This window comes from Trichosurus vulpecula, chromosome 9, assembly GCF_011100635.1.
Source record: "Trichosurus vulpecula isolate mTriVul1 chromosome 9, mTriVul1.pri, whole genome shotgun sequence".
NCBI classification, from domain to species: Eukaryota; Metazoa; Chordata; class Mammalia; order Diprotodontia; family Phalangeridae; genus Trichosurus; species Trichosurus vulpecula.
The window spans coordinates 96,274,752-96,396,647 of record NC_050581.1 but is presented as its reverse complement, the minus strand read 5'-3'; the positions used below and the strand labels follow the sequence as shown (position 1 = coordinate 96,396,647).

Genomic DNA, 121,896 nt, shown 5'->3' with positions numbered 1-121,896 from the left:
ATCAAGGATCCGAGTAGGAGGAGATGAAAAACAATCTCGATTGATCTTATTTATTTTTTCTATTTCCAGAAAAATATTAGTTTGTTAATAATCACTTTGGAGTGAGTCATAGCCATCTTAAAACAGAATGGAAATCTGGAGAAGTGTGCATGTGAGAGGTATATTCGTCTTTGGTCTCTATGAATGGAGTTCTTTTTTAAACACCTCTAATCATGAAACCCAAGACAAATACCATAAATAGGAAAGAAGCACAAAGAATTAATTGATTTATGTACGAGACAGGGAAGTGTGCGGTGAAATGAATACCAGACTTCTGGTCAGAAGACCTGAGACAAATCTCTGACCTGCTTTCATTTTCTCTTTCTGTAAATGGCAGGGTAGGGGAGATATAAGCACTTGTACTATATAATTTAGAGGGGTTTTGTGAGTCTCCACTCATGGAAAGTCAGAAATCAATGAGTCTCTATTTGCTGCCAGAAAGTAGATTTTTTTGAGGCAGGAAAGCAATATAATATTCTTTAGGAAAAAAAAAACAATCAACTTGTACCTGTCTCTCCTAAGTCTTATAATCTACCCTTTGTTTATTTTCTTTTATCCTTTTTTTAAAAACAAACTAAGCTACAGAACTTCAGTTGCATTTTTTCATATATTTAGAATTGAAAGGAACTACATATATCATCTAATTCAGATGAGGAGACTGGAACCTAGAGGGGCTAAGTTAGGCTCAAGGTCACAAGGCAACCATTGTGTCGACTGTGTTGGGATCTTATTGTGAAAGTCAAAGTCTTTCAAACAAGATATAGTCTTTGACCATGGTTACAGTTGAAGGAGGGAACTGGTAAATAAGTTCAGATTGTAACCAAACTCAGATCCAATCCATACATGAATCAAATACTTACTGACTTCCTCCTATGTGTGTTGTCTTCCACCACTTGTATGTTAGCTACTTGAGGGTAGGGGCTGTCTTTCTTTCTTCTATTTATTTCCAGTCTGGCACATTGGTTCAGCTGTCAGTAGTTTCTGACTCTTTGTGACCCCACTTGAGGTTTTCTTGGCAAAGATACTGGAGTAGTATAACAACAGTGTGGCTAACAGCTGTTGTTGGGGTGTAAGACCCAATAAGACCAGCAACAAGAGCTGCCAGCACAGGTTCTTTGATCTGCTTTACTAAGGAAAGCAACTCTAAGGGGTTAACAATCTCATTTTAATTAAACATACATATACCATTCACTTAGTTCGGGGAAAAGCCAGCACTCTGAACTTCAGAGCAAATACAAATAGAAATTACAAACAGAAAATGTCAATAGATCAAATAACACAGGCTTTGTCTGATCAAGACATCACATACATAGTTCCCAAAAAGAGAAGTGACAACATACTTCAAAGCTGGGGACCTCCAGTGGCTACCCAGAGTCTCCACACCAACACTCTTCCAGTGAGTGAGAGCCCCAGTGCAAAATGCTAACCTCTGAGTTTATATACCCTTCTTAGGGCCTGAAGGCTACACACCTAATCAGCAAAAGGGTGTGGGCCTGGGGCTTAGCACCTAGCAAGACTTAATCAAAGGCACTTGATTACTTTAGCATTCTGAAAGAGAAAACATTTAAAAAAAGGTCCCACCTTAATTACTATTCCAAGTGGTTTGCATTTCCTTCTCCAGCTCATTTTACAGATGAGGAAACTGAGACAAACAGGGTTAAGTGACTTGCCTACGGTCACATAGTTTGGAAGCAAGTGCTTAATAAATGCTTCCTTCCTGCCCACCCCTACTCCACTCCAGTCAAGAGTGGCAATGATAAGCATGGCACTCAGGAGATTCAATCCACAGAGTTTTTAATCTAGTTAGACAATCAATTATAGTCATAACTTGGCAGCTATTAACTAAGGTTGCAAGTCCAAATGGATGGTAGCAAAAGTAAGCATAGTAAGAACTTAGGGAAGGGAGAAATTATTCTGGCTAGGTTGGCAGGTAATACTTCAAGGAGAAGATGAAATTTGAGCTAGGCTCTGAGGAATAGGAAAGATTTGGATAAATGGAATGGAGGTGGGGGCAGAGCACATATTTAGAGAAGGGAGCAATTCAAAGTGAGGCCAGAATGTAAAAGGCAACATTGAATAAACCAACCAACTGAAATGGAGGATTTATATTAAGAAGCCAGGGGTAGGAAAAGGGTCAAGGGGTAGACTGAGGTTCAAATTGTTTCATATCATTTATTATAATTGTTATTTTCATCTACTACTTGAGTCTCTAAGGCTCAGCATTAGCTCAAATGTGTCCAGCCTTCCAAAGTGGGGTGGACTCCCTACAATGGATTCTATGGATGCCTATGGCTTAGCTTAATGAGGATGCCAACTTGTACCAGATGAGAAGTGAGACATTTTTCAAACTTTAAAAGATCTTTGATTTATTGAATGTGAATCCCCACCCCCGTGTCGGTACAAATAATAACTTCATTGTTACCTTAGTAGATAATTTCTGTGAGTTCTTGTGGCCAAGCTAATTATTGACCTTCAGGTAATGAGACTCAGGTTTTGGCAAACATGGACCTTAGTAAACAGACATGTAGTTCTTCCTGAGGTGGAAGATGTAGAGATAAATTTAGATTTCATGTTAGGGGAAAAAGGTCCTAAAAACGAAACTATGCAAACATAGAAGGGGCTATTTAAGGAGGTAGTTGGTTCCTTCTCATTGGAGGTCTTCAAGTTAAGGTCCATGGCCATTTGTGCAGTCTATCAGCGAAGGGATTCTTTTGGGGATGTGGCTTGGACAAAAAAGCTGCTGAGATACATTGTAACTCTTGACATTCTGTGATTCAAAGCCTTTCCAGATGGGTCTGTCCTGATAGAACTTTCACTTTCCTGGCTTAGCCATTCATAACCTACAGTTACCACAATGAGGCATCCAAAGAGGTTCTAAATGAAGCAACTAGAAACCCAAGCCTCCTAAATCTTAGTGCCTTCTCTTTGAGATGGTATCCGATTTATCTTGTATATGCTTGTCTGTACACAGATATTTGCATATTGTCTCCCCATTAGATTCTGAACTACTTTAGAGCAGGGACTCCCCCCGACCCCCCTTTTCTTTACATCTTGAGTGTCTGGTACATAGAAGGTGCTTAATAAATGCTTATCGACTGATTGAGAAACAAGAAAACCTGGGTGGAATAAGCTCTGAATTGGGAAAGGTTAGCTTGCTTTTCTTGACTCTTAGTATATGGAAGAAGTGGGGTGGAAGAGGTAGAGGCTGTGTGATATTGTGGAACCGGCACAGGATCTGCATTCAGAGTTCGAATTCTGTCTCTACTCTTTCCTGTTCTGTGCGTCCCAGGGCAGATCACCTCGTGTCTCTGTAGGTGAGTGTTCTTTTCCGTAAAATTAGTGAGGTGGACTAGGTCATCCCAGCGTTCCCTTGCAGGTATAAATCCTACGATGCTCCAAGTCTTTCACTCTAAAGATTCCCTGGGTGACCTAGAGAATCACGACATTAGGAGCAAAAAAAGGAATCAATGGAGGAAGTGCTAGGGGATAGGAAACAGAAGAGGATGATGCTGTTTGGAGATGGTCTAGTTCACCCCAATCAGTTTACAGATGGAGAGACTGAGACACACATAGGGAAAGTGACCTTGACGCCTAAAGTGGAAGAGAAAGTGATTCTCTCTCCAGATCCAATACTGTGATGACCATCCAAAGGTTACCTGAAAATCCCTCGAGCCGAGTACCATGCTCTGCACACAGTAGGCGCTTAATAAATGTTTATTGGATTGAATTACCCAAAGCGAAAGTTACTTTTAGGGAATGTAAATAGGGTGGGTATTGATTGTTGAATGTGAAGTTGGTGGCATGGCGGGGGGAGGAGGGTGGTAGGGTGGGAAGGGTGGGGTGCGGGGTCGATGGGACTGGGGGCGCCTTTCCCTCTTTAATCGCGTTTCTTCTCATCTCAGGACTCTTGGCCCTTGGCGGACTCCGTCCCAGGCTCCGGGCTCGGAGCTCCCACGGTTACGGCGGCGGCGGCGGCGGCTGAGGCTCGGCCGTCCTGCAGCCCTCGCCCTGCGGCCGTGGCGGCCCTGTCACCTGCCGGCCCGGGGCAAGGCCTCGCGGAAGCGGAAGAGGGGTGTGGACGCGGCCAGGGCGGCGGCGGCTGCGGCTGCAGAAGGAGGAGGACGACTGCGGAGAGCAGTTGCTGGCCGCGGTAGCTACGGAAAAGGCGGCCGAGCCGAGGCGGCCCAGGCCGAAGGGAGCGCGGCCCCGGGCGCCCCGGGTGAGTGCGAGCGGGCCGGGCGGGGCGGGGAGGGGCGGAGACGGGGCGGGGGTGGGGGGCTGCCCCCGCGCCTTCCAGGCCTCCTCCTGGACGCCGGTCCTCTGTGCCCCCCATTAACCTACCCCGTCCTCTGTGCCCCCCGTAATTCCCCCCTCTCCTCTGGCCCCTATGCCTCCTGGACCCCTACTGTCTTCTCTACCTGCTGTACCCCCTCTGTTCTCTTTGCTCCCCACTTCCTGGGTGCCCTCTTTGCCTCCTCTGAACCCTATCCCTCGTGGGCCCCACTGTTTTCTGTGCCCCCCATTTCCCTAGGCCGTTGCTGTCCTCTCTGCCTCCTGTGCCCCCTTTGCTTCCCCCCCCCCCCACCCCCATGTTAGTCATTCTTTGCTTCCTCCAGTGCTTCCCCTTAGTAGACACTTAATAAACGTTTATTCCCGGGCTGGCTGAATCCGTCCTCTATTCCTCCTTTGCCTCCTTTTTCTTACCTCTGTCCCCAATCCTCCTTCTTCTGTTTGCTTTCCATCTTCCCCCTCCTTTCTCCTCTTACTCCTTCCTTATTTCTTTCCTGATCTTTCTGTTCCCCTTTTTATTTCTTCTCTTCTCTTCATCCACCGGTTCCTGTTCTCTTATTCAACTGTTCCCTCTCTCATTCTTAGCAGCGTTCCTTTCCCCACTGTTCTTCCTTTAAATGTACTTGCTTCTGCCCTGATTCCTCCTCTCTTCTAATTTCTTCTGTTCTTGACCACTACAATGATCTTCTCTTCTTCCTCTCTCTTTTCTTCCTTCTTCTTTTCCATCTTTTCCGTCTTTTTGCCTCTTCTGTCTGTCCCACCCTCTCACATTCCTACACCTTTTTGTTCTCCTGTAGCCTCAAACCTGGTAGTAGAGCCCTCTTGCTACATCCAATTCTCACTCCCACTTTACCCTCTACTCCTTATTTCCTTTTTTTTCTTTTGTGCTTTGTCTTTTTATTTCTCCTGCTGTTGTGTGGCACCTACCTTCCAGGGTACACTTCTGTGCCCATGTTCTACCTTTTTAAACTCTTATCTTCAAACTGCTCCTGTTCCCTCCGGCTCTTAGTTCTTGGTGTCCTTGGACACCTTGTTGACGAAGAGTGTAAAGTTTTCCAAAGCCTTCCTTTTTCCATTTCTTTGTAGATATTTTCTGTAGTCTTAATTAAAATTTCAAAGGTTGATTGTCACCTGCTTGCTCTACCTCCCTCACTCTCAGGGTGCTATGGTCTAGGATCAATCTAGCAGTGGACTTGGAGATAGCAATTGCTTATTAGTAGTGTGACAGCCACTCTGTGCCTCAGTTTCCTCATCTGTAAAGTGAATATAGATATACTTGCCCATCACTGGGTCATGAGGACAGTGTTTTGTAAAGTGCAAAGCAATATAAAACTGTGAGGTATTATTATTGTCAGTGACGTAAAACTCCTCAAAGAAAAATGTTTTTATAGATATCATTTGGAAAGAAGATTTCCTAAAACTACTAAAGATAAGATCTGATAGAACAGACTAGGTGTTAGGAGGCCTGGGTTTAGTTTGAATTTAGCCACTGAGTGGAAGTGTGACCTTGGACAAGTCACTTAGTCCTTGGGGCTTTAGTTTCTTCATTTGTAAACTGAGAAGGTGGAGATGATCTATGAGCTCTTACATTTTTGATTTTATGGTTTAGCTTCTTATTCTACCTCTTTGCTAGACCAGAAAATTAAGCAGTAATATAGACTTTTGAGGTGTGTGTTATTTTTTCCATGGGTTTCAAAAAGGTTTGTCAAAAGTAGTGCAGGTAATCAGTAGTAAAGCTGAACAATTCATAGTCCTTGGGCTCCATCGCTCCCCTTGCCACTGCGTCACGTCGGCCTCTCTCTCATGCCCTTTATAGCCCTTCAGTTAGCTTGGACTTAATCGTACTCTTTAACATAAATCACAGACAGAAGTTTTGCTCATTAGACCTTGTTTTGAAGTTTCAATTACTTGTTAATTTTCATCTCTGCTTTAATACACACACACATTTTCTTTTATGGGGATGGTAGTCTTGAGTTTTAGCTATACTTCTTGGGTAAAGGAAATGTTTCTCACAGATAATAGTTTGCAAGTTATAATAATAAAGATGATTTTGAATAAGTGTATAGAACTTTAGACTTACTATGTGAAACATGCAGCATATGCCTTAAAAGTTCAGAATTGTTATTTTTCATCAGGCTCATAGATGTGGAATTGAAAGGATGATTCACCTAAAGTCCCACATGTAATAGGTGTCTGAGGTAAAATCTGAATCTAGTCCTTTGGTGTCCAGAGTCAGTGGTCTTTTCACTGCACTGAGCTGTTTGGTAGACAGGGAGAAAAAGGAACCTAGGGCCAGTCAACCAGCAAGCATCAATTAAATGCTTACTAGGTGCCAAGCACTGTGATAAACCCTGGGAATACAAAAAAAAAAAAAGGCAAAACAGCCCCTGCCCTCAAAGAACTTACATTCTAACTGAAGCAGTAGTATCTAATTAACTAGGTATATGGAAAATATATCCAGTACATAGGGGAAAATCTTAAGGGGGAAAGCATTGTTGGGGGGGAGAAGGGGGAAGGAGATGGGTAAGATGGGGAAAAGCCTCTTGTAGAAGGTGGTATTTGATCTGAGACTTGAAGGGACAGGGTAATCAGGAGGCAGAGAAGAGAGAGAATTGCATACATGAAGTATAGTCAGGACAAAGGCTAGAGAGCAGGCCCCCATTCTAATCCTCCTGTACCACTCCATGGGCTGTCCCTTGCTCTCTCCCAAGGTAACAGGAGATGCCTGAGGTCCCGTCTGATCAGTGGTATAATTAGGAATAGAACCCATTTGGTGTCTCTGGGTAAATTTGAAACGGTTTGTTACCCTGACTTATAGGTTATGTTCATGAGTAATTGTGAACCCTTTATGGCATTAAATGGACATGGATTTATTTAAAATATCCATTTAAAGAATCATTATTAGGTTTTTGTTTTAAAATCACAATTTTTAGATTATAGTTTTATAATTCTATCACCTTTTAACATTTAGCCTATTCAAATGGATAGAAATTTGAAGCTTTTATAGGAAATAGGGACTAGGACATATTTAAAAATAGCACATAATAATAACTACTGACATTATGTAAACTTTTAAAAGTTGAAAAGCACTTCACATGCATCATGTTGTGTGATATGTGACATGTTGACTTCTTCTGTAAAATAATAAGCTTCTTGGTAGCAAGACCTTTCCTTTTTGCCTCTGTATCTCCAGCTGTGTCTGATCACTGTAGGTGACAGTAGGTGCTTAATATGTTTGTCATTGATCATCTGTCATCTCATCTTATGCTCACAGCAGAGCTATGAAGCAGGGATAACTGGCAGAATCAGGATTCAAACCCAGGCCCCTAACTCCAAATCCATCACTTTTTCTTTTGTGTCACTCTCCCTTCCAATGACAAATCAGAGTAAACCTGCCCGTGGTGCCTGTTGTTGAGATCTTTTTAATTTACCAAAAAGTAGTTGAAACATTTTGAAGACATGGTTTAAAATTGGTTTTGCTAAGAGTCTGAACAATTATTTGTCTGCAAAATTTTTCATCCTCCTCACATTCTTAATGCCCTGATAAAAATGTGTTTCTTAGTGCACTGCTGCTGTGAAATGACAGAATCTCAGAGCTGGAAGGTAGCATTGGAAGGTACAACCCTGTTCCAATGCTATGATTAATAATACTTATTTTTACTTCTTACTAGCCATGTGACTTTGGACAAGTCACTCTCGCAGAACCTCAGCTCCTTCATCTATAAAATGGGAGTAAGGATACTTTCATTACCTGTTTTACAGAATATTCATGAGTTTTGTAAACTATAAAGTATGAACTATTTTCATTATTATTTTTTATTTTCAGACTGATTTCTTTAAACTGTGCCCTAAACTCTGCCAAGTAATGATAATCCTAATGGCAACCATTCAGATCTAGCTTTAGGTTTTACAAAGCTTTTTGCATGCATTATCTTATTTGTTCCTTACAACATCTCTGACAGATAGTATTATGGATTCTGTTATCCCCTTGTTCACAGATGAAGATTCTGAAGCTGAAGAAGATAAGTGACTTTGTCAGGGTCACACAGCTAGTGAGTGCGTGAGTGGGGTTCAAACACATATTGTGCTGACCTTAGTCCAGGACTTGATCCACGACACCAATCTGCCTCAGGTAAAGATTCACAGAACTCTTTGAAATGACCCAATATTCAAAATGTCATGGATTGAAAGGAAGAAGAAACTGATTCAACTTTGGTAGTATGTTATGGAGCTTTCTTCTAGAGTTCATTTAGGAGGTAGGTCAGTATAAACTTTCTTACTCCAAACACAAATCTTTGTAATAGACAATTTTAGTTTCTAGTTGGGCATAACAGGTAATGAACCAAAATACCTCTTAATAATGCATTGGTAGGCTGGCTCTGAAAATGAGGGAAATTACCTTTTTAAAAAAATCATATTCAAGGTGCTAATAAATGTGATTTTTGGACTGTCTATAGGCATTTACTTAGCTATTGACACTTGAAATGAGAGATCCTTTTCTAGCAATCAGTGAGTAGACCTATTGCAGGAGGAATTGAATCATATCAACCTTGAACCAGATAAAAAAGTTACAGGTAAATGGACAACAGGTTCTCCTTGGTCAGATAAGCAAAGGAGTTAGCAGAGTTGTTTTTATTTTGAGCTTTCAGGCAGCAAGAAACATCATTTTAGGGGACATTTGATCATCTTACGTTACAGCGTTCATAATATTAGGAATTTGCAAAAAGACCAGCGTAGATCCATTAATCCATTAAAAAGCAATTATCAAGGCACTGCTATGTGCCAAATGCTGTCCTAGGCACTGATGGTACAAATATGAGAGTAGAGAGCCCCCCCCCCCCAGGGGACACATGTGTGTGCACACACACATAAACACACACATATGCACATATAGCATGTTCACAGAGAAGTACATGCAAGATATATATGAAATGAATGTGCAGTAATTTGGGAGTTGGTATGAGGGGACTTGGGGAACTGGTGGGGGATCAGGAAAGGCCTCTAAAGTAGTTGACACTTGGAGCTGAGCTTTTAATGCAGAGTAATTGGAGCTTAGCTTTTAGTGCAAAGTAATTGGAGCTTGTCAGCATATATTGAAGAGAATGAGCAAATTATATCAATGTAAAGGTTGCCTTAGGAGAGGACAGTGAAAATTATGATTCATGTATTAGAAATGAGAGCATCAAAAGCTTTTAGACTATAGGAAACCCTCATGCCTATAAGACATGACTCTCTTTAGAAGAGAATTGTGGATATGGCAAATGCCAACAAAGCAATGAAATTAACTTTATCTTAACAGGCAGTGAATAATCTGACTACTGATGTTGAAGTTGTTTTTCCAAATCAGTTTTATGTGAATGGTCAAATTATTGACTTGTTAAAGAAAAGATCAAAATCAGTATTAAATTAGAAGAAAAAAAGAGACGATACAGCTTACAATTGAGGTAATCAGTTAAATTTAACAAAAATTAGGGGCTAGGGGTACAAAGTCCAAACTTTCTTGCCCTCCCAGAGCTTACTTTCTACAGTGAGTATACAGCTTATGCACAAAAAGGTAAATAGAAAGTATGTACAGGTTTCCTCATCTATTAAGTAGCAGTTTAAGCTTGGAAACCTCTAAGGCCCTTCTGGATCTCAGTCTATGATCCTATAATTTCAAGAGCGAAAGAGTATTTTTGTGTGAGGGGATCAAGAATGGCCTTGTGTTTGAAGTAGCACTTGAACGCGCTTTAAAGGAGGCTAGGAATTCTGTGAGACAGGAACAACAACAAAAACCCACTTGCCTGAGAACTTAAATTCTACTGGCAGATACAATGTGTGATCAAGCTTGTATGATCAAGGGAAGGCTTCATGGTTGAGCCTTGGAGAAGGCAACAAGGATTCAGAGAGGCACACATAAGAAAGGGGTGTGCTCTAGGCATGGGGGATAGCCTGTGCATAGGCATGGAGGGGAGAGATAGAGTGCTGATTGTAGTGTATTACAAGTAGGCTAGTCAGGCTATAGTGAAGAGCTTGTGAAAGGTGGTTTGGGGCTATGTTGTAAATGCTAGACTGAGGAGTTCATATTTATTCTAGGGGCAGTAGAGTCTCATTAAAGATTTTGAGTCATGGTGTAAGCAGGGAGACCAATTACAGGGGACCAAACCTATGATTTCATTGTTTTTTGAGAAGTTCCTGAAGAGGAAATTTCCTCTACCAATGCATGTTGGCACCTTTTCTGCAATTTATAGTCTTAGTTATCTAAAGCACTAAGAGATTAAGTGACTTGCTTAGGGTCACACAGCCAACCTTTGTCAGAGGCAGGTCTTAAATTAACTAAGTATGACTTCAAGGCCAGCTCTCTAGCCACTCTACTATGGCTGCCTCCGAATCAGGAGGCTTTTCTAATATTCCAGAGGAAGCTAAAAGCTTGAACTAGGGCAGTGGCTATAAGCAGAAAGAAGTAAAATCAAGAGGTGTTGTGGTAGTAGAATTGAGACGATATGGAGATTATTTGGATGTGGGAGAAGAGGGAGAGGGGAGAGTCCAAGATTATTCCCAGGTCACCATCCTGGCCCACTGCCTTGGTGGTAGTGACTTTAAGAGAAGGAGGGTCAGGAAAGACAATGACTTCCACTTTGCCTCTAGTGAGTTTGATGTTCAGCTGTCTAGCAGTCACTCAGTAATGTGGGCCTGGAGTGGGAGAGATTAGGGCTAGATATATAGATGTGGGATTCATCTGTATAGAAATGATAATGCATTCCATGGGAGCTGTTAAGCTTGCAGAGAAAGTGCCAGGAGAGAAGAGAGCCCAAGACAAAGATTTGGGGGACTCCTATAGTTAGGGGACAAAAAATAGATGGTAATCCTGCAAAGAAACCTTAGAAGAATTGTCCACAGAAATAGGGAAAGAATCCAGAGAAGGTAATGTTAAATGAAACGTTAATGTTAAATGAAAACTTGGGTGGGAGAATACAGTATTCAGGAAGGGAGTGGGTGGTCATCCACTGTGGAAAGCGGCAAAGATACCAAGACGGAAGAGGACTGAGGAAAGACTTAGTAATTGAAAAATTGATTACCTGTGAGAGAGCAGTTTAGCTTAAGAAGTGGTTTCAGAAGCCAGATTGTGAAGGAGAGAGATGAGAGTGAGAAGTGTGGTAGTGAAGACAATGAACATAGTTATTTGTTTTTCTACAAGTATAACTGAAAGGGAGAGTTTTAGGGTAAGACCTTAAAGGAATAGCAGTTTTTTTCAGAGTAGGAGAAGGGAGATGACTGAGGAGGACATATATTACATGGACATGTAATATATACATACATACATACATATATATATATATATATATATATATATATATATATATAACAGTTGTATAATTGGGAGGAACATGGAGGAAAAGCTCATCAGCATATAATTTCCTAAATAATGGCAATCAAGAATTTCAGGGGAGATAAGGAACCTTTTTCGGTAAAACTGCACAATTGAGTTCTCTTCTTGTTCATCCTGAAGTTAAAATCTGTACACCTGGTATCTTCATAGAACTTTTAACTAATACTTCATTCTTGTGAGACATGATTTTTTTTTATTAAAACATTAATAGGCTTTCATGGAGAACTGTTATTGAAGATGGATCCATTTGGTCAGATGTAGTAGTAAAGAATGAAGAAAGAAACAATTCCTAATTAGTGAGGCAAAAATTACAAATAATTTCCACCTCAGCAAATTTGCTATTGGTAAGTTTTTGCAGGTCAGATATTTATATTTTTCAGTTGATTATTTTTGTACTTTTTCTTGATCAGAGTTGTCTTTGATTAGTATTTGTTAAGATGAAGACTGAAAAAACAAGTGAGTGGAAAGACATGTAAACCAATGCAATGGAAATAAGCAGGAAACTGGGAAAACAATATAGGGTATCTTAAAAGCCTTAGTGCATTTATAAACTTTAATAAGAAATTTGTTACAAACTTACAAAAATATCATTTGAAAACTTAATTATTTTAATTTATTTAATTTGAATAATACATTTTAAATTTAAATTTTAACAAGACCAGGTTCCCCGTTACTGTTGCACTGTGTATGAGATAGTTTCTGTATGACACTTTCTTAGACTGGTAGAGGAAGTCCTCTTGTTTGGCCATCTAAGTGAACTGATCTGTCTCCTTTAGACTTTTTCTCATTCAGTCATGTCACATTTGTAGTTTATATATGAAAACTTCTTTCTGTGGATGTTCTGAAGGCTAGGACACGGCTAGGTAGCACAGTAGATAGAACACTGGGCTTGGAATCAGGAAGATTCATCTTTATGAGTTTAAATACAACCTCAGACACTTACTAGCTGTGTTACCCTGGGCAAATCATTTAACCCTGTTTGTCTCAGCTACTTCATCTTTAAATGAGCTGAAGAAGGAAATAGCAAACCACTCCAGTATCTTTCCCAAGAAAACCCTAAATGCGGTCATGAAGAGTCAGACATGACTGAAATGATTGAACAACAAAGCTAGAATTACAAATGCAGTCCTCTCAGTCATTGAGCAGTAGCTGGTTAAAGTTTTTACCAAGTTTTTCAAAAATCCACTAATGTATAGCATAAGAGAGTGGTTATGTTGAATTTTAATAAGAAACATCAGTATTTTAAATAATTAACATTTGCAATATTATTTTGAGAAATTTGTAGCATTTATACTTCTAGGATTATTAAAGCTTAAAATGGCACTAAGAATTTTGGGATACCCTATATTGTTTCCCCAGTTCCTTCCTTACTTTATATTGCACCAGTTTCTGTCTTTCCATTCACCTCCTTGTTCTCTGTTTATCTAAAGTACCATTTTGATTCTCTCACTTAACACATAAGAAATGAGGTGCTATGGTCCAAATGTGGTGGTTATTCTGTCATGGATTATAAAAATAAATGATTATAGAAATGTTTGACCATTTTGTTCCATTTTTGATGGATATTTGTTGACCTTGTGCTAGTTTTATCTAAGAATCCACTTGGAATGATGTGAGTTTTGGGGGTCTCTTAACAAGCCTTCTCAACACTCATTTTCACCTATGTATGTTCCAGAATAGCTGCCCTCAGGTGCCATGTCTCTCTCCTTGGCAAGTATTTGCAGGCTCAGTTAATTTCTGAGTTCTTCTGGCCTCCTTGTTACAGTGATTGCTTTGCATTCATTAATTTTTTTCAGTAAAGATGATCATCATTGATCAATATCTTTACCTTTTTTTCCATTTCCCATTGTTTAGCATTTGACTAGGTTATGTTAAAAATGTTGGAATTGTACTTATTGTTTTCTCATAATTATCCTTTCTTCTAATTAGATGTCTATTTTTTGACCTGAGGAGAATCTGTTGTGAAATGTGGTCCTCTGAAAAATCAAAAGGAAAAGATCTAGTCATTAAGATGAAGTTAAATAAGTTATAAATATTTACTCTAGTTTGTAAGTGTTGAACTGTAATTTTTTGTGTTGTAGTAATTTACATGTTTATGAAGTGAATCGTCCTATTGAAGTACAGTAACTGATAGCAATCATAAGAAATGTTGAAATGCCAGTTGTGAGTCTACTAGTTAAATAAAAGTTTGAGCTATGAGCTCACCATTTAATTTACAAATTAGTATGTTGGAATCATAAGAGCTAATGAAAGTATTTTACGAATGCTGCTTCTGCTTCACTTGCTTAAGATGAGCTTACAGCATTGCATTAAGTTCTAGTTGCTGCCTAGAATGTGTAATAGTTTCTGTTTAGGCACTGGCCACGCCTAATGGATGTTAGCTGAGTGGCGAGACCTTCCAAATTTGCCTGTTATATGTTTGCTCTTTTAATCTAATTTAGATCTGGTGGAGGACAACTGTTTCTTCTCATACACACAAATTAGAAGGATTATGCTGTGCTATCTTCAGCTAACCAGGTAATTTTTCTGCGTGCCATTTTTTTCCCTTCTTTTTCTTTCTTATCAGGTTTTGGTCAGACGTAACTTTAAAAACTTTTTTTTTGTTTCCATGCTATGTGGGGCAAATAAAAACTGATATAGGTATGCTAGTTTTGTGGGGCTTCTCACCTTAGTGATAAGAAACATTTGCTCTTCTGGGGAAATTGAGTTCAATCCATTTCAACAAAGAAAAGAGAATCAGAATGGATTAATTCCATTGAGAAGCTTAAGTTTTTTATTATTTTGCTTTCTTGTAATTTTGCTGATTTGAATGTATTCATGTTTCTGATGATAGTGAATTTAAGAATAGGAAATTAAATTAATGTCCTATTTAGTTGTTAGGAGTGTGCTTCGATGTTTAAATGTAGAGAGAAATCAAACACACACAAAAAAGCATATGAAAGTAGTTGAAACTACTGAAAGAACATTCTGCAGCCTGATTTTAACGTAAGATGATTAAGAATATTAAAAAGTTAATATGCTTAAAAATTGTTCTTACTACTCTTTGGGATTGATGTTATCTATAGCTTCTCTAGATTTAATGATGATGCAGAGAAATTTGGAGCATGCTTCATCCTCTGAAGCCGCCCTGATTTTAATCAGATCAGCATATATTTTAGCCTTTCTGATATAAGAATAGTGAAATTCATGCTTGTTTCATGAAGGACTGAGTACTATTGTTATTTTTAGAATGAATATAAATGTGATGCTCCTCTTTGTCTCCAGTATTCTACTAAGAGTTTTTGAAATTTGATCAGTTGGAAAGACTTTCATTCTGATCATTTGTATTTTTTTGGATTCATCATTATTTATGTGTTTATAGGGGAGAACATTTTTACAAGAGAAATATTTGCTGTAACCCTTCATCTAGAATAGTCGCTAGCTTTGAAATTCATTGAAATGGGCCTGCAAACATATTATATAGCTCTTTTGATAATATATTCAAGTGTGTCAGCAAGAAATGTAACAGAAATTGTAGAATTCCACCAAACCCCCTCCCCATTAATATTGTATTCCCATTAAAACTTTTGAGCTTATTTATTTATTTGCCAGGAATTTAATTTTACAAGTTATATCTGTGCAGTGTTTTAAAATACTTAATTTGGTACCATGCTTCTAGTAGAAGCATCTAATTGCCAGGTCAACCAAATGGTCCTTTGGTGGCATAGTAATAAAGTTAAATGAAAAAATAATCCAGAAATATTTAATAGGAACATTCCAGTACTGATTTTTTTTAACCTAACTCCTTTGACATTTTGAGAGTTTTATTTCAGTAATAGATTATTTTTGGTTTTTACTTCCAAGAATCTAAATATATCTAGTTATAATTTCTCTTAACTTGAAAGATAAAGTTTAATCACCTTTCTTAAAGTATTTTAATGATTAAAGATTTAAAGTAAATAATTTTGTGCTTATCAAATGAATCAGCATGGTGTAAAAGGCAGAGAATTGACCTCAGAGTCAGGGAGATGTGAGTTATACTGAGTGACCTTGGACAAATAATTTCTTTCCATTCCTCAGACTAACACTATAAATGCAGAACAGTTGCTGATTTGCATTGATAGTGGGAAATTCTTCATTCCCTATGCTAGTGAAATCATGACCCTTGCTCCTACTCACCCTAACTCCTTAAGAAATGCTTATCAAATAAAAAGCAGTTTCATATCTCCTTCCTACTTAGTGGCAAAGTTTGGGTATGTTGACTCTATTTGTATTTCATTTTTAAAGGAAAGATTAAGTAATAAATACAGAAAGCTCTTGATGAATATTATTTCCAGTTGAGCAGAAATACTATTCTACTTTTTCACATATAATGTTTTTTTTTCTCCTTTAGGATCATCTTTCCTTGTTGACTAGTAGTGATAAAATTATACAATGGGTCTACGGATTCACTTTGTTGTTGACCCGCATGGTTGGTGCTGCATGGGTTTGATTGTCTTTGTCTGGTTATACAATATTGTCATAATTCCCAAAATTGTCCTCTTTCCTCACTATGAAGAAGGACATATTCCAGGCATATTAATAATATGTAAGTCTACATGTCTTTGTTTTTTTAATATAACAACTTTTTTTTCCATGTAAATGTTTTTGGATAATAATGCCCCTGTGATTGCCCTACTCATAGTATCAGAATCAGTTTAGTAAAGAGCATTGAGAAAACATTCAGAAAAAATGGGCTCCTTAGATTTGTAGCATGGTGTAGTAGATAGAGGCCTGGACCCAAAGTCAGGAAAAACTGACTTCAAATGCCGCCTTAGACACTTATTGGCTGAGTGATTCTGGGCACGTCATTTAATCTCTCCAGGTGTCATTTTCCCCATTTGTAAAACAAGGGGGAGTACGCTCAGAGACCCCTTAGTTCCTTACCATCTCTCAATCTATGATCCTATGAAAATACCTTAGTAAATTTTTTAAAAAATCTTGCTTTAAATTAAGATGTCAGCATGAGGTAGGAGTTTTAGAAGTGAGATGGGGAAACATCACCAGGAAAAAGAACTGATTGATCTATCATTTTCCATGTTGATATTAAGCATAAAGTCATTTCTTTGAATAGGCTTCACTTTTTTCCTCATTAAAAATGAGAGGATTGAATTAGATCTCTAAGATCCCTTTCAACTCTATCACTGTAATAACACTGAGGCCAGATTGGACTTTGGAATAGCTTGTGCAAGTTTGGGAGTCCACTATAGAAGCTTTGTTCTTGACAAACGAGTAAACAGAATTCTTTCTTTGAATTATGGACTATTTTAAAAGAAATGCTGTTTTTATTGTTTGTAATCATATACGGAGTAAAAATTATAAACAGCACATTTATATAGTACCTAGATTGGCTAAGTGTTGAGATAGGGATTCAAGACAAGTCTTTTCCCTTTGATACCACTTTGCTAGTATGTAAAATACATATAAAAATTTTTAGGCTGAACTTAACTCAGGTGAGATTAGGAGTATATTTGTTTTTGATTTTTTTTCACACTGGCTTCTATCTCTTGGAGAAGCAATGCTATGTGAGTGAAACCTAGATAGATAGAAAGAAAGATAGATAATTCCTACAAATTCTTCCAGTCAGCAAATAATGCTACAGTCTCCCACTGTTCATTGGAGGTTTGTGGTTTGTGTTCTTTGGTTTTTTTTAATATTTGAATTCTGGGATTGTCATTTTCTTATTTTCCTTTAACTTTTTTTCATTTGGAGACAGGTTGATGACAAAGTGAATAGATCACTAGACTTGGATCAGGAAGACCTGAGTTTGAATCCTGCCATAGACATTACTAGCAATGTGACCCTGGGGAAGTCACTTAAGCTCTCTGGGCCTCAGCTCCATCATATAAAAAGTGAGGGAGCTGAACTCATTTGGCCTCTAAAGTCCCATCCAGCTCAAAATCTATGAGCTTTTTTCTTTTTGCTTACTTGCATCATGTTGTGCTATATTGTCTTGTAGCTTCAAAAGAAACTCTTTAGTCCTATGTGACTGACTGGCTTACTGATTCACCTACTTATATTATTATTTGTAGATATGGGAAATGTATAGAAATTGCCGGATTTGGAATTTTAATTCTTCTTGGATAAAGAATAGATTTGCAGAAGCTATAAAGAATAATTGACAACAGAAAGATCAATCTACCCCATGAAAAATGGAGTAATACTAAATCTGACCTATATCTACAGCACATTTCTATCACCAGAGAAAAAGCTGGTGAAAATATTTCTAACCTTTTACATTTTTTAGCAGCTAATCTAGTTGGCACTGATATTGTTGGAAAGATTTTCTTATACATCTGTCTGTCAATTGCCACTGTTTTAATAATGATTTCTGTTGAGATATTTGGTTATTTGGTTTTGTGAAACTTTATTCTTATGTGATGATAGATTTTCTGAAACTGTAGTTTTACATTTCATTGTCAATTACAGCCTTCTAGGTATGTCTTGATTGGAGAATCTATATATTCTGAACTTCTCTACTTTTATGTAGAATCATATAGAATATTGTTGTTTGAGGGATTTGTAGGGATCATTTAGTACAGCCCCCTTCATTTTACAGGACAGGAAACTCAGGCCAAGGGAGATGAAGATACTTGCTAAGTTTACCCATCTCACAATTTCTGTGTCATGACAAGGTACTGAGCTCTGTGTCAGATGAGCAGGGAAGACTTTGGTCCATATCCATAGTATATATTTTTTTAAGTGTGTGTTATAATGTGTTTGTACTACGAGCACTAGTATCCAAATTCTTGTTTCTCCCCCCAGACACTTGTTAATAAGATTATAAATCTCAATGAACTGTATCTCAGCTGTGGATTTGATTCATGGTATACATGGTAGTAGGCAAGGAAGATCTGAGGAGGGAGAACTTAACCTGGGATTGGATGATCAAAAAAGGGTTCATGGAGAAGGCATTACTGGAGAATAGTTCTTGTAGGATAAGTGGGGAAAAGAAAGCATTGCAGGCTGGTAGAAGTGTGTGAGTAAGTAGGCCAGTTTGTCTGGAGCAGGTAGGTTATATTGATGTCAGATTGCAGAGGACCTCTAAAATCAGTATGAGGATAATGGGTGTTGCACACTAGATAATGGGAAACCATTGAAAAACTTTGAGCAAGGACTTGAAGTGATCAGAGTTGTATATGCTGGAGTGGATTTATGAGAAGATCCTAGAGATAGGAATATTCACATTAGGCTATATGGTTATAGTTCAGGTATGAGATGATAAGAAAACTATTTAAGACTGGACAACTTAGATTAACTCTGTAATACATACTGTTAGTATGAATTGGTCACCAAATAAAACTTATTTTATTGATACGTCTTCTTGGAAATATTTTGTTTATTTTTATAATGTATACTAAAGTACATATTTTACAATGTAAATGTAGTTAATGATAAAGTATCTTTAAGGGTAAGTGGTTGTCTCTCTTTTTTTCAGTCTTCTATGGTATTGCCATGTTTTGTTTGGTGGCCTTAGTGAGATCCTCAATAACTGATCCAGGAAGACTCCCTGAAAATCCAAAGATTCCACATGGAGGTATTCTATTCTTCAGAAATATTGTACTTAATTCCTAGCTGATTAGTTTTTTATGATATCCTTAGTTTTATTTAACATATTGTGTTGATACCATTTATGCCTTTATGGCATAGTCCTTTCAACCTCCCTTTCTCCTCCCCCAGGCTTAAATCTTCCTCTGACGAAGAAAAACAGTTAAGGAAAAACTTTGATCTGAGCCAGTGACTACATCTGACAATGTATACAATATTATATAATATTTTAACCTGGTAGTTCTCTTTTTAACCATGGAGGGAATGTTCATTTTGTTATCTCTTCTCTACCACCATGATTGGTTTTCTGGTTACTCAGTTATTCCACTTATCTTTCTGTCATCTTTTCACTTACTTTGTTGTCAGTGTTGATACTGTCCTTAGCTTGGCTTATCTAACTCTGCATCAGTGCACAATATCTTGCTTTTTTTCTCTGAATTACTCATATTTATAATTTTTTGCTCTATATTTATATATGCCCTAATTTTTTCAGCTCTCCTCCAGTAGATGGACACCAAATTTATTTCTGGTTCTTTGCTACCACAAGAATATTTTGGTGTATATCAGACCTTTGTTTCTATCTTTCCCTTCCTTATAATCTTTTCCCAGTTGTGGAATTGATGAGTCAAAGAGTATGAATAGTTTGATGACATTTTTTACATAATTTCAAATTTACATTCAGAATGGTTTAGATAACTTCATAATTCCACCCATGTCTCCATCTTCCCATCTTGCAGTATTGCCTGTTGCCATCTTTGCCAATTTGTGTGATATGAGATGAATTCTCTTAAGTTGTTTTAGTTTATGTTTCTTTTACTAATACACTCCTTTATAAAAACTATTAATTTACTTTGATCACTTGTCTACTAGAATGACTCTTGGTGTTACATATTTTTTGTCAGCTCCCTGTATATCTTGTGTATCAATAATATTTGCTGAAAATATTTCCTCCCACTTTACCATTTCTTTTCTAATTCTATCTTCATTGATTTTATTTGTGCAAAAGCTTTCAAATTTTGTAGTCAATTTTATGTATTTTATCTTTTATGATCTTCTTTGTCACTTGTTTCTTTAAGAATTCATTCCTCATCTGTAGTTGTTAAAGTAACCTAATCTTATTCTCTTCTGATTTGCCTTATGGTATGACCTTTTGTATTAGGGTTATATTTGTATTTTGAACTTATTGTGGTCTATGGTGTAAGGTGTTGGTCTAATTTCTAACAAACTGATTTCCAGTTTTCCCAGCAGTTTTTGTCAAAAAGAGAATTCTTCCCCCAGTAATTTATGTTTTGGGGGTTATGAAACAGTGGATTACCTTTTTCAATTACTTCTGCTTCTTTACTTAGGTTATTAGATTTTTTAAATCAATTTATCAGTGAACAAGTATTAAGCAGTTATCATGTACCAGGTAACTTTTTGGGCACTAGGAATGCAAAAACAAAAATGAAATGGTCCCTGCCCTCAAGGATTTTACATTCTTTAGGGAGAGATAATATATACATAAGCATATGCAACAGAAATCCACAAATGCAAGATATTTTGAGATGGAGGAAGAAAGCACTATCATCTTGGGATCAAGAAAGGCCTTATATAAAGGTTGTTGCTTGAGCTGAGCTCTGATGGAGACTAGGGATTCTTAGAGGTAGATAGGAAGAGGGAGTGTATAGTAGGGTTGAGGAACAACCTTTACAAACCTTCACCAAAAAACATGACAATTTTACTTAACTGATCTATTCATTAATGTCATCCCAATTACTAAAAACTTATTTTACTGAGTAAAAAAATAATAATAAGTTCATTTGGAAAAACAAAAGGTCAGGAAAACTTTAAAGAAACCAGAGAAAAAAGATATAAAGGAAGTAGATTCAGCAGTATCAGATCTTAAACTATATTAAAAGATGAGAGCATTGTTGAAGTGTAAAAAGGATAATTTCTATTATTTCAAATTAAAATTTTCTTGTATAAATAATGCCTATGTAGCCAGTAATAGAAGGAATGCAGAAAATTGGGGGAAAAACCTCTCACAGATGATCTCTGAGATAGGATGTGATTGGGTTGGAATATAGGTGTGATGTAGGAAATGATGAACTAGTTGATTCAGAAAAATATGGGAAGACTTGGTCTTAAGAAGGAAGATGCTATCCACCATTGGAGATACAGATTTGATAGGAGGAAATAAACATGTTAGTGGTCTTCCATATGTGCGTATGAGTGTATATGTGTCTATGTTTGTAGATACCTATGTATGTGTATATATATTCATGCTTAATTGTAGCCTTCTTTGGGTGGTGGGGGATAAAGGGGGAAAATAAAGTAAAAAGTGCACAGCAGAGAACAAGGAAAACCAAGAAGGAAGCAAAGAAAAGCTGTGTAGCTTTGTAAATAATGTGTAGAATTTATTATATTTTTAAATACTTTCTTATGGTCTGCTGGGTACATGACAATGTTTTTTTTTCTTTTCTCATTTTGTATTTAAGTTTAAAACAAAAAAAATTTACAAAGCAAAGACTACCCTTTCCAGTACTGGGTGCACTCTTACTCATATCTCCTAACTCACTGGTTGTAGTGGGTAAATTGGAATACTCCTTGCTCCCCATTGCCACTTCCAGGCTTTTCCCTTTGCCACCATCAGTCAGTAACCTTTCCTCTTTGAACTTTTATCTACAGATCTATCTTCAACTTCTGCTGTCCTGTCAGGAGATTTCAACGTATATATTCATAGTCCCTCAAGCTCCCCAACCTCTCAATTCCTCAATTTACTCATGTTTCATGATCTACCTTGCCATTGCACTATAGCTACATAGAGAGATTAGCGTATCTTCCATCTTGCCATCACCCACAATTATTCCACATCCATGTTTATGCACTCTGAAATTCCTTTACCTGATGCCAATCTGTTGTCATTTTACTTCTTCCTCTGCCTTTTAACTCCAAAGCCTATTCTTTGTCCTCAGTGTAACCTCTAATCACTCCACCCCTGCGTTCTTTCCCAGGCTATCACCCTTAGCTCTGATTGTACTCTCTTCCCTTCTCCGTCTTGACACCTTGATGAACCAGTTTATTTTTATACTGTCCACTTCTCTAAATCCCTTGCTTCTTTATCCTGTCTTGCATTGCCAAACCATATCCTTGAATGACTCCCACCATATCTTCACTCCTACTCATGTGCTGCTGAAGGAAATTACAAAATTATGCTGACAGGATCCCATAACAAGTTTATGGTACATGATTTCAACTGGGTCCCCATTGCAGTAAGACAGTTCTTTTACTCCTCCCTCATCGATTCACTGTCCTCACCGTAGTGGGTTTCCAAACCTTTTCATCCCTTCTCAAGCATACTCTGACCCTGTCAGCTGCCAGCCTTGCCACATATTTCACTGAAAAAAATTCAGCCCATTTGCAGAAAATGCTTTCTTTTCCCTTGTTCTTCATGAACATAATTGAGGAATTCCTTTTTATTAACTAAAAACACAGAGTTAGATGCGGTGGTGCATCCCTGTAACTCTTGCTTCTCAGGTGGAGACAGCTGAGCCTTATTTCATTTAGTGTCTATAAGGTGCTATGTAAATGTTAGCCTTTAATATGCTATGAGTTTAGTTTTCTTATTTATCATATAGTTGAACTAGCTAACATCTTTTGGGTACAATTGCTGATATTTCTTCCATCTTTATGTTGATATTAAAGGCATGGTGAAAGATTGAGGTATTTTATTCTAGCCTGTTAGCTGCCATTTTACTGACTAATTAGTGATAGAAAACACTCAACTAGTGGTGGTTGAAAACATTTGAAATTTAATTGTCTTGTTTAAAAGTATTCAGTTTGAATTTTAGAAGTGATCAACTGTCAGGATCTCAGTTTATCCAGGAATTTTTGCTATAGAACCTTTAGCAGCACTTTTTCTACAGAAAAATATTGTGTGTGCATGTTCTTTCGTGTGGTGCCATAGAGGTCCTTGATAACGATTTATCCTTGGAAAAGCAGCAAAACTTATGGGACAATAGAAGAGATTCTTGATTTTGTGTTTGCCTTCATTATTGTACATCATCTTGTGTACACATGTGTTATTCAGAAAAGCTTAAAGTGATCGACTGATAGTTAGACTAGATGCCTACTAGGGATCCTTTCAAGTCCCAAATTCTTTTATTAATGACAGACTCGAGAAGACTAATGACGAAACATGGAACTCTGCTTTTGGCATAGAGTGATGAAATATGGTTGCAAAATGAGATATATGTTGTCAAACTTGGCCAGCGTGTGCTTGGCTGAGTTGTTTTGTTTTGCTTAACTATACATTCTTGGTTACGAGGGAGTATTATGTTGTTGGGAAGAAGGAGAAATCATTGGGAGCTAATGTTCCTGTAAGAAAAAGCACCAATAAAACTTTTTTTGCAAGAAAAAATAAGAAGAAAGGATATTTAAATATGTAATATAGTTTGAAATAGAAATGATATTCATGGCTTTCCGATGTCCTGGTTTTCCATCCCAACCTCTGTGCTCCCAACCCACCCTTTTCTACGTAAAGGTCTAGGTCTGAGAGCTGGTAGATGGAATTTTGTCCTGGTAGCTATTTATAAAAAATGTATTTATAAGTTAGAGGACCTCAGTGAAAATAATTGTTTACCTTCTGCAACAATAGTTTTTTTCAAACAGTTTAATGTTCTTTATAATATCTTGAATAACTAGTGGAAGTAATTACTTTTAGTTCAAGCAAAAGGAACATGCCCTCTGGTTAGGTATTTATGATGCAGAACACAAAATTTTAAGCTTTTTTTGAATATACCAAAGTAGGTAAAGTGTTGCACTTGGAGTCAGGAAGGCCTCAGTTCAAATTCTGCCTCAGGCAGCTAATAATTTTGTGCCCGAGGACAAGTCAATTAACCTCAGCCTCAGTTTCCTCATCTGTAAAGTGGAGATAATAGTATCACATACGTGACAAGATTGTTGTGAAGATCTAATGAGATTGCCAACCTTAAATGCTATACACAAATGTTGCTTATTATAATCATTAATAGTAGTAATTGTAGCATTAATGATAAAGTTAAACATTTAGACATTTTAGAGAATTAGCTAAAGTTTAAAAAAATGATGTATGTGTGACTCCAATTTTATGTTGATATATTGTGAATGAGTTTCAATCTGATGTTGTTAGTTTTAATTCTTTCATATTGAGCTTTTGTATTGTTTCTGTGCCATGTGATGTAACTTTTTATCAACACAAGAGCTGATAGGAACTGCAAATTTAAATATTAGTTAAAATAAACATTTTAAATTTCATAGAAAAGTAGAGAGTTGTTCAGTCCTGGTATTGATAAAATAAGCTGACTCAAATGAGTATACATTTTATCCACATTGTTGGTTCCTTCTTCAGATACATGTGTTGCCGAATATGTAGTATTCATTGCTTGTTGTTTATTAACAGTTTGGAAGCTAAAACAAATTATTTTTAAGGTAGTCAGTTATTATTAAGTCAGTTTCTTCCTGAACTAAAGGTCCATCTTTATTTTTTAATTAATAGTATTTTATATTTTTCAATTACATTTAAAGATATATTTTCAACATTCATTTTTGGGAAAGATTTTGAGTTCCAAATTTTTCTCTCTTCCCTCCCCTCTCCCCAAGACTAAGGCCCATCCTTTTAATAGTGTTCTTTAGGTGATGCACCGTGGCTATGAATCATGGAATACCATAGTCTCCAAAGAATAAAATTGAGGATCACCCTAATGGAAAAGGGGGGCTCATGGTGGGCACTAGTAGTTTGTAGCAATATACACACGAGGAGAACTGTTATAGAAGATATCATCAGAGAAATGTTTAATATGACTAGGAAAAAAAGTGGTTTGATCACATGGCTGACATCCATGATTTCCATCTAGATTGATTCTTCCAAATGCTAGTTCCTTCCCCTTCAAAATGAACTAGTTTTTATTTTTCCTGTATTTCGTATATACTTTTATAGATCTATATTGTCTCTTCTGATATAATTTAAGCTTCTTGAGGGCAGGGGCTGTCTCACTTTTGTTTTTTTATCTTTAACATCCAGCACAGGGCCTTGCACATGGCAGGTGTTTAATGAACACTTGCTGATTGATTGCTAGAGGGATAAATGTTAACTTTATATTCCGTTGGTATCCACACAATACAAAGAGTACACAGAGAAGACCCCTATCATATTTCTGGATCCTTTCTGTCACATTATTAGGAAGATGTGAATGAAAGAAGTCTCACAGCATAGGAAGATGGTTTACCATCTTCATTTTTCAAGGGAATTACAAACATCACTGAGATCACAGATTTACTGGATTATGGGAGTATCAAATCTGCTCATGTTGTTAAAAGATTGGCTTCCTTTTACTTTGATTCTTTGTGAAGAACCTTGTATTGTTCCTTATTAAGAGAGTAGTAGTTTTAAGCACAATAATAATTAATTTATTGGGGGTTTTGGTGAGTAGAAAGAAGTTGTTCGTTTTTATTAGTGTTGGTATCTTTTTAGCTGTACTGGTGTCTTTTTAACCTTTTATGGCTAATGCAACTACATAAACTTTAGTTGGCTTTGTTCTTTGACTCTTTTTCTGTCCCTTGAGTTAAAAAAGAGTCAGGACTAAAGAACAGAGATGTGATGGACAAAAATTTCAAAACACAGTATCCATTAGAATAAACGATGCTTTTATTTCACATTTTTATGATGATCCTTTTTTACCTACCATCTTTTATTTGAGATTGATATGTGGAGTGATTTACTTCACATTTATTAATATTGTTTGGTTTGTACTGTTATTGCATCAATGAGGAAACACTGGTGAGGCTTTTTAAAAAATCAAATGATGAAATAAGTTTATTCTATGTTCTATTTAGTTCAATAGCTCTATTTAGTTCTAATATTCTATTAGTTCATTTCTCTGCCATAATAAAGAAGTATCCTAACTGGATGGATGAATGGAAGAGTATTTATTACATGTTTACTCTGTTCAAGGCCCTGTACCAAGTGCTGAGCATACAGGTGCAAAATTGGGAGTCTCTGCTTTCAAAAAGCTTATATCCTAATACAGCACACATAAGGGAATGGTGACCAAGAAAGGGTATTTTTGTCTGAGAAGTCACTGGATTGATGAGTAGTATAATAGGGTATTTGACTGATGTGGTCTTTATGGAAATAACAGTAGAGTTGAATTGACTACTGTTCCAGAACAAGAAATAGAAAGGGAGGTAAGGATGCATAGTAATACCAGAGGATACCCTGGATGAGGCATGGTAGGTCTGGGGCTAGACAGATTTATCAAATGAGGTAACATTTATAAAAACTGTTTGGCTCAGTACCTGGCATCTAGAAATGCTTATTATATAAAATATAATAATTATACAAATGCTTATTATTATAAAGGTGTTATATAAATGCTTGTTCCATTCTCTTCCCCTAGATACAGTAGGCTCTCCCCAATCAGGGTGAGATCCAGGGAAGGAATTCAGTAAGTAGTTCAGTTCTCCTAGGGCATGATGTTTTGGAGGTCCTTATAATAAATAGCCTTGCAATTGAACTCCATGCCTATTGTTTCTGACTTTACCAATCCAACCTTCACACAGTTAGCTAAATTTTGCAAACACGTTATTATTGGCTTAACCCTATTACTTCATTGCTTGAAAAACCTTGAATGGCTTCCCCATTGCCATAGGATAAAATATACATTTTTAATCAAGCAATTAAAATCATAAGATCATAAGATCAATCTACCTTTCTAACCGTTTTTCCTTCTGCTGTTCTTCATGCACTCATGTTTCAGACAGACTAAACAACTATTCCTTTCCCTATCTCATCCTGCAGTCTCGTGGTTTCATGTAGGCCATTCACCATGATTGGAAAACTCTTTGTCTTTATTTCTCTGACCATTAAAATTCTCTTCCTTCAAGGCCCAGCTCAGGTGCCACCTCCTTTATGAAGTTTTCCTGCTCACCCTGATGAAAGTGATCTCTCTCCTAAATTTCTTACAGAATTTTATCTAAACAACTTTCTCTTATAAGGGCTAACTTGTATCATGTTTATGACTATCTTCCCTATTAGACCATAAGATTTTTGAGGCCAGAGGCTGTCATTTAGCATCCCTAGTAGCGACTGTGGTGCCTTTCAGATCATAATTGATTAATGAATATTTGTAGAATTTGAATTAATTAATTTTAGATAAACACTCAAATAACAAAGCTGTTTCCCTTAACTTGGAAGATGACCCTTAATAAGTTTATTGCTAACTGGTTACATTAAATTGTATGTATAATAATAACACTGTACCTGCTTTTTCTTATCTGTGTCCATGTAAGTGTCAGGGGACTTGAGAAGGTGAGCAGTTTTTATTGTGGGTTAGGAAGAGGAGCTGAGCTATAGCTAAACTCTGTAATTTATAGTTCTTTATAGGCATCATTTCAGTTACCACAACAAACATTTCTACCCTCTAAACAAAATTCATTGACGTTCTCAAGTTTCCGTTAAAACAAAACAACAGAAACATATTTGATATAGGATAGAGTTGATGTATATGTGTTCTCTTACCTCTTCACTAATGAATCCAAAGCATTTTAAATTATTTGCTCATAACAGAGAGGGAATCAGCTGTTTCATTTTGCAATTTTGTAGATTGGGAATATAATTTTTATGAACATACTCATTTTAACAAAATCTCATTATAGTGAAAAAAAGCCTTGAATGTCACATAGTATTTACCTATAGCAGAGTTACCTCTATTATAGTCCCAAGCAATTGAGACAAAGCAGCATTTGTATTCGTATTTACTCTGACCATCATTTGCCTCTAAGTGTTTTTTTATATAACATTTAGAAGTCCAAGTAATCTGAAACAAAATAGATATGCCAGGGAGTTGTTCAGACATTCCTTCACGTCTGACTCTTTGTGACACTGTGGGCCATAGCACACCAGGCCCTTCTGTCCTCCACTATCTCCCGAAGTCTATCCAAGCTCATATTGCTTCCATGATGATATCCATCTCATCCTCTACCATCTCCTCCTTTTTGCCTTCATCACAGAGAATATGGGTTAAAAATTACACTTACTACTTTTGGGGGTAACCTGTACATTTATATATTAAAATCAATCTCTTATAAAGACCTCTTAGAATTTGCCTTCCTATGAACTCTTGATAATAATTGAAATTTAAAGTAATGTCATTAAATTTAATTTTTTTTTAGAAAGGGAATTTTGGGAATTATGTAATAAATGTAATTTGATGAGACCAAAGCGTTCCCATCACTGCAGCCGATGTGGTCACTGTGTTAGGAGAATGGATCATCATTGTCCATGGTAAGACAAAATTAATTCATTTTTAATCACACTAGATTCTGTTATATGTCGATTCCTCACTGATTTGTTAAATTTTACTCATCACATCTAGTCTGTAAAATAGGAAGGGTTCTGTGTTGATAGCAAACATGCTATCTGGACAGTGGGATGACCAATTCTCCCTCCTTTTCTAGACACCCTCGAAATACCCTTTTCTGCCCCATGAGATTTATTTTTCTCATATTAAACTTTTATCAATATAAATATCTAGTTTGAATATGACCGTATGTACATCATGTACAGTTAAAAATTCTATCCTCATTTAGTGAGAATTGGAGGTGGGGGCAGGGATTGAGAGTATAGAACAATGTTGACCTTGTTGGTCAATAGGGGGCTCTCTTGTAACAGCTAAGCACTTTAAAGAAAATATGCTTTTGAGTTACATTTTTTTTAAAACTTGAAATTTTGCAGGATTTCTACATTGTATCACTGTGACAAAATTTGCAAAATCTATGAAAAACAAGGAATTTTATGTAATTCTGTTTTCTTTTTATTGCTTTGCATAAACATTTATACTTGGGTAGAAATAGTCTAGGTAGATGTAACTTTGAATTTATATTAGTGTGTATACATACACTCTCACAGATTTATATGAATGCAGTTAAGTGTAGGAAAAAAAAGACAAGGACCACAAAATGTATGTGGTATTAGTAGTCATTCAGAAATTGAACCAAAGCTGATCTTGCCTCTTTACTTAACAATTGAAATCAAAATAAATTTATTTTGATAATTTGCCTAAAAATTGACTGGAAAATGTCTGTAAAGATAAGACTTCTTTAAAGTTGTAAATTTACTGAAATTAGGAAAAATAATTAAAAGCTCTGGTAAAAATGTATTATTATAGTACAAAATCAAAAGTTTGCCTAATTTTTTTGATCTGTGACAGATGTCAATGGTACTTTTTTCCCAATGTAATAAATTGGGTTGAGACAAAACAGTCATCATTATCCTCTGAGAAATCTAATTTTAAGTGCAGTTTCAAATCATATGCATGAAAAGTTAACACTAATTGCTTCACACATTCGAGTTCTAGTTCCTGTTCAAAGAAATGTTTCTGATTATTGAATATGAAAATGTAGAAAATGTGCCAGCTTTAAATTAATCCTTTCTTTAAAAACAAAACAAAATTTAAATCTTATGGAGAATAAAAAGCACAACAATGTCACCCATTTATAAACTTTCTGAACACTAGAAAACAATGTTATTTTTTAAAACAATGAAAAAAATAACTAATATTGTCTGACAAAATACGTTCATTTACTGGTTTTGGAGGTGTAGAACTTACTCTATATTTGTAATCTACTTCTTGGAATGTGGGAGAGTGGGGGAAAGCCAATAGATTAAGGATATTTCATTTAGCCTTTTTTTTTTGTTGAAAGCTATTAAGGCCTTCAATATATAAGGCTGTAAGGCTAAGTTTATTGACTGACATAATTGGGGACATGGGAGAAGAAAAGATGATAGGGAAGATGAAGTGAAGTAGATAAGAGTACTATTTGGGGAAATCTCCCCTGGGCTCTTTCATTTCATTTAGAAACCTTAGGATTAAAATTTAGACCAAAACTCAGGTGGCTCTTTATTTTACTATCTTCAATCCATGTAAGTATCCTAGGTTTTCATTGTCTGTGTCAGATGTTTAATAAGATCCTTTCTTTATAATCAGCCAGGCTGATTATAATGCTTACTATATGCTAGTCTCTGTGCTAAGTGCTGTGGTTACAAAGAAAGGCAAAAAATAGTCTATGTTCTCAAGAAACTCATAGATATTGGGGGAAACCACGTGTCAACAACTATATATAAAGAAAATATTTTATTTATACACACCTGTTACATACACATGAATATATGTATGTGTATATAGGCGCCCAGCATGTTATCTACAATTTATCGTGTGCGCATATGCTCACACAATGCATACTTGTATGTATGTGTACATATTTATATACATACATGATTAATTGCACATAATTAACAGAGGGAAGGCACTAGCATTAAGGCAATTGGAAAGACTTTTTGTAAAGTGTGAGATTTTAGTTGTGACTTAAAGAAAGCTAGGGGGGGGGGTCAGCTAGGTGGCACAATGAGTAGAGCACTGGCCCTGGAGTCAGGAGGACCTGAGTTCAAATGTGGCCTCAGACACTTGACACACTAGCTGTGTGACCTTGGACAAGTCACTTAACCCCAATTGCCCTGTCTTCCCCCCTCCAAAAACAAACAAACAAACAGAAAAAGCCAGGTAAGTCAGGAGGTAGAGATGGGGAAGGAGAGAATTTATAGCTTTATAACTAGATTCCCTAATCTACAGAAATCTAAAAATAAGTGCTCCAAACATTGCCACATGGACTGTTTGGAAGGGGAAGTAGAGATGAAAATAGAACTATTTAAAACACCAGGATTTTAAAGTGTTTTGTAGGGTTAAAGATTGTATAAATACACACTCTTATGTAATCTAGCACTTTAAATTATTCGATTTAATTTAAATTTATTTTAAAGGTAAATTGTAATTTAAATTTTATTATTTTGATAATTAGCACAAATACCCCTATTTCTACTAGATTATTCTATGTTTAGATTAGAACGTGAAATTGTAGAAAACTCTTCTCAGAAAGAACAATCAAAAACGATTAATTCATCAGGACTGTGATTCTTCAATATTAGCTGCTCTTGTATCATTTTTTCCCCAGAGAGTAACAAAGTAATGTTATTTTGATATGATGAAATAAGTTAGAATTCTTTATCATATTGGCCTCAAGGTCTTTGTTGAACAACTATAATAAATTGAGCAATTCTGCAGTTAAACTACTACTTAGTAGTGAAGAAATTAGCTAGATTTATAAAAAAAAAATGAAAATTGTTTAGGATAAAAAGTATTTAATTTTGTTTAAACATAAAAATCTTTTAAATTGCATTTTGGAAATATTTGGGATTAGCTTATTCATATTAGCAGGTATTCTTTAGAAATATTTCTAACTAAGATCAGGAAAGATCTAGTGAAGATATGATATAATTTTTCCTATTTTTTTTACAACAAAGGGTGTATTATTTTTGTAAGGAAAATGAGTCAGAGTGAATCTCTTCTGTTAGTCTGATGAGTTATCAGGCTTATAATTTCAGGGGAAGTTATAGTGTATATTATGTGTCTAATTGGCCTTGAGCTTTTATCGTAGTTAATATGTATAATTGGACTTGAGCTTTATAATAGTCAATATGTTTGATGCCAAGTCTTTGAAAAATTTTCCAGGATTGTATTTACACATGCAATAATGAAATAGGCAGTTAAAAAAACTTTTTAGATATACTATTCAGTAAGCAAATACATCCTCTTCTTCTCCCTCTCTCTCTCCCTCTCCCTCTCCTTCTCCTTCTCCTCTCCAAAGGAAGGTAAATTTTGATGGCAGGAAGCTGCCTAGTTAACTTGAGCTTTACTGGCTATATTCCTTCCTTCCTTCCTTCCCTCCTTCCTTCCTTCCTTCTTTCCTTCCTCCCTCCCCCCCTTTCCCCTCCCTCTCTTCCTCTCTCCCTCCCTCCTTCCCTCCCATTTCACTCTGAGCTCATAGATTGGACCACAGTAGGTCCCTGCCCAGACACCACTTAATGGCTATATTTTGGGCTCTCCTGCCTCTGAGTGAGTGTCAGTAGTAACTGTTTCTCTTTTGACCAGTAACCCTGAGCATCTTCCCCTCCCAGTTTGATTTTTTTTTTGATTAAAGGGGCCATCCCTTGGCTCACTTCTTTAAGAAGCCTATTCACTGAATGGGCATTACCTCAATCAAAGTGAGAACCCAAAAAAGCCTTAGCCTAAAAGGGCCAGGGTCTCCCACTGCATCCTGGGCCATCTTCAATCATTCCGATGAATATCTGGCCACTGGACCTAAATGGCACTGGAGGAGAAAGTGAGGCTGGTGACCTTGTACTGCCCTCTCTCACTCAAATCAAAGTCAATTGCAAGTCATGTCATCATTTCCCTGATGTCATGGTCCTTTTTGAAAATGAAGGACAAATACAACATTTTAAAATAAAATTCCAAAGTGATACTATTCATTAAAAAGTTAATGTGATATGGTGAAATCTCTACTATCTCTCATTCCCTGTCACCACACGAAGTAAACTATAGACAAAAAATTTTGTTGGTAAGATAATACTCTTTTTCCAAAAATAAGTAAATAGAATGGGGAAAAAAAGGCTTACGGAAGTAAGAAAAGCCATGTCCAGATTTGACAATGTACTTTCTAATTTATAGCACTTTGATTCCCAGGAAATAATACTGTCAAACAACAGCTCTGGAAAAGTTCCTTTCTTCTGGACTAGAATTGCCCTTTTTTTTTTTTTTACTAGGATGTAGAAATGTGTATTACAGAGAAACCAATGAAGTAGGAGTCAAAGAAACTAGATCATAATCTTCCTAGTGTTGCTAACTCATCTCACTGTGTGACCTCACTTTCAGTTTCCTTGTCTGCAGAATGGGAATGAGTCTTGCCCTGTTGACTTAACTGTGTCCTTGTGAAATAATGTATGTGAAAACATTTCACATACACCATTATTCTTTGAGTATAAAGTATATAAAGTATAAAATGCTCTACAATTGTATTGTTATTTTGTATTGTAGTTTCTTACATTTTCTACTTACTGTTTGTATTGAGTGGTTCTAGCAATCATGTCTAGTTGAAATAAAAGTATAATTATAGCTTTTTCTTCAGATCCTAGTTCTGAACATTTCAAAATTGACCTACTTCCTATTTTAAAATTTAGTCTTTTCATTTGTTTTTGGTTTTTTTTTCTCTGCAGGATTAATAATTGTGTTGGTGAAGATAATCATTGGCTTTTTCTGCAACTATGTTTCTACACAGAGCTTCTTACTTGCTACGCATTGATGTTTTCTTTCTGCCACTATTACTACTTTCTACCATTAAAAAAGCGCAACTTGGTAAGAAATTTTGTATCAGATATCATGAGGGCAACTGTATCCTACAGCTGTTAAAATGTGGTTTTTAGACATCTAGAGGATTTTAAAAAAAATCTTGAAACAGTATTTGAGTTGGAATGGCAAAGGATATTACCCATAAGTAACTTAAATAGTGTGGAGACTATCTGCACTCTATGTGATGGAGTCAAACAATTTTATTGCACTATTATGGAAACATTAAATTTGGTAGAAAATGCAGCTGCCTTTTACAATAAGGAAAACTAGGAGGAACAGTTAGATTCTTGCTTGCTTTTTATAATGCATGATTTTTTATGTAATGAAAAGATGACATGGCATAGTGGACTGAGAACTGGTATATCTCAGAGTACCTGAATTCAGGTTCCATCTCTGACATATACTGACTGTGTGATCCTTGACAAGGCAATTAACCTCTCCATGCTGTAGTCAACTCTTTAAGATTTTAAGTTGCAGAGACTCTCACTTTAATCCTCCCACCACTCCCATTTTATTCCCTCCCCTCTGTTGCCTTCTCTCTTCTCTAGCTGGCTTTCTTTTTTTCTGAGAAGGTATAGGAATCAACATCCTGATGCTATTCACCCATGGATTTCATAAGAATATGTCACCTATTCTTCTCTGACATAATACCCTGATTCCCTACTAATGTACCTACTACTCTGAATTTTTGTCCCAAAAAATACATTGATTTACCTGTAGGAGATTTGGGGGGTTTAGTTTGTGGTGTTTCATTTCTGTTCCTTCACCTTCACTTCTCCTATTTAACTTCTGTTTACCTTTTTACCTCCTTGTGTATGTATAAAAAAACTCTTGGTCCTTTTTTTACTCTATACATTTTATCTTTCTCCTTTTTTCTAAGGTAACCTTCAGACATTGGGGTAATTTATTCCATATTCTTTCATTAGACATTTTAGTCTTCCAAATATTTACTTCTCCAGCTTCTTTGCAGAAAGTCTCCAGTTGTTTATTTCAATTTTTAAAGTTTCAATTTTTTTCTAATCTGCTAATTGAGTTTCACTTTTGCATTGAAAGCTATAAATTTTGACATATATTCGTTCCTTATGTCTCTTATTTATTTGGTTTCTCTTTTGAACGATTTTGGAGCTTTAAAAATATTCTGTGATTTCTTGGGATTTCACAGGATTCTGTGTTTTATTAGTCATTGATTATTTTTCTTTTGTCTCGTATTATTTGTTGAGAGCCTTGTGATTTCTTTGCAGATCTCGTTTTCTTCCTCTTGATATCCATCTTTTTTGAGCATTTCCCCATATTTTACCTTGTTTTTTACTTTCTGTTTCTGCCACCTTTGTTGGTGGATACACACCCCAAAGGGTGAAGCATAAAATACTTCAGCCTCTTTCTTTTTAGGTTATTTAGTGTTCACCACTAGGTCTTTGCCCTGAGTAGTCTGTGATGAGTGTGTTTCAGTCTTCTTTTCAAGTTCACTGTTTCTCTGTGACATTCCCTATTTTGGGTCTCTTCTTTTCCTTTTGGGCTGATCTTAATGAGTGTCTTCTACTTTTTGAAAGAAGGGTGTATTCCAGGCATAGCCTTTGCAGTATTAGGATCCCCAACCTTGGGGCAGCCCCCAGCAGAAAGCAGCACATTTTCCTGTTGTCCTTTTTCCTTTGGTGATGGCTAATGGGTGTCCCGTGATTGTTGCTGGCTGGTAGGTGAGGTTAGGTAGTTGGGGGTAAGGTATGGCATCAAAGTCTCTGCAAAGAGGGGTCCTAGAATAGACTCCATGCACCAGTTCATGGGTCAGTTTGTGGTCCCTGCTAGGAGTGTAAAGGCCAGTAGGTTAAGAGTTCTGAGTGAATGCTTTAAGGATTAGTGCTCTCTAGTATTAGTTCATAAGGATTTTACCTGGTTGTGATTCTCTCTTTTTTGTCCTGTGGATTCAGCTGCGATTGTTACATACCTGGGGAAGATTTAGTGTTTTGAGGAGGTTTAAAAGTTGATATGGTCTAGGAAAGTGTTTAGTCTGCCATCTTGTTGGTCCTAAGACCTTTGTATATATTTATTTATCTACATGATAACTCACGTAATGTAATGTAAACTACTCGAGAGCAGTGACTTTAATTTTTTTATCTTTGAATCCTCAGTATATTTAGAAGAATGCCAGGCAAATAGTAAATAATAAATGCTTATTGCTTAATTGATAACAATAATAGAGTTGATTATGTATTTGGAGAAGTCTAAACAGAATGGTATAAGATATTAGGAGAGATTATTTCTAGGTGGATGGGAATAGCAGGAAGGCTTTACAAAAAAAGACGGATCTGCACTGAGCCTCGAAGGATAGGGAGGATTTTAACAATTATATTGGGTGAAAACTATTCCGGGTATAGGTGTAGAGGAAATAGAGTCACTAAAGTAGGAAAATTCAGCAAGAGGACATAGGTGAATGATGCACAGTCTAGTTTAGATAGAATATAAAGTGTGTAAAGGCAGGTGAGAGCACTAGAATGGTAGATCTGGATGAGATTATTGAATGCCTTAAAAGCTAGATTAAGTAGTTGGTTTTTTTTTTTTAGTTTGGTAAGTAATAGGGGACCGTAGGAGGTTTTGGAACAGAGGATGATGTTCTCCTGACTCCAGAGCCAGTGCTCTACTCAGTGCGCCACCTAGCTGCCCTGATGTTCTCCCTCTACTTTAAGAAGATTATTCTGAACCTTGTGTAAAATCTCTGTAGGGAAGATGCAAGTAGACACACAGGAAGAAAATTACTTAAGCTTGAGGGAGAGGTAGAGGTGATGAGGGCCTGGATAAGGATGGCTGCAATGGGAAAGGAGAGGAGAAGAGAGGATGGTATTGCAGAGTAAGACTCAATGTCACTTGTTAAATGATTAGTTTGGAGGATAATAGGGAAGAGGCAAAGATGATACCTAGATTCAGCTTGGGGGAAGTTTTGGACAGGAAAATATTTTTTGGGAAAAAGATGATAATGCATGCTTCTTATGAGTAAGGATTGTTTCATTCATTGTATTTGTATCTGTAACACCTCTGCACAGTGCCTGGCACATAGTAGGCACTTAATAAATATTTGCAAGTTCATTAAGTTCAGTTTGGGTATATGTAATTTAATATGATTGATTACAAGATATCCCAGTGGAGAAAGGTTACATTTTGTTGTTGGAAATAGGTCAAGATTGGAGATACAGGTTTAACAGTCAGTTGCATACTTCCCTATTGGATAATGTCTTTTCCCTTGGTTTCCATGATACTGTATTCTCACGAATTTCCTTCTACGATTGCACCTTTTTTCTTTTTCATTATCCTATCATCTAAATGTGGACATTCCACCAGGCTTTATCCTTAACTGTTTTGTAGCTATACTCTCTTTTCCTTAGTTCATGCAAATCATTCAGTAACCATTTATTAAGTACTTACTGTGTGCTAGGCACTGTGCTAAGTGTTTTACAAATACTATTTTATTTTATCCTGAAGTAGGTGCTAGTATTATCTCCATTTTATTGTTAAGAAAACTGAGGCAAAGAGAGCTTAAATGACTAGCTTAGATGATATTTAATAAGCATCTGAGGTCCTGACTCTAAGCCCACAACTCTTTCCACTATGCCATGTAGCTGCCTGCAAGACAATGTCTTGAAGGGGATTGGAGGGAGTGGAATCAAAAACACATTATTATCCAATTCATTTTATATTTATTGAGTATACATGAAAGTACGCTAGAACTTTGTTCAATCTAAAGTAAATTCTTTTTGCAATTAGTTTATCTAAGAAATACATTTAAAGGGGTTTCTTTATTGGAGTGGTAGAGACCCTATTATAAGACAGTGGCATCTCTGTTACCCATTGAATGAAATATCCAGAAACAACCTTATAACAAACATATTTTCCTTCCATTATCCAATTATATTATTACAGTTATTTGGAGGGTTCTTTAAAGTAACTCTTCATTCTGAACACTAAGTTTTCCTTCATCTCACTTTGAGCAGACGTGCAGGTAAATACACATAAATTGAAACTTGCATAGGGTATCTTAGCTTGCAGACATATATATATATATACATATATATATATATACATATATATATATGTATATATATCAGAATGGTCTTAGAATATATTATTATTCTTACTTAGTATAGCTCATAGAAAATAGTACTAAACACTTTATTTTTATGTTTTAAATTTATTCTTACAAATTTGTTTTCGGTCATTTTTAAAGCACTGGCACTATTCTCTCCAAAACCTAAAAGATGTTGTCTAACACCATTTCAGTTCATTCATAGACCATCTAGTCTTCAAATTAGGAAAAGTGGGTTTCTCAATGACTTGTTGAATGACCTTGGACAAGTCAAAACATCTCTGTGCTTCAGATTCAATATGAGTATAATTATACTAACCTCCTTCTTTTCCTCAAGTGGATGTTGTGAGAATTAATAAGATAATTGGGTAGTTCCTGTTTGACAAGCAAATGATTCTTTGGGTGCAACTTGGATACTTCTGAGTATGCATGATACCTTTAATTCACTAGAATTATCTATAAATTTACTACTTCTAAGTACCTAAATTATAACTAACCTAAGTGGTAAATCATTTTTATTTTCTTTGGTATTTTTATATATTACATGAGCAGTAAAAAGATCTGTGATTTTTGCCGTAGAACTTAGTTAATGCTAATTTTCTCTGAAGGTCATATTGTGATTAAAGACCAGTCACATTAAATGTGGTGACCTAAAAAAACCTGTTTGTATTGCTCTGTTGTCTGCTTAACAAATAGAATTGGTGGCTGCTGAAAAGAGTTAAATTCCTTATTTGACAAAGAAAACCCATTTTTCTAGTTAGTTGTTCTTAATGTCTTATATTTAAATGACTGAGCTAATTGATCATAGGATCATAGATTTAGAGCTGTAAGGAACCTTGGGTGCCATTATTATAGAGAAATTTTGCTTTTTGCCTTAGTATATATTAGAAAATTTAGATGGACATTTTGATGACATAGGTTTTATGAAAAATGTGTAAAATATTTTAGAGTATCAGACATTTCTTTGGAAATATGGTTTGCGATTTTTGTTTTATGGTTTATGAAATTTTTAGGCATGCCTACGTATTTGCACTCTAGCTTGAGGAAAACTTTCAGCAGCCCCCCTAAAGTACATTTTCTTTAAAGAAAAAATAAGTTATGTGGGAGTGGGATGGGAAGGAACAAGGCAGTCAGTAGATTAAAACAGTTTAGAAATAATTTTCAGCATTCACGTGATTTGCTTGTTCACATTAAATTTTTTAAAAGCAGCTATTCTCTTTTTAAAAGTTACCAGTAGTTTTTCTAATACAGATCTACTCATGTGGTTGTTAAGTGTGCCTTTAAGATCACATATTGAAAAAAGGTTTCAAAATGTGTTCCTCCTGGTAACTTTGTACTGTAGAATATTTATTTTTTTCCTCTATAGGGCTAAATGAGGAAAATTTTATCAGTTGTATTGATTTCTAATAAGTATGTAAGTGTATATGCCTGTCTAATTTACAAATTTGTTTTGAGGATTAAAAGTGATACTAAATGTAAAAATGCTTTGTAAAAGAAAGAATTATGTAAAGAGTAAAGAATTGTTTTTATCATTAATATGAATGGTAGAATAGGTACAATGGTTTCCTTTTCACAATAATTTTTAGGATATTTAATTTTAAATTGGTCGTTTCTGATTGATATATTTTGGTATATAGGGCAGCTTCCAGGCTTTTAGAATTTAGGTTTTTAGAGTAGAGGACACGGTGCTGATATTCAGGAAAAGGAAAATAAACATTGTTTGGGATCTCAGCCGGCTCTTCGGCTAGGAAGATACTGATGTTATTGTCCTCATTGGCTGATTCTAATAGCGTTGCCAGGGACTGGGTGTCAAATATAACTGGCTTACAAAGAAGAGAAGCAGAAAGAAGATTTGGTTATAATTAGCTTGGAATTGAGGCAGATCTACCAAATTCATTTTACTCTTTTCATACAAATTATTCTTAAAGTACGTTCCAGAGACCCCATCTTGCTTACCTTTTATATTTATTTCTTTTTGTTCAGGCCAGTTTTAGCTTTAATCAGTAGATTTTGTTTACTTAATATCAATAAGGGCTTATATTTATTATCATTTGGAAAAATGGATGAAATTGCTAAAATAAGTGTTTGACCATCTGGAATTTTTTTTTTTTTTGACCATCTGGAATTTTAACATCATGTTGGCATGTTAAGAATAGTTGTGAAATTATGACTGCATGCCATTAGATTTTTTTTTTTGTATTCTTTAGGGTATATGGTAGGGGAAGAGGAGATAAGGATAGAACATTATTTCTAATCTTGTTTTTTTTCAAAAAAAATTGATTTTTTATTTGTATATACCAAAATATGAACATTTCAGGCCTTAACATTTCTTTTTCATTTCATTTTATATTTTAGCTTAAAGGGGTCAAATTATAAGTCTGAAGTATACAGTTAAAATCATTTACTCGTACATAAACTTTGTTATAAAATGTATGTGTATTTGTGTGTGGGGCCGGGCAATCGGTGTTAAGTGACTTTTGTCTGAGATCACACAGCTAGTAACTATCCGAGGCCTCATTTGAACTTGAGTCCTCCTGACTCCAGGGCCTGTGCTTTATCCACCGTGCCACCTAGCTGCCCCTATGGTATCCAGAGGGGTGGACAGTATAGGTAATTGTCCACAGAAAAACCTATATTATATCTATCTTTGTATACCCAGTGCTTAGTGTGGCATAGTCACATAATGACTATTTCAGTTAATCAAAAGTGGCTGATTGATCCTGAGTTTCCAGCAGATGTGGTGTGGCTGTGGCAATGGGTGCCTGAGTCTTATGAGCTTGTGGGGTAGGACAGAGAGGGGCAATGAGCTCCTCTTCTCAGTGCCTAGGTTGTCTGACTCGTTTTCTTGTCTCTGCTGGACCAAGCTGCCCCAAGAGGTCAGTGTATCAGCTTATCTTCCAGCCATTGCTGTGGCTCTGAGGCTGGGCATCTCTCTACTGGACTAGTGAGAGGGCTATCAAGTACCTGTTCCTGGGTCTGCTTCCAGCTGCCTGTCTGTATCTGAGTGTTATGGATAGTAATCATTGGCTGTAGTCCTCTCTCTCATAGTCGCCAGGGCTTGGATAGGTTATTACCGACTTCATCAGACATATGTTGGGGAAAGCAGGCAATTCAGGTCTCTTGGTGCTCTCACCCTTGAATTCCACATTACTCTATTATTTCAGCTATCATGATGTTGGCATCTGCAAAGTTATTGTCATGCTGTACTAGCATGCTGTAACATGCTAGTGTCATGCTCTGTCCTCCCTATTATCTGCTAGGGAAAAGAAACTCATTGCTTCTGCTCTATCACCTTATTAACTAATGATGAGAGGAAAGTAGCAACGAAGTTCACTGTTGAGATCTCCTCTTTTCTCCTGTCAGGTACATAATTATTTCAACATTTTGTATCTGTAAAGAATATAATCCAAGAAGGACTTGATTATGGAGATTGTGAGATCAATAGCATGTGTCCAAAGTATTGATAAGTCATTAAATTGTCTCTCAGGATTTCATGAGTGGATAGAGTGCTGGGCCTGGAGTCAGGACGACCTGGGTTCAAATTTGGCCTCAGACACTTACTAGCCGTGTGACCCTGGGCAAATCACTTAACTCCATTTGCCTTAGTTTCCTCAAATCTGTAAAATGAACTAGAGAAAGAAATCTTTGCCAAAAAAACCAAAACCTCAAATAGGGTCACAGAGAGTTGGATGGGACTGAAATGACTTTTTACATAGCTTGTTTAACTCAAGTAAGCTACCACATTTTATTTTACTGATATCATAAGAATTCAGCTATGTGGCTCTTATTATTGTCGTCGGAATTATTCAGCAGCCTGTCTCTCTTATAATACTTAGTGTTTTGGTGATACTGGTAAAAGGAAAGGACTTTTCTTAATTCATGTAATAAAAAATTTCAGGAAATGGAAAAAATAAAATTTAATAGTATTTTATTTTCTATTTAACAGGGCAAGAGTAATTAGTACCTGGACCTGATATGGATTATGTAGGACATTTCACTCAGTGAATAGCCTGATTTTATTTTAGATGTAGAGATCTAAAGTGCTTTGTTTTTATTTCTTTTTTTAAAAAGAGAAAAATGAAAGCATTTCCAGGTAGTATTAAAGAGCACGCAGAAACATCTCACTTGTCCTCTTGCCTCAGTATGATCACCAAAACATTAAAAAACACAGAAAAACTGCTCTGAATGGACTGGGTTCTAACAAACCTGTGAATTTAGGCTGTCAGTTAAGTTTGTAAATAATTTTTGTAAAATAATCTTTTCATATTGATTGTTCATAGGACAATGGGATTTAGAGTTGGAAGGAGCCTTAGGGATCCCCTTTTTCAGCTCATTTTTGTTTTCAAATGATAAAATAAGTGAAATGTGTTAAGCAACTTGCCCCAAGGTCACACAAGGTTAAGTAGTAATACTCTGTATTCCAAATCCTATAAAAACATCATATCGTGGTTTACAAAATACCCATGGGACAAAAGTCTGTTTGATTTTCAAAATAGTTGGAACAGAAATATTATAGATTTAGAGTTGGAAGGAATCTTTGATGTTAGTCTAACTCCTTTAGTTTCAGTTGAGGTAAAAAAGACCCAAACAGGTTAAAGGACTTTCCCAAAGTCACATCTATAAGTGTCATAGCCTGCATTTGATACGGTTCCTTTGATACTGAATCCAGCACTCTTCCCATTTGATGACAATGCTGTGAATAAAATCACTTACTTAATGGAAACTCCAATAACAACCAAAATGTGACCACCTTATTTATGCCTGTACTTGTGAAATGCAGCACAGATGGAAAGTATTTAGTGCCATTGTCTAAAAGAGCACAAAAACGGGGTGATGAGTAAAGGTAGAGGAGAAAAGATGGTTATTCCAGGGAAGTCTAGTGCAGACTATGACTTTATTATTTTTGTTGTCTCTTTCTTATTGTTGTGTGGGTGGGTCTGGGTGGGGTGGGCATGTGGATCATGCTGTGAATTTCCTTTTTCTTTGTCCATCTGCCCTCTCTTTGTTTTTCTGTTACTTCATCCATGTGTCTCATTTTTCTTTTCTTTCTACTCTTTTTGCCATGCCTCTAGTTCATCCCCTTCCTTTTATATGTCCCACTTATTTTTTAAAAATGTCATTTAGTATATTCCTTACATAGTTTTGTTCCTTACTCCTAAATTTAAAAACAAGTTGATGGAGTATTATATATTTTTCTCAAAAATAAAAAAAAACTCAACCCTGAAAAAATACATTTTTACCATTTGACCCTCATTGATTCACACAAACTTACTCCCCTTCCTTGTCTGACACCTTAATATAAGAAGGATTCCCCATCCCACCAGCCAGGTGCCATACTGGATGGAATGCTGGACCTAGAATCAGGAAGACCTGAGTTCAAAATCTGCCTCTCATATTTTTACTATCTTCGTGATCCTGGGCAAATCATTTAACCTCTCCCATCCTTATGGGAATAGCACTTAAGAACCACAGTTGTGAGGATCAAATGATGTAGTATTTGAAAATCTCTTTACAAATCTTAAAGCGGTATATAAATACTAGTTATTATCTATTGTAAAAGAAATTTGTAGACATTACTGATGTTAATTGCATATATTGTCAAGATTGCAAATCGTCAGGTTTTCCAAACGTTTGGAGGTTCAGTATTACTGTTGTTAACAGCCTGATTGGGATGAAATCATGGAAAGAAAATTTTCTTTTCTTCAAAATAGGAAAGAAGTTTTGGGGGAAGGATAGAAAGTGAATAAATGTGGTAAAAATAAAACCATTTGCTCATTGTAATAAGACAGCAAATATTATCATAAAGTTAAAATTGGTACTCCTCTACATTATTTTAAGTTGGTCATAGTAGTAAAAATGTTCTTAACTCTTAGGTGCCTGGCAAAAAGTAGGGACTAAAATGACTTGTTGGTTGATTGGAAATCAGTGTTGGAATGAGGGTCTAGCAGTGGCTGTGAGGGGTTTGGCCCTCTAGGGGGCGCAATTTCATCAAAAGTCCATTTTTGTTGCTAAGCAGCTAATGTAGAGTCTGGCAAGAATGCCTTCCTCTGCTTCTGGTAATGTGGGAACAGAGAAGAAAAGGTGGGTGATTACAGGCCTAGAAGTGACTTATCTTTACCACTGTAGTTGTTATCCTTTAAAAATCAATTCAGTATCAGCATGAATTTCCTCCTGTTTGCCTATAGTAGGCAAAAAGGGTAGGCTGATTATCTTAAATGCTATTTTTTTTTCTAAACATCAGACTAAAATTTTCTCTTGCCCTGACACAGTACAATTTCTTTTTACTGTAATTAACACAGTAGGGTTTTTGAGTCCTTTGTTTTATGAGGAAGATGGTTATGTTTGATTTCATCATATTTTTAAAAATACCTTTTTAATCATCATGTACAAATAGTTTTCTTCCGTTCAAAATTTAAATATTGGCCTTTATTTTAGCCAGATTATATAAACAAGTTTAAATAAATTTTCATGAAATTAAAGTTATATGTAAAGTATAAATATTTGTTTTTAGTTCAGAATTTTATATTAATCTTTAGAATTGACAGAAAGAACTAGAAGCAGGAAATAAAAAGTATTGATATCTTTATATGTGCAATAATGAAAGACATCTTCAAAGTATTAGAATTGGGATGCATGAAACAGCATTATATAAAAATCACTCATTTTTATGTTCTCAATTAAGTTCCATGCTATTGGCTACATAGGTGTGGTTGGCATTTGTTGGAGGAAATTAAATGGATTTTACTATCTCTATTGTAGAAAGAATTATGGTTTTTAATATATCATACTTCCTAATCTTATGAGGAAAGAAAGCATAGGGTGAAACGCTTCATGTTTTTTCTATATTAATTGAAATTTCTTTTATCATGGAATTTCTAAAAATTCAAGGTTTTATTTACTATAGATTCAGCCATAAAATTAGAAACAGTTTTTCCACAGCTACATCCATAGAGATCTGATTAATATCATTGTAATTTCCACAGCTATTAATGAGCTATTTTGAGGATTAGGTTTTACCCAATAGTAGTAAAGTAAAAAGTGTTCACAAGAAGAAAAATAACTTGTGAAGGTCATAGAAAGCAGAGGTTTAAATAATCTACACATACATAAAATTAATTTTAAAAAATCTTGGAGCCCTAGTATTCTAATATTTTTAAAATAAAGGAGTTAGCCATAGAAGATTTAGAAGGCCTCTAAGGGTCTCTTGCCATGCTAACTCAATGATCCTATGATCTATGAACCTTTGCCTGCTGCCTTCTAGTATGGAGAGTGTAACAGAAATGATGGAGTAGAGAAATGAACATCTATGAACTGGCTTCAAAATTTACCATGCTGTTGCTATTAATTAGGCTGACTACTAGGTATACCATAGCCAGAATTTAAGTGTTATTCTCTTAGTTGATTGTTCTTAGCGATGTTGACACAGGGTCATTGAAGTAATGACCCTAGCTCTTGGCCACTAAAGTACCATTAGGTTCATTAAAAATCTTTTGTGTTGTACTGGAGTTCCTAAAACTAGTCAGTCAACAAGCATTTATTAAGCACTTACTGTGTATCAGGTGCTGTGCTAAGTACTAGGAATAAAAGGAAAGGCAAAAACACTGCCTTTGCCTTAAGGGAGCTCACATTTTAATGGGTGAGATGTAGTTATTTATTACATACATAAAAATGTATACAGAATAGATGGAAGGTGATAGTGGGCAGGGAGGGAATAATGATGGAGCAGTGAAATTAAACTGAGTCTTGAAGGAAACCAAGGAAGAAAAGAGGCAGGAGGACTGGGGGACAGAATTAATTCAGGCATGGGGCCCAGCCCATACAAAGGCATAGAAATGGGAGATGGATGGTGATGTGTGAGGAGTAGCTGCACCTAGGCCAGTGTAGCTGGATTCTAGAGTATTTAGAAAGGGGTAAAATGTAAGAAGATTGGAAAGGTAGGAATAGGCTGGGCTATTAAGCACTTTAAATGCCAAATAAACAAGTTTACATTTGATCGTGAAATTAATAGGGAAGCTTTAGAATTTATTGGGTAGGGGTAGGGGGTAGACCTTGGTCAAATGCTCAGTCAAACCTACACTTAGGAAGATTGCTTTGAAACCTAAATGGAGGAGGTGTGGGGTGAGAGCTTTCTTGAGGCAGGGAGACCAGCTGGAATTGGAATAGTCAAGGCATGAGGTGATGAGTGTCTGCACCATAGTGATGCTAGTGTAAAAAGAGAGGAGGGAACATATACAAGAGACTTTGAAAAGGGAGAATTGGCAGTACTTGGGAACAGATTGGATATAGTAAGGGTGAGGGGAAAGTTTAAAAGTGAGGAGTCAAGGAAATATCTTTTGAGCCTGGTTGACAAGGAGGATGGTGGTGCCTTCAACAGTGATAGGGAGGTTAGAAAGAGGGGAAGGTTTGGTGGAAGAGGGAGGAGATAATGACTTCAGTTTTGGATATGGTGATTTTTAGATGTCTACAGAACATCCAATTTGAGGTGTTCAAATAGGTAGAGTTATGAGATTGCCAGAAAAGAGGTTAGGTCTGGATAAATAGATCTGAGAATCATCTGTATAGTGATGATAATTGAATCCATGGTAGCTGATGAGATCACCCACCATACAGAATATTATAGAGGGAGAAGAGAAGGGGAGCCAGGTCTGAGCTTCAGGGGATATCACCATTAATGGATGTGACCTGTATGAAAATCCAGAAAAAGACAGAGAAACAACAGTCAGACAGGAGGATAATTAGGAGAGAGCAGTGTCATGAAAACTTAGAGAGAAAAGAATATCAAGGAGAAAAGGGTGATGGATGGTGTCAGAGACTACAAACAGTTCAAGAGTGATGAGGACTGAGGAAAAGGTTATTACGTTTGCCAAAGTAGATTTGGCAGGAGAGAAACAAACAAACAAAAATACTAATTATAGGATTTAGAGCTGGAAGACCAGAGAGCTTAAGGAGAAGCAGTTTTGTGTAGTGGAAAGAACATTGAACTTGGAAAAAGATCATGTTCAAATCCCACCTCCCACACTACTACTTATGTGTCCTTTTCAAAACTTCCATGGCTTTTCAGCTTCTTCATTTTTAAAGCGTAAATAATTTTACGTATGCTACCACTCTCACAGGACTGTGGGGATAAAACATGATACCGTATATAAATATAAAATGCATCGAAAAGCTTAAAGCACTAAATATCAGCACTTATTATATAGTTTGTACCGCCCCCCCCAACTCTTCATTTTGTGTATATGGAAACTATGACCCATAGAGATTAAATGACTTGTTTTTAGTTACACAGGTAGTAAGTCAGAGTCAGAATTTAAACCCATGTATTCTGACTCCTAATCTACTAGTTTGCATGCAGTTGTTGATTCCTATGTTTACATGAATTCATTTTTTTTCAGGTACCATCCTAGAAAGTTCAGCTAGAATTAGAAACCCTCTTATAGTATAATGGGCTATTTATTACCTTCTAAACTAGGACTTAAGTGATCATCTGGGAGTGCGGGTCACATCTTTACTGCTATTTGCCATTGTAGAAAATAAATGTTAACTGCAGGAAATATTCCAAAGTCTAGAAACTTTAAGCCTAGGACTAAAGTTGAAATTAAATCATTGTTAGCAGTATAGTAACATTTGAAGACTACTCACATGTGCTAATTTTCTTTTCTCATCACTTCTAATATAATTATCTTAACAAGTATGTTATACCACCACTGTGGTGTATCAGCATATAATTTCAAGATGAAATAGACATGGCCAATGTGATATACTTTTTATGTATATTTCAGAATATAAAATAGTGTCAGTTGGCATATGTTTACATCATCAGTGTTTTTTGGGGGGGCAGGGCAGTTGGGGTTAAGTGACTTGTCCAAGGTCACACAGCTAGTACATGTGTCAAGTGTCTGAGGCTGGATTTGAACTCAGGTCCTCCTGACTCCAGGGTGCTCTTACTCCCTGCACCACCTAGCTGCCCCTACATTATCAATGTCTACTATGTAGATATCTAAAAATTAGCATCAAGCTATTTTCTATGAAGGTTTAGAAAGCTACAATCTAGTCTTAGGTTATTATATCAAACATTATTGTTTTAATAATTATGTGGGCACTGATAATTGTAAATGATAATTCCATATTGCTAAGTCGTTATTGGGTGGATCAGGTTACTTATCTCTCAGTCTGACCTACAACTCTTAACACAAGCCTTCTTGGTCCATGCAGGCATAGCTAGTATCACATATATCTCGCGGTGTTGCTGCTAGGTGACTCCAAGTCTGAGCTACAGTGGTGTCCAGTGAAAATACATGGATGACCTACCTCCATCCATGTGCTTCTTTTTTGATAAAAAGGGAAGTCTTATTTCAGTCTTTCATTATCATCCATCTGACTTCTTGTAGTGGGGGTGAATGAAATACTACTTCTTTTTTACTGTCCTTAAACCATGTTTCTTTAACTCACTTATTACTCTCTTATCCAGGAGCAAGGGTTAGTGGGCCTGAGTCCTGTCTTCATGACTAGTAAAATTCTAGAATGTATTATTAATAATAGCTAACTTTTATATTTCCTGTGTGCTAGGCACTATGCTAAGTGCTTTATAAATATATTTCATTTGATTCTAACAACAACCCTTGAAGATAGGTGATTTTATTATCCCCATTTTGCAAATGAAGAAACTGAGGTAAACAGAGTTTCAGGGACTTGCCCAGGGTGATACAGCCAGTGTCTGAGATCAAATTTCAACTCAGGTTTTCCTGATTTCAGGTCTAGTGTTCAATTCACTGTACCACCTAGCTACCCCTAAAGGAAGGTTAATGAACATCTAAAGAAGGAAGAGATACCACAAAGCCAACAGAGCTTCATTAAAAATGGTTCATGCCAGACCAGATTTATTTTTTTTAAATAAGCTTATTAGATTGATAAGTGAATGGCGTGCTCTAGACATAGTTTATCTATGGGGAGGGATATAGGCTAGATGATATTATAGTTATATTTAGGAATAGTTAGATAACTGGACTCTAAAATAGCCATTAATGCTGTAACATCAGCTTGGAAGAGGAAGTCTTCCATGTCCTGTCCCATGGATTTGTGCTTTGCGTTGTACCATTTAACATTTTTATGTCTTGGATGGTATGTTTTTATTTGCAGAGGAAATGATAGGTAACAAACTGGGTGACAGAATCAGAGTCTAAAAGGATCTTTACAGGACTAAGGCCAAATCTAGTAAAGTAAAATTTAATTGGAATAGCTATAAAGTCTTGGGTTAAAAATATTTAAAACTTCACAAATACAGGATAGGGGAAATACATGGCTGGACAGCAGTTCACTAGAAGAATTGCAAATTCAATATGAGCCAGCAGTGATATGGCAGCCACAAAACCTGATGCAAGGCTTCCTTAAGTAGAGAATAGTGTTCAGTAATAGTTCTCCTGTTCCCTGCCTTGTATAGTCTCTGGCTAGAGTGTTATATTTGGTCTTGAGGGCTACATTTTGAGAAGGATATTGATAAGCAAGTGAGCATCCAGTGAGGAGGGCAGCCAGAATGGTGAAGGTCCTTGAGATCATGATGTATAAGGACCAGTTGAAGAAGCTGTATTAGCCTGGAGAAAGAAGACCTAGGGTGGAGAGGTAGAATGAGAAGATAGCTGTTTGGTATTTAGGTGATTGTCATGTGAGAGAGAAATAAGACTTGCTCTTCTTGGCACCAGAAGCAGTACTGGGCACATATGGTAGAAGTTGCAAAGAGGCAAATTTAGGATTGATATAAGGAAAAATTTCCTAACAACTAGAATTATTGGAAAGTGGAATGGTATAGTTCAGTAGATAATGAGTTCTGTTCATTAGAGGTCTTCAAACAAAGATTTTAACACATATATAATAGAGAGGATTCTTGTTCAAATACAGTTTGGCCTTTGAGGGCCCTTCCTACTCTGAGATTCTGTAATTATGATTCTATGACCATGTTTTTATATTTCTTTCCTGATTTGGAGTGAGTCTTACAACTCACTGGGTTTCAAGTTACTTGAACTTAAATAAGGTGAGTTATTATATTTGTAGATTCAGTTTATTAAAATCTTTACAACAGAATATTTTGTGGCATTTCCTTGTGTGGATTAAATATTCTTCCAGTAATGACTAGAATTTTAAAGGGATATGACATTAGAGCATAAAATCTGTCTGGAAGGTTCTACGACCCAGCCTAGTCAAGTGTGGAGAGCCTTATCAACAGAATGTTGGCCTCCAGGTGATAATGATGATGATTATTTTTTGGCTACAGTGATTCATAAAAAGATTCTCTAAGCTATAGCTAAATTACAGCCTACTTCCTTGAAGGGAGTGCCTGGACAAGTGACATCACAAATCTTTTTAGGTATTAAGAATTAAAGAATGCACTTAGTAACCTTTGTTGCTAATAGGTTCAGCATGAATCTCTATCTAAAATAAATGAGAATGAGGTATAGGATTATGCACTTAGAGCTAGAAGGAAACTGACCTGTCATCTAGTCTAACCCCCTTGTTCTATAAATAAGAAACCAAGGCTCAGGAACATCAATTTGTCCAAAGTCATGTGTGGGTAAGTGGCCAAGAGGGGATTCTGCAGCCATGTTAGCTTATTATAGAGCCAGTGATCATTCCACCACACTCTACTGGATAAGTCTCAGCTTTTGGTTTTGGATTGGGATTTTTGGCACAATAACATTGGAAAATCACAGTTTTTGTCTGCCACATAGTATAATTTGAGAAGATTTTCAAACCAATCTCAATTTTTTATATGCTAACATAGTTGAGCCTAATGCATAAAATAAAGTATTGCTTTAAAATAGTCTGCAAAAGTGTTATGATTCAGCTATTGAAAATTAGTGCTACTTTCTGTGATTCCTTAGATTACTGTTTTAAAGTGTTTTTTCCTCTTCCGTTCTTTTCAGGATCTCTTTTTAATTAGACATGAATTGGCCATAATGAGACTAGCTGCTTTCATGGGAATAACTATGTTAGTTGGAATAACTGGACTCTTTTATACACAACTAATTGGCATCATCACTGTAAGTATGACAAAGGTTTTTTTTTTTTTGACAAATGTTTTTCCAAGTAACTTTGTGAACGTTAATGAGTGAAAAGCTTTATGTAACTTATATTTTAAAAAATAGACTAAGCTTTCTTTATTAAATATAGGTTTAATAGATTATATTTCTAACTATAGAGTTACTTGAAATAACAAATTGGTGATAAAACATCTTAGGAAATAACTAAATATTGTTGATTCAGTTGGTTTGATAACCTATTTGATTATTTGTTTTCATTGGTTATTTCACTTCAACTTAAATAATTTAAAGTGTAGTGGTGGACAGTTGTATTCAGAGTTGTTAGGTAGCATGTTATTTCAGTTTGCTTTTTTCTGTATAGCATGTTTTCCAAAATGCTGTCTCCTTTCATTTATTATCCAGTAATTTTAAAGCCCTTCTGTATGAAAACAAAATGCTGGATACTGCAGGTGATTAGAGATGATTAAAATGCTATCTTGGCCCTCATGGAGCTCACAGTAGGGAAGATAAGACACACAAACAAATATATAATGCCATACAATAACTGTATCGCAGATTAGAAAATAGTAAGAGGGTGAAACAGAAACAAAATCTCTCAGCTGGACTTTAGTCCTGGATCACAATTGCCTATTATTTTCCAGAGACATCTCAAACTTAAGATCTTTTCCCTCTAGACCCTCTCAAGATTTCCCTGTTTCTGTCAAAGGCATCACCACCCTTCAGTCTCCCAGGTTACTGACCTTGGCATTACCCTCCTCTCTTTCATTTACTCCACACATCCACTCAGCTGCCATATATTGCCATTTCTATTTCTACATCATTTCTTGCTTCCATTCTGTTCTTTCTACTCACACAGCTGCCACCTTAGTTATCACCTTCTTATCGCCTCACCTAGATTATTGAAACATTTTCTTAATTGAACTCCCTGTCTCGAGTCTCGTAGCATTCCAGTCCATCTTACAGACTTCTTTGCAGATCTGACCACGCGACTCCTGCCTTAAGGAGCTACCTGTTGCTTCTAATATAAAATATAAACTCCTTTGTTTAGTTTTTAATTCCCTTCACAATCTGACCCCATCCTGTCTTTCTGTCTATGTTCTGTGATGCTGCCAAAATGGTCTTCCTTTAGTTTCTCACACATGATAGCCTTGTCTACATGCCTTTGCAGTGGCCATCCCACATTCCTGGAATACGCTCCCTTCTTTCCTTCTCCTCATAGATTCTTTCTCTGAATTTAAGAAGCAGCACTGGCACCATATTCTTCATGAAGCCCTCTCCCAGTTGCTAGCGCCTGAAAAGTAGAAGTAAGTGGACATGATGGAGCTGGACCAGGACTGAGAAGTCTCTAGGTCTTATGGCACTAGCCTTTGAGTAGCACTATATAAGTATTAGATGTAATTAGTGGATAGGAGAAGCTGAGATGTGTTGTAGATAGAATTAATTGAACCCTGAGATTTGGTTTAGCAAGTCAAATGATATTCCAGCAGACTGATTTGAATAAAAATGCTAAATTCTGGAGGAGGGAGATGAAAAAGGTTTGAAGAGAAATCCAAATAAATGTTGGAAATAAGTTGAATGAACTATAACAGTGATCATTTTGTGTCTGAGCCTCTAGATGTTTTACATGGAAAGATTAGTCCTAAAAGATTAGTAATTTTCGTTCATAGAACAAGAGTTTAAAATTGAAATTCCTTCATGATTTATAGTATTTTTACTTTTAAATAATAGAGCCAGTTTGGAAAAGTAGATAGAATTTGAAGCTAGGAGCCAGGGACACCCATCTTCAGATCCCACTTCTTTAAGTTACTATGTGACCTCGGACAAGGCATTTAACTAGTCTGTGTCTCAGACGATTTCCTAGGACTTTTCTCCTAAATCTTCATGAATGGAATTCCCACACTAGGAGTTCCCTGACAAAAATAAAAAATCCTTCAGGTACTCTTGTACTTTTAAGTAGCTTTACTAAACTACCTCAAATGTTTTAGTGCCAAACATTAATAAAAAGAGTGTTCACTTGAGAATTAAGATATGTGGTTTCTAGTTCCACTTTACTAGCTGTGTCACTATGTGCAAGTTATTTAATCAAAGTCTCAATTCACTAAACATTAAAATGTGAATAATGACACTTGCGTTACCCATCTTCACAGGTTCTTGTGGCTCATATGGTGGCACATCACTTACCAAATAAATAAAGGAGTGAAGGAATGAATAAATAAAAGCCACTCTTTAAAGGCAATTTCTTACTTTCTGTGAATTTTCATTATAAATAACCACTTAGTACAAATTAGAGATTTCTCTCTTGGTATAAAAGCAGGAAAATACTATCTCCCTATGGCTAGTGGAAGGTAACAGGGTAATCATTTTGGCAGTGATCCTTTGATGTCATTATATGACCCAGCAAAAACAGATTATCTGTGACCCAGACAAAATAATTAAAAATTACTCAAACTTTAAAATAACAGATTTACTAATCTCCTTTTCAAAGTTAAAAAAGATCTGTCTCCACATAATGCTGCCAGATGTTTCATTTTATCTGCATAGACTAATCTGAACCCCAGTTTTAAAGGATTACCTCTGATTATTTTAATGTTTAAATACTAAACAAGGTTCAGGTTTCATACATTCATATTAAAGCTTAGTAATGATTTTTTTACACATTTTCAAGGTAGTCTGAAAATCACAGCATTATGTCCTACAAACATATATTCCTAGTATTGTTTAGTGGCAATTATTTCTACTTTGCTATTCTACTTAATTTTGAATTTGTCTAGACTTAGGATCATAGCTCTGTAGTTATCCCAATTTCCTTACTGTGTTTAGATGTTATTTACTAGTTCTGATGTTTGATGGCTGTTTAACACCATAAGTGGAACCTGACAGTGGTGTTCGCAGAGTGATTAACATTGTCAAGCTTTTTTTAAATTAAATTTCAGTCTGCATAGTGTACAGTAATAATAATATCAGTCCTGAAAAATGTAAAATGAATTTAGTGGTTGTTTTCTCAGTTACTGAGGTAGGGAAGGAACAGTGTAATGTCTTGGGAGCATTGGGAGTCAGCAGTAGAGCAGCCTGATGATGATCTGACACTGAAGTCTTGTGTAGCAGGATTCTGCTTCTGAAGCTGTCTAACTTTTTTGTAGGAGCATTTAGTTTTCAGTGCAAAGTGAAGTATATGTTGGAATGTGCTATTGACTCTGTCTTTTTGCTACTTAGTCCTTTTTGCAATGATTAAAAAACATAGAAAAGTGAATAGAGCCCTGGCCCTGGAGTCAGGAGGACCTGAGTTCAAATCCATCCTCAGACACTTAACACACTTACTAGCTGTGTAACTTGGGCAAGTCACTTAACCCCAATTGCCCTGCCTTCCCCCCTCCAAAAAAAAAACATAGAAAAGGTGTTTAGTGGCCACTTTGTCAAAACCTAAAATTTCAAAGATAGATAAATTTTGGGCATTTTTATTTCATCTTACTTGGGCAGGCTCTCTTTTGAATTATTAAAAATAGTCTTATTTCTTCTTAACTCAGTTCAATTGAGAATTGTTAATTTCTCTTCAGTGACATCGTAGTTGGTACCTAAAGAGCTCAGTAAATATTTTCTTAAGAAGATATTAAAGATATCATCCTTACACAAATGATTTAACATTGGTCTGAACTTTTCATAGGTAGGCTACCTGGCTTCTCTCTCTCTCTCTCTCTCTCTCTCTCTCTCTCTCTCTCTCTCTCTGTCTCTCTCTCTCTCTCTCTCTCTCTCACACACACACACACACACACACACATGTATGTACACAAGTATGTAATGTAAACATTTTTAATCTTCATAATTAAAGTTACCCACCTATCCCACAGAATTAGGGTGGTAAATTAGCAACATTCATTTGATATAATTTCTATAAGTTGTGTTGGGCATGTTGAATCCCATATTAGTTTTGCAAATATGAAAAGCATGTTTAATTATGTTGAATACAGTTTACCTGTACTATCGTGAAGCACATTCTATACATTTCTTTCATCTAAAACCTTAAAAATATTTTAATAATTATCTAGAGATTTTCTGTGAATTATATTATTGTTTTACAAAAATAAAAGAAATTTTATGTCCCCAGAAAACCTAGGAAAACAGATGAAGTGGTGATTTTCAATATTTTTCTGATATAGCAAAGAACAGAATTTTCTGTGTCTTGCTCTTACTCTGTTTAAATTCAAAATGCCATATAAAGTAAAATATACAATAATTCAGGGATTTTCACTTAAATTTTATGTTACTTTGCTAGTGAAAAATGTAACTGTAAATACCTTCATTTTGAAATATTTCTATTATATACATGTATTTATAGATGTATGAAACTTTATCATATTCTTATGCTTTCACCAAAAATCATTAAAGGTTGAAATGTTTTTAATCTGTATTCAAATATTTCTATATAAAACTATATTTAAAATGCCTTTATTTGCTCAATATGATAAGATGTTTCTGATGAAATGATAGCTAGCATATAGCAATTTGCAATTTGCAAAATACTTTACAGGATATCTCATTTGATTCTTATGACAACCTTGTGAAGCAGGTGCTGTTATCTCCATTTTACAGATGAACAAACTGAGGCTTCTTGTGGTAGATGGATTTTAGTTGAGACTTAAGGGAAGCCTGGCAAGTCAGTAACCAGAGTTGAGGAGGTAGAGCATTTCAAGGATGGAGGATAGCCAGAGAAAATACCTAGAGCTAAGAAGTAGAGTGTTTTCTTTGTGGAACAGCCAGGAAGTCAGTATCTTGGATCAAAGAATACATGGAAAGGTATAAGAGGGTAGGAGGGGGGCTAATTGATAAAGGTCTTTGAGTACCAAACAACATTTTGTGTTTGATCAGACACAGTAAGTGTCTGAGGTGAAATTTGAACTCAGGTCTTCCTCACTTTAAGCCCAGTGCTCTATTCACTGAACCATTTAGCCACCTGATTAGAAAACAGTAGGAGAATAATCAGATTTATTGGTTTCATTTTATTTTTTAAGAATACTTGATTATCACATGGCTTAATTGGATAGAAACTTTTCTGTAAGAAAGCAGAAAAAAAGTTTTCCTTTTTTCTTGTAATTTTTTCAAATACTATTTTTTAATGTCATGACTCAAATACATATATACACTATCTCTCTCTCTCTCTGTGTGTGTGTGTATATATATATATATATATATATACACACATACATATATATACTTAATCAGAAGATTGAAGAGTGGAATGAGTTTTATTCTTGTCTGTAATTATACACCCATTTTTAGAAAGGTTCACATATTTTCATTCTGTGATACAGAGGCAGAAGTGCTAGATTTGGAGTCTCAGTACTCAAGTTTGAATCCCAACTCTCCTTCTTAGTACTAATCTTTGTGATTCTGGGCAAATAACAAAGTCTTTGTGCCTCAGTTCTTCTTCTGCAAAATGAGGGGGTTGGAATAGATGGTATGAAGGCTCTTCCAGTTTTCTTATTCTATGTTATTATGGCCCTCATCAATTAATAAGCATTTATTTACTAAGCACCTACCTTGAGTCAGACAGATGTATTAGCTGTATAACTTTAAGGAGGAACTATCAATTCTGTGCCATAAAAGCATATTAAACCTTCTTACTATAAAATCCTGTTCACCTTGAGAACATTTAGAATCAAAGGTAGAGGTGGGTTGTAGTTTTTTCCTTATTTTTTTTAAGTCTGAAAATAATATAATGTTAAATTTCCATTCTAAACATAATTTGCAGTCACTTTTATTATTTGAAGTTCATACTCTTGTGTTGGTAAGCAAAATGGGCTCTTAGCACTTAGTTGGCTTTTGTTTCCTTTGAGTAATTCAGTGTATTTCATTGAGCCTTACTAGGTGCTAAGCCCCAGGCCCAAATCCCTATTAGGTGTAAAACCTATATGGGTGTGACTTGGTAACCAAGGTGGGGCCCCAGGTGGGTCTAACTAAGGGAGGGCCTAGCTTACACATGAGTTTGAGTGATAGGTTTGGGACATCAGAGGCTCTTAGACCACATGGGTTTAAGTCACCTCTTTGTGATGATTTTAGGTCATGTGGGTGAGTCGCATGTGTGACTCACCCCTGACCCTGAAAAAGACATAAAACCAGGGGTTGGTTTCCTCTTCTTTGGAGCTCTTACCCACAGCAGTGGTGGCACGCGTGACTCTGGGCCAGCCCTTGTTCTGAGCTCCCGGACTGAACCTAGATGTTGGTAACTATGAATCTGTATTTGGTCTGTCTGTTGATGTTTATAATTTGTTTGTAATTTGCTCTGAAGTTCAGTGTGCTGGTCTTTTCCCCTGAACTAAGTGAATGATGTTTGTATGCTGAATTAAAGTAAGCTTGTCAACCCCTTAACGTAGCTTTCCTTAGTTAAGCAGATCAAAAGAACCTGTGCTTTTGCAGCATGCTAGTAGTGTTCTTGTTGGGCTTGAGTTTGTCTTATACCCCCACAACAGCTGCTAGCTGCATTGTTGAAACAACTCTTCAGGTCCCATTTTTTAAAAAGACAATATTCCAGATCAGAAGAAAAATACAAAAGAAAAAAAATATGTAATTGCTGTTTTCATGCTTAATTTCTGCAGAAAAAAAATCAATATTAAATAAATAAAATATTTCTGATTTATGCAGATTTTTTTATAAAGTAAGCTCTATAAGAGACTACTTTTTTTTACATGTACCTGAGTTCAAGTTCCTGCTCTGACATTAACCATGTGACCTTGTGCAAGTTGTCTTACCTTTGTGAGCTTCCATTTTCTCTTCTGTAAAATAGAGATAATATTGCTAGCACTATTTAACCTCATAAGATTGTGGGGAGGAAAGTATTTGAATTTTGTCTCCCCTTCACTGTCCCCCAAATAAAAATAAACACAAAACACTTGCAACAAATATGTATAGTCAAGCAAAATAAATTTCCACACTATGTCCAAAAATGGGTCTCGTTTTGCATACTGAGACTGTTGTTTCTCTGTTATAAATTGTAAATAAATTCATTTCAGTTTTAAAAGTGTAACCTTCTTATGGGCATTGCTGTGTTTTTGTCTTTCTTTGTATTTCCCAGGGCTTTGCACAGTGTCTGGCACTTAGTAAGTGATGTTTATTGAATTTATTAAGTACCTACAATATTCCAGATGCTATTTTAGGCACTGAGAATACAAAGAAAAAAATGAAACAGTATCTACCCTCAAAGAATTTTTAAATGATGACGAGGGGGAGTAGAATCAGGAAAACCTTAACTGAGCCTAGGATTTTGTAGGGTAATGGGGAGTAGAGGAAGCGTTCCAGAAATGGGGGACAGCCTATGTATGCAAAGGCATGGAAATTGACTAGTGAATATTGTATATAGGGACCAGCATGAGGGCCAGCCTGGCCAAAGCATAGAGAGTGTGAGAGATAACAAAAAAATGCAAACTATTATTACAGCATGATAAATATCTCATAGAAGAAGAAAGGCAATACATGACACCACAAATATGATACTATTGTCTTTTCTTTGTACTGTGAGCAAACAGCTTGTGCTCTAAATTTATAGGTTGTATTTTCTTATTTCCTTTCAAAAATCATGCTTCCTCCCCATTCTCGGTCAGTCAGTGAACATTTATTAAGTGCTTGCTATGTGACAGGCACTGTGCTAACAAGTGCTAGGGGTACAAAAAGAGGCAAAAGACAGCCCCTGCCCTCAAGGAACTCATGGTCCAATGGGGGAGACAACAAGCAGATTGATATGTACAGACAAGCTATATACAAGATAAATAGCAAATAAAAAAGAGGGAAGGAATTAGTATTAAGAGGAATTGGGGAAGGCTTCTTGTGGTAGATGGATTTTAGTTGAGACTTAAGGGAAGCCTGGCAAGTCAGTAACCAGAGTTGAGGAGGTAGAGCATTTCAAGGATGGAGGATAGCCAGAGAAAATACCTAGAGCTAAGAAGTAGAGTGTTTTCTTTGTGGAACAGCCAGGAAGTCAGTATCTTGGATCAAAGAATACATGGAAAGGTATAAGAGGGTAGGAGGGGGGCTAATTGATAAAGGTCTTTGAGTACCAAACAACATTTTGTGTTTGATCCTACATGCGACAGGGAAGCAATGAAGTTTATTTGGTGAGGGGGGAAGGCAAGAGCACTGAGTGACATGAGCTTTAGGAAAATCGCTTTGGTGGCTGAATGGAGAATGGATTGGAGTAGGCAGGCCTACCAGCAGTAGTACAGTAATAGTAACAGGAAAGGTGGGTCAAGGGGAAGAATTTAGAGGGAAAGATAATGAGTTCAATTTTTGGATGTTTGAGTTTAAGATATCTGTTTGACATCCAGTTTGAGATGTTTGGAAGGCAGTTGGAGGTCAGCAGAGAGATTAAGAAAACATAGAGACATACATTTGAGAATCATCAGCATAGAGATGTATGCTAACTGGTAACTGATGATAACACCAGTGAAGTAATTTATAGGAAAAATTCATTGATTCTTTGAGGATTTGGAATTAATAAGTATGGTACCGTTTGCATTCAGTTTTTCATAGACATAAGTAAGCTTTTTACATTAGAGTTAGCCTTCAGGGAAAAAGACAACTTTCAGTGAAAATGCATTACATTTCTACAATTACAAGATTACATACAAAATTAAATATAAATATATTGTAAATAATGTAATATAAAAATTATATAACATTATTAGAAATATTATCATATAAAAATGTTCTTTCTTCATTAGTCTTAGTTCCTGATATTGTTCAGTTTCCTATCTGCCATATGTATTACTTATTTAGTAAAATTAAAAATATATCACAGATTTTTTTTAAATCAGAGACTAAGAATCTAAGAGATCTAAAAATCTAAACCAAAGGTCATATGGTCCAACCCATAGTTGACTATGAATTACTTCTGCAGAATCCCTGAAAATAATTGTCTGTCTTCTGCTTAAAGACTTCTAGTGACTAGGAACCCAACTACTTGTCAAGGAAACCCATTCTACTTTTGTCCAGTTTTAATTGTTGTTCTTAAGGTATTCATCAGCTCCCAAATTAATATCTGTAAAGCACATATCTGACCATAACTGGCCACCCTTGCTCAGTGGCTTCCTATCACCTATAGGGTAAAATACAAACTATTCTGGCAGTTAAAGCTCTTAACATTCTAATTCCAGTTTTCCCAGATTGATTTTACATTTCTTCTCCTAAAGCACTGTTGTATTTCAGCCAATCTGTCCTCTTGCAGTCCCCATACCCAGAATGCTCTTTTTCTTCACTTGCTGCCTCAAATCCTTAGCCTCTTTCAACGCTGAGTTCGAGGATCTCCTCTTATATAAAACCTCTGTTCATCATCCTCAAAATTACGTTGTGTTTTTTTAGTATTTACACATTGATACACTTCCTGTGCCCACCTCCAGTAGAATATAAGTTCCTTGAGGTCAGGGACAGTTTTATTTTTGTCTTGGTATCCTTTGTCCCTGGAATAGTGCCTGGCATAAGTGCTTATCAATACCTTAGGCTGAATTGAAATTCAAATCTCTGCAACTTCTCCTTTTCCCTAGTTTTGCAATAAGTGGCCAAGAAGACCAAGTTTAATCCCCCTTTCCATGATACAATGTTATATATCTATATCACATGACTAATATGTTTTAGTACTGTTCCTCTTTGACTTAAAGGCCATATATACTTCTGTTCAGGAGTAATGATAATGGATTTAAGCCTAGGCAGAATCATAGCATATTTATACTGTCTCCCTGACAAAATGCCACATTTTGTCAATTGTTGACATTATTATGTTGGTGATGTGTTTTAAATAGAAGCGTTTTTGATGTGGATATTAAATTTTATAATGTTTCCACAGTGCTTAGATTTGTTTTATATATGTTCAGTATGTTACTAAGCCATGAATGCTCAACTAGAGGCTTTGTGATGATAAAGATAGATAATAATGTGATAACAAATTTAACATTTATGCTATGTTATGACACTTTTGACTGGCTTGTCACTAAATCAATAATGAATTGTTTTTCATAGCCCAGGAACTTTAAGGCATGCCCTTTTTTGATTCCTCAGCCAGTAATTATTTTCCTTTAAGTGTTTATAGATTTTTTTGAGTGAAACAAGGTGTGAATGCTTTGTATTAAATATGTAAATATGTAATTGTCCCATATTTGGAGGGGTCACTGATATTCTCATCTTTTGGTAAGAAATATGGGATGTGCCTTCTGTTGAGAGAGATGGGATCTGGCTTGTTGTAGAGAGGAACCTGGTAAAGTGCATTGCTATTAGTGTGCCATTGTGAAGATTTTGAGCCAATTAGTTTAGATCTTATCTGGCCCTGCCATTTTTCAGTTTTTTGGAGAGGCTAAAGTTTGTCACTTTCCTGAATATAACTTTTCTGTTGCTTAGTATGTTAACATTGTACATACTTTCTGTTTCTCCTTTGATCCAACTTGCATTTTCTTTGTATTGGATTTCTTGTGACTTTACAAAGAACCAGAAATTTCTACATTCTCCCTCAGGGCTGATTTCTCACCTCTGATTTCTTTACTTCTCAAGTCTCTGTAACATTCTTTTGATTGATGGAGAATTGTTTGTTTAGTTCTTTGTGTTCCTTTGACTGCTGTGTTGCCATAACCCTGTAATCACTTGCTTTCAATTACTGATTAAAATAGTGTAGAATTTATGATATGCTTTTCTTTTCCAACTTCCTTTCCATGTCTTCCTCTTTTTTTGTCTTAAATTGAGCATTGTAGTGTTTTTGTTTTCTACTACGTGTACAACTAGAAATTTATATAATCTGATAGCTTTCCGCTTACGTTCATTAGTGCTCAAATCTCTTCTGTTCTGGTCGAGTTTGATGTCCATCCTTGGGAGCATTCCCAGGACACCCTACTGAATTTCTTCCTGTAATTCTTCCAGTTGCAACAAGTGCCACATATACAAGTCCTGAGATTATCTTCCACCTCCTTTTTTGTCAGATACTGAGAGAGAATGCATTTGTGATGGGTATAGCAAATAATCAGATTTTTAGAATTATTCTGTTTCGGTATTATAGGTCTGCTTGTTGAATTCCTTCTGTTGAACTCAGAAAAGGCTTTTCACAATTCTAGTCTAAGTATGCTCATCTCTTTTCCAAAACTATTTGAGATATTAGTGCTATTTTCATTATCCATTGCCTTATTAAGTATAATTTGTACATATATATGCTTATACATGCATATGTACATAGTATAATTTCTACATAAAGTGAAAATTTATACATCTCTTGTTTTATACAATCTTCCTATCTTGTCTTGGAATGAAGTTTTTTTATGATTTCCCTGTATTTCAGGAAAGACCCTGATTGACTAACTGTCTGGACTTCACCTCCTCACCAGATGCCGTATTCCCTTATGGGGTACCTAAGATTCCTTTCCTTAACCCCACCCCCGATTTACAGTTTTACTTTATGTGCTGTTTTCCTGTGTTTGAATATGAGCTCCTGAGGGTAGAAACTATCTTGATTACTTGTATTGGTATACTCAGAATTTAGCCCAGTTCCTGGCTAAGTAAGTGCTTAAGAAATACATTGTTGTATGACTTGGAGCCAAGGGTACTTACTGACAAAAAGAAAACAGCATAAATCTCTGATGTAACTGGTGAAATATATTTCCTCCCCCCTTATCTTCATACCATTTCATGTACATTTGTGATTTGCCTGCTTTATTAGCAGCATCTGCACTAAAGCATTTCTAACAGGTATTTCTGATTGATTCCAGTGTATCTAGCCTTGCCGTGTTACTGGAACGTAAAGGAACACTACTTGCTCCATTGTCCTCTTTGCCAAGTTGCTTATCACAGTGATTTTGAGTAAGGTCAGCCTGCAACCCTGTGCTGACCCATTTATTTATTTATTAGATTAATAGAATCAGTTATGTCATACCAGCCAAGGTACTAATCCAGTTGGTTGCATTACCAGAGCTTAATTGGCCAACATTTGAGGATTCTTGCTACACAGAATCTCAGTTGTACATCATCCTGATTGTCATCCCCTTACTTTTACCATTGCCTCCCTCCTAACTCATGGCACGGGTTAGGCTTTGAAGGGGTTGTTGCTGTGATTGTTGTCATCCAAGTGGTGAAACCTCTGATGAGCCAAAGGTTGAGGCAGGTTAAAGAAAAGCCACTCTACTTAGTGATCCATAGGTTGAAATTAATAGTTTTGTAATAATCAGGAATTTATATAAAATAATCTACATAACAAGTCTCTCAATTTCCAGAAGAGTAAACTGAGGCCCAGATTTTGAAGCCCAGAAGCAGGAGACATCATTGATTATTTATACTGCTACACACAGGCAGCTGTAAACCTTTGTTTTGCACACATGATCCATTGCATTCCATAAGCCAAGCATGGTTCTGAGAGCTCTCATACACCTTCCTGATGCTTTAGGAATAGCAGCATTACTCTTGTAATCATCAGTCTTTCCGTCTATACCAGTTCATTCTCCTTAACCTACCTGAATCTCTGCATCCTGCAGTTCAATTTAAAATGTATTTAATGTATTAAATGCTTACTTAGTAAATAATAGTACCAGACAGTGTCTTAGGCCCTGCCAAAACACAGCCAAAAGTAAAACAACCCTTGCCTTCAAAGAACTTTACCCTAGTAGGGAGGGGAGTAAATATGACATAGATACAAAATAATTTGGGAGGAGAGGAAGAAGTAAAGGAGAGCCACAAATAATGAAATTAGTAAAGGCCTCTTATAGGAAATAGCTGAGAGCTGCCCTTTGAAATGACAGCTCTGAAGCTCTAGGGCTTCCAAGAAACTCAGGTGAAGAGAACAAGCATTATGAGCATGCAGACAAACAACTAGCATGCTCTACATATGGAGGAGTAAGTAGGACAGTTTGGCTAGATTGTAGAATATGTGAAAAAGATACTTCCCTTGGCCCCAGTACCTCCTCAAGATGCTATCATATCCATCTCATTTCAACACCAAAGTAAGAGTCTGCCCTGAATGGCTTAACTTGCTAACTTTGTTCTCCCTTCTCAGTCCTTTTAAGTGGAGGGAGTGGAAATCCAGATGTAACTGCTTTTCCAGAGGTCACCCTGTCATTTGAAACAGCCCATACATAGAGTATTATAGAGTAATATAGAGTATAATGGGAGGAATTTAGAAGATCTGGGTTTGAGTAGTTGTTTGGCAAAATTCATCTTTCTTCATCTGAATTTCCTACACTGTAAAAAGCCAAAAGCTTTATTAAAAAAAAATTAAAACTTCCTCTCAGTTTCTTAATCTGTAAAATAAAGGGATTAGACAAGGTAATTTTCTAAGGTCTTTTACAGCTCTTAACAATCTTTGCTTCAATTTTGACTCTTCAAATTAAGTCGTGTGGCAACTGGTTTATTATATTGTACATGACAATCTATCTTTCATCATTGTAACTGCATAGACCATTCCTCCATGCCTTTCTCACCTACGTGTCTTGGAACCATTAATTACCTTTAGTGCCCAGCTCAAGTGCCACATCTTACCAAGTGCCATTGGTAGCCACCCCAGATTACATTGTATATATTTTGTATTCACTTATCTAAGTGTTATACTGCCCTCCTCCCGCAATAGAATGTAAGCTCCAGAAGGACAGTCTGTTTCAGTTTTACTTTGTATACCAAGTATCTGGTTTAGTATTTGGTACATAGCAAACATTTTCTACATATTTGTTGAGTTGAATTGAACCTTTCTAAACATTAGTTTATCTGTAAAATGGAGATAAGAAACTTGCACTACCTACCTCACAGGCTGTTTTGAGCAACGAGCTTTTGCAAAGTCAAGTGCTATAAAACTTCATTTGTTAATGATCTCCAAATTGCCAAATCTGATTCTTTCTTACTTCTCATCCTCCTTGACAGTTGTTCATTATTTGACCTTTCTAACCATTGTCTTTTTTATATCTCATCCTTCTTTCACTTCCCAAGCATGATACTCTTCCGAGTGTTCTCCACCTTCTTTGACCATTTCTCCTTTATCTCCCTCATTGACTCTCCTTATTCTTTAATTTTAGACATTCCCCAAAAGCTTTGTTCTTGTCCCTCATTTTTTCTCCAGCTAAATTCTCTACTCTAAATACTTCATCCACTCCCAGAGTGGATATCAACTGGTTGGCTAACTCTCAAGACTGTACTCTTAACCTTACCCCTTAATCTATAAACATACATTTGGAACTCCCTGCTGTATATCACCAAACTTAGCCTATCTCCAAAGAATTGATCATCTTTTCCTCCAAAGTAACTTCTCCTCCTGACTTTCCTGTTTAGAAGAATGAGTCACATCCTTCTAGTTACTTCATGGTCATTGTCAATTTCTTCCCCATCTTTCTCCCTCCCCCACATCAATTCAATCATTAAGTCCTACCCAACATGTCACTTAAATGTCTCTTATCCGTTCCCTGCCTTTCCTTGTTTATAATTGAATGGGAAATGATGCTAAACTCTCTTAGTTGACTATGCCTATGGGAACTTCAGCTACTTCTATTACCAGGCTACAACCATGATGTTCGCCTATTGGCATAATTGTATACAAACACAATAAAATCTTGGTTATCTGGAACTTTCAAGGAGTGTTATTCCATATAGCCCAATTTCCCAGATAACTAATGGTATCCCATTAAGCATTAGATCTTGTGTTTTTATTTTTTGGGGTGAAAACCTTTATTAAAATCATACATTTATCTGCCTTTTAAAATAGAGTATATTAAACATAACAATATTTTCATAAATACTCAAGGTAATCGTTATGAATATTTTACATTATTATATTAGATTGTGAGTTCCTTGAGAGCAGAGATTGTTTTTTGCCTCTTTTTGTATCCCCAACACTTAGTACAGTGCCTGGGACATAGTAGGCACTTAGTAAATATTTATTGACTGACTGACTGACGTTGTTTATTGATTGACTGACTGTGTTATAGTACTCAAATACCTTTCCAGCCTATTTAGGTAGGTAGAGGAACTATTTTCTTCATCCTTTATTCAGCCACCAAACTGATTTTCCTAAAGTACAAGTCCGCTATGCAATAAACCCTAGTGACTTCCCCTGTTGTCTCTAGGATAAAATCCAAAATCCTTTTTTTGGTGTTCAAACCTAATCATATTCCCTTCTCTCCCCTGTCTGCCCTTTCCAGTCTTCTTATACCTTATGTAATGGTAATTAAGGTAGGATTTTTTTTTTTTTACTGTTTTCTCTTTTGGAGTACTGAGATAATCAAGTGCCTTTGATAAGTCTGACCTTTGTTTCTTTGATTAAATCAGGAGTCTTTGATGACCTGCTTAAAAAACAAGAAAGCCTGGTTCACATAGGTTTGAGTTACATGGTTGTGACACCCTTTGACCCCGAACAGGGTATATAAACTCAGAGGTTAGCATTTTGTTTGGGACTCTCACTCATTGGAAGAGTGTTGTGTGATTTGACCAGACTAGACTGTGGGTAGCCGCTGGAGCCCTCCCCATCCCTCCAGCTTTGAAAACCTAGATGTTGGTGTCTCCCTCTCTGGTAACTGTAATCTTTTGGTCAGACATCTAGAGACCTGTCTGTTGAAAACTGTTTGTATTTGCTCTGAAGTTCAGGGGTGCTGGCTTTTCCCCCTGAACTAAGTGAATGATATGTGTATATTTAATTAAAGTGAGATTGCAAACCCTTTAAAGTTGTTTTCCTTAGAAAAGCAGATCAAAGAACTTGTGCTAGCAGCCCTTCTGTGTGCTGGTGTTGTTGATCTTTCACCCCCACAACAGCTGCTAGCAACATTGTTGTTATACCTTACTCCCTGCACGTGTTCAATCCAGAGACACTGGCCCCCTGGCTATTATACAAACAAGATATTCCCACCTCTCAGCTCTGGGCATTTTCTCTGGCTGTCCCCCATACCTGCAGTACTCTCTCCCTCTTTATCTCTGACTCCTGGCTTCCTTTCAGTCTGAACTAAAATCCCATCTTCTATAGGAAACTTTTCCCAGTCTCTCCGTTCTAGTGACTTGTCTCTTTTAATTATTTCCTGTTTATCTGATAGGTAGTTTGCTTCTACATATTTCTTTTATGTTTGTTTCTCCAATTAGAATGTGAGCTCCTTGAGGGCAGGGACTTTTTGCTATTTTTTTTTTGTATCTCCAGCACTTAGCACAGAGCCTTGCATGTAGTAGGTGCTTAATAATGTTTAATGATTTCACTTATTGAGTGTGCTGCACTCATCATCCTCGTACTGCTGCACTTTTTTATTTTTATTTTTGTCTGCCTTAGAGGTTTTTCATTCTTCTTCCATGGTCTCAGCTACTATCAGTTTGTTTCTATTATCATACCTGCCTACGTCAGCCTCATTTCCCACTTGTAATTTTTTTTTTCTTAATCTCTTGTACATTTGGAAACCTGTCAGCCAAGTTTATTAGAATTGTACATAAAGCATGAGTAAAATTCTTGCTGATGTCTAAATATTCTATGAATAGGACACATGGACTGTGTGTTGCATGTGAGCTCAAGGTCATTGCACTTGTTACTTTCTTTTTACTTACTGATTTTGTCAGTGTTAACATAGTTTAGGTTGTCAGGTTCCATATAGGTGAGAAGGTACTAGTTACTATACTTAGGAAGAAATTAGCATCAACTTGAGTTATGGCCTTTAAAGAGTTCCATCCTATAATGTGGTAACAGATATCACAGTACTCTAAAACTCAGCTCGTTACTCAGATCGATAGTGATCATCAGGGTTATGTTAATCACCTAGGGACTTATCCCAGGATGCGGTTGACTACATAGCAGGTACATATTTCAACTAGACTAGCTATTTTCAACCTTTTTTGGTCTCAGGATTTCATGATACTTTAAAAAAATTACTGAGAACACCAAAGACTTTTTATATCTTTTGGTATTCACTGTATTAGAAATTAAAATTGATAAACTTTAAAATTATTCATTTAAAACAGTAAATCCATTATGTTAACATTTTTATGAAAAATAACTTTTCCAGAATAAAACAAATTTAGCGAGATTGGCTTTGTTTTACAAATTTTTGCAAATCTCTTTAAATGTTTGCCTTAATAGAAGTCAACTAGATTTTTATCTGCTTCTGAATCCAATTTGTTGCATTATGTTATTTTAGTTGAAGTAAGTAAAGAAATCCAGCCTCACACAGATAAGTAGTTGGATAAGGGATGAGTAGTTTAATATTCAAATAATATATTAGTATTATTATGAAAATAGTTTTGACCTCACTTTGAGAACCATTGAAGTAGACCTTTTTTTGCTCATATAAAAACCCTATTTTATATTGGGGAGTCATTAAAATTTATTCTTTTTACAACATAAACAGCTAATTGAATGACCCAAATTGCTAGTCAGGTTTCTACCTTCCCCAAATTTCCCATTACAATAATTGTTTTCCATATTGCGATTTTGTCACTCTTCTGTAACATGGAATGACATAGAATTAGAAAACAACAACATTATTCCAAGCTACAGGCTTTAAAATTCATCTTCATTTCCTAAATGTATTGTTTGACCTCATAACACTTTATGCCTTGACTCCAGAATTTGACATCTAACCCAACACCCCCATTTTATAGATAAGGAAACTTTAGACTATAAACTCTTTGAGAGCAGAGGTGCCTTTCTTTGTATCCCTATGCTTAGAACAGTGCCTAACACATAGTTATGCACTTAATAAATGCTGATTTACTGACAGAGGCTTAGAGAAGTCAATGATTTTATCCCTGTTCACAGTGATTGTGGCAAAGCTAGAATTAGAACCTTGGTCTCCTATTCCTAGTATGAAGCTATTTCTTTAACGATACACTGATTGAATGCTGGAGGGGATGAAGAAAATTTGGGACATTAATGCATTGTTGTTGGAGTTGTGACCTAGTCCAACCATTCTGGAGAGCAATTTGGAACTATACCCTATGGACAATAAAACTGCATATCCTTTGATCCCAGAAATACCATTACCGGGTCTGTATCCTAAAGAGATCAAAGAAAAGAGAAAAGAGAAAAGGACCTATTTGTACAAAAATATTTATAACAGCTCTTTTTCTGGTGGCAAAGAATTAGAAAGCAGGGATGCCCATCAATTGGGGAACCTCTGAACAAGCTGTGGTATATGATTGTGATGAAATATACTACTATTCTATAAGAAATGACAAGCAGGATGCTTTCAGAACAACTTGGTGAAGTGAGCAGAACCAGGAAAACACTGTACAAAATAATAGCAATATTGTAAGGATGTTCAACTGTGAAAGACTTAGCAACTCTGATCAAGACAGTGATCCAAGGCAATTCCAAAGGACCCATGACAAAAAATGCTATCCACTTCCAGAGAAAGAAGTGATAAATTCTGAATGCAGATTGAAGCATACTTTTAAAATGTTCTTTTTTGTTATTTTATTTTTTTGTCTTTTCTTTTGCAATATGACTAATATGGAAATATGTTTTGCATGACTTCACGTGAATCATAGATATCAAATTGTTTGTCTTCTCGGGGGATGTGGTAGGCAAGAGGGAGAGAATTTGTGATTAAAAATTTTTAAAAACGATTATTAAAATGTTCAACATGTAATTGGGAAATATTTAACAAAATAATTTTAAAAAATATACTGATTCTTCCTTGGTGTGTGCTGATATGTTTGGCTGTATGTGTTAACTATTTATAAGAAGTTAAGTATCTTAGGACTTTTTTTTTACAGTTAATTCCATTTTATTCATTAGTAGACTTACCTATTATAATATAAAGAACTTCTGAAAGTTAAAGGTCATTTTATGAGTTCTATTGGAAAGAAATAGAGGGGGGAATGATCTTTACAACTACATAGGAGAACTTGAGTTTTGTATTGTGACCTCATGTATTGTTGCTAAATTGTATTATTCTGCAACTCTTGGTTGGAGAGTCCATATTATACCTGTTTCTAAACACTATGGTTGTAGAAGCATTCCCACTGTAAGTGAAGGAGAATTAGAGAAAATAGATCTGGATTTTAAATACATTATTTTATTATTCTAAAAGAATATCATTGCTAGAATATTTAAATGTAATTATTATAGAAGATATAGTAACAAAGAGTGGAGGAAAGGAAATTTACCTTGGTAAAAGACAAAGAAGATTGTGGTAACAGTTAATGAAATAAATAAAATTACTCTGTAAGCCATAAAAATTACTATAAAGGATAATTACATTTTATTTAAATATTTTTAAATTACCTGTTATCATAGTTCATCGGGCTAATTATAGACCCACTGCCAATACAGATTAATTTGCATACCCAAAACGTAAGTCTATTTATGCCTAGAAGGAACTTTTTTTTTTCAAATATTTGTTAGAACTTCCTTGATAGCACAGAAGAAAATGTATTATAACCTTATGATAATAAATTTTAGATAGAAAGAGTAAGCTATGTTCTATATAAAATTGACTTTCATATTATTAGTGTTATTTAACTGTAAGATTGACTGATGATTGAATAGATGTTTGAGGTATTTTTTATTTCATTTTATTAAGATTTTTACTGCTAACTATCTCTTCATAATTTTATTTACAATAGTTTCTCTTTTAAAATGCAGTTACAGTATTTCTCAGATTATACCTACTTATTATTTTCTATAGAAAGCACATTTTATTCCTATAATTTTAAAACAATATTCAGAGAGGAAATTTAATAAGAGATTATACCTTAATAATGTAAGACTTTTAAAATATCTTTTTGTGTGAATATTTTATTGTAATAATATCATATTGGTTCTGTTCTTATAATAAATTCAATAGGTAGCATTTAAAAAAAAATTGTACCTACATTTAATTGATTTAAGTCTGAAATTTTTTAAAGGTATCAAAAACATGATATGAATAGAGAATAAAAAAGACTTGAAAACTTTTTCATATGTGAGTACTTTGTAATTTTACTTTTCAAAATTTCTTATAGGATACAACATCTATTGAAAAGATGTCAAATTGTTGTGAAGAAATGTGAGTATAAAAGTTTCCATCTTTAAAAATTTAAAAGACTAGCAGTTTGAAAGTGTGCACGCGGAGATAGAAATGACAGCTTTTTCTTGCTGCCCTGCCTGAGGTCTGAGCTAGAGAAGCATATCTCTAGCCCTCCAGTTGTGAGATTTTTAATACAGAGTAAATACTGATGATTTGTGTTCTTTATCTAACCAAAGTAAGCTAAATTATTTTGTCCCTAAAGTACATCAAAAGACAGTTGCTACTGTGTTGTTGACATGCATTCTGTTAATCGTGAGATTCTCCTCTGCTTCAAAAGTTGCCCTCAGTTGATTGACGACCCAGATACAATATCTGGTATCCAGAGTTAAGTCTCAGCTGCATGCCATAATGAAAGAAAAGCTGTATTTGTGATGCTGGGACACAATTCATCAGAGTCCAGTAATGGATCCCCAGCCAACCTGCATTGTTTTAGCTGACTGAAGTGCACCATGGGAGTGCTGTCTTTCACTAATAATGCTGTCTTCTGTAGATCGAGGCCCCGAAAGCCATGGCAGCAGACCTTCTCAGAAGTTTTTGGCACTCGTTGGAAGATCCTGTGGTTCATTCCTTTCAGGCAGAGGCAACCACTGAGAGTTCCCTACCACTTTGCCAATCACGTCTAAACAGATGGATGGTGGGCACAGATGGGTCCTCCATGCTGGAAATGCGTTACAGGTTTTATGATAATAGAACTATGACAGTCTTCAAGTCAATTAAAATCCACCCACCAATCTTAGGCATCATAATGTGCCCCAGGCTTTATTTTAATAGTGATCTTGATCCTGTTGTGGGACTGATACAAGATCTATATTTAAGTTTTAAAGTGTGTTTACTGTCAAATTAGCTTTCCGCAGGGATTTCTTTAAACTCATTTGTTGTTAAACTCAAAAGGTAATGATTGAGATGAACTAATTGTACACAGTTTCTTTTAGTATAAACTATTAGTAACTTTATTTTGTGCAAAATTACAGATGTTTACTTAAATTCTTCATTTTCAAATGGTATGACCAGATCTGAACTTCTTCAGGGTTATTTTCTTTTTAAACAGACCTTCTATGCAGATTTTCTTTTCTAATGTAATTGTAAATTTTTAATGCCTCCTTTTTCTTTATACTGCATGATATTAACCATACAGCATAGCCCTGAAAGCAGGCAGTGTATTTTATAAGAAGCAAATTTCTTCCTAATGATTTCCTCCATGTTTTTCCTACTTCCTTCCCAAAAAAAGTGTTTTGAAGGAAAGACTTAAAATTCTCATCTTTTAAGCATAACATTTCAAGAAAAGAAAAAAATAACCTGCACATTTTTACTACTGAGGAAAAGATGTTTAGGGCAAAGACTCAAAGGAAATATGTGATTAATAGGCATATTTTCCTGTTTTTCACTGAGATTTATTTTGTTTATTTGTTTCTAGCAATTTACAATCATTTCATTTCTACTTTTTCTCAATTAGGATTCATACATTCAAAAATGTCCATTTAATTTTAGTATATAATATATAGTATATAGAGGAATATATATGTGCAAAAATAGATTCTAACTTTTATCTTCTAATAGAACTAGAATTGCTTTTTGAGTGTTTATATTTAAGAATATTGACCAGTGAAATATTTTTAAGGTATTCTTTTATATACTTACTGTTGTTACAGATAAGTAACCAGTTTCTGGCTGTCACTAAACAAAATTGAAATTCTGGTTAATTGGCCAATTGAATTAGGGCTTAAATATTATTTTGTGGTTATTGGGGTCTCTTTTTATTGGAAATGGCTACTGTTATGAGATGGCCTTAAGATTGTTAGGGAAATTTAATTGTTTGCAACTTATATAGCCTTTTTGATTTTTACCAAAATAAAATATGATCATAATGATAGTATATTTGAAAGACAGAGAATACGTGGGTAAATAGGCAGTATGTTTTGAGGAGCACATCTGTTTTATTATAGCATTCAGAATTTTAAAAAATCACAAACTGGAGGGTACTGGCATTTTTCACCTGTTTACCTTCTAATATGTCAGTTTTTTGGTTTCTCTTATCTTGCTGTTCAGGCAGTCACATCCGGGAAATGATGAAACAGAAACTTGGCATAGCCTGGAAATTTTATTATAGACATCGTTTTGGGATATTGTATATAGCCTTTAAAATATTCTGTAGTAATAGAGTAAGAACCCAAGAAATATTGATACCGTGTTTTCATGGTCTGAATATAGTGCTTTAAAAAAACTTAAATATTTAATAGCAGCGAGTGAAGGTATTTATTGGTGCTGACAGGGTACATAGTTTAATATAAAAAATAACCTTGTTGCTCCTCGCCAAGTATAAAAATATCAACTAAAAGACCTGTTTCCAGAGTCCATGGGAAACCAGACAAATAATCGGGATTCTCTACATCCTATATACTAAACAAATTTTACCTGATTGATAATTGGTCGCTTGGAGATATGAAGCCAGTTCTAGCCAATGCTAAAATGTCAGTAGAACAGGCCTTCGTAAGCTAGGACCATAAGGAAGCAATAGGTCCTCGTGGAGAGCTCACAAATACAGGAAGTAGGTTATGTTTATACTTTGTACACTGTAGGGAGCCACCCAGGAGGATGGCTAGGAGAGAGCTACTGCTTCTGTTTCTAAATTAAAGTGAAGAAGCCAAAGCATCACAGCCTTCTCAAAGGACAAGGGCTTGGGCTGGTTGGGTTTGGGACCTGGGGTAGAGGAGGTAAGCATTGCTTACATTATATTCTAGAATAGAATTGAAAACGCAAAATGGGAGACCTCTCACTCTTTCTTCCTTCTTTCCTGTTCTTCTGTCTATATAACTGCATTACCCTGGCCTTAACACTATCTCTGCCGGACCCATGGAACATAAGCCCAAGGACCAGGCAAGGGATTATATTATTTATTTCAGTGGCAGATATATTACATATCAGTATATATGTATATGCATACATATATATATGTATACATAAAGAATACGTGAAAATACTATAGTTTTCAACATTCCCACATTATCCAATCAGCACACATTTGTTCTATGATTCTTGATATTCATCTCATAGAGAAAATAATTTGAAGTCTCCAAGGTAGAGCACAAACTCTGATGTTCCCTATGCGCCCTCTTTTGGCTAACTGATGAAATTAAACTTATTGACGAGAGATTTGTTCTTTTGCTTTGGTTGTGACAGCTAAGGAACCAAACCTTTTCAGTGACGGAAAACTAAATTTTAACAAAAGTATATAAGGAAAACGGAAAGTCTTTAAAAAATGAATGTGTGTATGTATGTATATGTCAGTTACAGTTCGTAACTTATTGTGTCTCACTTAAATATATTTTATATTATTTAGTAATTTTTCATTATAAATTTTCAGTTAGTATTACATGGGCACAATCATGATTTTTCTTTTTGAGCTATATACGTTATTGAGAATTTCTTAATTCTCAAGAACTAGAAGCATCTTACTTTACTGAAAAATCACTAATACATGGATAATCTATTCATTTTTTAATAAATCTGAGGTAGTTAAAGATGAATACTGACACTGCAGTTAAATCAACAAGCATAGGCATTCATTGCTTTAAAAACATGTAAAAGATGATTTATATCTCTTTTTAAAAGTCTGTATATCTAATAAGAAGTTTATTCTGTTTTTCATTTTTGTCTTTTCATTGAGCATCTTAATCATTTTAATACCTTTCTCTTTAATATTCAATGAATTTATTGTAAGCTTTATATAAATATTGAAACAATAAATATGTTGAGAATTGGAAAAGAATTACTGGCAGTGGAAAAGATATGATGCCACTAATATTATGGCTGATAGACTCTTCATGTTGTATAAAAGTAATTCTTTAGAGATACCTCATTATTTTATTAAATAGAATGTGTCAAAGGAGGAATTACCCCAGAAAAGTCATTGGGGTTGTGGAAAATAAAGTCTTTACCTTTTTCCAGTGTTCTGAAAATTGGAAACTACGCCTCCTGAGTAACAAAACTTATCTTTGTTTTTACTTGCAAACAGATTTACTTATGTAAGATATAGTGCTTAGCTTAGTGTTTACATATGTATATGGCACTTCACTGAAGTACTCATAGTAAGTTGTGTCCCAAATTTAGTTTAAAAATACTAACCAGCATTCTGTTATGAGAAATCTATTATTCTGCTTAAGAATTATGTGGAAAAAATATTGTGGTAGACATAAAGAATTTTAGACTTCAGTTAAATCTTTAATCTTTATTTTTCTGCAGAAATTATGGTTTACTTTTAAAAGTAACAAATATTGACTATGAACAGGATTTCGATATTCTTAGCTCTTTTCTGGCAGAATTAAATTTAATGCCTTTAAAATGCCATGCCAATGGTGAGTTTATTGATGGCATGTTAATTAGAACTTATATTTACCAAACTTTTCCAAGTCACTTTTACACAAATTACTAGTTTTCAAAAGCTATGTATTTGTTGACTCCATTATTTCTGAATATGGATCATAAGCTTTTGTCTGACTACCCTCCCAGGCAGGAAGAATGAACTACTTTAAATAATGGCAGTATAAACAGATTTTAGGTTATTCCATTGCTTTTGCATGTATAGGTGTTCAAATTTTACTCTGTATCAATGATTAAAAATATATGCTGTTACAGAGGATAATATGACACTTATTTATACTGCATTAATATTAATTAGCAAAATTACTGATCTCTCTGGGATTTTTTTCTTCTTTTTCTTTGCTTTCTCTGTGTTTCTATGTGAAAAAGTTACCAGGCTCACTTTAAGTCATCGCTTGTGTAGGTTTTAAACATTTGTTTGAGAATGGATATATAGTTAGAGTTTACTTAGAATTTTAATACTTAGGAACATCACATAAAACACTGACAGACATACCATCATTTGTTTACAATTAGATTTTTACCTAGCTTTCTGTGAGCTTTCTATTATTTGCGTATAAAATATTGGCACTTTGAAAAATGATACCTTAAGTATTAGCAGGTGTGTACAGATGTTATATTTTTTACTTTTTGGTATCCTTTAGCCATTTAGCTACATAATAATGTGCATACTTTTTAAAGGTTTATGTTCATTCTGTTGAATTCCAGAGTCCATCTCCAACTTGCTAAATTGTATTCTCTCTTCTGATTAACCATCTTCAGAACACCACCAAGATGTTCTACAGGAATAGGAGCAGAATTAACTTCACATTGTGAACCATTGTGATCTTTAATTGATTGCACTACATACCTCACTCAGTATTGATATCTCTGCTTCCAGTGAAGTGGTCGGCTGTTTAGCATAGTTCTGCCTGGAAGGGGCCTGTTTCCTCAGACTTCTGCCTTTATCTTCCTCTAGAACACAAATGCATGATGACATTTAAGGCACAAATTGATTACTTTTATCTGGTCTTCAGATGTTGTAATATAGTGAGCTAACAGTTATCTGTGTTAATTTGGATCAGGAATAACACTGACATAAGTGTACAGAATACTTCAGTCTTTTTAGCAGCCAGTCTTAACTGCCTATTCCATTAGGTGTTTTACCATTGCTGTGAACAAGTGACAACATTTCATAACTTGTTTCTGTACCTCCCCACCACAAAGAGAGGAAGAACTAATGAGTAATGAATATTCTCCCATATTCTCCCCCAAAAGAGGGGTAGCAGGGTTGGAGGAATAAACAATAAGGAAGATGAAAAGTTTATGTCATTAATAATCAGCTTCTCCGTAATAGGCTTGTCTGTACTGTTTTCTGTCTCACCAGAGAATTTAGTAATTTTATTCACTATGGAATCCCTTTCAGTTATCCTTATGCAACATACTAAAATTAGGAATTACCAATCCAATCCAATTTTTTTTTTTACCACTGTATGGTACTTCAGTAATGTATTCAAAGAAAAGGCCTTCCACTAGGGCTTTTTCGTCACTGAGCTGGATTGACTTGCTGCTGATAGCTGCTTGACTGTCAGAGTTCTTATTGCATGTGAGCTCTTTCATTTTGGTTAAGATATTTAATATGAAGAATTTCTGTTGTTGTTTCTCTCCAGCTGGATCAGGTATCTTTTAGAAATTGTTTTATGCTAGACTGTATGTTGTGGTGATGTGTTTCTTAACATGATTGTGAGGAATAAAATAATGTGAATTTTCAAGCTATTTTAACAGAAAAATTTAACAGCTTTCACAAAGTTAGATTGGGAACAGTGAGACTGTTTCCCAGATGCCAGGGGTCCAGCTTATATCCTTGTTTAGATACTTTTTCTAATCATTCTAATGAACTCAACAAAAAGCCCTTGTCTCTTGTTCTGGCAGAGGTAGTCACTGGTTTAGAAACATAGTGATTATTGCTTACATTTTTTCCCTTGACACTCAATACCTCAAAGTCCCTATTCCCTTTGGTATGTTGTAGTTACATTGTAAGAAGTCAGGGCTGTGGTTATGAGAATTACTGGACATTCTGGGAGAGGCTTGATTTATTGGTAATTTTATACAAATTAGCATATGGGAAAACAACGTGTTTTTCTGTCTTGGTTTACTCTGAACAAATGCAGGGTTTTGTTTGTAGACTTGTAAAGTGAAATCAAAGCATACTTATGAATCCCAAGCATTATATATTTGCCAATATGCTTCATGTATTATTTTAACCTGATGACACTCAAAGTCATTGTGTCCCAACCTCAACCACTAAGAGAGATCCTGGTGCTACTTGCTTAGTATTGTGCATCTGATATTTCTAGCTCCTGCACCAAAGACTTGAAATGTTTTGTTGTTATAGACTGAAAGATTTTTTCCCCTGTGTGAAGTGAGTAAAAATATGTGTTTAATTTTATAAAAATTGAATTTAACGTCAGATTAGTTTCTATTAACAGATCCTAATTTATACTCATTGTTGCATTGGCATAATGAATTTTAAATAGCTCTTCTTTGGATATTTTTCCCCAATCAGGCATGATAGTGATATATGTTTTCAAATTTAATTTGATTATTCTAATGTAAATTTACTACCTTACAAAGTAATTTAACAAACTGCTTTTAAAATAGAAGCTTTTCATAAGAGTTGTATTTTGTTTTTGTGTATATGAAGAGCTTCATTTTTATTAAAAGAACCATATATCCCAATAGACCTCTATTAAATTATGCTGGAACAGTGTTGTGTCATCCAGAATTTTTGCTACCCGTAGTTGAAGGTCACTTTGAAGTTGTACCATTTGCCTTGCTATTAAGGACAAAAATTAACTTATACTCTTAAAAAAAAGGCTCGTTTACCGTAGAGGTACCCAGGATGTGTGCCTTGAGCTAAAACAAATATGGAATGTGCAAATTCATTTTTACACAGGACATAAATTTGGGAATGGCTGTACAGATGGATTTACAGTGGAGTTCTTAGTGCACATTCGCTTAGTTCAGTGCTTTCCAACCTGTGTTCTCCCTGGCCTTGCTATGTGAAAAAGGAATTCTGTGGAGAAAAAAAAAATAGGGTCACTGAAGCTGCAGCAAACTGACCACCATGTTCCTGAAAGAGGGGCAGAGCCATGGGTAAAGATGGAGGGATTAGCTAGGAGCTCACAGTAGTCTGAGTGAGCCTTAACTGGCTTGAAGGGGAATGGGGTCACGTGTGAGCCACAGTCCAGAGATCCCCGGTATTCCATCCCACTGCAGCGTACTTCAGGTATCAAAGTGGCAATCTGCGCTCCATAACAATGTTCCCAGTATGACTTAATCCTGTTTCCCCTGACTTCCTCACCCACCCCCACTCCCAAGACTGTAGTGCCCCGCATTTATTGTTTCTGTATGAAAGATTTCTGGGGCCAAGTTATTTTAGAAAAGGAAACCTTCATGTACTGAAATATATGATTTGTTTTTTAAAAATTAGATGATACATAAACTTCTGGAACACATTTATAGCATAAAAAGAGATATATTATAAATTAAATGAAGATGGCATTCTTTACTCTTCATCCAGGTTAAGTCATTTCTTGAACTGGGTGAGTGCCCATTTTTTGTAACATTATTCCCCTTATTTTCTTTTTCCCCCATTTTCTTCATGCAACTAATTAGTCTCTTAAAAATTTCAGCTGAAATGCTAAATCGTTCAGAGGAATTTATCAGTGTTTATGTTAATCAACTAGACAATCAAATTTAAAATAATGTTTTACATTGTTCTTGGTTAAAATTAATCTTTGCTAAATATAGGTATAGTATGTGATAGTACCATGATTTTCCCAGATACCCACATGGAAAAAAATCTAGTCTTGAACTGGAAATAAAACAGAACCTGTGAATTAGAATCATTTTAACAGAATCTTGACATCAAGATACATGCAGCAAAATTCTAGGACAAAGTAAGGGCAGGCAGCCTCTCCAGGTTGCAACATTATGTAGAATGTGTTGCCACTATGTTAATTCCAAGCCAGGTGATTTATTTCTGAATTGTTTGATCTGCCCAGGGTGAGTGTGGCGATTTGGGCTAACATTGAGCAGTGCAGCAGAAATTGCCCCATAATAAGACAGAGGAAAATGGACATTCCCAGACTCTAGCAAGGATAGGTTAAATCAGCAGAGGGACACAGTAGGACCAAATCAAAGTACCATAACAGAGGTACTGTGACTCATGTGCAGAGTTAATCTAAGGTATGAGAAGAAGGGTCTCTGTCATGGGGCAGAATAGATTGGCCAGTTTATTTGACCATGCCTTATGCCTGTAGAATTTGTCATTTCTTTCCAAATCCTTAATGCCCTATGCCAATCAAATGTGACTGGCAGTTTTTAGTGATAAGGCCAAATCTGTGCTGCTGTGAGATACATAAAATGTACATCCACTCGTTGTGTGTGAACATTTGGCATGTATTCCTGAGACCATGTTTTAACGTTTTCTATCTCTAAGTGTCATGCATAAAGTTCTGTTCCTAAAATCCCTAAAAAATCATTTACCGGTCTTGTATAAAACATTTTGTAATACATTTGATTGTAAATTTGTGTATTGTTTTGCTGCTTTGTTGTCACTACTATAACATGACTGTTATCATAGGGCATTGCATAACAAAAGTCTGTGCTGGCAATTACTTGTAATGCTGAAAGACCTGGTCAGAGTAGGGAGAGGTGGAAGAAGGAAAATATATCAATCTACCTGGAACTTACTTGTTTAAATAAGCAATCTGCACTGGTTCTTTAAATGAAAAAGCAAAATATGTATCTACCTTATGAAAAATGATTTTTGTATTTTGTTTTTGTTTTATTCGTGTAATATTTCTATTTTTCTTTACAGATTATTTTAATTTAAATTGTGGAATTTTTACTTCTATTGAAATGTATTATGTATCGTATTTTTAGAAATATTATTTTTAAATAAATATTTTTAAAAACAGAAGTTGCAGGGTTTTTTTCTTCCCACGCTGCCATTTATTTAAATCAGCCTATATTCTACATAGTAGTGCTGCATGTCTGATGTTTGCCATTTGCTTCTTACACCCGTGGCACTGCCTTCTGAGGGTAATTATCATTAACCAGGAGGCTTAGAATGCTGTTGGACCTATGAGCCATTAATACCATTAGCTCTGTGGGGAAATATTTCTGAAAAAAATGCTTAGCCAACCCCAAGTTGGGAACTGTGCTAGGTGATGGAAAAAGAAAGTACCAATAAAAACACATTTTTTAAAAAGCCAATCCAAACAATGAGAAACTAAGCCTTTATACGTAGACTTGAAATCAATGAAAATTATGCCTGAGCTTGTGCTTACTCTCAAGAGTGTCCCCTGTAAGGCCAATTGCTTCAGTGCCTTCATCTCAAAGGCAAAGCTGAAAAGCAGTGTGGAAAAGTTCAAAACGTAACCAGTCCTGAAAATCCAACTGACTGCTTGTCCTGAAAGTAAATCTTAAGCATCTTTTTGTGCAAAAGACAGGGCCACATTTTAATTTAAATTTCCCCAAGACTTCATGAAGTCTAACAAAAGATTAACTACTTTAGTTAGTTACTACTTAACTACTTTAAAATTTTATTTCCCATTCTTTATTATGAGTACTCATATAATAAAGATAAATGTTCTCCCTTTTTTTTCCAAATCCATTCTCCACATAGCTGCCAAATATAATCATTGTACGGAACAAGTCTGACCTTGTCAGCCTTCCCCAAAAACCTTAAGGGCTTCTCCCCATTGACTGTAAAATAAAATGCAATTTTTCTCAGCCTTTAAGATTAATTTCCACAATCCGGTCCCATCTCACCTTTCCACTTTTATCCACCACTCTTCATGCACACTTATGTTCCCATCAAAGAAGCAGTTCGGTGATGCGGTGGTTAGAGCGCTCAGCCTGGAGTCAGGAGGTTCAAATTAAGCCTCAGACATTTATCATATTTCACCTCATAATCGTCCCACCTTTGTTTTACCCCATCCAAAATTGGTTTACAACCTTTCATTGCTTAAATGTTGCATGGTATAATTCTGTTGTCAGACCTCTTAAAAGGTAAACAGAGCAGCAGTGTGTTCACCAGTGGAATATTGATACACATTTATCTCTTGCACATTTTGAGCCATGAGCCTAGAATTCTCGGTGCATGTGCATTGTCAGTATTCAATGTTAATGTACATTCACAAGTGTTCCATGCATCCTAATCTTGCACCAAAGACAGTTTAGTGATAAATGATTTTTAAATAATACTAGTGCAATTTTTAAAAGCGTCACATAAGGGTCATACCCCACCTTTTGGCAGAAATTTGTCATAAAATCTGTGACAAATTTGTGGTGAAATATGGTGCTATATGACCTTAACTTCTTTGCCTCAGTTGTCTCTATTCTAAAATGGGGATAATTACAGCACTTATCTCCCAGGATTGGTGTATCAAATGCAATCCTATTTTTAAAGTGTTTAATACTGTGCTCAGCATGTAGCAGTTACTATGTCCCTTCTCATCAAACTGGACCACTAGTTCACTGAACAAGGTATTCCATTTTCTGCCATCATCCCCGTGCCTCCTCATCTCTAGAGCCTTTTTGTAATCCTAACTGCCACTTCCTCCATGAAGCTTTCCTTCATCCCCCTTATCATCATTGTTCTCTCAGTCCAATTAACTCGCATAACACTCATATGTCTACAATCATAGCTTCCCAAACTGGGCGATACCTCCCCTTGGAAGATGCTGGAAGGATCCAGGGGGGCAGTAGTAGCCTTGGATGCAATTGGGGGTCATCGAAAAAAATAAGAGTTAACCTGGCCCCAGGGGGGCACTGAGTAATTTTTTTTGAAAAGGGGGCAGGAGGCCAAATAAGTTTGGGAACCTCTGGTACGTTTTATATGCCATACCTCCAGTACAGTAAAAATTTCTTGAAGGGAGGACCTCTGTTATTTCTATCTTGATGCTAGAGCTCATCATCTAGAATAAGGTAGGTACTTAATAAATATTGAATTTCTTCAGTACAGATAAGTTTGATGATTTTTTTATAGCCAGCTTATGGAATACTACCCAAATTGTCATTAGAATGTAAGCTCCTTAAGACTTACTTAGAAAACAATCCTCAAGAAATTGTTTTATTCCTTTGTCATTGTATCTTCAGCACCTAGCCAGGGTTGAGTATGTAGTAGGTGCTTAATGCTTGTTGACTGATCATCATTTTTTATTTGAAAGTGGTATCCCACCTACTAAGTTCTGATTTACTTTGGTTACTCAAGGTAATATTTTTTAAAAGCATCTAAACTCTGTATCTCTTTTAAAATTTCCTTTACTTTCCTAACTGCATTGACTTGTAATTATGGTTTTTTTGGCTGGAAGGGGCCATTAAGATTGTACTTGTATATGTCTGTGTGTGTATGTGTGTGTGTATATATATGGGTGTATATGTGTGTATATATAAATATATATGTATATGCATATATGTAATACATTTCCTATATATAATTTATATATATATATATTTTATCTATGTGTGGGTGTAAAAGTGTGTATGTGTATGAGTGTGTGCATATATATGATATATATATAATATTTCATATATATGAGCAACATAAGCACAGTACATGTATATGTGGGGGGTTTTAGTATATATGCAATGCATACATGTATGTATATAGTATCTACACATGGGTGTATATGTATATTTGTGTGTATGTATGTGTACATAGTACATACATGGATGTATAAGTGTATAGGTATAGAGGTCTATATCACATATGTATATATAATGTATGTTTATAAAACATATCTTACACTATGTAGTAGTATATGTGCTACATGACTAGTAGTAAAGGTATAGAGTTATAGATCTAGATTTTTATATCTCTGTCTTTATACATATATGTATACATACACACACACATATATACACCTCCCACATACAGACATTACATATACAGAGAGATCTGTATACGTATACACTCACATATTTTTGTTCAGTTCAGTCATGTCCAACTCTTTGTGACCCCATAGACTATAGTGTGCCAGGCCCTTCTGTCCTCCACTATTTCCTGAAGTCTGTCCAAGCTTATGTTTGTTGCTTCCATGACACTATCTCTCCATTTCATCCTCTGCCATCCTCTTCTCCTTTTGCCTTCAATCGTTCCCAATATCAAGGCCTTTTCCATTGGGTCCCATCTTGTCCTTTTGTGCCCAAAATAATTAAGCTTCCTTTCAGTATTTGACCTTCCAATGAAGTCTGATTTAATTTCTTTAAGTATTGAACACCCTTGTATAGATACATGTAAATATTGCATATATACATGACATCGACATACACACACAAATACGTATCGCCAGCATCACAGAAGTAGAATTTCAGGCTTACTTGTGATGGAAGTATTGAAAAGATCATGTGGATGGCTAGGGGACAAAGGATAAATAGGATGAGAAGAAGCAAAGCATAGTGAGAAGAACACCTAGGATTTAATTCTAATTCAGCTACTTATTGTCTGGGTCCCTTCTAGCTTGAAATCTGATAGCCCTGTGTCCTCGGGGGGGGGGAAACACCAAAATGTTGTAAAAGTTACATTGATTTCTTATATAAATGTGTTAAGTCAACTTGTGAAATTACTTTGAGTACTATTTTTTTTTATTCTCAAGGAAATACATTTTTATCTAGAATTGTATCAAATCTGTTTAGTTTGGCTCAATTATATGGAGTAAGGAAGGAGTTGAATAGAGGCGTATGTGCATTTGAAATAATGTGTATGTTACTGTATTTTAAAATGCTTTTTTTTTAAAAAAAGAGCTCCTTTCAAGATTTATTAGGTTGTTTAGCTTTTATGTGAGGAGACAAAAACTGAAAAATCCATGCTAGTGCTATGAGCCTACAAATTCATTTGAGAAGCTGCCAGATACTGCAGATGAGCAAATGCATACAAACGCTGCTGTAGGCTGACCAATTACCCATATGAGCAGCAATTATATTAGTGTGTGAGGGCAATTGGAGGGAAAATTGGACCCTGTGGACATCCAGCTGAGTAAACAGGGCTAAGGAAGGATGGAGGATGTGTGTTAGTTTGAATAAAATACATTTAAGCTAATTAAAAAAAAACAGACCAGAACTTGTATCAGTCACAGCACATTCTTTGTGTGTCCTCTAGTCTCACAATATTTTTCTCATTAGGCTTCTCAGAACAAAAAAAATCCTTTTGCTTAAAGATCAGGCACATAAACTGCCATGTACATTGTATTGCAAAAAGTCTCAAACAGGGTAGGAAATACTAAACTATGCTGAATGGACAAATTGAAATAGACAGGTGCAAGTAAAGTAATAAAATGAGCTTTCCAACTTCCAGTGTCTGCTTGGTATGATGCTTAAATATATAACCAAGTCTGGATGACACTCATTTTTTAATACCAACAAAACTAATTCCAGTCTTCAAATAAGGAAAGCTATTATTCTTTAAAATATAATTGTTCTTTAGTACTAACCTCTGCTGATTCTTGGCAAAAGTAACGAGTGACTCCATTGAGAATCTGAGATAATATTAGGTTTCATAGTTCCACTCCGACACCATGGATGGGTAATCTTTGATGAATTAGTGATGACCATTTCTAGCTAATGAGACATGTTCTTCTATGAAATGTATAAGCTATGTGCCAAGTGCACTCGCAGTTCTTTTAGCAGGTTCATATTTTACTGACTGATCAAATGATCAATCCTGAAACTTCTTTGTTTCTTTGTTGCTCTTAGGACTAGAGGCCTGATTTTTAAGAGATCTCTTGGGTGCTCTAAAAATATTTGAAATATACCCACAATGTAAAAAATGAAGCAAAAAGTAAAAAAGTATCTTAATAACTCCATCCAAAGTGTAGTGGTCCACCTGGCCTGCCAATTATGGCATAGCCTATAGGTGGGCATTATGAAAACATGCCTTTTAAATCTCATCTGGAAGCAAATAATTAAGTGAAGATACTAACATTTTAAAAATGACAAGCAGATTTAGTATTGTCTTTTAAGCTCCAAAGTCTAATTATATTCTTAATAGAAAAATGTATACTTATTAAACAATAAGCATCTATTAAGTGCTTGCTATGTGCCAGGCACTGTGGGTGAATGAAACAATGTTTAAATAAGTAAAAGAAAGCAGAAATTGTTTTCCGGACATGACACAGGAAAACCAACTTTTTAAAAAATTGACTCTGTGGTTTCATTGGTGTAAGGAGCTGTTGGTGATGATCTGACTTTACCACTATGGATCTGTACCATTTCAACAAGTTTTATCTTAGAGAGTTGCCTGGGGGCAATAAAAGGTTAAGTAATTTTCCCAAGATCAAACAGCCAGTATCTGAAAGAGAGGAGATTTGAACGCCAAGACCAGTGGTCTACTTCACCTAAGCTAACATTTAATATACGTTAACATAATAAGAACAGTTCTATACTTTTTGCTCTTGCGAGACAGGGATAAAAAGAACTAGTTAAAAATACAAATAATCTAAAAAGCACACAGCTAATAATTTCAGTGTCACCAAACTTTTTAATACTGGGCAAAATTGACCAATACAGAGTTTGTGTCCTGTGTCCCTGCCCCTCGCCCCCATCCAGTGTTCTGGTGGAAGTGCCAATGATATAATGTAAGATAGGTGAGTTTTAGGAAATGTGGTGGGAGGAAGAGGAGTGAAGTCCTGGATAGTCCTGGAATGAAATAATTACTCCCTGAAAAATTGAATTAATCGTATTCAATGGAGTAATGGGCTGCAAAATAAATGCCCTGACCTTAGAAACCACTTAAGCCTTTCAATTAATTAATACTGGAACAGAAATTGATCTTTTATTCTTTTGTTCATCTGCTTTAATTTTCTCAGTCTTTCTAATGATTTAAACTTTTGTCAAACTACGGTACACGAATGTAGTGGAATATTACTGTGCTGTAAGAAATGACTAATATTATGAATAGAAACACTGGAAGACACATGAATCGATACAAGGTAAAATAGCAGAAACAGGAAAATGATACAGAAGGACTATAACACTATAAGCGTAAAGAGCAACAATATAATAATCAAAATTGAATGCTTCAAAGTTCTAAAGGCAAGTTGGTCCTGAAAGAGGAGTTTTGAAAAGCCCCTTCTCCCATTCCCTCTGCCTTTTTGCAGAAGTACAACACAACACTCTGGGTGTGGAGCATTGCATAGAATGTCAGACTTTCCTTATGTTCATTGGTGTTGCTGAATTTTTTTTCCTTCCTTTTTATTCTTTAAAGAGTGTCTTTCTGAAAGCGGAGGGAGAAGAGATACACTGGGAAATATAGGGGATAGGAAAATAAAAGATAATTTGTAACAAAACTCAGTTGTGACAATCTAAAATCAAAAAAGATGACAATCACTTTCACAAATACTTTCAATTAGATTATAAGGCCTTATCAAACTATAGATATACACACATTTGTGTGTGTGTAGGCAACATATATAGACTATATTGTCCACTCTAGTCATGGTTGGCCTGCTTCTATGGCTGCCCCGTCTCTATCTCCTTTGCCCATCCTTCACCTGCCCCTCACCTATAGATGGCTTCCAAGATTTTGACTTTGACTCTTCTTTCCTTATAACTCTTTTTTGGTTACTTTCATGACTTCAGTTTTCACTTTGACGCGGATTATTACTCCTAAATCTAGATCTCTACTCCTAAATTTTGTATCATTTATTTTCTACAGCCTAAGGGATATCTCCACAAGCATATACGTACCTTAACCTGAATATGCCCTAAACTGATCATCTCACCAAAACCTCTTCCCAGAGCCTCACCATTCTGCCAGCCACTCTAGCATATAACCTGGGAATCTTCTTTGACTTTGCTCCTTATACCACCCAATGAATTGCAAAGTCTTTTGAATTCTAACAGCAATCTAGCTGTCATTCGTCTCATTTTCACTCCCAATGTAATCACCATAGTCCAATACCTCATTTTTTCCCTTAACTAAATTATTATAATATCTTCTTTCTGGGGGCCTCTCCTAACTGTTCTGTTTTCTCCAATATGCCCTTTCTATTAATACGCAAATAATCTGAATACACCACTATGATCATTTCAGTCCTCTACCTAAAGGTCTTAGTGACTCTTCATTTTTTAATAAAGTATTTGCTATCCTGGATATTAAAGGCCAACTATAATCTACCTTAAAGTATTTGCTATCATGAATATTCAAGGCCGACTATAATCTCCCTCCATCCTTCCTTTCTAGCCATGTATTATCATACTATTACCCCTTATTAATTAGTTCCAACAATGCTAGAATCTACCCCAATTCTCTTATTTCCATCTCCCTCTCTCCCATATACATGCTTTTCCTCAGTCTATTCTCCATGCCTGCAATGGACTCATTCCCATTACCCTGCCCCTAACTCAATGTATAGAATCCTCATTTTCCTTCCATGACCCTGGGACAGCTAGGTGGTGCAGTGAGTAGGGCACCGGCCCTGGAGTCAGGAGGACCTTCTGTGACCAACTCAGGTGCTCTCTTTACCTTGATGTCTTCTCTAGCCCTTTCTTCCCTTAGCCAAAAGTGATCTGACCCTCTTCAACTTTCTCACTGCTTTTTGTCAGGATTTCTTGCAGTTATCACGCTTTCCTTGAGAAAAGAATTTGTATCATATTGATCTTCTCTCCCCATTTCTCAGTATAATACTCCACAGATCATAATAAGTGAGTATTGAATTGATTAGGATAAGAAAGAGGTTAGATTCCCTGTTGGGGAAGGTGGTATAATATTAGATGTCAGAAATAAAACAGGACAACTCTACTCTGGTTTTGTTCCCATTTAAAGACAATAATCTTCACATCAAAAATAATTACCAAACTGAAGATGAATATAAGAGCATGGTACAGTTCTTTAAAAATAGTGTCAGAAATACTAAAGTTGAGACTGACAAGAAAAGCTTAGGACAATAGAAAGGTTTGGGTTTTTTAAGCTATTTTGGGAGGAAAAGGAGGATCAAAGAAGGAACAGGATCCTTGCTTGGGGCAGATGGGACAATAATAACGGAGCAGAGAGAAGGCAGGGAAGCTCAAGTATTTTGTTCTTGTGTTCCCTTCAAAGGAGAAAGATCTTTCCAGTGGAAATGGCAGAATCAAAAGGACAAAAAGGAAGTTGATGACCAAAATGGTGAATTGATGGATTAAAGTCACCTGGCCCAAATGAGCATCATCCTCAGGTTCTGAGCCACTGTGAGTGATACAAGAGAGAAACAATAGGACAAAAGAAAAGTAAATGTCTTATTTTTTTTAAGGAACGGAATAGAGTCTATAAACTATAGGACACTTAGCTTGACTTTCCATTCCTGATAAAATTCTAAATCAGATCATTAAAGAGATGTTTGATGAACATCTAGAAAGAGAAGGTGGTGAAAACAAAAAGCCAACATGGCTTCATCAAGATTATGCCAATAACCTCCTTTTCTACCTTTTTAGACAGTATTACTGACCTAGTAACTTAATAGAATGATATCAATAAGGTTTACCTTCATTTTAGCAAAGCTTTAAATAATTTAAATAAAAAATTTCATATAATTCTTGAGGCAGAGGTGGATAAATGTGCATTTGATGGAAATATAATCAGAAAGATACAGATTTAGTTAGATGGCCCAACTCAAAGAGTAGTTGTTAATGGTACCATGTTCATGTAGCAGGTGGTCTCCAGCATAGTGGCCCAGGTCTGTGTTTGGTACTGGCTGTTTAAACTTTAAGTCAATGACTTGGTATAACTATTTTTGTATGTGTGGGTCCTTTTCCCATTTGTATGATCTCTTTTGGATATAGACCTAGAAGTGGTATTGCTGGGTCAATTTTATAGCCCATTGGGCATAGTTCCAAATTGCTCTCCAGAATGGTTAGATTAATTCACAACTCCACCAACAATGCATTAGTGTTTCAGTTTTCCCACATTTTTTCCAGCAGTTATCATTTTCCTGTTTTGTCATGTTAGCCAGTCTGATAGGTGTGATGTGGTACCCCATAGTTATTTTGATTTTTATTTCTCTAATCAATAGTGATTTAGAGCTGACTATAGATATCTTTAATTTCTTCCTCTGAAAACTGCCTGTTGATGTCCTTTGACCATTTATCAGTTGGGGAATGACTTGTGTTCTCATAAATTTGACTCACTTTCTCTACATATAATGACTTGGACAAAGACATAACTGGTGTATTCACCAAATTTGCAGGTGACACAAAGTTGATAGGTATAGCTAACCTAGAAGATGGGCAGTATCAGGATCCAAAAGGATCTGGACAGTCTAGAGCATAGGGCTAAATCTAATAAGATGAAATTTAGAGATAAAGTCTGCAAAATGTAATTGTTTATTGGAAAGTCTCATGCTTGGCTTCCAAAAAATCCTTCTGGGAGTGGTGATGGTAGTGGTGATGGTGGTATTTAGATAGTACTTCTGCAAAAATATGTTGTTAAAGGTATTCATTTTGTTTATGGGTTGGACTAAATGATCCCTGAGGTACCTTGCAATTTTCGAGTTCTATGATTCTGATCTTAGAATTTTTGTAATAGATGGAATAGATAAGACTTTAGAGATCATCTTACTCCACCTCTTTCATTTTACAGAAAATAAAATGCAGAGAAGATAGAAGCTTACATTAATATAGCTTTAACCTATATCATCTTACTCTGTCCTCCTGGCAGTCCTGTAAAGTAGGCAGGAGAGTTATCATTGTTCTCATTTACCAATGTAGAGACTGAGACCCAGATGGATAAAGTGGTGTGGCCCATCTCTTGGATTTAGTAAATGATGAGTCATTATTGGTACAGTATTCTAAAAAATAAAAACAAAAAGTGCCCGAAGCCTGGATGTGGAAAAATGTCCTGATTTTAAAGTCAAGGGTGGGGAGAGAGGGAAGACGGAAAACTGAAAACTAGAAGCTTGAATTTAGTTCCTAGGAAAATTTTAGAGTGGCAACATACTGCAGTAGAAAGAGCGTTAGATTTGGATTGTCTCCCCCAACAGATTGTAAGCTCCTCCAGGGCAGGAAGTGTCTTTTGCCTCATTATTTTTTTTATATCACCAGTGCTTAGCACAGTGCCTGGCACATGGTAGATACATAACAAAATTGATTACTTGATTGATTGAGTTAGAACCTAGATTCGAATTCTGGCTCTCCCACTTTCTAGCTGCTTAACCTTGGTCAAGTTACTTGACTTCTCTAAGGCTCAGTTTCCTCAACTGTAAAACAAAGGGCTTGTACTTGACAACAACCTCTAAGGGCCTTGGATCCTATCAAGCAGATGTTTTGTGATGACCCAGAAAAGAAATGATCAGAAAGATCTAGAAAGGGTTCATTAAGAACAAGTCATGTTCAATTCAATTTAACATTTATTAAACGAACCTAATTTCTTTTCAGCAGAGTTATTACCCTAGATGATCTAGAAAAGAATGATGATCTAGAAAAGAAATGATCAGAAAGATCTAGAAAGGGTTCGTTAAGAACAAATTGTGTTCAATTCAATTTAACATTTTTTAAATGAATCTATTTTCTTTTTGGTGGTGTTATTACCCTAGTTCACCAGGGTAAAATACTGCAGACATGGTGTCTGACTTCAGCAAGGTATTTGATAAAGGCTCTCCAGCTGTCTTCTTGGATAAGATTGAGAAATGTGAGGTAGGTAAATGGATTTGTAGCTAACTAAAAAATATAGAAAGAATATTTTTAAATTAGTTCATATCTACCTTGTGGGCCATTGCTATTGGATTCTGCCCTTCCTTCTATTCTCCTCTGCATTTTTCCTAATGACCTGGTTGATGATGTAAAACGCTCACAAATCAAATTTGCGTTGACATAGCCCTGAGAGGGATAGGTAATGTAGAGGATTACAAGTTCAAGATTCAGAATGATTTTCGATTGATTGGAATCTGCAAGATGACACAAACTCTAATACTTTGATGGGCCTGTGATTTCATTAGCATGTACTCCCCTCAAGATTTCAACCCTTTCTACGTCTTCCCATCCTAGACGATGCTTACCCTTTTATTTCCACACATTTTCCATAGTGTATCTACTCGACATGCTATAAACCTTTAATCAGGTTCTTTGAATTCTTGAGGAATAGCGTAACATTGGGTTGTCCATCTGTTGTCCATGTTTTTGGCAGCCAAGTGGCTCAATGAATAGAGTGTGGGACCTGGAGTCAAGGAGACTTGAGTTCCAATTCTGCCTCAGACACTTAATAGCTGTGATCCTGGGCAAAAGACTTAACCTCTATCTGCCTTATTTCCTCATCTGTAAAATGACATGATGATAACACCTATCTCCCAGGATTATTTAGAGGATAAAATGAGATAGTGTTTGTAAAGTGCTTTGCAAACTTTAATAAATGCTGTTTATTGTTATTATTATTGTTTTCTTTCATGGGGTCATATTGGTGTCTTTTATAACATTGTGTGTTTAAGTTTAAAAAAAAATTAATTGTTCAGTTGCAGGGAAGGGTAGACCTAGCTTAACAGAAGTTTTCAGAAAAAGGATTTGAGAATTTTAATTGACCACAAGTTCATTTTGAGCCAAAAGTGTGTGATGACTGAGAGCTAATGTAATTTTTGGCCACATCCATAGAAGTCATGTCCAAATCAAGGGAGCCCCGCTACACTATGCACTGTTCAGACCACATTTTAGTTATTATCTTCAGTTGTGGGTACCACATTTTTAAGAAGGACGCTGTGTTTCATTTTTCAGAGATGACCAATGACATCATGGGGTGTTGTACTGAAAAGGGCTCAGCAACCCTCACACCAGAGGGGCTGGTCCTCCCTTGACACCCCATACACCTGTGGTCAGGATGATGTGTAGTATAAAAATAAGTTATATGCAGACCAACTGAAGGAGCTAGGGAAGTTTAGTCTAGAGACAGAAAGTCTAAGAAGCAGAGGATGAGACACGATCGCCATCTTCAAATATTTAGGGCACTGTCATATGGAAGTGGGAGCAGAGCCAAAAGCAACGGCCAATTGTTAAAGGGAGACAGGTTTCAGTTTCACATAAGGAAGTGCTTCCCAACAACTACACGTGGCCAGCAATAGGAGAGCCACGAGAAGCAATATTTAACAAATGTGCTTGGTAGTAGGGCACTGGGGATACAGACAGAAATGAAACCATCTCTACCCTCAGGTGCTTTCTTCAGGAATGGAGCAGCCTCCACAAAGCAGTGTGAGCTTCCAGCTTTGAAAGTTTAATAAGAGTGTTGGATTTAAAGCTGGAAAGGACCATCTAGAGACCATCCGGTCCAGCCTTCTCATTTTATAGATGGGGAAACTGAGTCTTGGAAACATGAACTAACCTGTCCGAGGTCGCATAGTAACCCTTAAAGGTCTGAGAGGGGGTGAGCATTGTTATTCCCAACATGAAAAGAGGTGAAATTATTTTCTTCAAACCAGGGACCAGAACAAGTATTTCTTAGACCTTGGTTCTTTTTTTCCCTTATCCTCTATACCTCATACTGCCATGAGCCCTATAAACACAAAGCAGAGTGCAGCATGTAATTATAATGATGATAATAATAATAGCATTTATATAGGGCCTACAGCATGTCAGGCACTGTGCTGTTAAGCACTGTACAAATATTATCTCATTGGAGTCTCATTACAGCCCTGGGAGGTAAGTGCTATCATAATCCCTATTTTACAGATGAGAAAACCAAGGCAAACAAATGAGAAGTTAAGTGACTTGCCAAAGGTCATACAGCTAGTAGGTATCTGAGGTTGTATTTGAACTCAGGTCTTTCGGACTCAAAGCCTGGTATTCCATCTGCTGGGATACCTAGCTGCCTCTCTCTGAATGGCTTTATCCATTTTTTTTCTCTCCAGAGAAAGCATGAGGCTCCTAAAGACACTCATTTGCATGTATGCGTGTGTGCATGAGTGGGTGTTCATATGTGTATGTGTGTGTCTATCTGTCTGTATTATAGTTCTAAGTTCTACTTGAAAATAAGGAACAGCAGACAATTTATCACAGTTGTGCTAATTCGCCAGCCTTGAAATGTTTAACAAATGCCTCTGTGAAGCACAGCATTTCCCAAAAGTCATCCAGCCTATGTGGCTGGCTACCCGCTATTCTTTATGGACAATCCAGGGCACCTTAAGGGGAATCCTACACTCTGCCTCACCCTAAACTCTTCTTTAATGAAGGAAACAGGGAACAAGGATACTGTCTTTACTTATTGTGTTTGGAAAGGGTCAGCAGTAGCAACCCTATGAAGAAAGAGAAAGGGTCGGGGAATGGGAGAAGGTTCTGCTACATCCCTGGGCAGCATTCTGCCCCGACTCACTCTAGGGGAGGACTTTTAAATTTAGAGACAAGGTCAAACAGTGGTCAGCTATTGAGAGATTCCATTTTCCTGGAGGAGTTTCCCCTTCCTCACAAACAAGAGAAGGGGAGGCCTGTCGGGGAGGTGTATACAGCCAGAGGAATAACACTGCCCCAACAGTGGTCTGTCTTTGCGAGGCCATTTGTGAGGGGCTTCTGCTTTTGGTGGTGGTTCTCCTGACTTCACTCGCTCCCAGGAGACAAACAAAGCTTTGCTTCTCCCTCCTCTGGCTTCTCACGGAAGGATTTACCAACGGTTTCATTCTGTTGCATTACTTCAACTGCTTGGAAATATTGGAGAGTAGGGTAAACTAAGGTTATTGTTTGTATAGTCTACCATTAGAGGGCAGGTGGAGAGCAGGGTAAACTGGGAATTGATAGTATAGTCTACCGAGGAATTCATAGCCTTTAAAGATATGAGCTTGAAAAATGGTCATAAGTCCAAGCCAAGTCGTGAAATAAAACACTCTCCATTGTGTTTGTGGTGGCCTGATTCCAATTAAATGTTAGACTTGCTAAAAATTAGAGACATTCTCTACCAGGAAGGGTTAGCTTCCCTCCTGAAATGTTGCTTCACTGGAGTAGATATATAAAGAAAGGATACAAATGAAATTAGTATGAAAACAGACATTATTGAGGGGCAACTTATAAAGAATAAAATTGAGCAGCATAGTCGACAGAGACAAGGAAGATCTTGTGACCCACAAAAGCATACGATAATCCTGACAGTATAAAATGAAGTACTTAGGAGAAGAGAAAAAGGGAGTTGCTGGATGAGCAAATCCTCTTGTAAGATGGGGCTGATCGCAGGAAGAGGTAGCTAACCCCTTCCTTTGTTGTCCAGTAGTGACCGACTCTTTGTGACCCCATTTGGGCTTTTCTTGGGAAAGGGACTGGAGTAATTTACCATTTCCTTCGCCAGCTTGTTTTTACAAATGTGGAACTGGGGTAAAAAGGGTTAAATGGCCTGCCCAGGGTTACAGGGTAAGTGTCCAAGGGTGTATTTAAACTCATGAAGATGAATCTTTTTGACTCCAGGCCTGGCACTCCACCCACTGCACCACCTAGCTACCTAAGTACTTCCTACAACTTTTTATATTCAATCAACGAAACAAGAACTAAAAACTTTTCATTGACTAATTCAAGTACAATAAACAATGATTAAGTACCTACTGTGTACAGATAGCTAAGATAACAGCCTCTGCCCTTATGCACCTTAAAAAAAGCTAAGTAAGGCTAGAATCCTGTTTAAGTTTGTATGACATATCTGACAAAATTCAAGATGAAATGGACTCTGCAAATTTTTATTCTTGATCATTATTCTCCAGTTACTGAATTTTCTGCCTGTTTTACAGCTATCTAATCTAATCCACAATTATTTATTAAGAACCTGCGGTATGCAAAATATTTGCTCTTTTTTTTTCCCTTCTTTTTTGGTTTTGTTTCTTCTTTCTCATGATTCATTCCATTGGTTCTAATTCTTCTTTACAACTTGACTATTGTGTAGATAAGTTTAATGGGAAGGTATATGTAGAACCTATATTGGATTACATGCTGTCCTGGGGGGGAGGAGAGGGAGGGAGAGAAAATTTGCAACTCAAAAACCTGTGGAACTGAGTGTTGTAAACTAAAAATAAAAAATAAAATAAAAAAATGATGGGGAAAAAAAAGAACCTGCAGTATACATGAAGTTGTGTTAAGGGCTAGAGATACAAACACAAATCCAAAACTAATAATCTCTGACCTTAAGGAATTTATATTCTACTGGGGGCAGGAGGAAGGACACACAACATGTAAACAGATCAATGTGACTGGAAACAGAATTAGCAAAAGGAAGCTGAAGATCTTCTCAAGGCCTCCCTTGAATGAACAAATAAATAAATAGAAAAAAAGTATTTAATAAGTATTCACTATGTGCCAAACACAGATTTAAATGCTAAAGCAAGACAGACCTTGCCTTCGAGGAGCTTACCATCTAATAAGTGGAGATGCACCTGGAGATCCTGGAACAGTCAAGATCAGTGTGGGATCAGTGCAAGAACTGTTTGGCCAATATCATGCCCCAGAGGCATCACACTCCTGACCTCTGAATTGCGGGTTGCCTGTGGTATTCCCAACTGCAGCCTGACAGAGATTAAAATGTAATTCGGAAATGTTTAACAAGACAAATAAAAATACAATCGAATTTAGATAATGTTAATTTTTGGTTTTCTAAGTTAATACACTGCTGCCAACTGGGATCTGTTCTTATTTGAGTTTGACACCACTGTCAGAGAGGATACTTAGCAAAAGTCAGAATGGAAGAAGGATTCTCTGTGGATCAAGGGTTCTTAAACTTTTTTTGTGTGTGTTGTGGACCCCTCTGGCAGTCTGGTGAAACCCCTTAGTGCTTTGGAGAGAGCTGGGTTGGAGGGTTAATGGAAAGAAAAGGGAGGAAGGAAGCAAGTATTTATTAAGCATTTAGTGCCTGCTAAGTACCTCCCAAATATCTCATTTGATTATCAGAACAACGCTATTATTATCCCCATTTTACAGAAGAGGAAACTGGAGCCAACTGAGATGAAATGATTGACCTATGACCTCTGAAGCTGGATTTGAACTAAGCTTTTCCTGACTTGCTGTGTAGAGCTCTATCCACTGAGCCACCTCCCTGCCTCTTGACAAGGACAAGAATGAGAGTTGATGGAAAGATGTGTATGGGAGATCAAGGATATATGAGAGTTTTGTGCAGTACAATGTAACAATACCACACAAGTTAACACAATATCCTCTTTGTCTTAAACACAGATGTCAGAGAAAAGACGAAAGTATGGTGATTTTTCAAGTTGGGGTGTTCTAGCCCAGGTGTTATTTCCTTTTTAAATTCTAATTTCCTTAGAACTATACCTTACTCTTCTGTGTTTACTGCTCCAAGGTCTTGGCTCCCAGTTCCTTCGTATATGCCTTGTCACTTAGGTAATGTTTGGAAAGTGCTTTGAAGGGAAAGGGCCTAGAAATGCTAAGTAGAATTCCAGGACCCTGGTTTATTCAGTCTGTGCAGAGAGCCATCTAAAGGGATAGAATCTTCAGCCTGCATTGTGGATAATTTTCTCTGGTAAATTTTATGGAGCCCTCATGAGTTGTACTGGAAATAAGTTGGGAAATAAAAATTTTATGAGTAATATTTATGCTGGATATCTAGAAGAATAACTATTAATGGGATTGAATATTTTCGCTCACTTGGGTGCAATAAAAACAGAGTGTTAGAAATTATGGATATGCTGCTGTACATTATGTAATATTTTTAATAAACCTTTGAAAGGGTTGGAAAATGGGGAGAAGTAAACAGGGCAGGGACCAACTTTAGAGGGGTTTCATGTGAAGGAAAGGGGTCCTGGAGAATTGAGAATTCAATCTAGAGAAGTTTCATATGAGGATTTCTGCAAATATATGGGTAAAAAGTATGTAGCTCCAAGCACCCTTTATTAAGTCCACCTTATTGGCATTTTAAGTAGTTGGTCACCCTCTGAGTTTGTGCCACATCACAGTCAACTTGGTGCCTCTGCTCAGACCAGTGCTGCCTCCCAGTCTTGTATGTCATTAGTTGCCTCCAAGACTAAGCAGCGGGATAAAGGCCCTGCAGAGAGAGGGATTGTGTTTACATTTAGCCTAGTAGCCCTATTCAAAGTAGTGCTTTGAGAGCTTCATGGGAAGCGCTTGGAGCAAATATGCAGAAAGAAAAATTGCTATCAGGAATCTTGTTGATGCTATAATTAAAAGTGTGGTCTCCTTCAAAGGGCCTCAAATGATACTACACATTAGAAGCAAATGAAGGCACTGGAGCCAATGTGGTTTACTCCAACAGCTATTTCTTGAGTACCTGCTTACAGGCAAGACATTATATTCCAAGATGAAGAAGAAGCTGTACCCTAAAGAGCTTATGCTTTAGTACTAGGCAGATGAGAAAAAGCGCAGATAAATAGAATGCAAGATTTAATGTAATTGTTTAAAAGAGTTACTGGGGTTGAAAAGAGGGACAGAGGGTTCAGGTTCTGATTTTGCTACTTATTACCTGAGTGACCTTGGGCGAGCCGCTTCTCTTGAGGTTTAAGTTTCCTGATTTGGATGAGATTTTTGGCTACATGACTTCTAGATTCTATTTCCAGGGTTGATTTCTATGTCACATGAGTTTGCATCTGGTTGTAGGGATTAGGGATGATATCTTGGAGGAGGAAGGAATTTGAATTGCCTTTGGAGAATGGGCAGTATAACATGGTGGACTCTGGCCTCACTCTTGCAGGGCCGAGCCTTCCCAATGTTATCCAGGACCCTGAGGGAGTGGAGAAGTCTCTTTCTTCTGCCAGGCTCAAGACACCACCAGTCTAGCTAGGTATGTACCAAATCTCCACTATGGGCAGTATTTTGATAAGTAGAGATGAAGAGAAAGACATTACAGACAGAAAGGACCATAGGAGTAAAAGCAAGAAAATACGCAAAGGAAAAAGCAAAAAAATATAGACAGGAGGAGGGGTTGTCTAGGGGACAGTAAGTAGTTCAGTTTGGGTATAGTATTAAACACATGTATGGGAGCAGTCAGGAGTATGCTGGAGCCAGCTCAACCTGGCTCTTAGGACCGTATTGTTAAATTTTTAGCATGAACATAAATGCCTCAAAAATCAGCAAATGTTACAAAGCAGGGATTGATCTATTGTTTCATTGGTTGTCAAAACTTTAGAAGGTGATGGAGAAAATGTTAACAATACAGATTAAATTTAGAAATGTGTTTACATTTTTCCCCAGACAATCTGTTATTATACATTTACCAGCACACTCCTTTGAGTAATTTTGAGATAAGGTTAGAAAGACAGACCGGAGACATTTTAAAGGTCTTGAATGCCAGGAGGAGGAGTTTTAACTTTGTTCTGTGGGTGATGGAGAGACACTGAAGGTTCATCAGCAGTGGAATGGCATAGTTGAAGTTATGATTTCCGAAGATTGATTTGGCAGTTGTGTGAAGGATGGATTGGAGTGGGAATCAGATAGTGACAGGGAAAATAATGGTTAAAGCCCATTAGAGACAGACTAAGAAATAATCCAGCTGAGAGATAGTAAAGGATTGTACTTGAGTCATGGTATTGGGAATGAAAGGGAGAAGACAGACATAAAAGCCATCATGGAGTGGCTTTTGATTGCATGGGTCAGGATATGGGAAAGGGAAGAATAAAAAATGAATAAGATTTGCAGTCTGGTTGATTGGAGGAATTATAGGGCCAGCAGCCAAAATGGGGACATCAGAGAGAAGGAGCTCAGTTTTTGGCATGTTGAGTGTGAGATACTGGCAAAACATCCAGGTGAACTTCTCCCACAGAGAAGTGGAACTGGAACCAAGGAGGGATTTTGCAGCTGGACCTAAAGATTTGAAAGCCATCTGCACAAAGGTGGGGGTTGAAGTCATGAGCGTAGATGAGGTGGTTGAGGGAGAGAATATAGAGAGGAGAGGAGAGACAAAAGGATGAATCTTGGTCATTGATATTTAGTGGGTGAGAGGAAGAGAAAGATGAGTCACCAAAGGAGTGATAACAGGATTAGGAGGAGAACCATGGAGTATTGTGTCACAGAAACCAAGACAGAAGGGATTACACAAAAAGAAAAGGTTGTTAAGGGTGTCAGATGAGGCAGAAGTCAAGAAATGTGAAGATTAAGGATTGTAGGTTTAGAGCTGAAAGAAACTTAGAAACCATAGTGTCCAACCCTCTCACTTTGCAGATTAGGAGCCTGAGGATAAGAGATGTTAAGTGACTTGTCCAGTGCCATACATTGACTTGGATCATAAGAGGTCGCTGGTAACTTTTAAAAGAGCACTTTTGGTTGAGAGGTCATAGGGCAAACCAGATTATAAAGAGTTAAAAGAGTGAGTGGGCCATAAGGAGCTGGAATGAATACAGATAACTGATTCAATAAGTTTGGTACTAAGGGAATGAGAAAGATGGAATGGTGACTCGAGAAGGTTTGCAGAATTAAAAATTAAGGTTTGGGGACTTGCTAGATGTTTTTTTAGAACCGAACATGTTTGTACAGAGGGGAAGGAGATAAGAGGCAGATCTAGGGATTGAAAATCAATTCATCAAGCATTTATTAAGTACTTACTCTGTACCAGGGACTGTGCTAGGTCCAAGATAGAAATGAGAAAATGGTGACCTTGAGCAAGTTACTTAACCCCAATTTCCTGCCTTCCCCCCTGCATAGGATTATGCATAAAGCATAATCCTGGAGGGGACTCAGCAATAAGGAGGGGAGAATGGATCAAGGGTGCTGATGGAGAGGTTAGCCTTGTTGGGGAGGAAAGAATGTTTTTCCTAAACAAGGAAGAGATATAATAAGGAACGTAAAGTGACACAGAGATTTTGGGGTGAGGGAAGGAAGATCCATAAGACTTTGTACTGGAAGGGGCCTTAGAGACAAACTAATCTGTTATTTTACAAATGAGGAAACTGAGTCCCAGAGAGGCCTTCGACTTCAAATCCAGCACTCCTTCATTACACCGAACTGCTTCAGATCAGATGGCTTCAGTCTTCTAAGTAAAGTAGAAGGTGAAGCTATCTGCTGAGGTTGAAATGAAGGGACAAGACAGACTGGGAAAAGTTTGAAGCTACTGCTCTGGGGCATATGATGTCAAGGAGAGTGAACAAGACCCCTGAAGGTGAACTCAATCAAATTCGTATGTAGTAGACCCAGTTAGCACAGTTCGCATTTAGTATGATGAAGGAATTTAAATGTAGGGGAACATGTTTTGTTTCCTTCCTCGTCAGTGATCCCCACGAATCCTCTTTTGTAATCTTGCTTCTTTTACTCTATATCAAGTTTGGCCTAAATGTTGGATGGTAACTTTAGGTTCTGAAAAGAGGAGAAGGGAGTGAGCATTTATTAAGTACCTACTATGAGGCAGACACTGTGCTAAGCGCTTTACAAATATTGTTTATTTTCCTGCTATATGAACAACGGAATTTTGATATATTTCTATGTGTATATATATGTAGATTACATGTGTTATATGTCACATGTAATATACATTTACATATAAAATACACATATATGTTATATATGCATCTAATGTGTATCATTCAATTAAAGAGAATTATCTTTGTGTTGGTGGGTGACATTGAGCTGATTGCATTGAGCCCCCAAATACGATGAAGTGTCCTGAATATGATCTAAAAAGATTCAAAAGAAATAACCTGAACAATTCACACAGGGAAAAACCAAATAGATGTAGAAAGCCTACTGTCTGGATGATGACCTTCTGAAATTTGATGGTCAGTTCATCAAGTTAGTCCAATAGCAATGTATCTCAGATGGAGTATATGGGATGTTCAAGAAAGATTAGAAGCTCTGGTGTGAGGGTATGCTGAGCCTTTTCCAGGGCTGCTCATCCGTCTTTGGTGTTCATCTGGCACTTAACTCTAATCTGTGGCTCCAAGAAGCTGGTAGCATGTGCAGTAGACACAGCCCAGTAATCTGTCTCGAAGATGGGTTGTACCAGGTTGAAGGTAACTGATGGGCCACAAACTCATCAGTGAGTTAGGGGGACGTCTACCCCAAGCATGTGAATACTACTCCCAGTGGAATGAGTGGATGAGAAAAATTTGTTCCTATAAACATGTAAACGGCTGAAGCAGGCACTGTGGAGCACTTAGAGCTTGGTCATCCATGCATCCTGGGCAATCGCCTGTCATCTTGACACTGGGCTTCGATGACTGTGGAAGAGTGAGGCTGACTACTTTATGTACCTCTGTCTCACTTAAATTCACCTGCAAGTCAAGACGTCACCCATGATGTCATTGGTCCTCTTCAGAAATGAAGATAGGTACCCTACATGGGCCCAGAGCTAGGCCCAGAACTGAAGAGGAGGAGAACAGACTGAATGGCAGATAGCAAACTGCATCATTTTCAGTGACGATTTGTGTGTGATCCCACACAACCACAGATTTTAAGTCAGTGTTCTCCTAATAGAATGATATGGCTATGAATCATAGAATGCCACAGTCTCTGAAAAATTAAAATTACAGTGGCTTAAAGGGCAGTAGAGAAACACATGGGGACACCAAGTTCCAGTGATGGAACTTATATAAGAAATGGGGTAAAACGTAATTCAATTCAACTCATCAATCCCTTATTAAGCTCTTCTACACCCAGATCACTAGTCCTGCTTCTAGCCCAGCCACCACGGCCATTATCCTGGAATTAACCTCCCTGAAGATGTGCTGGTGCTGAAAGCCCTATCTCTTCAACAGCCACAGCTACTGAAAGGAAATCCGAAAAAAGCAAGTTCTCAACAAAGTCCTTGGCATTGTCAGATGGTTCAACATCAGAAACAGATATGATTTTATCAGCACAAATGACATTCCAGAAGCTGCATTACCATCCGCTTTGCTGCTGCTGCCTGTGGATGGTGAGACTTCCATCTGACTGGTAGCTCAGATTTCACAAGACAAGTGTTGTCTCCTCTGATTAGAATGTCAGCTTCTGGAAAGTAGGGGCTCTCTTCTTCTCCAACTGTATCTCTAGCCCTTAGCACATAGCTTTGCATGTATTGAGGGCTTAATAATGTTTTTCAACGATCTATTCATTCTTACTATGTAAAAGGCACTGCCTGAAGTCCTGGAGATTCAAAGATAGAACTTGAAAATTATTCCTGTTTTTACAAGGATCTCCCTTGGTTTTTTATCCATGTGTGAATAGAAATTTCTGCAGAGTGAGAATGTGGACTTTCTGAGTTCATCCTAAGACATTAATTTTTGAGTACCTGCTGTATACATAGTGCCATTAAAGCTGTGTCATGATCACCAGGTTAGGTAAACAGTAGTTTCAGACCTTAAATCTTGGACAGCACTGAAACCAGTTCTCCTAATTCTAGTCCTTTCTAATCTAGGCAGTGGGCCCATGTATTTAATCTTATTTTTAACCATCCTCTGCTAAAGCTCTGTTCTGATGCTTTATGAAGGCAACTCTGGATTCCCAAAGGCTACTGCAAAGCAAGTTCTGGCCAGTCTATCAATCTGGAAAGCCTTCAAGAGAGTAGATGCGGCAATGGGCTGTATGTTTTGTTTTGCTTTGTTTGTCTGAAGATCAGCCTAGCTAAATTCAGAGCAGCTCTCTAGTAGGTTGGATAGTGAACTTGTTAGCCATGGTAGCTCACAAAAAGACTCTTACTAAGGGGTAGAGGGATTGTGATCACTGGTGGAAGGACCCACAATGATGAAATTAGACATCCTTGAAGTCTGGAAGTAATCTTAACCGAAATGAAGGGTTCCTTTACCTTGATAATGCTAACCTTTAACTGTCTCATAAACACGTCATCACAAAGCCTCAGCCAACTCTTAAAATACTTTGTTGATCCTAGCATCTATCTCCACACCTGAAAACCTTTCTCTAGGTCTTTTAGTAATTAGAAAACTTGAATAATTTGAGTTTTGCTGTTTGTTCATCCTTTGGCCTTTCTTTGGATGGAAGAATCAATGATACGGCCAAGGGGTAAGACTAAAAAGAGTGTAGAGAGAGTCTGAATAATTCACAACAGAATCACCAGTCTTTGGATGACGGAAAGCATATTCTATTTTATGTGCTGGAAAAAATCAAATCCTAATTCTTTGTTTAGTCCCAAATAACACAATAGTTTTGTATAACTGATTGTATTGGGTTTGTCACTATGAAGACAATGACATCTTTATGTGTCATTATCCTCATGGAAAAGCGGCATAGCCTAGTAATCTCAAAAAGTAAAATTGAGGTAAATTCCCTCTTAATTTCTTAATTGCAAGGAAGAAGCAATGGAGTGAATCAGCGATGGGTAAAGGAAATGGTTGTCTATCATATTTCCGAGATTCTGATCTCAGTATTCTTGGGAACTCAAAAGCTCATCCCACAGAATAATTCAACTACTCTGTGCCTAAGTTACTAGAATGATGATAGCATTATTTCTTTCAGAGTTCTTTAGGAGCTTATAGGGGAAAAGGTGCTGCCTGTGCATATACCCATATCGTGAGTCATACCTGTCTAGAGGGGAGAGTTGAGTGGCAATGGTGGTAGTGGTAAGAGCATGGACATTGGAGTCAGAAAGCCTGCTTTAGAATCTTGGCCCTGACACTTCCTTGCTGTATGGCATTGAACTAACCTATTCCCCTCTCTGAGCCATAGTTTCCTTATTATCTATAAAATGGGGAAGGAGTCATCTCCAATCATCCTGATCTATATCTGACCCCTGGACCCAGATGACTCTGGAGGAGAAAGTGAGGCTGGTGACTTTTCTCAGTCCTGCCTCACTTAAATCCAATTCACTTGCATGTCATGGCATCACCTTCCGGTGCCACGGTCCTCTTCCAGAATGAAGGACAAATAACAACAATAAAACAGGGATGATAATTATCCCTCTGTTGATTATCTCCAGTTTATCTTGTATATAGCTTATGTGTACATAGTTGTTTGCAAGTAGTGGCACCCATTAGGCTGTGAGCTTCTTGGGGTCGGGAACAACTGTTTTTTACCTTTCTTTGTATCCTAAGCACTCAACACAGTGCCTGGCACATAGTAGGTCTATATGTTTATTGATTGATTATCTCACAGAGTTAGCATGAGGAAAGCACCTTGTAAAATTTTCTTACTCAAATGGATCTATCTCATCTATTTTGGATCTTTCTCCAGTAGAGCAGATTACAACTTATCTGTGTGTATTTTTTTAGTCAGTCAACAAGCATTTAATCCATGTCTTCCTATAATTTCTACTGTCTTTCTTTACTTACCTTGGCATAGCTAGCATTTATTTATGTAAAAGCTTTAAGATTTATAAAGCACTTTACAAATATTATTTCATTTGGTCCTCATAACAGCCTTGAGAGATAGGTGCTATTGTCACCCCCATTTTAGAGATGAGAGAACTGAGGCAAACAGAGGTTAGGTGACTTACCTAGGGTCATACAGATAGTGAATTTCTGCAGGAGGATTTGAACTCAGGTCTTCCTGACTCCAAGTCCAATGCTCTATCCTTTGCGTCGCTTACCTACCATGACATCTCATGGATACCAGTGGAGTAGGCCAGCTGTCTCTCTCTCTCCTTATATTACCAGCCCACATTGTTTGTCTGATCATACCTCTATGATGGCAGTCTTTGTAATGCCTTTTCAGTTCTTGGCTGGTAACGTGCTACAGCCTGTTCATGTCCACTACGTTCCTCTTCACGGCCCTTATCTCACCCTCAGCTCCAATTGTTTGTAGGCTCCAGTATTCCATGACTTACAGCTAACTGGAAGAATTACATTGAGTTAAAGATTCAATTACATTGAATGGAAGAATTACATTGCTGGAACAATATTGTTGTTTAGAAGATGACCCATTTGTTTCAACAGTGCAACAAAATTTCCTAATGGCATTCCAGACCAATTTTTTCATCCTGTTCAGTTCTGGGCCCAGCTCATTATTCTTTCCCAGTGTACATCTGAGGTGTACGTGTTGATGGACCCACTCAAGGAGTTGTACAACCAACTGTGTATTATAGACTGAGCTATAAGCATTTCTCCTCCACTTGTTTTTTTTTTCCCATTGTGGATAATTAAGCCAAAGTCTTTTGTATGATTTTAGGAGAGCCTTCAAAGTTCCGAGGGCTGATATACAGTAATTAGCATGTTATCCTCAACCAGGAAAAACTTGGAGGGTATACATACATACCATCTATAGAGTATTAACCCAGGTTCTGTGAACTTGGTCTTCTGTTGTTTTTTTAAACAATTAACAATTTTAATGTAATTAATTTCCTTTGTAACCCTGTGCATTTTGTGTACTTTTAACAATATTATTCTATGAAGAGTTCCATAGATTTCACCAAATTGCCAGAAGAGTCCATCATGCAAAAAAGTGTTATGAACCTTTGGTCTATAAGGAATATCTCTTCCATTCAGACCTTTTGCCAGTCGTCTCTATGACGCTGGAAAACATATTTGGGGCATATCTTTCTACCTGTATCATATCTCACTTGATATTACTCATCAGAAGGTCAACAATCCAAGCTTTCTGCATTGTTACATCTTTCAAGGAATTTTAATTCAATTTTGCCATAGTCATGGGAGTCACCTGGCTGCAGGATAGCCTAAAAGACAATGTTTTGCTCTGTCCAATCAAGTGCTTTTTGATGCTTAACAATCAGCACGATAAGATCTTGTATTCTCTATTCCTTTCAGTCAATGTATTATGGTAAAAGATGTGGTATGCTAGAGAATACCATTTGCTAATAATAATATATTATGAATTATTATTATGTAACCACCCTTAGAAACAAGAGTTTAATGTCTATTCAGAGACTGATACTTTGCATTATTTTCTGAAAAGTAAAGAAAGACATGTTCATGAAGGCATTAATAAATACTCTGATTAAATTCCTGAGTGTTCTGGCATTCTTCAGATATATGGATTATGGATATTAGAAAGTAGTAAAAAGTTGCTTTTGGAATTAAAATCCCATGTCTTTCACATCCTCTTGAGCACAGATTATAGGTGATAGGTTGGAGTGAAGTGACAGGCAAGGGCTGTCCTCCGCGCTTCTGCAGATTGACGGTCCTATCTAACCATCCTCCCAGAACCTTTTAGGTCTGGCAGGGAGCTAGCTAATAGCACAGTTACTTTTATCACTTCCCTTTATCATGTCCCTCTCTACAAAGGACAGCAGTGCCCAAGTCTGGAGCACATTTAGTATGGAACAGATCATTTTGAAATCAGGTAAATTATTGGGTGGGCAGGAAGGTTGGAGCTGGGGAGGGGGAAGGAATGAATGGGTTCCTTTTGCAGACAGAATTGACTTAAAGTTCTCAGCACTCATCTCAGAAAATAAAACCTCTACCTTACGACGTAGAAAACTCTGAAAGCGGTTTGCAAAGCTGAAATGTGTACATTTTTTAATAAGGTTAGAATTTGAGTTTATGGGTTTGATTGATGGCTCTATAAATTGCAAAGGAAAGACAGAGGGAAAATGTGGCGGGGGGGGGGGGGGGGGGGGGGTTGGGAGGGGTAGAGGGGGACTTTTTATCTAAAGCAGGTACATTGTGCTCTTCCAAAAGAGAAACAATGGGACCTTTATGCACCTCTATCCACTGGCAGCTCCGATACTGCAGTGGGAGGGAGTCAGGGAAATGTTTTTGTGCGAGGGAAAAGAAAGAACGATTCATAAGGGCCGCAAAACAGGAGACTTGCTCTTAAGTCGGCCTTGAAGCTTGGCTTGACGGGTCGTCACGTTTCACTTTAAGGAAAGGCAGCCTCTGGAAATAGGGACCTGAGGGAGGCTAAGGTTCACATTGATGTGGAGGAACTCATGTCATAGAAGGAAGATAGGTTCTCTCCCTGAAAGGAAAACCCAGCTCAGCTCTGGCATACACCTGCCCAGGAGTACTTAGGGTGGGGTGGAGGGGGAGTGCAGGTGGTGAGAGGCTGGGCTCGGCTGAACAATGTACAATGCGGGTTGGCCTGCACATGTCCAAGGCCAAGTATGCAGAAAGGGTCGCCTGCCCCTCCCCCACCCATTGCTGTTTCTATGGCTAATTAGGGAGAGTTGGGGGGGAGGGGGAGAGTATTGTTTTTATGAACGATTTGTCATAAACAATATTAAAAGTCAGTGCAGCCAATTACACTTGTGTTGCAACTATTTACATTTAAATAAATGAATTTCCAACACATCAAATGTCATAAAAGCTTCCAGTTAATTCCATATAGTAATAGTATGTACTCTTCTGAATTTTTTACTTTTCATTATCTAGAACAGTCTTCCCATGTTTTTATATCCCTCATACTTGTTGATCTTACCATTATAGTATTATATAGTATAGATATGTAGTATGTGTGTGCGTGTGTATTTATACATAGATATATGTGTACATATATTCATTATAGTATTATATGTATATATGTGTTATGTGTCTATACAGACACACACGTATATGCACCTACACACAAATGGGAGAGAGAGAGAGAGAAGGCTGGAGAGAGAGAGAAGGGAAGTTAGAAGCTATCTAGTCAGACCCCATAATTAACAGATGGTGAAACTGAGGCCCAGGGAGGTTAGGTAACTTGCCCAGGTTCACACAGTTACCAAGCCTCAGAGGTGGGATTTCAACTGAGTTTCTCTGTCTCTAGAGCCAGTGCTCTTGGGTCATATTCATTACCAAGATCATAGATTAGAGCTGGATGGCCCCCATAGGCCAACCAAGTCCAGCTCCATTATCTGACAAAGCACAGGCTGGAGGGACCCCGTACCCCTTTAGAGATGAAGAAGTTAAGGCCCAGAGATTGACTTGTCGAATGCCACACAGCTGGTAAGTGTGACTGTGAGTGTGGTTGGGGCCAACCTTTAAAATAAATGCCCCTGTGGCTCATTGGGTAGGGGAATGGCTAGGGATATATTTAGAAATAAAGGTACTGTAAAAACCAAAGATATCAATAAAAATAAGATTTTCTAAAAAAAAAAAAGTACATACCTTAGATTTACCATACAATATTTATTTTTTTTTAAATTGCCCGTGCTCTCAGAATCACACAATTTCAAAGATGGAAGGAAGCTCAGTAATCAACTAATCCAATATATAACTGAAAAAGAAATCATCACTCCAACATACTTACTAACTCCCGGGGCAATCAATCCATTTCACTCGTTGATTGTTCTGACTTCTAAAAAGTCTTTCTATATATTGAGCCTAAAATTTTCTTTTTTTTTTCTTTTTTTCTTTTTTTTTTTGCAAATTACACCTACTACACCTTGCTCTGCCTTGTGGGGCTGAACTTAAAACCTTTCAGTTACTTGTATCTTGTTCCCCCTCAGCCTTCCCTTCTCCAGATTAGCATCCCCAGTTTCTTCAAGAGATCTTAGAAGTCATAGACTCAAGGCTCTTTACCCAATCTAGATGCCATCTTCTAGATACTCTCCATTTTATTGATGTCTTTTTTTAAAATACGGTGTCCGGAACTGACAGGATACTCCACATATGTTTTAGGCAGAGTGTTATTGCCTTTTTACTCCTGGAAGCTTTACTTGTCTTATTATATAACCTAAGATTGTATCAGCTTTTTCTTTCTCCAAGTCTCTCCCTAAATCTGGGCAGCTAAGTGGTGCCGTGAATAGAACTCCAGGCCTAGAATTGGGAAAACCTGATTTAAAATTCAACCTTGGATATTTACTAGCTGTGTGACCCTGGGCAAGTCATTTAATTCTGTTTGCCTCAGTTTCCTCCTCTGTAAAATGAGCTGGAAAAGAAAATGGCAAACCACTCTAGTATCTTTGCTAGGAAAACCCCAAATGGGCTCATTTAGAATTGGATATGACTGACCTACAACAAACTCCCTGAATCTATATATAAGACTAAATGTGACTTTTTCCATAGTCCAGATTTATCTTTTCTTTTCTTTTTTTTTTTTTTAGAGGGGGAAGGCAGGGCAATTGGGGCGTTAAGTGACTTGCCCAAGGTCACACAGCTAGTCAGTGTGTCAAGTGTCTGAGGCCAGCTTTGAACTCAGGTCCTCCTGACTCCAAGGCTGGTGCTCTACTCACTGTGCCACCTAGCTGCCCCCATAGTCCAGATTTAGAAAACAATCCTTTTCAAGTAGTTGATTACATATGATTTATTATATTTATTATTATTTGCTTACTATTCAGTTGTTTTTTCATTCTCTTCTTTGATGGTTTCTTTCAGATAAGTTTGTACTCTAACATCTATGCTTTTTTTTTTTTTTTTTTGCAGGGGGGAAGGCAGGGCAATTGGAATTAAGTGACTTACCTAAGGTCACATAGCTGGTGTGTCAAGTGTCTGAGACCAGCTTTGAACTCAGGTCCTCCTGACTCCAGGGCTGGTGCTCTACTCACTGTGCCACCTAGCTGCCCCTAACATGTATGCTTTGAAAAGCGCAAGGTTATATAACTCCTGAAAGTTAAATTCAAGCTAACAAGGTGGTGTAGTAGATAAAAGTGTTGGGTTCAGATCCTTCCTCAGGCACTTACTAGCTTTACCTCTGTCAGGCTCCATTTTCCCATCAGTAAAATGGGGATAATAAGAGCCCCTAGCTCATGGAGTTGTTAAGCTCAAAAGGGATAGCATATGTAAAGCGTCTTATAAATGCTAGCTTATTATTAATAAATGAAAAGGTGTCTGTAATGGGAAGCAGAGTTCTTGTGTCTCCCAGATAAAGCCACTTACTGAAAATTATAGGCAAGCTTGAGTAAGCTGGAAGGCTGGGGCCGAGGTAGGAAAATGGAACTGGATCAGCTTCCTCCCCACCAAACTTCTCTCTTTTCCTGATTCTCCAGCACTCCAGATTTGGGCTGTGGAGAGGGAGGGAGGGAAGGCAGGAGAAAAGATCAGCAGTCTCATATCCTGAAGGATCCCCGGGCTTGCCTCCCTCTTAGACTGGAAGTGAAGGCACCTCGACAGGAAGGTGAGGGATGCCCACGCCCGGGGCCTCTTTGCAGAGAGGTCTACATTTGACATCTCAGTGAAGGCAGCGGCTGGAGAGGCCCCAGGAACAGCAGCCTCGTCTGGGCAGTGCAGTTTCAGCTGGAAGCCACTCAGTGACTATGGGTAATTCTGCTTGGAAGCAAGTGCCTGAGAAAGTTCTCTTTGTGTACGATTGCGTTGGCCTCTGCACTGACCCATGGGCTTGTCTGGCCTCTGGTAGAACTAAAGAAGGGCCTACTATGTGCCAGGCACTGTGCTAAGTGCTCAACAAATATCATTTCATCCTATCCTCACAGATCCTCAGGGGCTGTTATTATCCCCATTTTACAGTTAGGGAAACTGAGGCAAACAGGTTTGCTACTTGCTCAGGGTCACAGGACTCGTAAGTATCTCAGGCTGGATTTGAACTCAGGTCTTTCTGACTTTAGGTCCAGAACTCTATCCATTGTATTACCTAGCTGTCCCTAGGGTCACAGATCTCAACACCTCCCCGAAGCCCCTTTAGGGCACAGATCTAGAACTAGAAGAGAGCTCTGAGGCTGTCTCATTTGCCTCTCCTCTCATTTTACAGCTAAAGAAATTGAGGGGAGGGGAGGTTAAGTGATATGCCCAAGGTCGAGCCCCTAATAAATATTAAAGGCAAGATTTGAATCCCTGACTCCAGAATCTGTTTGCTTTCCATTGTACTGAGTGGCCTGCTGGTTTATTGATGATGCTTCATCCCAGTGGCTTAAGTTTAGGTCTAGGATCCTAAGAAAATAATGTCCTCCTCTCTCCTTCTCTCTCCCTCTGGCACAGCCAGGATGTGCCGGAAGCAGGGCTTGAACCCAGGGCTTCCGGAGTTCTTGGAGGCCAGCTCTAGTCCTACCACACTGACTCTTATGGGTATGAATCACCTTAACTTTTATTAGGTACAAAATAAACATATAAGTAAGAAAGGCTACCTCCTTTTGTGGTTCTCTGCCTCCTGGGATTGGACATCATATTTTCACTCACTTGTTGTATATTTTATTATCTTTCTTTTTCTAAGAGGGAGAAATTAATTAGAGATCCAAGGCAGTTAACAAGCATCTATTAAGCACCTATTTTCTGTCAGACATTGTCCTTGAAAAGAAAGGCCAAAAAAAAAAAGATTCCTACCCTCAAAGAGCTCACAATCTGATGGAGACACCATGCAGACAAGATCCATACAGGATAAATTGTAGCTAATCTTAGTGGGAAGGCACTAGCATGAAGGGGCATAAAGGAAAGGCTTTTAGAAGGTGACATTTTATCTAGGACTTAAAGGAAGCCAGAGAAGCCAGAGCACAAGGAAATTTGGAAGCAGAGGTGAATGGGAAGGAAATAAGCATTTATTAAACACCCTCTCTGTGCCAGGCACTTTACAAATATTAGATTGATTAGAAGACCTGGGTTTGCATCCTGGATCTACTTACTGGCTGGGTGACCTGGGGCAAAGTCACTTAACTTCGGGTCTCAACGTCCTCATCGGAAAAATGAGGGAATGGTATTAACTGGCCGCTAAAGCCCTATCCAGCTCTAAATATCATACCCTGAAGACCCTGCATGCATCTGGTGTGTGCCTAGGATACTACAGGATACCCCTGACCATAGGCTGCTCTCACACCTACCTTTTCGACTTTCTTTCGTAACTCTGATCTTGTTTACTATGGTTATCATTGTTATCCTTCCAGTTAATAATACTTATAGAACACTTTGAGGCTCATGAAGCACTTTTCCACATCAATCATGTGAGGCAGGTTGTTTACAGCACTTATCACTTATTATCCCAATTTTACAGATGAGAAAAGCTGATGTGACTCAAATTACAGCTATTAAATGTGATGCCTGGGTCTTAAGTTCAGGTATTACTCCAAGATCAGAGCCCTATCTGCTACATCATGCCCCAGTTTTGACTTGTATTGCTTCATGTCTGGGTCTGTAAGTCTAGAAAGTGTTCCCTGGGGAGACAGGGGTTCCCTGGGGGCAGGGGTGATATTCCACTACTCAGCTTCACTGACGGTGGGAGATAATTCGTTGTTGTTCTGTCATTTTTCAATCGCGTCTGACTCTTTGCGACCCCATTTAGGGTTTTCTTGGCAAAGATGCCAGAGTGGTTTGCCATTTCCTTCTCCAGCTCATTTTACAGATGAGGAAACTGAGGCAAACAGGATAAAGTGATTTGCCTAGAGTCATACAGCTAGTGAGTGTGTAAGATTAAATTTGATCTCAGGTCTTCTCAACTCCAGGCCCAGTGATCTATCCACTACACCATGTAGATGCCCTGGGCGATAATAAAGATTACTAAAAAATTCAAAATTGACACATAAAATTCCTACATGTATAAGGCACTCTGGATGCTTCAGCTTCAAAAACATGTAAGACACAGACCTTGCTTTTGATAGCATTACAATCTAAATTAGTGCAGATACCTGTACGTAAATAAACAATGACAACATGGGCAAGTGTGATCATCTTTGAGTAACTTTGAGCTGAGGGAGGTGGGGCAGGCTCAGTGGAGGGTGTGATACCTGAGCTGAACCATCAAAACAGGAGGCACTTCAGCAGGAAGATCTAACAGGGCTTTAGGGGGCATAACTGGGGAAGTCCATTCCAGGCAAAGGAGCCGTAGTAAACAAAATAATGGAGAAGGGAAAACAAAAAGAGGAATGAAGAGTGGTTCAGTTTTGGCTAGGTCACAGATTATGTGAAGCAGAATAATACGAGATGAAGGCGGAAAAGCAGGTTGAAGTCAGACTGTCAGGGGAGACATTGAATATGTTTGACTACAGGAGAGATATAATTACAGTGGTGAGCTTAGAAAGACTATGTGATCAGCAAAATGAAGGATGCATTGGAGGATTAGACTGAAGACAGGAAGAATGGTTAGAAGGCCATTACAGTAGTCTAGAGAAGAAGGGAAGGGGGCTTGGACCAGCTTGCAGCTGTAACAACAATACTGCTTGCTGCTACTGTGGCTGTGCAAGACCGATAACACCAGCACACAGGAGGGCTGCTAGCACAGGTCCTTTGATCTGCTTTTCTAAGGAAAGCAACTTTAAGGGGTTAACAATCTTACTTTAATTAAACATACATATATTATTCACTTAGTTCAGGGGGAAAAGCCAGCACCCTGAACTTCAGAGAGTATACCAAAAGAAATTACAAGTATACATTATCTAAACAGAGCAAATAACACAAACCAGTCTATCCTTAGCAATACATACATAGTTACCAGAGAGATAAACAACAACATCTGAGTTTTCAAAGCTGGGGTGGGGGTGCTGCTTCAATGGCTACCCAGATTCTTGTCACCAACACTCTTTCAATGAGTGTGCCCCCAAAGGCTAAATGCTAACTTCTGAGTGTATACACACTTCTTCAGGGTCAAAGAGCTTCCCACCCTTGGGACTCAAACCCACATGACTTAGGCCTTCCCTTGATGTAAGCAGGTCATCAAAAACTCCTGATTCAATCAAAGATTCCCAACTGAAATGCAGGCAGGACTCATCAAAGGCACTTGATGGCCTCAGCATTCCTAAAGAGAAGACAACAAAAAAGTCCCACCCCAATTACCATAATGGTACCAGCAGGTAAGAAGAGGAGGACAGATAGAAGAACTGATAATGGGTAAAGTCAACAGGATCTGACAAATGGTCAGAGATGGAGAGTGAGGAGAGAGACAAATTAATGATAGCTCTTTCCACCACACTGGTCATCCACAGATATTGACCAACATTAATTTAACTGTTGGTCCTCTAAATATGATAATCTCCTCCAAGACCAATGAGTCTTCATCAATGTCTGTCCTTTTGTCCATTTTCCAGTTTTTCAGCCACCATTAACTCATTTTTAAAAAGGGTTAGATTGGAGAATGGGGAATAGCACCAGCTGAATGTGGTATTACATGGACAGATGTGACTATTTTCCTTGTAACAGCAAAGGGCTTTGGATAGAGGGCATGGAAATGGTTGTGATATAAAAAACAAAGAAACAAATTTCTTAAATAAAGAAAGCATCTCGTAAATCCTAGCTCTGCCACTAACTAGTTTTATGACCTTGGAAAAGCCATAATATCTAGGCCTCAATTTCTTCATTTTTTTAAAATGAGAGATTTGAACTAGGTGTTCTGTAAGTCTTCCAACCCTAATAATGTATAAATCTTAGATTGCAACACAAATTGTCATGTATTTATTATTAAATAATTAGAGCATATCTGAGAATATACCTGAAAGAAAAACTTGGTACCAGATGTAGAGCACATAAAAACCAAGGCGGCTTCAGACTTTGCATCTGATAAACTAGATGATTTGAAGAGTATCCTCTTCAAATGAGCACTCCTTAATGAGAATTTCTGGAAGAAAACATCCATCTTAATCTGATATGTTACAGAGAAAACAACTTGCAAAAGAACAGTAATGGAAAACAAAAGAATGCTATCCTTTTACTGTAATCTGTTAGAGGAGATGAGATCAGTGCTTTGAAGTGGAGCATTTAATAAGGAAACATTGAAAACAGTGTTGATGTGAGGAAGCTAGTTTATCTACAAGATAAGGCCATGTGTGGCCAAGCTATATTACAGACTGTGTTTCCATAGACCTAGTGTTTGGGTTGGAAACGTTTTTCTTTCCTTTAAAACTACAGACAAATGATAGTCTCTTCCAACTGTTTGGAACATTTTAAGAATCCTGCTGATGTGATCTTTTTAATGAATTAAATTTCTATCAATTTCCATCATCTTTACTTTATATAGTAAAATCATGTTAGCATCACATCTGTTTGAGGTTGTATTTTTTTTACCCATCCTCCCATAAATGAATTACTATAAAAATTTTCCCACATACGAGCTATTCCATGTTATTTTTGAGCCTTTTTAAATTTCCTGACGAAGGAGATTCATTTACATGTGCTTTCTGTATATTTTTGCCTTCTCATATGCTCATGTGATATTTGACAGTGTTCATATGAGATTGGATTAGCCAATCACATATTCTTGAATGTTTATTCTATACTCAGGGCTTGCAATTCCAGTTCACCTCCAGGTGATGTGGCTCTATATCTGGCTCCATAGCCATGATATCCCAATATGGAGCCCCTTAATTAGAAACAGCTAATGTAAGTAGTGGTCGGTAATAAGTAGATGGGGCTTTCCTACCTTTCTCTTAGGACAGGGCTGGCCAACCTTAGGTTTTTATTGAAACAATAGACAATATATTTTGATTTGCCATTTTAGTGAGAGCTCTGTGGTAGCTTGGCTTCTTTACTAAAGCATTTATGTAAATTTCTATGCTTGTAGGTGGGCCGCATAAATTGTACTGTGCTCTGCATTTTGGACAGCCCTGTCTTAGGATATGAAGCTGTTCATATTATACCTTTTCTTAGGAGCACCCGTCCCTGTAAGTTTTACCCGTGGATGGTCTTGAGAGCTCAGAGCAGCCCTTGAAGATTAATTATGATAATGATAATGATAATAATAATAATGCATTCCATCACTTGATTTTCTCTAATTCATCCGGTGCATATCTTGTTTGTACGTAATTGTTTTTGCATTGTCTTCCGCATTAGACTGAAAACTCCTTGAGATCAGGAACTATATCTTTATATCCCTAGCACTTAGCACAGTACTTGGCACGTAGTAGGTACTTAATAAATGTTTATTAGCTGGCATAACAATAGTGCTTTTTAAATACAGAGCTTTGAGGTTTACAAAGTGCTTTATATTGGTTAATTCATTTGATCCTCAGAACAACCCTGTGAGGTGAGTGCTATTGTTTTCCCCACTTTATAGAGGAGGAAACTGAGGAACGGGTTTAGTGACTTGCCCAAGGTCATACAGATTGTCGGTATCTGAGGCAGGATTCAAACTGAGCTCTTCCTGATTTCAAGTCCCATGCTCTATCCACTACAATGCTTTTGATTTCATATCATACTTGGGTCTGAGGGATAGTGGCTAGATTATCACCTGACTCAGGAAAACCTGAATTGAAATGATTGTTTTCTTTGACGCATGTTGGTTTGATTCTGGACAATTCATTTAACCACCCAACCAGACCCCTGTCTAAAGACTACAAGAACAATTGTAGATCTGCATTGGAAAAGAGAGTTCCCTCACTGGGCTATTCCCTCACCCCAGTGAAATGACAGGTCCGGACAAAAACAAAATAAAAAAGCTTCCCTATCCAGGTGTTAACTCTTCATTTAGGTAGAGTATGTAGAACACAGAATCATAGAAATTGAGTCTGAAAGGACTGCAGAAGTCACCCAGTTTTATTCATCCATACCTGAAATCAGAAGCCCATCTACAACATTCCAGACCAGAGGGCATTTATCCTAGACTTTACAACCTCTACTCATTACTTATTAAGGCAACTCCTTGCACCTTTGAACAGCTCTAATCGTTAAGCAGGTCTTCCCCAGATAGAGCCAAATATGTATGCCTCCCCCTAACTTACATTATTCCTTCCAGCAAACTTTTTTGTCCAATTTTTCTTTGTCTATTCTGTTAAAAGCTGAGGCTTTCTCTACCAAAGGATCTTTTTACCTTTTCAGGACTTTTGGAAATTTGAATAAAGAAATAATTTTGTGTGAGAGGTAGAGAGATATTTAAGGGAGACTGGAAAGGACAGGGACTTCTGAAGAAATTAAAAAAAAAAACCCAAACCTGTAAATCCATCAAAAATGATTTGTTTAAATTCAGAGTATTGTGCTTACCAGGAATACTGAAGATGTGACACAGGAGCATTTCTGAAATGAGACCAGAAATCCATTACTTGTCTCAGACTCAGCTGTTTGTGTTATGTATATGTATTTGCAAAAAGAAAGATGCTTAGCTTAGGGACTATATTCATGCTCATTCCCTTCTCTTATCCGATTAGACTATGAACTCTTTGAGAGCATTCTTTGTATCCATTCTTTATCATTCTTTATATTCCAAGCATTTAGCACACTGCTCGTCACATGTTCAGTCATTTAGTCATGTCTGATTCTTTGTGACCCTGTGGACCATACTGTCCAGGGAGTTTTCTTGGCAAGGATGCTAGAGTGGTTTGCCATTTCCTTCTCTAGGGGATTAAGGCAAGCAGAGGTTAAGTGATGTGCCTAGGGCCAGACAGCTAGTAAGTGTCTGAGGCTGGATTTGAACTCAGGTCTTCCTGAATCCAGGCCCAGGGTTCTATACAGTGAGCCACTTAGCTGCCTCTGCCTGTCACATAATTGGTAAATAAATGCTTGCTGATTAACTGATTTTCACTAAGGAGTTGATCATGTTTTCTAGATGCTTAACCTAAACACACCTCAGAATACAAAGAGCTGAGAGGTGTTACAAGCTCTGCTTTATAGATGGGGAAACTGAGGCACACAATAAGTCACCAGGAAGTAAAAATTTAAACCTAGTCTCTTGGCTGCTAAATTCTCTGTACTCTCTCAAATAGAACACTCTTGATGGACCTAGAGGCATTTTAAATATTTTCCTTCCCCAAATTCCCAAACACATTGGAGAAACATCTGTTTCCTTCTTTCTCTGTAATCATTCATTACAATTAATCTGAGTTTTAACATTTTCGCTTGCATTTCTATAGTTACTGTGTATATTGTTCTCTTGGTTCTACTGTCTTTGCTCTGAATCATTTCATAAAAGACTTCTCATGTTTCTCTGAATTCCTCCTGTTTGTTTCCCATGGTATAAAGAATATTTTGTCATGTCCCTATACTACAGTTTTTTTTAGCTACTTCCTAACTGATGGGCACCCGTTTTGTTTCCAGTTTTTACTACCACAAACAGTGCTACCAGGAATGCTTGTAATATATGGGAACTTCTTTTTTGTAAACTACCTCCTTAAGGTATATGCCCAGTTTTGGGATGGCTGAGTGAAAGTTCATGAATAATATTTTTCTTACCTCTTATTTGGTTTTACAAATAGCAAGATTAGCTTTTTAAAAGTTGGTTCTACACCATATTTTTCCTTATGGTTATAAATGATTAGAGGCTTGGAGTTATTAAATCTGCTTAGCGGGGGGGGGGGGTAGTCCTGTTCTCGCTGAAAAAAACTACAAAATATTCTGCTCCTTATAACCTGAGTACATGTGGTCACACTGATATTAACCAACAATGACTAAACTAAATCCAACTGAGGTTGAAGTTAATTATGATTATTGTTGAAATATATCCTTGAAATGAAGAGAGATTTATTTCAGTTCATTAATATAAGTTTTATGTGTGATGGTCTTATGGTGTTTAAATACTGCATATAATAAGGCTAGGACTTTTAACTACCTTTTTAGTTCTATGTTCTATTGTAAATCCATCCATGTTTTAAGAGCCTTGCCTGATATCTGTATTTTTATATATTTTTGTTTCTCCCTCTTCTCATTTCTAAATTTCAGTTTGCAGAACATATGAGCAGGTACCTGGGTGAGCAGAGCAACCAGTTTAAAAATGAGCACAACTTGCTGTGTTAAAAAAGATTGAAAACATTCAGGAGATATTCTGTTTCCTATTCCTGGAATGTCTTCCTCCCCCCTTTTCAACTGTTCAATTCCTGTTCATTTTTTGAAATCTAGTTCAAATGCCTCTTCCTCCAAGAAATCTTCTTGGATGTTCTGCCTCCTGATAACCTTTCTCTCTAAAATCTCACTTACGATTTGATGCAGTTCTCAGAAATACTTCTCTGATATTGTGCATTATATGGGTCTATCCCACATTTGGCACCTTTCCTTCTAAGAAAGGGGATAGTAGAAAGTATTCTGGAACAGTCAGGACATCTGTATTTGACTCTCAGTTTGGCTGTGTGACCTTAGGTAGATCTTTAACTTGGTTCTTTAGCTGTAAAATAAAGAGGTTGGACTATATGATTCCTAAGGTTCAGGCAAGCTCTGACAAATATTTCTATCTATGCAAAAAGAGGCTGTGGACTTAGCTGCTTAAAGCGCAAATGGATTTAAATGGCTATATGTGGGTGACGTAATCAGAGAGAGAATGGAGGAGATAGTTTAAAGGCATGAAGACTAATACAGTGACCTGGACCCAGGAAAAAGGGATAGTCCTAGAATTTTAAAACATGAAGGCATCCTAGGATCAAGAGCTAGGATTGTAGCATCATAAATTTTAGACGCTGAAAAGAAAATAGTAGTAATTGCAAGTCATTTAACCCTGTTTGCCTCAGTTTCCTCATCTATGGCATGAGGTGGAGAAGGAAATGGCAAACCACTCCAATATCTTTTCCAAGAAAACCCCGAATGAAATTATGAAGAATTGGACACAACTGAAAACAACTGAATAATACCAATAATTGCTGACTATATATGGCTTTTTCAAGTTTCCCAAGAACATTATATATTTTATCTCATTCAAGTCTCATATAAGCCTTGTTACATCCTCATATCATCCCCATTTGGGCACTAAGGAAACAGACTCAGAAGAGTTCAAATGATTTTCTAATGATCATCCAGATAATAAGTGTTGGAGACAAGTTTTAAGTCCTGGTATTCCTGACTCTGGCTCCAGCACTCTTCCCATCATGGCAGACTGCCTCCTTAAAGAGTTTAGATATCACCTAGCCCAACCTCTTCATTTTATAGGTGAAGAAACTGAGGCAAAGGGAAGTACTTGCTCATGTTAGCAGATGTGGGACAAGAGACTAATTATCTTTTTACTCATGATATTTGGGTGGTCCTAAATAAGAGAAGAGCCAGTTTTCTTCTAGAATCAGAGCTATAGGCTTCTCCAGGTGTATTCCCCTAACAATAAACCAATTTGTAAGTTGCCTTTATATTCACGGAAGAGACATTTCTATTGGTAGTAGCGTGAGCTGCTTCTCTCTCTTTCTACTCCTGATCATCCATGATGGGTGAGGTAGAGAAATCAGAGGAAGAGTGGAGGAGGAAGAAAGATGGAATGCAGAGCAGCAGCTGGGTCAGAGAAAAGGCCTATTTATTTTATGTTCTAAACTTTAAAAAGTCACTGCAGAATTAATCTGTTGTCTTCAAAGCACATAAATCAAAGTACAACAAAGCAGTATTGAGTTATCTTTCTCCTCCGCCATCTCTTTGGGTTGGGGGTGGAGTTGAGGGAAGGGTTTATTTTGAAATACCACTCTCAACAGCGAATGAGGGGGTGTACTGTGTGTAGAGTCTTGGGCCCCAGATCCACAAAATGAATGAAGGAATGTCTTATTTTCATGATTTATCTTAAATTGTGAGATTAGGGTTAGAATTTTCAAAGACATAAGTCAGAAACAGAATTTGTGTGTGCTTGGCAGAACTTTGATAAGGTTCTTGTACCAAGAAGAAGGCACTATGGGTTAATTTGTATTGCTGTTATCTAGGTATTGACATTGTGGTGGATTTGACAGCTTCTATGGTCCCTCCATTCAGAACTTGAAAGTTGGTCATATGTCTTTTGGAGTAAGACAGAATTTCTTGCTTGTGTGAGGAAGGAAGAGAAAGGAAGGGCCAGTATGTCCTTCAAGTCAACCTACAGTAATCTAGTCACAATATTGAATTCTTGTAGAAGGGTTATCTATCCCTGGCCTTACTCAGTCCATGGTTTCTTGGGAACAAGAGCTTGTGCTAATCGCTGGTATAATGCAGTTCTGGCCTTTCAACTTATATCATTAAAAATAACACATCTACTTGAAGATGAAGTGATGCAAGGAAGAAGTATGACATTGATAACTTTCTAACTTTTCTATTTATATGACTATGAGGAAGACGTGTCACTTCTCATTTTCCTCATCTGTAAAATGGTGATAATATTGCCTGTATGCTCTACTTACCTGAGTTGTTGTGGTTAAAGCATTTTGTAAACTTTAAGTATGACTTGCTATTTATAATTTTAAAACATATCATTTACTAAGAAATTTAAAACAAGTTTCATAAGATGATAATAAGGTCGTATCATGATCACTGGAGGGAACATCCAAATTGATTAAGTCACAGATCCATTTTAGTATAAATTTAATGGATGGGAACACGGGATAAGGAAGTTTTTTTTTAATTTAGTGGTGCTAAAAAAACCCCATTCATCTATTTGGTATTCCCTCAACAACTTTGATTTTCATTCTGCCCTTAGAAGAATTCTCCTGCTACCACGGTACAATTCTGAGAGAGAAAATGTAAACTATGCCACACTTTCTTTACTTGAGAAATGGAATTGTCTTCTGTTTTTCTTAATATGATAAAATTGAGTCATAAAATCATAAATCTTGAGTTGGAAGAGAACTTAGAGGCCACCTTCATTTTTCAGTTGAGGATACTGAGGTTTCCAGACATTTAGTGACTTGCCTAGGGTCACACAGCTAGGAAACAGCAGGGATAAGATTTGAACCCAGGTCCTCTGATTTCAGAGCTGGCTTGTTGTAAACCGATTTGTACAAAATACTAGATATTTCCCCAACACGGGATAATATTAAGATAGAATTGCCTAACCCTTCCTCATTTTATGGTTTATTGAAAAGATAATAGATCACTGTTGAAATGATGAGCTTACTGGGAAAAATGTTGAAGAATTTTACTCCTTTATTATTGAAAAATGTCCATGATAAAGCAATCTATAGGAACACAAACGTCCCATTTCCTGAGGGATTCTGAATGTCTTCTTAGAAGCCATTTTTCTCAAAGTCATGCCCATTTCAGTTCATTTATAACTCTCAGGTTCAGGTTTCCATTTTCTAAACCTTTTAAGGAAGAAACTGATTTGATTACAGCCTTGGGCTTATGTCTCAGCTGGAGGCGAAGCTTAAAAAATTTGGGGCAGAGAGGATAGGGAACAAAGGAATTCATTTTGGGAATTTTTTAAAAAAGACTTGTTCTAGGAAACAATAGAACCAGAGTCTGAACTCATGTCAATAATCTAGTCAGTAACTGGGATTTTTTATTGTGCTTACATCAGATCTTTCCAAGTAGACCATATGAAACCGCAGGCTTTAAACCATTCAATATTTTGACTGTGTCTAAGTACTATTGTTAAGAGAATGTGAAGACTTCTTCCCTACCATTGACATCAATCCCCATGATCTGTACTTGATTTCATATCCAGGAAGGAAATATTAAAGAAAATCAAGGCAAGGTTGGTTTGACTGTGTGAATCATCGGGGTAAGCGAGGGAAGTTGAAATGTTCTAT

The 121,896-nt window shown here is 36.8% G+C and overlaps 1 protein-coding gene across 1 annotated transcript; it reads left to right on the top strand.

Annotated features, from left to right (window-relative positions):
* The first annotated feature begins 4,000 nt into the window (after positions 1 to 4,000).
* On the top strand, positions 4,001 to 71,986 carry ZDHHC21 (zinc finger DHHC-type palmitoyltransferase 21). Its single transcript, XM_036738700.1, has 11 exons — positions 4,001 to 4,258; positions 8,328 to 8,461; positions 11,910 to 12,042; positions 14,140 to 14,215; positions 16,071 to 16,265; positions 19,155 to 19,253; positions 28,454 to 28,565; positions 33,390 to 33,528; positions 50,509 to 50,625; positions 70,531 to 70,574; positions 71,086 to 71,986. The coding sequence occupies exons 5-11, from the start codon at positions 16,112 to 16,114 to the stop codon at positions 71,216 to 71,218; spliced, it is 798 nt and encodes a 265-aa protein (XP_036594595.1). The 5' UTR covers positions 4,001 to 4,258; positions 8,328 to 8,461; positions 11,910 to 12,042; positions 14,140 to 14,215; positions 16,071 to 16,111; the 3' UTR covers positions 71,219 to 71,986.
* The last annotated feature ends 49,910 nt before the right edge of the window (positions 71,987 to 121,896 follow it).

Coding starts and splice junctions, on each gene's coding strand:
- ZDHHC21 (XM_036738700.1), top strand. CDS start 16,112: ATGGGTCTACGGATTCACTTTGTTGTTGACCCGCATGGTTGGTGCTGC. Junction 19,254..28,453: donor TCCAAAGATTCCACATGGAG/GTATTCTATTCT, acceptor ATTTTTTTTTAG/AAAGGGAATTTTGGGAATTA. Junction 50,626..70,530: donor AACTAATTGGCATCATCACT/GTAAGTATGACA, acceptor AATTTCTTATAG/GATACAACATCTATTGAAAA.